Source organism: Manduca sexta, chromosome 21, assembly GCF_014839805.1.
Source record: "Manduca sexta isolate Smith_Timp_Sample1 chromosome 21, JHU_Msex_v1.0, whole genome shotgun sequence".
NCBI classification, from domain to species: domain Eukaryota; kingdom Metazoa; phylum Arthropoda; class Insecta; order Lepidoptera; family Sphingidae; genus Manduca; species Manduca sexta.
The window spans coordinates 14,845,246-14,978,880 of NC_051135.1; the positions used below are offsets into that span (position 1 = coordinate 14,845,246).

General features: G+C 36.8%; 7 protein-coding genes, 1 long non-coding RNA gene and 1 pseudogene across 13 annotated transcripts in view; 5 read left to right on the forward strand and 4 right to left on the reverse strand.

Annotated features, from left to right (window-relative positions):
• Positions 1-2,089, forward strand: part of LOC119190102 — a gene marked incomplete at its 3' end in the record, with an annotated part of 2,675 nt that extends 586 nt beyond the window's left edge. The window contains exons 2-5 of the mRNA XM_037441165.1: positions 421-652; positions 889-1,043; positions 1,435-1,573; positions 1,832-2,089. Coding sequence (XP_037297062.1) covers positions 421-652; positions 889-1,043; positions 1,435-1,573; positions 1,832-2,089 — 784 coding nt within the window. The remainder of the gene's footprint in view (positions 1-420; positions 653-888; positions 1,044-1,434; positions 1,574-1,831) is intronic.
• Positions 2,090-3,396, forward strand: LOC119189987. 3 transcript variants are annotated; one of them, XR_005112703.1, is made up of 3 exons: positions 2,090-2,105; positions 2,486-2,613; positions 3,230-3,396. It is a non-coding gene; the product is annotated as an uncharacterized LOC119189987 (long non-coding RNA). The 3 variants fall into 3 exon arrangements; XR_005112702.1 differs by lacking the exon at positions 2,090-2,105 and adding an exon at positions 2,112-2,238; XR_005112701.1 differs by lacking the exon at positions 2,090-2,105 and having other exon boundaries at positions 2,112-2,613.
• Positions 3,397-3,646: 250 nt separating this feature from the next.
• Positions 3,647-19,349, reverse strand: LOC115447914 (lysosome membrane protein 2). Its single transcript, XM_030175210.2, has 11 exons — positions 19,263-19,349; positions 12,865-12,957; positions 12,248-12,342; positions 10,635-10,798; positions 10,151-10,298; positions 9,244-9,444; positions 8,371-8,495; positions 7,412-7,665; positions 4,803-4,921; positions 4,308-4,433; positions 3,647-3,913 (listed from the first exon to the last, which is right to left on the reverse strand). The coding sequence occupies exons 2-11, from the start codon at positions 12,929-12,931 to the stop codon at positions 3,683-3,685; spliced, it is 1,530 nt and encodes a 509-aa protein (XP_030031070.1). The 5' UTR covers positions 12,932-12,957; positions 19,263-19,349; the 3' UTR covers positions 3,647-3,682.
• Positions 19,350-28,715: 9,366 nt separating this feature from the next.
• On the forward strand, positions 28,716-42,201 carry LOC119189985 (annotated as a pseudogene).
• Positions 42,202-47,925: 5,724 nt separating this feature from the next.
• LOC119190104 (putative transporter svop-1) lies at positions 47,926-55,984 on the reverse strand. The gene is made up of 7 exons (XM_037441168.1): positions 55,576-55,984; positions 53,079-53,240; positions 51,371-51,533; positions 50,780-50,901; positions 49,981-50,206; positions 48,375-48,505; positions 47,926-47,969 (listed from the first exon to the last, which is right to left on the reverse strand). The coding sequence occupies exons 1-7, from the start codon at positions 55,715-55,717 to the stop codon at positions 47,926-47,928; spliced, it is 990 nt and encodes a 329-aa protein (XP_037297065.1). The 5' UTR covers positions 55,718-55,984.
• Positions 55,985-59,029: 3,045 nt separating this feature from the next.
• On the reverse strand, positions 59,030-67,957 carry LOC115447919 (synaptic vesicle 2-related protein). The gene is given in 12 exon segments (XM_037440871.1): positions 59,030-59,095; positions 59,823-59,950; positions 60,243-60,475; positions 60,477-60,521; positions 60,901-61,045; positions 61,486-61,640; positions 62,112-62,344; positions 62,921-63,042; positions 63,981-64,143; positions 64,427-64,588; positions 67,191-67,585; positions 67,881-67,957. Coding segments are annotated over 11 exon segments (1,563 nt in total). The 5' UTR covers positions 67,303-67,585; positions 67,881-67,957; the 3' UTR covers position 59,030.
• Positions 67,958-78,654: 10,697 nt separating this feature from the next.
• Positions 78,655-85,049, forward strand: LOC115447918 (sensory neuron membrane protein 1). 2 transcript variants are annotated; one of them, XM_030175217.2, is made up of 10 exons: positions 78,655-79,025; positions 79,339-79,433; positions 79,723-79,886; positions 80,142-80,289; positions 80,991-81,122; positions 81,918-82,042; positions 82,474-82,727; positions 83,970-84,088; positions 84,467-84,592; positions 84,783-85,049. In XM_030175217.2, exons 1-10 carry the CDS (start codon positions 78,959-78,961, stop codon positions 85,011-85,013), a joined length of 1,461 nt encoding a protein of 486 aa, XP_030031077.1. In that variant the 5' UTR covers positions 78,655-78,958; the 3' UTR covers positions 85,014-85,049. The 2 variants fall into 2 exon arrangements, with proteins under 2 accessions (XP_030031077.1, XP_030031076.1); XM_030175216.2 differs by having other exon boundaries at positions 78,656-79,025; positions 80,922-81,122.
• Positions 85,050-85,571: 522 nt separating this feature from the next.
• On the forward strand, positions 85,572-117,387 carry LOC115442271 (scavenger receptor class B member 1). 3 transcript variants are annotated; one of them, XM_037440874.1, is made up of 12 exons: positions 85,572-85,852; positions 109,777-109,909; positions 110,149-110,227; positions 110,505-110,599; positions 111,343-111,506; positions 112,048-112,192; positions 112,552-112,752; positions 113,137-113,261; positions 114,740-114,993; positions 115,468-115,586; positions 115,918-116,043; positions 116,634-117,387. In XM_037440874.1, exons 3-12 carry the CDS (start codon positions 110,182-110,184, stop codon positions 116,850-116,852), a joined length of 1,494 nt encoding a protein of 497 aa, XP_037296771.1. In that variant the 5' UTR covers positions 85,572-85,852; positions 109,777-109,909; positions 110,149-110,181; the 3' UTR covers positions 116,853-117,387. The 3 variants fall into 3 exon arrangements, with proteins under 3 accessions (XP_037296771.1, XP_037296773.1, XP_037296772.1); XM_037440876.1 differs by lacking the exon at positions 110,505-110,599; XM_037440875.1 differs by lacking the exon at positions 109,777-109,909.
• LOC115442232 lies at positions 101,792-104,276 on the reverse strand. Its single transcript, XM_030167238.2, has 2 exons — positions 102,210-104,276; positions 101,792-101,842 (listed from the first exon to the last, which is right to left on the reverse strand). The coding sequence occupies exons 1-2, from the start codon at positions 104,274-104,276 to the stop codon at positions 101,792-101,794; spliced, it is 2,118 nt and encodes a 705-aa protein (XP_030023098.2).
• Positions 117,388-133,635: the final 16,248 nt, after the last annotated feature.

Consider the following 133,635-nt stretch of genomic DNA (forward strand, 5'->3'; position numbering starts at 1 on the left):
TTGCAACATTTTATATTAGATTAAGTCGCACATTGTTAAATTTTGTTTTATACAAGTACATTAAACTGAGTCATTGGAAGGTTGCTGGTACTTATAGCTCAGGTCTTCCTATTTTAAGTACCAGCCGAACATAAATTTAATATACTTGTATTTAAATATACATGTAATATTTCTAAGAGGTAATAAATAAATAAATAAATAAATGGCTCGTTATGACAAATAAAAAAAAATTACGTGAATATCAAATGAGTCACGAATATTTTTATTTATTTTTTATTCGTTATTGGTTAAAACATTGCAGATTAAAGTTATTATGGTAGTCATTATGTGTTATAATTTATTTATAATCCTATGACACCCAACCAGTAGAAAGTAATAGTTTTCTAGGTATAAATATAATGGTATTCTATTATTTTTCAGTACCAGGATACTTCATTTTAAGTATTCCTTTTCCATCAATCTTGGCTTTATTTACTTCACACCTTGGAGATTGCTGGCTATAATTTTGTCTTTGCCACTTGGTATCAGTGCACTGGGTCTTCATTTCTTCTACGAGAGTCCCAAGTTCTTAGTTAACATAGGCAAGGAAGGTCAAGCGTTGAATCACCTTCAAGGAATTTGGGCTAGGAATGGAGGAATCCATGAATATCCGGTAAGTTTATTTGGGCTATATTTTTTTATGGAGTAAACGTTTGCTTACTAGTCAGTGTTCAGAGTCCCATTAATATTCACACTACTGACGACTTTTATATCGATCTTAAAGAGGAAATGGAGATAAGACAAGGGGAGAACTATAGGTATATAACAATCTAGCCTTTGGGAACATTCAATACTTCTGAACTAATAAGAAAAAAATACTAAAATGTAAAAATTATATCTCATTTTTAGGTTCAAAAAGTTTACCTGAACGAAGAACAGAAAGTAAATCGGAAAGGCGTTTCGATTCTGCAATCGCTTGTGGATCAGACGATACCTCTCTTCAAGCCACCGCTACTGTTGAATTCCTTGCAAATGTTTTATTTGATTACCATAATTTACAGCATGTAAGTGTTATGTTTTTGATACTAAGTTTGGTAAATTCTTTGTAAGGTATATTTTTTGTAACGGCTAGCATTCAAGGGCACTTTTGGCCTGCGATACTGCGCATTGAGACCTCAAATACTTCAAGAAACACGGCCAGTATACTATATTATTATTGCCTTAAACTACTGGTCTACTGATTTCCAGTGCTGCGGGTTATATTACCTTTTTATTTTACCCTTCTGTCGGTGGATGGAATAACCTTATTTAAGGTAGAAATTAGAAGGTAGAAATTAGAAATTAGTAATTAGTAAAGTAGAAGGTAGAAATTAGTTCAAGTATTCTGTTGTTTTGTGTTGTGTTGTTGTTGTTGTGTGTGTCAATGTTTCTTAATTTATCAATATATTTTTTCAGCAACAACAGCCTGGTAATGTGGATGCCATTAATAGTAGACGCATTTGGGTCTGGAGTCCACGCTGAAGGGAAACAAGATTCTACAAGTCTATGTTCCATTATATCTAGCACGGAGGGAGGCAACAGTACCATATTTCACGTGGAGGCCTTTTTTAAACCACCCATAAGAATAATTGATGATTGGTTTATTGACGGCTATTAGGGGTTGAATATAGATGAAATTCTGAGTTCAATTTCAAGTAGGCGAATTTAGATTTTTTTAATTTTCTTTTTAATTTGCATCCCACATAAAGAGGTAGCATTAAGCAAGCTGTTTGACCAAGCTATTTGAGGAAATATAAACGTCATGTTATTTACCTGTTAGTTCCTAAAACCAATCCATATTTTTATCTTGCAGAGCTGTACTTCGTCAATAGAACTGAGCACTTTACTATCAGGTGTAGCTCATGGTATTATTTTCTCTGGCGTCACGGTCTGCGTGTCTAAATTGGCTTCTAAGAAGAAGTATTTGCTGATAACCTTCCTGCTGATCACGATGCTGTCGACCCTGGGTGCAGTCTTCAACGAGAATAACGTCGTCAGTCTCGTGCTGTTTGTTGGCATGCTGATGACTAATTTATGCATGGGAATCCTGTTTACTTACTACGTGGATATGTTCCCACTTCTTACCGGTAGGGTTTTATTATGATTATACAAACTGGGAAAGTGGATCATTTGATGGTAATTATTAATAAATACGTACCCTGAACAGGAAAGAATGGGCGTGTTGCCAATTTTGTAGGGGAAATAGAGATCGGAAAGTAGGTAAGTATTTATTTCACGTGGATTTGTGAGATACATAATTGTCGAATTAATAGAATAAAAAATACGGTAGATTTTTTTTTTAATTGCCGTTTCTTTGTATAAGGTTGGCTTGACCATTCAATTATTGTTTCAATGACGCGCAATGGTTTTTGGATATAAACCATTTTTAATATAAGTTGATTACCTATTTCTAAATAAGCAACTTACTGTTTCCTTTATTTTGTAATAAACTGACGTTTTTCCACAGTGGCATGGCTGCCTGTTTGGGGGTGATGGTGGCGAGACTAAGTGGCGTGGCGGGGGTCAATTTCTTAGGCTCCATGATTGTGACCCACTGTGCCATAACCTTCTACGCGTTTGGCGTTTATTTACTCAGTAAGTGATTTATTTTGAATCGTTAATATACGTTTAAAGACAATTTATGACTAAAAAAAAGAAAATTTGACTGCCTCGGTGGCATAGTTGTATTGCATGTCCGGTACAATAGCGCTCTGAGGTCCTGGGTTCGAATCCCGGGTCGGGCAAAGTGATATTTGGGTTTTTCTGCTCAGTATCAGCCCGGAGTCTGGAATTTGTGCCCGATATGGCGATAGGCTCGCCCCTATCACATCATGGGACGGAACATACTTGGCGAAAAGTGGGTGCCCTAGTTGTGCCTTCTGCATTACCCCCTTCGGGGATAAATGCGTGATGTTATGTATGTATGTATGTAAAAAGAAAATTTACAACTTGGTTTATAAAGAAACGCATTTCTTCGTAAACTGATTAAGCCATAAAAGTTACTACTACCGTAAAAACTAAAATGTCAACTTTTACTTTTAGTCGAACAGGCAGTTTATAACAACAGAGTTTAGGGTACTCGTACATACATACACAAATACATACAACTGATGAATGAAAAGACTGAGGGTCGTTCATCTAAAATACAGCGCCTGCCCGTAAATTATAGCAAATCTACTTTAAATGTTATATTGCTATATATTTTTTTCAGGTGGTATAATAGTATCCTGTTTCCTGCCATGACACGTAAAAAGAACTCCATCAATTAAATTTGTTAGATAATATCATGTTAATTAGTTTATAAGTTTGTTACTTGTATTATATTACTTTTTGTTTATATTTCATTTTATTAACAGCGGTTTGCGCTATTTTATCACGGTTTTGATTTTTGATTATTCTGATGAGCTTAACCTTGCGTATCAAGTAAAAGTTAAGTAAGTACCTACTTAAGACAAATACGAACTAAATTAATCGTAAGAATTAAATTAATACATGCCTGGCTACTGTGAATATTTCACAAATAAAAACACTGTGATAACAAATTAATGAGATATAACCAGTAATCATTGGATAAAATAGTTTTTAGATCTTTATTTAAAATATAAAATATTAGAAAATAAAACTACAATAAACCTAAAATTTATTTAATATCACCAGTCGTATGTCAACTAATAAGCGGTAACTCCGCGCTCGCCTTGCCCTTCAGTCTATCATCGAAATTCCTCGCGGGATCTCTCCGTCTACTCCAGTCGCGTCTCAGGAGTGCCAGTGAGTACACTAGGAGGGCGAGGCTGAGCAGGGCCGATGCTATTTCTAAACCTAATAATATCTGAGGTCCCGTCACGTATAGCAGAGTTAGGGAGTTTTTTGTAGCTGCTGGCAGTTCAGGGAGCGTCTGAAAAAGAAGAGTATTCTTTAAAAGGTTGGTTAGTAAGTAGTGTCCTTATTTTGAAATTATCTTTACCACTTATGAAGAGCGACAATATCAAAAGAGTCACGGATACATTGTTAGTCATAAAGGGCCTTATAAGGACTGGGGATAGGGAATGGTTGTTAAGACCTACGGAAACTCATGCAATAGCAAGGTATAATTTTATGTTAGTTTATTGTGACTTGTGACTTAGTGGTACTATTCCGAGCCATTCATGCTGCATCAATACAGCGTATCTTTATAAAATTTATAGCATACTCAAAGCTGGGAGTTGATTTAAGTGTGTGATCGATAGAGTATAGCCTCGTGCGTATAATAGCAATATCAGAAGCAAAATATGCAATGATCCTGTACTCACCAATTTTAAACTCACTTGCGGCAGCAGCATGTCTGAGAACTTGGCGAGGTCAGACATGTACCGTAGGTCACCTAGCAGCAGGTTTAGTTGGATGGATAGGGAGGTTTCCACTGTCAACCCGATTCGCTGCAAAATTAAAGTCATTGGATCGAATGGAAAGATCTTCAACTTTGAAACCGGTGAGATCCTAAATGCCCGTGTGTGTTATTTGTAAGTGCCAGTAAAAACGGTGGTTAATAAAACATGAGACACTGTATCACATGTGTTTCCTATATCTGGAACTAGATCCCCGAAGGCAAAGATAATCATATTAGGTAAGTGCCGGTTCGTAAGAATTTCTTTTAGCTTCTCCCTAAAGATTCCAGCCTAATGTCTTAGAAGCGGCTTGCGTCCTGCGTGTTCCTACGACATTTCCATAAGAACTATGTAAGCCAATATATCTTCTCACGCAAAGCCGATCCCTGTCAAGCGAGAAAAGAGCAGGAAATAACTTACAGGTTCTATCAGGATATAGCTGTCGTGTTTCTCCCTGTCAGGGTTTAATCCTTCGACACGTTTCTGGAATTCAGGATCTACATCCAATAAATGTGATTTTGTTAATGCTATTGGTAAACCTGGAACAATACAATTAGTAGTTAATTAAATATTTTATTCATTCAACCTAAAAATTAGTGAAATAAGACGATTATAAAACGACAACTAGTTTTTAATTAGAATTATATACGACGTTTTAAAAAAAAAACTGTACAAAAATTACTTAATTTCTGCTAACATCATTAATAAAAGAAATCTTAAAACTCTTAAGGAATAATCTAGGATAATTTTCACACGAGCAGAAATAAAACAAGTATTATAAAAAACCAATAATAAGTATACAATAGAATTACGAGTCAAGTGTTTTTTCCCATTAAAATATTGGAATGAATAAACATTTAATATATGTTCCGTAGTTTGAAAATTCTAAGATGTAATAATAGCAAGGTAAGTAATTAGTTTGGGATGTATAATTTGATTTAGTTATGTATGTATGTAGGTGTTTATAGATGTATAATGTCTAATGAATAGTTTTTTTTTAATAATCTAATTCTATATTTAAGCAAGTTATCAGATTAATAATATCAGCCCTGTATTATATACTTGCCCACTGCTGAGCACGGGCCTCCTCTACTACTGAGAGCGATTAGGCCTTAGTCCACCTGGCCTAGTGCGGATTGGTAGACTTCACACACCTTCGAAATTCCTATAGAGAACTTCTCAGATGTGCAGGTTACCTCACGATGTTTTCCTTCACCGTTAAAGCGAACGATAAATTCACACAGAATACACACATGATTTTTTAGAAAAGTCAGAGGTGTGTGCCCTTGGGATTTGAACCTGCGGACATTCGTCTCGGCAGTCCGTTCCACACCCAACTAGGCTATCGCCGCTAAGTTATCAGATTGTCCTTTTTTAAAAACCATATTGTACTTGTAGCACTATTGTTACATCGATTCACATAAAAGTTATTGTGGTCGAACATCTTATAGCAATACAGTATGATGAGACCCCGCACGATGCGACAAAATCAGACGTCATGCGAACGAAAAATTTAAATAAGTCGGAAACTAAAATTATCTTATCTTCAAAACTACTCGCTTGATGGAAAAGGAACGGATGGAAAAGCTTTGACAGTTAATTAAAAATGTAGAATACTTTGTAAAAATCTTATGGGGGTTAATGAATTTTGAATTAAAATTGGTTTGTTATTTAGACATAAGCCTAAATATTTACTTGAAACGGAGCTACGAACAAGGGAATCGAATACTAATTGATAGGACGGAGTACCACAATGCTCTTACAGAAAAGCATTCAACGAATGCCAGCTATATAAAACAAACCTAGTAAAGATAATATAGATAATACTAATTTGTACATGTGCATTTTGTCTCTCTTTTCTTCTTTGCATCATATTTTTCTGTTTGGTACAATCAAGAGTAAATAAATAAATAAATAAAATTAATGTATTTGAAAGGAAATTTAAAAATTTCGTCCTTGATTAGAATAAAAAAATCCCCTATTTTCCTACTTATAAGGCCATCAAGGCTGCCCTTGGATTAGAACGCCTGTAATTGTAAAAAAGCGGAAATACTTCCGTAGACGGAGCAGGGCCCCCATAGTTATTCAATTTGACTAGTAAACAAACAGAATATTATAATAAAATTAAAAAGGAGCTTTTAAAAACTTTTGAATTCTCACATGTGCTTAGAAACATTTTTAACGACATCATTTAGATTTTAATCATAGTATAGAAGACATAAAGTGTAAGATTTTTCATATTACATGTCATTGGCTGTTTTAGCTGGCGAGAGTTCCTGATTTTTACAATTTGTAGGTACGATGCTTGAGATGTATAGGTTAAGAGGTTAGTGATCTTAAAAAACCTTTTTTTTTTCTTAGCCTGTTCAAGAAATGTATACACATATCTATCCATTTAAAATTTATGTCATTTTATTGATTGATGTAATTCTTTTACTTGTCATGTAGCGGTATAAATTACTGACGACTATTATTATGTGTAATTTGCACGTCATCTATTGTATATAGTCTCATCATCAACGTTAGTCCCTTGATATCCTCTGATGAACAGGGGTTCCGCAGAGGATATTAAGGGACTGATGTTTAATCCTTCCTTAAAGATTCCGCACTCTCTTCAAAAGAATGCACGCTCCTACACTGCGGGACATTTGCTGCGGCCTTAGGCACACAGTTCATTGATTATGACTCTTGTTTTATATTCACTTTTTATTAGGGCACGCGAATATATCCTTTCCTTCTATCACCCTAATTCCCTCCAAACTCTCCATACTATGTTCTCAGTAGTGTCCCACAACTCCCACCATTGTACTATACTGTATGTGCCATGTATCATGTAGTGGACTTCGCTCCCTCTTTCCGATGCCCAAATTAGTGGCATATCATACTTCTTTAGCCTCATAAGGCACAAAAATATGATGTATAGTCTATATAGGAATAATCTAAACAGAAATGGGATCTTGAAAGAAATTCGATTACATATTTTTACCGCGCGAACAGAACCGGCATCAAACGCTGGTATCATAACTCACCATAAAAACAACTTGAGAGGTCAAACACTCCTTGAGGGCACAACCCCTTGCTATCACATAACCGTGTGTTCTCAAACGTCTTGTTCGTCAAATGATACAAGAACGCATCGGGTCCCAATTCCATGCGCCTTCGTCCAACGTACTCCCATCCCAAGGTTCTGCAAAGGCCTGTACGATAGATATTCACGGGCATCTCCGGAGTCATCTCTGCTGGAAATGCTGCACCTTCGTACGTGTCATTAAATTCGAGCTTTCTGGAAGAAGGTTTGCGGGGGTTAAGGCGATACATAAATTCCATTTAATATTCTTTAGCACTGGTGCAGTTACGTAGTTATTTGTCCTGGATGTTTCATCTGTTGACCCAGGAGCGAGCAGTGGTTCTTTAATAGTGATGACAGGGTCTCTACCACCATTGTGACGAAATACTCTGGGGTCTTCTTTTATGCGCCGAAGAAGGCCACCGCGGGTTATGGATGGTTTATCAGTGTGGGGTATACTAAGGGTTAGGGACTCGGTCCAAGGTTCGCTTGAATGGGACTATACTCTGCATACCGCATTATCGGCTACTCATGAGATTTTGACTCTCATTATAGGTATCCCAAGATACAGGCATAGCCTAGTTTGGGGACCCCTGACAATAATTGAATTGCTTAAACTCAGATATGCCAATTATTGTTCATGTACTTCGTAATGTTATTATTTCTGTGTTCTTTTTGTTGCAATAAAGTTAAGTTATTATTATTATTACTCTCGAGTGTTGAAATTTAGTCATAAAGCCGATGACACCAACTTAGCAGTTCCAATCACCTCACAATTCTGGTAGGGACATCGCGTTAGTCTCCGCGCTAAGAAGGACTTTTACCGGGTTAGGTGTGAAAATTGATTTGGGATTCATAAGTCAGTCAACAGTAGCTAAGTTTATCAAGTTAATCATAAAGATGTCTATTAAACTAACTTACACGTCCACTAACTCGGTGGTATTGACTAGTTTCTTGCGTAACTTCTTCATCACTGATTTCACTTGGAACTTCTTCTTGTTGGTGATGTCCATCTCTATTTTGTAGTCTGCTGTGCTATCGTACAGCTGCAATTACAAATACTTTTACCTTAAGTGTGTTGGTTTCGAGCCCGTCTTTCGGTCACGCAACCTTTTTTATACAATGATTAATGACGAGTATTGCTTGCTCTCAGTACCGTAGGAATTAACTCTTTCTAAATTACAAAGCCTCTATTTCCACATCAATGAACAGGAAGCTCAGTTTCTGTGAATACTGAGCTTGCTACAATATCAATTTAGTTTTCGTACAATTTTTGTTTATATAACCCATTTAAATATAACATAACATACATAACATCACGCATTTTATCCCCGAAGGGGTATGCAGAGGCGCAACTAGGGCACCCACTTTTCGCCAAGTATGTTCCGTCCCATGATGTGATAGGGGGCGAGCCTATCGCCATATCGGGCACAAATTCCAGACTCCGGGCTGATACTGAGCAGAAAAACCCAAATATCACTTTGCCCGACCCGGGATTCGAACCCAGGACCTCAGAGCGCTATTGTACCGGACGTGCAATACAAACTACGCCACCAAGGCAGTCTAGTCTATTTAAATATAAGCAGATGTTTATATTGTTAATTGTTTTTGTAGAGTCGTTTCCGTAGTATAATTTCAACTAGGGAATAGGTTTAAGGAAGACAATCTAGTCTTAATGTAATTTAGTGCTTAATTATTGTTTATAATGATTGTGTTTTGTGCTCTGCTTTTTGTTAAATTAAAAAAAAATACACTACCATCCAGGTATGACTATGTTTAATATCATACACTTACTCTATCAAGCGCGCCAATTGTCTCATAGTAAACGAGGCCTGGAATTACAGTCCTAATAAAGTCGACAATTTTATCCTTGTCGCCCCACAGAACCTTATGGACATCCATGGTCGTGATAGGCGTGGGCCTGAGCTGCTTTATCCACATGCTGTACACGGATTGGATCATCAGAGGATATGAGCTGAAGAATGTTGACGTGGTCTGAAACGAAATTTATTTGCTAGGCGTCGAACGATGTTACGTCCGACATAGAAAACAATATGAGTAGCATGGGTTATTAATGACGTATTCTTACACATACTATGAAATCATAGTATCGGCAGTAACGTATATTCTATAGACACCACCTAAACTCTTAACTAAAATGGCAACCAATACGTCACTGTTATAGGCTATTTATTTATCTGAACAACCACTAATTTTACTTATTTGACTAATATTTTTTATTCAAATCCAGGTTAGACTTAGACTCGAGTTATTATATTATCATGAGCGCCACTCCTTACACAACAACAAGCTGTCAATATTGACCACACTAAAGTCAGTTTGAATGAATTGCAGTTCAATTCAGTTGAACACAGTGAATGTTCGGAAAGCCAAATCTAGTATGTAGTACGTATATATCGATGTATTGCGGTATGACTGGCTCTGATGACTTGGCAGTAAATTACTAATAGCTTTTCTGATTTTTATCACCCTGGAATCTGGAATTGGGCCTTATTGGATAGTGGCTTGCCCCACTTACATAGGACCTAACATAGTATGAGAAATGTGGGTATGATTACACCGTTTAACCACGAATAAAAGAAAAATGCAAGACGCTTTGTTCATTCATTGTTTTATCTCTGAAGGAAATATCAGTTGATTAGCATTAAGCATCAGTAAGGATGGAAAAAATAATACTTACAAAGTACGATGTGTAAGGCGTATGCACTATCGTCTCTTCAGGTCGGCCTACGGACTCTTCTTCCACAAACTCCGCCCGGAAGCGAGGTATGAACCTTACCACACCAGCTTCTAAGTCTAATTCTAGGTCATCATTCATTCGGTATTCTCTGAACAAAAGAAATTTAAAATTTGGTTATTATTAATCTTAATTCTTATTTACTGTCCTACTTTTGGGCACGGACCTCCTCTACTACTACTGAGAGGGATTAGGCCATAATCCACCACACTGGCCTAGTGTCATAATAGAGAATTTCTCAGGTCTGCAGGTTTCCTCACGATGGTTTCCGTCACCGTTAAAGGAAGCGATAATTCACAAAGAATACACACATATTTTTTTTAGAAAAGTCAGAGGTGTGTGCCCTTGGGATTTGCGGACATTCGTCTTGGCAGTCCGTTCCATAATCATCTAGGCTATCGCCGCTCACATACTGCTTGAAACTTACTGGTATACAAAAGGGCCGACTTCCTGGACTCTGAGCTTCGGATCCTTTCCACTGAGGAACCGCTCGGCGTTGGTGACGTTAAACACGTGGAACTCCAACCTCGCGGCCTCCATCTCTTTCATCATCATTTCATATATGATGCTGCCTTTGGTAAAGCGAAGTTTCTGGTGGTAGTAAACATTTCAAATGACTGAATTATCTAAGATTATATTATTCTGCTCTTGTGTTTTATTTATAACAGGCGCTATACGAAAATGATGGTCTACAAACGGTGAAAGATTGCCACTATCCACGAAAAGAGAAAGGGGGGATACTGGACCAGTTATTATAATCTCACTGACTACACGAAACTTATCAACAATCTATTTCTCATAACTTTTGAGGTATCAATTCGGTCAAACCAGTTTAAACATTTTGCATATATAATTGCCTTCAAGGCTCTCCCCAGATTGAGTGTTAATGATTAGGTTATTATTGTTTCGAAATACTTTCGTGGAAATGTAGAGAATATTTTTAAAACCAGTCACCATGATGCAACGGCATATAAAAATTGTTGTTAAATATTGTAAAGCTCCAGCTTAATTTATTGAATAAACACATATTATGTTTATTCAATAAATTTTCCACGTCCACATATTACAGTCAGATACCGTCAAGGGCTAAATATATTTTTTATAAATTGTAGAATGTAGATAAATATTGTCACTGCCTTTTCGGACGATCAACACCCCAGTCCTCCCCGTGACCATGAAGACTGCAAAGTCTTCGAAACGGGGGAAAAACATAATTTCGAAAAACACGATAAAATCAGATTGTTTAAATTTCAATGTTAACCATTCGCGTACACATAAGAAATCACTTTAATATTAATATATTTTGAGATTTACAGCAACATACGCAATTTTATGGGTCATAAAGAGAATAATGGCGGGTGGTACCACATAAAACTTATAAATTATTATACTTAAAATGCAAAATATGGAAAAAACCGGAATTGTATACTGCATCTTCAAGCAATCGATATTTTATAAAAGCGCACAACAATGTATAGAGTAGCTTCTCATTGATTGTTCTAAAAGATTTAAGATCTGTAATCTTTAAAGTTTTTATACCTATAAAATGCACGTATATGGGTTTCATTCATAGTTTGAGCATTAGTGCTGTTTTTAAAAGAGTACGGCGAGGTTATTGCACCAGATGGTAAAGAAGTGGGGTCCAGACAAAGTGTCGACTGATGAGAGATGATTATCCCGCGCCTGTCGATGCAATTATGCCGGCCTGTGTCAAACCGGATATACGAAGGTTGTTACTAGAACGCCACGCACTGATGTGGGCCACTATGGCGAGTTTTGCACGTGTACGGGGGTCGCTATCCGGGCGGATGTAAATATCTTAACACCAGCATATTTATTTGCATTTCATCACCTTTACTAAATTCACTAAACACTGACGTAAATCAGGCCATTAGTCGTAAAAAATAAGGCAAATATTGTAATATAAGTACTAAATTAACTTGTTTTCCGCCGACTCTATATAAGAGCAGGTAGAATATGAGTGATTAGACAAGTCAATTACTCGCCAATTAACTCTTTGGCAATAAGACGTGTACTTACATACTTAGCTATAATAAATATAGGGTCTATGAAGATCATCAGAACTGGAATAATCAAGCAAATAATTCCCAACAGCGATGACGCGAGTATTTTGTCTGTAACAAAAGAGTTTTTTTTAAATACGACGTGGAGTAAGTGGTTTGTGCAAAAATAACAATAAAGCGCCTGTCCCACTATGAGCGATATACGTTTAACTTTATTATATTACTTCTAATAAACCTGTTTTCTGAATTGGGTTTAGTTATTTTTATAATGTTGAGACTCAAGACCGCCTGGTGTAGAATGGACACGAAGCAGGAATATTGAAACTTTAAATGTCCTAAACGTAAATATAAACATTGTATCAGTTTTTTATATTTTAATTTCCGCGCGGCGCTTCGAAGTTCAAAGTGGGCAGTCTTCGGGAGAAAACTTAAATATATAAAAACTCCAAATTTTGCGTAAACATAAGAAATCATTATAAAAATTATGAAAAGAGATCTTGATATTTTAAACATTAAAGAACAATAATTAAATGTCCATCAAATTGAATAATTAAAGCAGTAAGTCGATGTAATTTATACGAACACTCGCATAAGATATATGCGAGTGTGTACCCCTTATACACGTATACTTACTTCTATTAGCAAACGTGTGTGGAACTGCTTTATTTCTAACAACCATGGCTGGTAACTTCTTTCCCATTGTATTTCTTCAGAAGTAGCATTAATCTGTTGACAAACTCTTATGATAGTTAGATATCTTACTTAATTTTATCATCTTATGGTATAATACTGACATTATAAATGCGATTTGTCAATATATTTGGTGTTCGTTCGAAGGAAACACACAGACAGCTGAACGGATTTGGATGAAATTTGGCACATAAATAGGCCATGTCTTGTATAATCATATAGGCTTATATTTTTACTTTATATTTTGGTCTTCTTGAGGAAAATATTTTTTTTAGCTGGTTTTTGAAGGAGGTGGAGCTGGTGTCATACAGATGGCATTATGGAACTCGACAGTGACTCAGGGATTTTTGTAGTGTTATATCACTATATGCTATTCACTCTGGCAACACAGCTAATAAAGCTAATACCATAAAATAAAGAGCAAATTATTTTTTTCTAAGCACGTAATGGATTTCTTTAGTTCAAACACCAGAACATAATCGCAGTATTCTCAGATTAAGAAAAAGACTTAATTGGCATAGAAGTAACTAATTTAAAGATCGTAGTGCACCTTAGAATGAACCTAAGCATGTATAATATCATTCAGTATTCGTATTAAGTTAAAATTTCTCGATAGTTGTTTGACCTTTTTAAGTTTACCGTTACCATGGTTACATGGATGTCGATGTTCCCGTGTTTTAGTTCCTACTAAGCTCCGCGGGGCGCTGTTTAAATTTCCACATATTATTCACGTAAACGAAACCATTATTTTTACAATATAATAATATGTAAGTTCGTGCTATGGCTGCAGAACAGGAAAATAGGAAACCCGTTTTAATTATTTTAGTTTTAAAGTGAATGTCAGTTCAATAAATTAGTCCTATAATTTAGCACAACATGGCGAAGTTCTTCATCTTTATTGGGCTTTAAAACGGACCAGGCTCTTACTTACGTGGGCCTGCTTCAGTGTGTGGGCAGTATGCTGCAATTTTTTTTTAAATGGTCACTACTTATTGACACCACTGTCTCTCTCTCTGTAAGGGGTTGGATCCAGATGGAAAAAGTGGGATATAGCCAGGCTAATTGACCCAACTGCACCTGATGGTAAGTGGAGCGGAGTGGAGTTTCAAAAATTCTATTTATATGTTTACGATGTCGCTAAGTAGATGATTTTTTTCCACAATGTAAGATCAACTATTCCATTAAGTAACTTTATTAATATAAACATATTAAAACCAGATCTTGCTGCGGTTCCGCTCGCGTGTTAATTTTTTTAGGGACAATTATTTCCCGAGCTCTCAGTCGCATAGCGCTCAGGAGTAATGCTTCCTATTAGTAACAAAATCATCAAAATCGGTTTTATAGTTCCTGAGTTCAAACAAACAAAGAAAAAACCTATTTAGCTTATCAGTAATTTGCAAAAAAGACACAATAAAACAATTATTACGTTCACACAAGAATAAAATACTAACAATGTATAGTTGCAACTTTTTAATTATGACAATTAAAATTACATCTTAATATTTTAATAGAGGATGTTAATAAAAAAACACATTGTGATAAGTGGCGTCGCTTTTTCTAACATTTGTTAATTTTAGTGAGAAACAGACAGACAGAATAATACAACTAGTGTTCTACATAATTCCGTGCGCGGTACAAACCCGCTCTGAGGACCCGGGTTCGATTCCTGGGTTGGACAAAGTGACATCGAGTTTTTCAGTATCAGCCCGTTGTGTATAAATTGTTCTCAATATAGTGATAGGTGTTCCCTATCGCATCATGGGACGAAACGCACAATATTACAATAAGTGGTAGGTAGTGGTGTAATGTGGAGTGTGTTTTTTTTCAAATAATTATCTGAAGTAATGAAGATATATAGCCCAAAATGTACCCAGCTTTCTTTCCAAGAGAGGCGGACAATTCGGAAATTATTATAATTCAACACAAATAAAATATTATAATGATAATCGTATGTAGATAAAATTGAAATTCCTCTCTACCCTGTCTACCCTTCTTTGTAAGTCTATTAAAGAAAAAAACAAAGTAATTAGTACCAATTATTTTACTGAGTAAGGCTGCGATTCATTTAATTACTGTTATTAGCAATTATTATATAGCAATAGAAGCTTGGAAACGGTGGCTAAACAGATACTTAGAAATAGTTAGAAACATGGTCTTATATGAAACTTGCTGGTGGTCTCTTATGTGTGAGATTTGGTCTGGGTAGGACTACCTCAATGATTATTTCTGCCGCCAAGCAGCAGTGTGTAGTCACTGTTGTATTACGGTTTGAAGGACATTGTAGCCAGTATAACTACAGGCCATAATAAGACTTAACATCTCATGTCTCAGGATGGCGAGCGCAGTGGAATACCAAACAATACTTTGTAATTCAAGGTGTTGGATAGTGTTTCTACTGTTCATAGGCGGTTGTATAGGTCACCACAGACGAACGGCAAGCTCGTCTCGTCATTCAAAACAATAAAAAATTACCTTACGAATTTATACTTAAAATTCTGTTAAAATTTCAAAAACCTAATTAACATCATACCTGCTTATTTAGTGTGTAGACGTGATGCAGTGCACCCACATTTCACACACATTAACATATATACGCACCAAAGTTAGCAACAATTCACTCAATTTTAATACATTTAGTAAAAATCCGAGCTAATTGTTATTGATACAACTGGGGAAAATCGTTTATCAAATCGCAAAACTAAGACCGCATGTAGACATTGTGTTTCGAGCGAATGACATCAACTAAGGTCCGAAGCTAATCTAACCTCTTTTCCTCAAAGGTCTGTAATGCATTCGTATTCAATTGGGTTTTATGATTAAGATCAGGGGCCCTATTTCGCCTACACGGGCGAATCCGTCTGTTTGCGGTTACGGGCGGTTTTTTTTATCGCTTTGAGAATCGTTTTGGTAAAAATTGAATTTATTGACTATTTCACCTATATGAATATCAAAACTGTCATTAGATTAGATCGTCAGTAATTGCAAAAAGACGGATTCGCCTCCATTGACGGAATGGGCTCTCTCATCTTAGCATCTTTGACAAATTTGTTTCTTAATCAAAGGTTTCCATTGCTCATCCGCGTGTTAGGTAAATCAATGTATATTTAAAACCCAAGTATAACCGTCGAGGATTTAGATTGGAAAGGTTATGATCCAGAAGAAAAAAATCTTAGAAATATTTGATAAAAAACAAACATATTTATGACTTTATTACAGAAGGGTTAGGTTAAGCAGAGGTGGAACTAGAAGACCCTTTTCGCCTTGTGTTCCTTCCGATAAGGGACGAGTCTAAAATTTATTGTTCTAAGAATTTTTAATAAGATGAAAATAAAATATGTTTCATAAAAATGCTTTTATATATTCACCATAATATCACAAAGTCAACCTTATAATGTAATGTTGAACCGATACTCTACAATTCTGTCGTGCTAAGCTCAAAAGCAGTATCTCAAAAAAAAATAAAAAAAAATATTTTTATGTCATCACATACCTTAAATAAATACCCATCCACTGAACTTATCTTAATAACGTTATGTTGTTTAGAACTTGTTCAAAAAAACCTTAAAAGAGTGTCTCTACCTCATTCTTACATACAAAACTATAAAATTGTATTTACAAAACTGCGATTATCTCGAATTAAAGTTTCCCTGACATACCGCTTTTGCGCTTACCACGGCAGAATCATACAGTTAAACAAAAGAATACTGCAATAAAATCCTAAAACTAGTTTTATTTCGATATCTAATTGAAATTCGTGTGAACGTAATAAATCATTTTGTATAACAAAATTTTAATAATTACTCATAATTTTAACGGCATAACATTCAAGAATTGTGTTTATTTTGACCATTTACAAGTAATACCTTATATACAAAAAAACGACAGAATGACGATATTAGTAGCAAAATCTGCACATTTATTTTGGTCAGGTTCCGTGACCCAATGAGCGGTGACGCGGCAAAGGAACAAGAGGTCAGGTTGATGGTATTATTTATCGTTGTCAACATATAATGGAGTGGAGTCCATCAGCCTTAAGAATAATGTATTCTTTTTGTCAACAAGTAACATAGTTACGTAAATAATGTTGTTATTATAAATCTTCGATTAAATCCTGTTTATATATTTTTGTGTTGTTATAAAAGGTAATGAATAAAAACAAGGTATGTAAACCCCATATCAATACGTAGCATCGTGTTATTGACGACTTCATCGAAATCACATAAATATCCACATTATGCATAAAAACAAAAATTAACACACATCACGCCTTAAAATCCCAGGGGTAGGTAGAGGCGCTACTAGGACATAGTTCGTCTAGTATGTTCCGTACCATGATGTGATTTAGCAAACTTATCGCCCTATTATATACAGAAAAAAACATATCATTTGCCCGGGGATTCCGAACCCAAAAGCTCTTAGCGGTAGTCATACTGCGTACGCAATACAGATACACTATTAAAGCATTATGTACCTATAACCAGCAAAGATATGGCGGCGAGCCCCATATTAAATAGCGGAACCTCGCCGCCCCTCTGCCCCCCATATGTGAAAACACAAACTACAATTAGTTGCATAATAAAACATTATTTTTAATCATTAAAAAAAAACAGCAAAATTGTTGCTGTGGGTCTCTACAGTAATGTAGTTATTTTAATAATATTATGAATACCAAGATAAATGTATAACTCGCCTGATGGTGGCCAAGAACAGTAGAGACCCCAGAACTCCAAAAAACTCGAGAAAACTCCAGAACTTTGAACTCAACCTAACCTTCACACGTTGCTCGTTAGTCTGAGATACTGCGTGCTTAATAATGTTTTAATTCTTGTATTTATAGATTTCTGCCGACCGTTATTTCCTAATTCTAAACAATTTAGGAGATAATGGCGGCGTGGAATTTTAAATAACCTTTTTCTGAGTCATATAACAATTAATTTTATTGCACATTATTCTGAGTAATTTGCTGGTTAATAATATTTTTGTAAATAATATAAATAAGATCCACACGAAGTTAAGGCACCCAATGTGACGAATCTATTGTGCTATGAAAACATAATTATAACAAATTAAACATTAATTAATTCTATATTTTAGAGTTATGTTTTAAGGAATAAGGTTTTAGCAATTTTTCAATATTTGAAAATCAAATTATATATCTTCATTAATCCACACTGACATCATCAAATTGCATAAAGGTAAACTATGTAAGATTGTTTGTAACATAATCTTACGATGAAGGTCCCCAGGTTCAAAACCCAAGGCACTCACCTCTAATTTTCCTAATTTAATATGCATTGTTTATAAATTATTGTTCGCTTGGACGGTGAAGCAACCTACATACCTAAGAATTCTTTATATCAATTTCGAAGGTATGTGAAGTCTGTCAAACTGCAATAGCCCTGCCTGGAGGTGTCTCTCAGTAATGTAACAGGCCAATGCTCAGTAGTGGACGAGCGAGGGGTGATCATCATCCGTTGGTATAATATGTTCCTAAACACTATCACACATACCATCAGGTGCAATGGAGTCCTTTTAATTTACATTATTCTAATGGCATCAATTTGAAGTTTAAGCTGGGTGGCGTAGTGGCTGGACTTCTGTGCTTAGGTTTTCGATTTGATCCTTGAATTCAATCAAATAATATTCAGTTTTTGCTCAATATCCGACCGACCTCTGAAAATTGTGCCCGATGTAGCGATAGGCTCTCACCTTATCACATTTAAGGACGGCACATAAGGCCAAAATTGAGTCCACAATGCACTTCTGCGTCTCTAAATACTCCATAAGGAATAAAAACGTGAGGGTGTATAGTGTATGATTGAAAGAAATAACTGCGATACGACCGTCTTTGCGATTTGTAATTTTGGAGTTTATTACTTATAATTAATTAAATTTAAATGTGGAAAAAAATGCTTAAACGTTTAATAATAGCCCTTGTCACAACACTACAATGTTATTGAGGGATCAAATTTACAAAATCTTAACACTGGATGTTGATTGCGGCTTCGCCCACGTCAAAGGCGTATCTCGGTATCAAACTTCTTGTAACACTAGAGATTCATAATGTCGCCTGCACGACACCAATGCTATCTATTTAAAAAATCAGATAAAAGTTCTATATCTCTCATGGGAGTAAATTACCGATATAAAAAAATCTACGAGTAAACCTAGGAGATGTCCTACACGGGTAGTCGATGGTCTACCCGTGTACCAAATATCATGCAAAACCCTTCAGCTTTTTGGACTTTATTTCTAACAAACATTTTCATAAAACTTTCGTATTTCTAATATTATTAAGATAAGTCCTGACTTCATCAGTAAGATTTAAATAACAGACTTACTTTTAATACATATTTATACAGTATCACTTCGTTTAGCTAACGCTTAGTCGAACCCAATCCGCACGTAACCGCACACAACACTTACTAAACCAAACTGGATATTTTAATCTTTCTTTTATTATTTATACTCGCAATAAAAACGTATGAAAGCCGCATTCATCTTTATAATTATTTACGTCAGTTTTTTTTCTAATGGCAGCGATAATTATATAACATGTTATCGTAGTTATTATGTCGGTTTAACTAATGGGGGGTAATTCTTGAAGGTTGTGTTAGTAAATATTTGCCAGAGGAACCTCGTCGTCCTAAATGCGCCAAATTGCCAACGCGAATGGCCAAGGTGAAATTTAGGTTGGTATGTTGGTATTGGTTTGTAGTATATAGACGCGAAGGGCATACATCTGAAGATGGGTCGCACTAGGCACAATCACACAGGGGCGGTTGCGGATAAATACTTAGGCACCTCCATCGGAGGAAGCCCCCAGTCGACCCTAATGCGCCGGAGACGGCAACCGCGGAGGTTTAGTTGGAATGGCGTACGGAGTGTTAGGGACTAACCAATGTTTTTATCTCTCCGGGCGGCCACGCACCGTGAACCCAACATTATCGCTCAGTCACCCCCCACGAAGGCTGGGCGGTAGTATTAAGGTACTTTCTTCGGGAAACCAACTACCGGGCAACAGATTGACGCTTGCAGTGAAATACGGATACACTTTCAACTAGTTTACTGTACGAATAATTTTTGTATTTTAATTTAATTTTTTTTTTTACTTTTTAACAATAGAAAAAAGTGGAATGTTACCGTTTCTTTACAGACTATATCACGAGACTAGACTATGCTAGTGGTAACAATAAAAGTAGTACTGTATAAACAAATACAATATATACCTGGTGTAACAGTAAGCTTGGGGCGAGTGGCGACGTATGTGGAAGTAAACCGGGGGTTTGGATTCGAGTCCCAGATTGAGCAACACTTTATGAGGGCGTTTGTAAAATGATTTGAAAATAATTAAAAGACTGCATGAACGAAACATAAAACTTAAACTGAAGAAATGATTTGAATTTTTAAATGAAATAGATTCAGATCACCGAGCTTTTACGCTAAGTTTTCCACGGAAATATGCTTTCCCTATGAGCTCTGTTGTTTCGAATACCGAAAATTGTTCAATTAGGAGTCAGTATCATTAGTTTTGTTACGTTGTTTTAAAGCCGCAAAGTTCGAACTCCTATCTTCAAGCCGAGCTATTATTTTTTGGTACTATTTATTCCATTTCAGATCCTCCCAGCGCAGCGCATTTTTAAATACTGTTTTACCGCCTTGGCATATCCAAATACATTCGTAAACCTTTGGTGACAGTTTTAGGCAAATTCATAAGAGGGACAATCTGTATTTACTTATTGTAGTAAATGTCTCTAAAGAAGAAAATTTAAGTTTAAGTATAATTTTTTTTGTTATAAAAAAACGATAACGATAAAGGTAATTTTTTGCCTTATGTACAGATTTAAATGATTTCTTTTGAGTTAATTCCGTCTAGCTTGAGAATGGTTTCATTTTAATTTCAATTGTATAGGACGATGAACTACGTGGGTGCAGAGGGGAACTCCACAAAAACAAATTGGATTTTAATGATTCTTTGTGTGATGGATTCAACACAGCTTCAAGGTATAGAAAAGAAGTCGTTGTTTGATCTTGAACTTCGAAGATGCACAGAATTCCTCAAATTGAAATATCATAAGAATATTTTTTTTTTGTATTGGGTTCAATTAGATGTATTATATAAGTAACAAAACAACTATACAAAAACAATGTTTAACCCAATTAGGCGCCGACGCCAAAAAAATATTTGATGTTCAATTAAAAATATAATTAGACGATGATTCAAGAATTATATAATAATTATATCAGCAATGTACCTATTATATACTTTACCACTATTGGGAACGGGCATCCTCTACCACGGAGAACGATTAGGCCTTAGTCCACCACGCTGGCCTAGGGCGGATTGGTGGAGTTTACACACCCTCAAAATTCCTACAGAGAACTTCTGAGGTATGCAGGTTTCCTCACGATGTTTTCCTTCACCGTTAAAGCAAATAAAATAAGTACTATCTACATTAAGTGTTTAATACGATAATTAACAAATAAAATTTATTTTAACTTGTGAAATAGGCCTTTAGGAAGAATCAACAAGCGATGACGGTATTTGTGCAGCGAGCGATGAAATATCTGTGAAGCGAGCGGTGCCGAGATCGACACCCAGGTCGGACAACACTTTATATAGGGCTGTCTAATACAATACCCTCGAAAAGTTGACAAATGGATGCGGACAGTCATAAAAATGTACTCAAATTATTTCTAAAATGCACTTTAAATATATTGTCGTGTCGTCTCCATATTAGAGTTTGATAATTGCAGGGGAAGAAGAAGAAATTGTTCTGTTATTAAAAAGAGTGTTGTCGGCACCAAAGTCCTTAGTGCTTGAGACAGGCTACGACAAGATAAATAAGGGCTATCTATGCTCTTGAATATTTTTCTGTTTAAGCTTTTCTTAATTCAATCCAACATGGCGGTATTTAGTGCCCTGGATGCACTTCTGCCTACCCTGTTGAAGATAAAAAGGCGTGTGTTTGTTTTAATTAAGCCTTAGAAATAGTTTGTGTGATGGTTCAAAGTTAACAGATTTAATATTACTTATATTATAAATACGATTGTGTGTCAAGATGTTTCGAAGTTCTTAAGAAGTAAGGGCAGTAACTGATAAATGGATTTTGATAAAATTTGGCATACCGATAGCCCAAGTTCTAGCTTTAAATATTGTAGGCTACTAGCATTCCAAAAGCACGTATACTTTTATTTCGCGAAAGCTCATTAAACATGAAGCCGCAAATATATCCTAGTGTACTCATTTAAAACAATTATTTATGTAATTTAAATACAATGGCTTATAAAACAAGGATTATACATAATAATCTTTGAACAATCAACATTATTCGTTTCTGTCAGGTTTTTGCAAATTTTATTACAAAAAGTGTTTCTTTAATAATCTGCAAACTTGTCTTACGAAGCCGTGAGAATATATTTCAGATCTGGCGCGGAAGTTCAACATTAGCTAACGGTGGTATCGTCCAATGTTATTTAATTATTCAGTTACTCACAACTCTATGTTTAATATGTATTGATTACTTTACAATTTTACTATTATTACAATTTTAAAGTACTTTTTTTACAAGTAATTAAGTAATACGATAATTGAGGTGTAGCACGTGATTAAAACATATTATTATGTAGATAAAATCTATTCTAATAAATAGCACATTATTAATTATGATAGTAGTAATAAATAATATTCATACAAGAATAGTTATCTTCATAACAAATCTAAAAAAATCTTTTCATAAGAATAGATCCCACATAAATATTAAATTTTATGACATAAAGTAGTTTATTGTTTATTTTTAACTCACGTAATATGTTTATGTTTTCATAACACGCTGTTTTGTACTAAGTTAAAGGAGCTCTACATGGGCCACCTAATTTTAAATTTTTTGTAAAATGATTTTGTGCCGGAATATGATAAAAATTCTTTGATTAATCAATGATCACATGTTTAATAATAAAAGCACCAACAAAAAAATCCTCAAGTGTTTTATATTACAACAAAAAATTTATATGTTTGAAAACTCGAATGATGGGCCGTATCAGGGTATTCAACATGGCCCGTAGAATTATATAAACGCAAGTATGTCATTCCAACGAATATGTAAGTAAGTATTACTTTCTTCATAAAAGTATTGTCAGTCAGTTGTATATCTAAAATAAAAAAAAATAAATCAAAACAATTACAATCTCGGCAGTGGCCTATAATTAACGTATTCAAAGTAAAGAATATTGGTTGAGCGTGTAAATAGCCCAACCAAGGAAAAAATTTTAAAAACGGTGAAGCAAGGCCAATGAAAAGCAAGGCCGAGCAGGCACTACCTACGATGTCCCCTCAAGGAAAGCAAGGGCTAGTAAGTAATACTGGGCAAAATTACTCGCCAATCATGCAACCAGAGTCACAAGGCGCACACCGCAGGGAGGTTCGGGATGCCAGGCGATGCTCCGGTTGCCGTCCACAGGCGATGTGGCAGGATGAGATGCAATGATCGGCGAGGGAGGGGTCAAAAATAAAGACGGGATTAGGAATAATGTGGTTAATAGAAATATGGAAAAAATAGACATAAAGAATTTTAGGCAATAATGACATTAGTATGCCCGTTTCAAACAATCGGAGCATAACGGCCAATATTACGTCCAAATAGGCGGCATCTCCTAACTAAGCTAAAATGATCGGATGAGTAATTCTACGCAGAGCTTACTCTTGACCATAGCTCACATTGAGGAGACACCAAGCGGCTCAACTAACTATATGATAATAAATCAATACAACAATAAATTGAAAAAATAATCTGTTATTAATTTAATATGGTTTCTGTAATTTGTAGTTGGCCATAAATGAAACACTTCACTTGATTGTATTTAATGAAAAATTACATAATGTATAACAATTACTGGCAGTGGTTTAACAAAAAAAAAAAATACTTAAGACAATAATAAGTTCAGTAAAAACTTGTGAATATATAACAAAAAGCAAACAATAATAAAATATGCTTACTATAATAATTATATAACGTCGAATAGAGTGTGTTGTTGCTGTATAAAAAAAAAATACATTGTCACGACGCACTACAGAAAAAATTCAAATAGCTAATTTTCAAAATGCCGGTGCCTTAGACCCAATCACAAAAGGCAACTTCGGTTTTGGTCGCAGACCCATAAATGCAAGTAATTTGATATGATCTGGGCTATGTTCAGACTGTTTTCAGGTAGCCCGGTAGCTATCTTCGAGCACAATACCTAAGATAAAATAAATAAGATGTTAATAATTTTAATGACTGTTGTCTGTTTTCCTACTTACGTCACATTATCGCAATCATAGACATGAATATATAATAATGACATAATTATAATATTATGGGAGTGAAATCAAAGTTTCAGTAATTGTAATCTTATTCCCGGATTAGTTGGATACAAGGATATTCTTTTAGGCTCTGGTAACCTTTTTATTTATTTATTTTATATTGTAAACTTAAAGAGACTAATTCTGATCCTATATTTTGAAAAACACAAAATATATGCTGTAAATTTTAGCTCTAGCATACTTTAAAGTTCAACACAAAATACTTAGCTCTTATTGGACTTAAAAGAACTTAATAATCTGTCGACAAAAAACTAGTTTCCGAATTTTATTGTGATATTTTATAATTTTCTCCCGACGTTTCAAAGACTTTGCAGCCTTCATAGTCACGGGGGCAACCGAAGTGTATCATTGCGCAATTTACCCTCCTTATTATTATGTTTAGATTTTAAATAAATATGTTGCTAGTGGTAAATGCTGTTGTTCCTATTAGTAGCACACATATCAGATGTTCTTTATTGTTTTTATAATATTGAATGATGTTATATGTAGTGCTGTTGGTGTAGCTTATTACAAATAAATTAAGTGTACGTATATAGCTGCGTGTAGGTAGTCGCCGCTGTAGAGGAACTGATTGTTACTTTTCTCAATGGAAAGGGAAAGATTTCTAGTCAGGCAGATGTTCCTACCGGCCGGGTCCTGCGGTGGTTCTTAATCAGAGGTGACATATCTGCTGCACCTTGCGTAAATTCTGCTATCGCAACTTAATATTGTCTATCGCCATCTAGTGTGTTTATTGAGCATTTTTTCCTAATTGTTAATATTCTTGTTATAGTTCCAGTGATGTTGACGAGATGGCGGTGTATGCATTACTTTCACTACAAACTTTTCCCGACATTATCTATGTTAGTGTGCATACGACTTATATTGGTCACGCACACTATAATCGATATAGCGTCTTTGTGGATGACATAATCTATATATTGGAACTCTTGTTTATCCCGCAGGACAACTCTATCTTACGGATATCTTTCTTGAAACTTATTCGCGTAGATGGAAGACATGAGGTTCAACTCGGAGGCGAGCAATTTCTTCAACATTCTCGTGCTGGCTTTCTTCGAAATTGTAAGAACACTAGTGCAGTTTTTTCCACTACTTAAATTATAATTACTGATCAGATTTACATCTGTCTTCATAAACAATACTATTAGGATACACAGCGCGAGCGATCGCATAGTGAACAATTTCAGACTTTTCTTTAGGTTTTTTCTGCTTTATCTGACAGCCAACTGGACTGAAGTCTCACTACTCAGTCCTATTGCTGCAGATATCGCTTCTCTTGGTTGGGTTGGTTCTCTTGGCGTAAACAGCTCGGCTCAGCTGATCAAAAGTTTTAGGAAGAATTGTAATGTCCAGTTTCTGTTTTCTGAAAACTGAAAAATCGGTCCTAAAGCATATTATTATAATAAAAAATTACACTTTTTGTTGTAAAATCTTTATGTATGTTTAATTAATTAAAGCGCCATCTGTGAGCGTCTGAATTAAACATCTCATATTGAGTATTTAAGTCAGCGTAAGTGACGTGATAATAAAAATGGCTATTTTAGCGGTAAGGGGTTAAAAGGACGATGGCAGTTTTAAAAGACCTACCTGTATTTTGGAAACAGGCTATGACAGGTGTACCAAAATGTTATATTTAGATTTCGAAACTCAAATCTCCATTTTTATTCTAAGTACTGATGATTTAAGCCACTTTATGAACAACTTCAAAACTTTGAATGGACATAACCTGTTACTTTGTAAATAAAGATATGACAATAAGCATACATGATCTTGCCGATGAGTAATTAGTGTACAGCACCCAACATTCTCTAACCATGGTCAGTGTTTTAACAGAGGAAAAGCCTATTGCCATTTATGGTAAAAAAGGTAATGTCGTTTTACCCGAAGGAGAGTACGAGACCTAATTACTGCAGTCCTAGCATGTATGTGAACTGTTTAAGAAATAACGGGAATACTAGGAGGAGAATGAAACGACAACCTCACAATCAGGGGCCTTATTCTCTATCCCGCACGTTATTTTAACAGTGCGTAACAAGCACGTAACACAACGCATCATGTTTAGGACTATAGAAATTTGGCTTACAGAATACCATTCCACGCACATTTCTCGAAGATAACATGACACGGCCGCGTTACGCGTTTACACTATCATACAGAATAAGAGCCCAGGACGTATACTAGCGAAATTGATATTCGATATATCATGACATTTGTCATGTCGAAGCATAATCTCAGTAACATCGTTTTAGTATCGTAACGATCAACGATCGAACGATAGATATTCGACATAAAAAATAACATTAACACGTTCGCTGCGTTACGGGAAGTATTTGGTTGTAATTGAGTTCTGCTCTGTGCGGCAGCTAGTTGCCCTTGTTTTGCACTCCGTGCGGGGTGATTTTTTCAAGTATTCGTACAAGTAAAAAAGAAACGCCTATATTGCCGGTGTCCTTGCTTGAAGTATATTAAAATTTACGAATAAAAATGTACGGGAATTATTTTTTCGTAACGCACAGAAAGGTAATTATTTTACAATAGTGCGATACGGGAACTATTTGGCCGTATCCTAAACCCCGTACCGCACTGAACGTGCGGTACGGGGTTTCTTCCGTTAGTCGTAGTGCTGTGCCCAGTAAATACGTTTTTACAGAAAGCAATATTTTATTCATTACGCCTAAGTAGGTAAATTGTACATAAACAATGAAACGTTCACGTAAAAAACTTATTATGGGGAAAGGTGTAAAGACAGAAGGTAAAGAGGCTAGAAACATTATTGTGTAGAGTACTGGTTTCAGTTTACCGAATCCCAAACCATCTACATTTGATTTCATAATGCACAAAATTCCTATTAATGTGGTAGCATCTGTATTGTTATTTTTTCAGTTACATTTTTTCTGTTGATTGTTGTGTCAAATAAATAATTACGATATCTTTTGTTATGGAGAAAACTTTACACAAGTTAATTTTGTTAAAAGAAACGGTATGTTTCTTTATTCATAAATATTTTAAGCATTTCTACCACTATGCTTTTAGGCTTCAGTAAAAATTATATTCATAACTGAATTAGATCTCAAAAGTTTCTATTAGTCGTGATTATGCAGGATTTTATGTAAATAAATATTAAAGCTTATATCATTTCATGGTATGGTACCTGTACTGTTACTTTTTTAGTTACTTTTTACTTATTACATCCCTAGCAATATGACTGTTGTATGCGCCACGACAAGTATTTTCCCGTAAAATCAACCATTTCCAAAAATACCTGTAACTTTTAAGATATTACTTAGAACTCCATGCGACTGCTGCTGTGTATACACAAAGATGTAACCTATTGATTGGTACAACAAAAAAAATAAGCTGTGGACTTTCCATGTCTCTGTGGAGGTTTGAAGTCAGGACTACGTGCGGGAAAATAGACGTCGTAACGCATATCAGGCATTCTTGATACGGGAAGTATGTGACTTGTACAGCACTGGCAGTAAGTTTTAATCTAGCGCAGCCGCAGTGAACGTGTTAAACTGAGCATTAAACCTAATTTAAAACTAGTAAATGGTAACTGTCAGTGACGAAGATTCGCATTTCACATCGCTCCATACTTAGGTCATATTTACGATAATCACAACGAGATCTCTTACGCCGTCGTCGGCAGTATCGTAGCGTATCGTATTTACGATTGTAAAATTAATAACTGGTAATTCGGTATTTACGATCTATTCTAATGCAACGGCGAAGTTTTTATTCACCTTAGAAGCCCATGGGGATGAAAATATGGCCATGCCATACCAAACACGAGAACATTTCAATGACATTATTTAAATGTCAGATTTATATTCGTAGACTGGCGCCACCATACGGCTGTTGAACTTATTACAAAATTACCCTCTGTTTGTAGTTATTAAAATACATACATTACAGTATGTACCAAAAGTCGCTGAACGAATTAACAACTTCCCGTCGCTTATACACGTTCAGTTTCATCGAAACAAGTTTCTTTGTTTTAACGAAATAAATCATTTAGATTTTATTTTTGTGAAGTAATCAATGTTGTAAAGATCCCAAAAGTGATATAAAGTTTTGAATTTATTCCGCTGTGTGAAGGTGGATATACGCAAAACAACAACAACAACAAAGCAACTTGTTTAAAAAGCTTTTGATTATAATTATTTGATGTTTAAAAAGATTTAAAATGTAATTAATCGTTATCAAATTATATTTAACCAAACTGTCTCTAAAAGTCGTTTGTCAACACGATTTAGTTATTTATCGTACGTTCGACAATTCGCACGCAGTCTCGCGGAATAGACAAAGCAAGCGTTACGGACAGTACTCGAAGCATACATTTAATGGTACAATATTCATTAATTAATTAAATTCTGAAATATTTATGTTTGAATTTGTTTATTATGATATTTTTTTCTGTTCCGTTGTAATTAGTTATTTTTTATTGACTTGAAATTTCACACGCTTATAATATATAATATTATAATAAATATTTTTATATGTTAACTCCATCTAAACTCATAAAACTAAGTTACTGGTTTCTAAGATAAAATATTTAATTTGTTGAATACGAGTTATTAGTTATACCTACGTACTTAGTTAATTTAATGTTATTTGACGCCGACGTCTTACTACCATTAAATCGTTGCCTTTATGTTAACTTTCGTTGTTAAATAGGTTGTCGATAACAGTGAAAACGTGTTCTATTGTAAATTAGTGTTAATTGTTAATAATAGTTCGAACAAGAATGTCACTGAGGTAATGCGGATAACGTTGTGGAACTAGTGATCGACTCAGAAGGAAGTCTACTGGCAAAGTTATAACGACGCTCAAGGAACAACTGACCAGCGAAGTTACGCTCATTTGAAATCGATAGTTTACGCTGAGGAGGCTGAACCCCGGATTTGATGATTATCATATACTAGAGTATCGATATTCAGTCGATAGCTGATAATGGCGAACAAAGGAGATGGTGACCGTCGTAAGAAGGATTCTGTTTGGACGATCAGCCACAGCAACCGGGAGGAATATGCTTGTCCCTACGGAGATGCTATCAACTTAGCGGGTGAGTTAATAATTGATATTAAAGTTGGTCTGCATAAACTTATTAAAGGCTGTCGGTGTCATCCATTTGAAGATGACAAAGACAGCACTTGACTCAAATATATTTAGTTTATATTTAGCGAGTCGTTGTGTGGGCCAGCCCAAATGTCAATGTTACTACTATCGTGCCCCGATACACCTCTTGTAACCTGCTTTAATTAATTTCAAATGTTGTCAACTTACAATTTCCTAGATAAACACATAAGTATAGCATCACACCATTTCCATTTCCAGATAGGCAGAAATCGAACCAACATTTGATGAGCTATGTTAGGTTAAAACAATTAATATTATAATTTCCTATATTGTTGCTATTTTATCGTGCATAGTGATAGTATACGGTTTTTTTTATAAATATGCGTAATTATGGATATTTTGAGTTATAAGGGAGCGGGAGTCTTAGTTAAGAGTTTTCTGGATATCAGACTAATGACGGTGTACAGGATCACGCGATGTCCAGTGTGGCGGACTTTCAATTGTTGTCAGCCTTACGGATTTATTTTGTCGAACTAACTTGGTTACTGGCGTCTAACCGTTTCCGGAATCTTAATATGTATTTGCTACTTTTACAAGGATGACTCTTATATCATAGTTTATTTTTGTTATTTAACACTGACTTAGATGATACATACTATATTTATTGACTATATGTTAAAACCCAAAACAAGTGATTTTTCCAATATTTACATTTACAGCTGCCTGAACCAATAGCATCACGAAATCAAAATGAACCGTGGAATATTGACACAATTGCCAACTAGAAGATATTTTTTTTGTCCCGGTTTTTCGTACAAGAGCACTAATTAAAGCGAACAGCAATGGACTGATGGTTTAATATGTACTTATATGTTCAGGCCGAAATGATGTAACACACACTTAAGCCTTTTTATCTAGAAGAGGTAGGCAAAAGCGGATCTTGATCATTCACTTTTCACCATTTTTTTATTGGCACGGTATAGTAATCCTGCTTGACAGTAAGTGAAGTAGGGTCCATACAGAGTGTCGACTAACGAGAGATGATTACCTGACGTCACTCGACATAACTATGCCGACCTATTTGAAATTGGATTACGCTGGCTCATCCACGAACACGATACACTTACGTGAGCCACTATGAGGGGTTTTAAAACCTTGCGTACGATGTTTGCTATTCGGGAGGATACAAAAGTCCTACCGGTTACCACCATCACGTGTTTTCGGCTCATGATACCACGCCTGCTACAAAGCCGCTGCTGGGACACTAAGCAGTAGGGCCTTTATTCCAAAGAAATTTCTTGCGAGCGAAGCCGCGAGCATCAACCCATCTATTTTATTGCTTAGGGCGTAACCTCAGTGTATCATTACAATAAGAGACATGAGCTAATATTAAACACTAAGACGAAGTTAAAACAACATCACATCTAATTTGTCCATACAAGAATCCTAATGTAATTATTGGATCATAAATGATGCCGTCTTCATAATGCAACGCAAATATTAAGAGAAAGGCTTCTGTTTACAGTTGTACACACATAAATCTACCGCTTATTTAGATAAATGTATTTACAGTATTATATTTAGAGAAGGATAATTAATTGAAAGCAGAAAGAATATTTATATTGTATTTTTTTGGATTATTTTCTTAATTCAGTTTGCTAGCTTTTATACGGGGCTTCGCTTGCGTTAACAAGTTTTTCCGAATAAAAAGGAAATTATATCCTTTCTATGGTATCAAACTATAATTATATATCTATACAAAATTTAATTGAAAACTATTCTGTTTTTGAGTCTATCATATTCACACAGATGGACGCGGCAGCGTACTTGGTTTTATCATTAGTTTTTTCTCGCGACTTTGTACGCGTCAAAATGTTTTCCGGGATAAAAGTGTCGATATATATATTTTCTTGGAATTAAAAATAGTAGCCAATAACCTTTCCAGCATGTCAAACGATCTGTATACCAAATCTCAACGAAAGCCGTGGGTACTTTGTGAGATTATCGCATTCAGTCAAGCAAATAGATTCGGCGGGGCTTTGTCTTTAAGGCGATACCTCAAGGTCCATTTTCATACATTTCGTCATATTAAATTTTAAAGGCCGAAATATCCATGATTATTAATTATTTTTACGTTTTTCTTTCAACTGCGAGAACTAATCACTAACTAGACGTGAATTTAAATTCTTTACTTGCCAATACTTGTTTAGTTACCCAGATTAAAGGTGAAACAAAATGTATGAAAATGGACCTTGAGGTATCGCCTTAATATACCTATATTTATTAGCAATTTTTAAGAGGAACAATTTCATCGTAATTATTATTGTGAAACATAAGTCTCTATTGTAAATTTTGTTTTCCTCTTTGTTTTAAATGTACAATAAAAGTTCCAAATTACATTAATTAATTTAATTAACATTATAATATCTATATTTTTCATTAAATAATTACAATTTTAATGTGCCGGCGAACTTGTGAAGCCAGAAATATTCCTGAATATACGAAAACATAGTTTATTATTATTATGTGTAAACCTTTTTATTGGAGAATAATATATGTTTTTGTATAATTCAATGACGAGACAAGGTTTCAAGGCTAAGGCAAGGCTTGGTAAACATCAAGGGGCCTTAAAATGAAATTAAAAGTAAGGTCAGGGGGCCCTATTCCGTATACGGGGGCAAATCCATCTTTTTGCAATTACGGGCAATCTAATCGAAGGACGGCTTTGATGGCCGTAGTGGTGAATAAGGGATGGTGCGATTGCGGACGATGACACACAATCTCACCATCCAAAGGTTTTCGAATAAATCCAGTGAGCGAAGTACTTGGTAATAACTAATGTACCATAGTAGTTTTCCCTGTTTTATGTAAGTTCTGTAAAGCTCTTTCGATCCCGTGACGTGACACTGGGACGTTTATTCCGGTGAAAGATTAACACGTGGTTAGAGTTGCGGAGAAAGTCTAGTATTTCAAAACTTCTTTAATGTAATGACGTGACCTCTAAACTAAATAAAATAAGTTTTTGATAAACACTCGTGATAATGACCTCATTACATTATAATAGATAACGATTGTAGAGTTTTACTTAGTCTATAATTTTGAAATAAATTCATATAAATGAAAAGGAAATCTATACAGGATGGTGACGACATAGCGAAATTATTTTCACACGGGTGCAGCTAATTACCAGTAATAATTTAATAACATTACATGAATAGAAAATTTTCGCCCGCGTGATAGAATTTTCTCAGGATAAAAGTCCCTTTAGACATTATCCTGGGAATAAATAACTTACACCATTCACGGATCGCAACCTACATACCTCCATACCGAATTCATGGAAACCCATTCGTTAGTTTATGAGTTCATCACAGACAGACGCGGCAGGAACTGTGTTTTATAGTATGTAAAGATAAACAAAAAATAAAATAAAATGAAACAATATTGACAAAATAACCAAAAATCATTGATTATTTTATTTTTCACGAAGTATATTCCAATTCAGTTAACTAAATAGTAAGAAAAATAAATAATATTATTGGTTATTAACTAATTTTATTATTAATAACTGAATAAAATTTGTAACAATTACTTTTGATTTATTTTATTATTATTACTAATCATTATACAAACACATTTGTGTGATTACCGGCGCTATGTCGTCATCACTCTGTACATCAATAAGTTCGGAAGTATCTTCTGTTCATTATTGACATTACTTTGTTATTTTTAAACAATTTTATTTTACATTATAATTAGCTGACGGAAGCGATTACTCTGCATATTATGTTCTACTTCCACCTTCCCCCTTCCACCTTTCCCTTGTACTATTATTAAGAGTCGGGTAACACCCTTTTCCAAACATTTAGCAGAAAAAATCCTTAAATTTTGCACATATTCGCTTAATGCTTCCTTTGCGAAATCACGCCTTGACAAGTTTAATAAAAACGACGCAAGCGTTGCACGACCAAAGAATGGAAGGATCTCTCTATAATTATTGAAGAAGGCAAAAGAAATCATTGAAGGTTCATGTTACCTTCATTTCATGGATGCTTCGTCGTGTGTGGGCTAGTTGTCCATCTTTAATACCTTCGGGAATATAGGCATAAGCTAATATGTTGCTTGTTAAACTGTGAGGCAGCTAAGATAGCATCAAGTAAAACTTGTACTACAAATAAGTATCCATATGTAATTATTGAACCATATAAATGATGCCGCTGTCATGATATGCAAGTCGAGCCTTTTAATGCTTTGTAATATTAAAAAGAAAGCCTTTTGTTTGTATTTGTTTAAAAATACATTTCATACCTGACTTTCCGAGTGGCCATGTGGGTAGGCATATTTTGGTTTATTTTAATGAGATTCAAATTGAAAGGCGTAGAAGATAAAGATTTCCCGTCTTAATGACGCAAAGCCAGGAAGCAATTTGCAATTAAAACTTATAGTTGAATATCGTGTATAAGCAACTCTGATGTAAGCACCTGTAAAGAAACTATAATGAAATCTGTCCCATACTTCGACTAAACGGTGTTTATATCCTTCAGTAAAACTGTTGCTGTAATACTAAAAAACCAGTCAAATTAAGTTTTCCCTTTAGAATAATGAGATTATACTTGTGTATATGAAACATGCATAATATGTAAAATTGCTACCATCGTAAGTCTATTTTGTAAGCAAATTATTGCACAGGGAAGATTTTTAAAATTTTTTTTTCCTCACACAAATATATATTGACTAATTAATCTATCTATCTAAGGCATCTTGGCTACAGCTCTAAGGGGCTTTATTGGGCTTAATTATAAACAATGTTGGTGTACATGAAAGTCACTTTGTAAATCACATGTTGGCAAATACTTACGTGAGCAAACAGAATGAAATAAAAGGATGCGTAAACATACAAAAATATTATTTAAGTAACAGAAAGAAGCTGTCGCGGTTTTACGTTTTATGGCTGGTAGGCAAATAAGCAGTTAGGTCACCTGATGCATGATCGTAATGACATTATCAATGCAATTAAAGAGTGTTAACGACATTTAGAGGGGAAAGCAGGGGGAGAGACCCACAGGTTGCAACAGCTTACTTCTCACTTCACAACGGTTTTCTGTTTAATTTCTTTACACGTGCACGTGGTGACTCCTTTACACGTGATGGTGAGTGGTAAAGACCAACTATAGACTACCGATGATTATCTCTCGCTAGTCAACACAATTATGTTGGTCTGTTCGAAACCGGGTATACACATGCTGATCCGGGATGCGGTACACTTGGGCCGCTGTGTTGGGATACAATTTTCCTCTAAAGCGGCTCATCCGTGTGATTGGAAATGTTATCCACAGATCCGCTCTACGATCCTTTATTTTCCAGGTAATGGCTGGTACAGCGCCACTATGCTGGTGACCCTCAGCACGTCGGCCTTCGCGATGGTTCTGGAAATGTTCGGCATCTCCGTCGTGGTGTCGGGCGCCACTTGTGACTTTAACCTGGGCCTCACAGAAACCAGCATCCTTCTCTCCATGCCGTTTGTCGGTGCGTTTTATTAAATTAAGTCAGCAATTAAAATACACAAGCTCTATTCTCTAAAGTCCCTTAGGTTTCCATATGAATTATGGATATGTGGCAAATCTTAAGGGATAGAAACAGGAATTAGGAAAGATTTGAAGATGATAATTGAATCAAAAACTTTCGAGGTGAACAGGTCGGTGCCATGTTACCGGGCATCACCACATTTCGGTTTCATAAAACGTATGTGTCGTAATTTTAATCATATTAAAGCACTCATGTGTTAATAGGCAAATGAGCACTCTTGTTGTCTACTACCAGGCGAGCGGCTTGCTTGCAGATTTTGTAATTCAAAGCAATGCAACTGTTTATATCCAGGAATATTGCTTGTTTCCTCATTGTATATGTACTTGGCTTTCCAGGTCCTATCGTGATGGCGTTCCCCTGGGGATACATCTCAGACACATACGGGCGCAGGAGAAGCTTGCGCATTGCTCTATGGGTGAGCTTCGCGGTGTCTGCCATCAGCTCCTTTTCGCCCCACTGGATCCTCTTAGCCGTCTTGAAGTTCATCAGTACGAGTTTGTAAGTACTTAACTCTTTCGAGGTCTAATTAGGTCTTACAAAGTTAATTTTAGAAGTAGCCTCTGTGTAACCATATGGTATTATTATGAGTTATTATATTATATTAACATTATACAGCTGAGTCAAGTATGTTTATATGAACGCGCTCACTTCAGAAACTACTCTTGGCTAAATTTAATTCTATGGATAATCTCTGGCAAGTGCGGTACCAATAGTTATTATTGTTGAATGGCTTAATTCTAATGTCAGAATCCCGTATTTATACTATAGAAAAATACTGAAAAATGATTACTAATCAAATTACTATATTTTTTACTTTCTTCCAACGTTGCACAAAAGATTCGGCTTAGTTTTTTACGATCATCCGCCTGTCTGGTGACTACCGCGGAAAATACAGTTTATGATAAAGGGCGTGTGAGTGAACATGTGATAATACTGCTGGGTGTTGAACCTGGATCTTCTGTTTCATAACTGTCTCTTGGTTTAGTTCCTGTTCTAGTTTTCTGACAGCATATGCCATTGAACCAAAGTGACAAAGCTTTAACAGCTAGTGTTAACTATTAAATCTGCCACAGTTGCAGCTGCGCCCAGTCCGCAGCCTACACCATGCTGGGTGAGGTGCAGTACGGAGAACAGTCGCGACGCCTACATCCTCGTCATGACCAGTGTGCTAGACTTTAGTCTAGCTCTCTACGTCAGTAAGTACCTACGCCCCGACCATCCTCTTGAGATAAAATGCTCCTGATTTTTATAATGCTCTAATGAGGTATGTTTTGATTTTCGATGTCTAACACAATTATAGTGGTCTTAATTACTGTTTTTATGTCCTATTAAAGGTATCAACTATTATTAAAAAGAAGAACTAAATGTCTTACAACTAAATGACTAGCTGAGTTTACTCTTCAGATGCTATGTGCCTGTTAACTTATTGTAATGCGATCCAGAAATGTTCGTCACAAAATACTGCATGGCGCTTCACTAATTGAACGAATACTGCTGTATTCCAATTTGACATTAATATGCAATTAATAATCATTAGGCGAACTGACATCTAAATTACAGAGTGATAAGCAAAGCGCCTTACAATGTGTTTTATTCGTATGTTTTGAATGACGTCATTGTAAAGACATTCATGTATTTTATCATTAGATCTATGTTTAATTTATCTTTCCAAGCCAAAAATAGTCGCACTCAATTTGAATAAAATGCTGTTCATGACATTACGTGTCAATTATAGGTATTATGCTTAATACTTCCAGCTATTTCTTATTTCACCGTGAACTTGGATTTCGCCTATGATCTGGGATTAATTACCTTCACACCCTGGCGTCTGCTGAACTTGGTGCTGTCAATTCCTCTGGGCTTGGGAGCGTTGGGAACGTACTTCTACTACGAAAGCCCGAAGTTCCTGGTAAATATTGGAAGAAGTGATGAAGCTTTGGATATCTTGAGGAATATTTGGAGTCGTAATGGGGGACGTGGAAAGTATCCGGTGAGGTTTTTTTACTGTATGCTGAGCTTAAATCCTATATTTTGTTCCTTTTTAGGCAAACGTATATATGTAGTAGTCTAGTGTTGCATCATATTTTCTACTTGCATTGCTAGAAATGGCTAAAACCAATAGAAAAGGATAAATTTATTGCTATACTAGCTGACCTGACAGACGTTGTCCCGTTTTAACTATGAATTTGAAGCGCGCCTTCTGTCAATCGCTGACAGTTATTTCAAACAATTGACAGTTATATAAAATTAATATTTTCGTTGAGTTATCTTAAATTTTCTAATTTTCCGCGCAATTTTTTGAATTTATTCTTTCATAAGAACCTTCTCCTGACAGTAACGAACACAACAAAAAAATAGTGAAATCGGTCCAGCCGTTCACGCGTGATGGCGTGACCAAGGGAAATAGGGATTCATTTTTGTATACATGTATATAGATAGATAGATATTGTCACAATAGCCTGGTTTAAGTACTGTAAATTTAGAGGCCTTGGACCTGTAGATCTCAGTATAGAAACTATTTGCTTTTCTAACACTATTTATTCAGGACAGTTTTTTTAGAGGTATTAATTGCACGGATAAAAAACATGTCGTACAGACTTCACGTAAATGTCTCTTTAGGGAAGGTAGACATTGGTAGCGATAGATTCGCGAGTATTATGGGACTTGAAAATTAATGAATCATGTTCTGATTTCGTCTTACGTGACATTATTATGTGATCTAGTACATTTCTAATAACTTCATTTCTTTCAGGTAAGCAAAGTGTATCTGGAAGAGGAAGGGAACTCAAAATCAAAGGATTTGTCGTTCCTGCGCTCGTTGTGGGATCAAATAATTCCCCTGTTTAAACCTCCTCTCCTCTACCGAAGTTTACAGCTTTACTTTTTGACTGCTGTGGTGTTTAGTACGTAAGTAATATGGTATTTTTGTAGTTGTATTGGATACATAGTACGACTACTACGCTGAGATCTCTGGTTCCAATCCTAGTTTATAAAAAATGATATTGGGTTTTTGAACTTATAGTCAGATAAAAATTTGGAATTTGAGTTCGATATGACGATAGACTGTCTCCACATTATATTTTGGGACGACATACGCATGGTGCAATGTAGGTACACTAGTTGCGCCTCTGCCTACCTCTTTGAGTATATAAGGTGTGAGTGTGTGTGTGTACATTTGCTCGATAAAGGGACCATTTAAATGGTATATATAATCATCATCTTTCTTTGTTTCAGTAACAACAGCTACTACATCTGGTTTCCGTTTCTGGCGGAAAAATTCGCTTCTAGTCTCTCGTCAACAGACGGCAACTCAACTGTGGAACAGGTCAACGGCCTGTGCAGCATTATCGTCAGCGAGCATCAGGCTGCCGTCAGTGGTGTTAGTATGTTTGTTATATTACACTAATAGGGACAAATTAATTTCTAAAACGTTTATTCAGATTCTCTCGTTCGCCTACATTTTTATATCCCTCACAAGGCCAGGCATTGTAGTAACATTTGCAATTTCATACCTATACTAAATTTGGTATAGTTTGTTTTTAGAGTAGCAGAGGTACAATTTAGCCCATAATGCAATAGTCCTTTGTATCTTTTACAAACTAAACTAATTTTAGTAGATAACCACTGAAAAAAATATATATAATTGAGTTACGGGTGGCCACTCTGGTAACCGCTCTTCTCCCAAATTCCTAACATCTATTAAATCTCCAGGCAACCTGCTCAAGTACCGTGGACCTCAGCTTGGTCTGGTCCAGCCTCGCACAAGGAGCGAGCTTCATGATTATCCTATTGCTGATCTCTAAGATAGCGTATCGCAAGAAGTTATTGATGATTATCATTCTCTCGATATCTGGCTTCTCGACCCTGGGCGCGGTGGTCATCAATGACAGCATCACCAGTTTTATCATGTACTTCGGGCTGCTATTCAATGAATTGTGTATGGGATTCATTTTCTCGTATTTTGTGGATCTGTACCCTACTTCGTATAGGTAAGTGTAAAAGTATTAAAAGTATTAAAATTAAACGATATATACCTATGTATATATAACTTTATAATTTACCAACATGTTTAATCCAAAACATTCTTACATTTATGATCTCTTTGACATCGTAAGTAAAGGTTACTTGTTAAGTTTATCCCAAAAAAATAAATGAGGGCAATTGACTCTTGTCTACTACGATTAATTAACGTATTTAAATGTTGTTAAACAAGGTTAATTTTCGAATGTGCTAATTTTTACATTGTTTTATGTGTTTTCAGAGGCACAGCAGCGTGCGTGGGTGTGATGGTGGCTCGGACCGGTGCCCTCGGTGGCGTGAACTTCCTCGGCGTCTTCATGATTTCCCACTGCACCGTCACCTTCTATGGCAGCTTCGCGTTAATGATTAGTAAGTAATTCATCTGCTTCATCTTTTTCAGCTTTTTCGACTCCACTGCTGAACTTACGGCTGTCCTAGAGTTTTCCAGACCAACCTCTTCGAAGCGGTGTACATTCAGCGAATTCCTGCGATCTTTACGAGGTCGTCTGTCTTATATTCGAACGAGTGTAATGTCTACTAAATTTATGACATAATTCTTGAAACCTTTTTATTGAAATGCAATTTTTAGAGGGATGAACTGTTTGCAGTTTAAGGGTCTATTTTAGAGATTTTAAGAAAATGCTATTGGTTACATATATTTATAAGCCAACGAAATACAAAAGTCGCACTCTAATCTACATTCCCAAATAAATCTATCTATCTATACTATTATATAAAGCTGAAGAGTTTGTTTGTTTGTTTGTTTGTTTGTTTGTTTGTTTGTTTGTTTGAACGCGCTAATCTCAGGAACTACCGGTCCAAACTGAAAAATTCTTTTTATGTTGGATAGCTCTTTGTTCGTGGAGTGCTATAGGCTATATATCATCACGCTATACCCAATAGGAGCGGGGCAGTAATGGCTAATCTCAGAAACTACCGGTCCAAACTGAAAAATTCTTTTTGCGTTGGATAGCCCTTTGTTCGTGGAGTGCTATAAGCTATATATCATCACGCTATACCCAATAGGAGCGGGGCAGTAATGGCTAATCTCAGGAACTACCGGTCCAAACTGAAAAATTCGTTTTACGTTGGATAGCCCTTTGTTCGTGGAGTGCTATAGACTATATATCATCACGCTATACCCAATAGGAGCGGGGCAGTAATGGCTAATCTCAGGAACTACCGGTCCAAACTGAAAAATTCTTTTTGCGTTGGATAGCCCTTTGTTCGTGGAGTGCTATAGGCTATATATCATCACGCTATACCCAATAGGAGCGGAGCAGTAATATCTAATCTCAGGAACTACCGATTCGAACTGAAAAATATTTTTGTGTTGAATAGTCCTTTTGTTTGTGGAGTGCTCAAAGTGATATATCATCACGCTATGACCAATAGGAGCGGAGCAGTAATGTCTAATCTCAGGAACTACCGGTTTCAACTGAAAAATTCGTTTTGTGTTGGATAGCCCTTTATTTGTGGAGTGCTATAGGCTATATATCATCACGCTATGACCAATAGGAGCGAAGCAGTAATGGCTAATCTCAGGAACTACCGGTTTGAACTGAAAAATCTTTTTGTGTTGGATAGCCCTTTGTTCCTGGAGTGCTATAGGCTATATATCATCACGCTATGACCAATAGGAGCGGAACAGTAATGAAACATGTTGCAAATCGAGGAAAAATTATTAGTTTTGAGAGCTTCCGTTGCGTGCGCTGCGTAAACGGTTAAAGTTATGCAACAATGATGTATGACGGGATTGTTCCTCTTAAAAGTTCTAAAAATATATTATAAAACAAAAGTCCCCCGCTGCATCTGTCTGCCTGAACGTGGTAAACTCAAAAACTACCCAACGTATTAAGATGAAATTTGGTATGGAAACAGTTTGAGACCCTGGGAAGAACATAGGCTCCCGGGAAAACTACTACTTTTATAACGGAAAACTTTAGCCTGAAAAACTTTATAACGCGGGCGGAGCCGCGGGCAAAAGCTAGTACTATTATATAAAGCTGAAGAGTTTGTTTGTTTGTTTGTTTGAACGCGCTAATCTCAGGAACTACCGGTCCAAACCGAAAAATTCTTTTAGCGTTGGATAGCCCTTTGTTCGTGGAGTGCTATAGGCTATATATCATCACGCTATACCCAATAGGAGCGGAGCAGAAATGGCTAATCTCAGGAAATACCGGTCCAAACTGAAAAATTATTTTTGCGTTGGATAGCCCTTTGTTCGTGGAGTGCTATAGGCTATATATCATCACGCTATACCCAATAGGGGTGGAGCAGTAATGGCTAATCTCAGGAACTACCGGTCCAAACTGAAAAATTCTTTTTGTGTTGGATAGCCCTTTGTTCGTGGAGTGCTATAGGCTATATATCATCACGCTATACCCAATAGGAGCGGAGCAGTAATGGCTAATCTCAGGAACTACCGGTCCAAACTGAAAAAATCTTTTTGCGTTGGATAGCCCTTTGTTTGTGGAGTGCTATAGGCTATATATTATCACGCTATGACCAATAGGAGCTGAGCAGTAATGAAACATTTTGCAAAGACGGGGAAAATTTATTAGTTTTGAGAGCTTCCGTTGCGTGCGCTGCGTAAACGGTTAAAGTTATGCAACAATGATGTATGACGGGATTGTTCCTCTTAAAAAGTTGTAAAAAATATATTATAAAACATAGTCCCCGCTGCATCTGTCTGCCTGAACGTGTTAAACTCAAAAACTACCCAACGTATTAAGATGAAATTTGGTATGGAGACAGTTTGAGACCCTGGGAAGATCATAGGCTCCCGGAAAATATATAGCGTGACTTATAAAGGAAAACTTTAGCCCGTAAAACTTCATAACGCGGGCGGAGCCGCGGGCAAAAGCTAGTAATAAATAAATCGTACTATCTATAATACATTAGCTGTTTAATTCAATAATTAACTCATAAAATTTACTTGAAACTTGTGAATCAGGTCCAATATTGAATCTTCGGATATGACAAATGACGGCCGGAAAGTGATGGAACAAGCCATGAAGTGTGCGGTTTTTAGCCTTTTAAAATAAATTGGCTATACATTCATAAGTCACTTCACCGCTCTACCCCTGAAGAGCTGAGCAGTGACGTAAGTAAATTATCGCCATATCTAATATATCTTTCTTAATATAGAATATCTTTCTTTGCAGGTGCTGTGGCGGTGTCATTCTTGTTGCCGCCAGATAAATCGCTAAATAAAACTGTTAGTACATAAATAAGAATTTTATTTCACTACCCACCTCACCTTCAGTAGACTTGAATATCTTCTTAATCTTACTTCTTACTAATACAAATGCAAATGTTTATTAAAATGAGTTTTTAGAGATTACCACGGAAACTGGATTTGGATAAAATTTGGCACACTGAAAGACCATGTCCTAGATTAACATTTAGTCTTCTTTATCCCTGTAATTTGTATCCGTAGGAATTAAAAAAAAAACAGATTATAAATTTTGTGGTTGCGTCGTATTAATGGCGCTAGGATCACTACAGTAATTTAGCGACTTCTGTAGCGGATAAGGCCTGCCACGCAAACGAAACCGCGAGCAACACCTAGTTTACTAAGTATAATATAAAATCGTATTAGATTTATTAATCGGAGTTAAACACAGGGTGATCTCGAAAGCAAGGGCAGATTGACATAAATTTTTCTACCTATTTTACACTCCGAGTATTTACCAGTGCTGTATACTGTAACAGGACACTTCTACCTCCTTCAGTAATTTCAATGAATCTTAGCCTCTTTATCGTGGATATGTCCGCCACGCTGCCATAACATAAAAATAAAAGTACGTGTAATTTCCGAAACACATAAACTCACGGTTACATTAAAAAAAATCATTATATTATTTTTGTAACCAGTCTCAAGAATATAACCTAGAACCTCACGTTTCACATTGTAGTAACCTGCCACTTAACCAAAGAGGTGGTAATATTATAAGAGTGATGACTCGTAGTCCTCAATGTCAGATGTCATTGTAATATACTGCCACTTATCAGGGAGGTGGTCATATTATATTAATAAAGGGTGATGACTCATAATCCTTACTATGAGGTGTTTTATAAAGACACTCATAGATGGCGCTTTAATCAATTAAACGTAATAATATGTAGGATTTTGCAATATGAAATGTAGTTTTTTCATATTATTTGCTTTAGGTTCGATTTTTCGGTAATGTGAAAACAGAACCGGGGCAATACAATTTTTTCCTAAAACATTCGACTAACTGAGCTGACCTGCAGACGCCAGGAGAACCAGCCCAGCCAAGAGAAGCGATATCTGCAGGAATAAGACTGAGTAAGGCCCGTAGATGTATACGAATTTAGATCAAAAATCTGATCTGGTAATAGAGGTGGCTGTATCTGGAAAATATATATTTTTTATATTGATGACAGGGCCTGTAGTCAAGATGCCTTTCTGCAATTTTTAACGGTAGTAGAAGACAAAAAATATATGGAAAGAAACATCCTAAGGACAAGTCTGTCAGTAGGATAACGTTAGCGTTAACGATTGTAGGACGGCATCTTGGTTACGGCTTCTGATGTTTAGACATTCGGTTGGACTTTTACATGCGTACACAATTTAATGCTAATCACTAAAGACATTTGATGTGTTTGTTATATATTTCAGTTGAAATTGATGATCGTTTAACTAATGTGTACCAACTGTATTTATTCGTAGGGAATAACTATATTTAAACTGAATCTAATGACGACTTAAGGAAGTTAAAGTAATATATGTAAAGCCATCTAAGTATATGTAGGCTCGGCCTGAAACGCGATTTGTCAGAATATATTTTTTTATAGCTTTGAATGACGAGACGAGCTTGCCGTTCGCCTGATGGTGAACGATACGACCGTCCATTAACAGTAGAAACACCATCCAACACCTTGAATTACAAAGTACCTATTGTTTGCTATCTATTGCGCTCGCCATCCTGAGACATGTGATATTAAGTCTTATTATGTCCTGTAGTTACACTGGCTACTATGTCCTTCAAATCGAAACACAACAGTGACTACACACTGCTGCTTAGCGGCAGAAATAGACATTGGTACCTACCCAGACGGACTTTCATATATGAGAGATCTATCATCAGTCAAACTACAGGTCCACATTCACAAAATGTACTTTGATCACTATTTAGCGGGCATTTTTAACAGTATATGTATCTTTGTGTTACTTAGCAAAGAACACACAGTAAACCAGTTCATGTGGGTTATGATTTAAAAACTCCGCGTAGTATAAAGGTGAATAGTTTCTGCAAATGAAACATGGAGTCTAAATAAGTGGTATTGTCAAGAGTATTCTCGGGGACTATCGAAAGTAAATTTATCGGAAGAATAAGAAGGAATAATTTATTTTTCAAAAGTTACACTTCTTATAACACTAGCAACGATGTCCACTAGGCTATGCCTGTATCATGGACATTAAAAACAAAGTTTAATAGGACAAACCATATACCATCTAAATTGCATTAGTAGTACATAAATTTTAATAAAATTAAAAAGGAAAACAAAAACAATAAAAATTCTAACACAAATTAATAATTATATACAGAAATTTAAAACTAAAAACACAGTTAAAAAAATTATAGTGGACGACGTTCAGAAGCAGGAGCCTAGGAGTGTGTATGCGTGTGTGTAAGTGTGACTGTGAGTGGATTTGTGAGTGTGTGTATTTATGTGAGAGTTGCAATCATTTAAACCTCAACTTTTAAAAGTCTCTCAGTATCTATATATATAAAAATGAATTGCTGTTCGTTAGTCTCGCTAAAACTCGAGAACGGCTGAACGGATTTATCTTATCTTGGTCTTGAATTATTCGTGGAGGTCTAGGGAAGGTTTAAAAGGTGAGAAAAATTCGAATAATTGCCGGGAAAATCCTCAAAACAGCATTTTTCTATTTCCCATACAAACGTTTTCTAACTAATACGTAGAGTCAATTTGAGCTTTATTGCTATTGTATAAAGTTCACTGTTGTCTAAGCAATGTAGGTGTGTTCCTAACATCAAAGCAGTGTGCGTTGGAGCACAGAATATAATAATGTAATGTCGCGTTCTGAAACTCAACAAAAGTGATATCGCGGACCCGACTAAATTGAACAGTCACAAAATTTAATATATCATTAGTTATTTGGTTGGCTTCACGATATTATTTCTTTTGTTTTACTTTAAAATGCATGTTTTCGTTATGGACAATTTTTGAGCTACTTTTGCATATCTATACTTATAATAAATCTGTAGAGAGGTCAATTCTGTACATGAAATATATTTCCAAAATAACTGGGGATTAGGGATCGATACTGATGCCAAAAATGCAATTAGTAAAATTTTTGTCTGTCTGTCTGTATAACCGTTATAGAAACAAAAACTACTCGACGGATTTTAACTTAACTTGGTACAATTATTTTTCATACTCCTGAGCTGGTTATAGTATACTTTTCATCACGCTACAATTAATAGGAGCATAGCAGTGATGGAAAATGTTGGGAAAACGGGAGAAGTTACTCCATTTTTAAGCTTCCGTCATTTCGTGTGCAACCTTAATGGTTAAAAGTTCCTTCGATTTCACCAGGATCCCATCATCAGACCCTGACCGGACAATCGGACCACCTGCATACCACCATAAATTAAAAAAACATCCCGAAAAATTGAGCACCTTCTCCATTTTTGAAACCCGAAATCCACGCGGGCGAAGCTGCGGGCGGAAGCTAGTCAGAAATAAAATTCTTATGTATGTACTAACAGTTTTATTTTGCGTTTTGTCCGGAGGCAACAAGAAGGACACCGCCACAGCACCTGAAGGAAAAGATATCAGTTAGATATGGCGATAATTTACTTACGTCACTGCTCCGCCCTTCAGGGGTAGAGGGGTGAAGTTATGTATGAATGTATAGTCTATTTTATTTTTAATATCTAGAAGCTGCACACTTCCTGACACTTGTTCCATCACTTTTCGGCTGTCATTTGTCACAATCGACAATTAAATATTGAACCTGTTTCGCAAATATCCAGTATTTTTTTATTTATTTAATAACACTAACGTGACGTACATTGACACATAAGTAATTACACTAATAACATTAATAGTATTCTAAAGCTAAATTACGTTAATATATAAAGCGAACACGGGATGAAATAAACACGAACAAAATGTTAAAAATTATGCAAAAAAAAAAATTACAATTATCATAATATTAAACAGTAGCTAGTACGATTTATTTACCATTTATTTAGGAGTGTAGATTAGAGCGTGACTTAGGTATTTTATTAGCTAATAAATTTATGTGAACAATAATAGCATTTACTTAGAATCTATGAAATAGGCCCTTAAACTGCAAACAGTTCATCCCTCTAAAAATTGTGTTCCAACAAAAAGGGTTTCAAAATGTGTTATAAACTTGGTAGACATTACGCTGTGGTCATCACTTTATATTCTATTACAAATTAAAGTAAATGTACGGCTTATATAAACGTCATGAGTCATGAGTCATGTTGTAAGCGAGCATCTACTCCTACCCTGATCACTGTATAACTGTATCAACTCTAAACCACGACAAGATTTACGTATAGTTTCAAAATGGGCACAGGATTTTCATAGTTCTTCACCGCAGGAAGTTGAAGAGGGCCATGACGGAGTTTGAGTAGCGATGATGATACAGAAGGTAAATAGTGTTAAGGACTCACCCTAACGAGATGGTCGATCGGATGTTACCTTTCCGGGCGAAGTAATACTGAATCGTAAGACCACCGATCAAAATAACTATCCGCACTTATATATGGAACGGTATCTATAATCTCGTTCGAACATAGTGACAGTCGACCTCGTAAAGGTTGCAGGAATTCGCTGAAGGTAGGCTGCTTCGAATGGGTTGATCTGGAAATCTCTAAGAGAGGCCTATGTTCAGCAGTAGAGTTGAAAAAGCTGAGGAAGATGAAAAAGATGAATGACTTACTAAGCGTTAACGCGAAGGTGCCATAGAAAGTAGAGGTGCAGTGGGACATCAAGAAGGCACCGAGGATGTTCACGCCGCCGAGGGCACCGACCCGAGCCACCATCACACCCACGCACGCCGCTGTGCCTCTGAAAACGCATAAAATAATGTTAGAATTAGCATATTAGAAATTTAATCTTGTTTTACAATATTTAAATACTTAAATACTTTAATTATACATACTAGAAAGGAGTAAATGGCATTAATTTTATTATTTAAGAGCACATTTGACAATTTCTTTGCCTTATTTAATAAGTAGCTATATATTTTTTTGTATAATTTTTAAGAACTTGTAAGACGTTTTAGGATCGAATAAGGAATATTTTATAAATGAAACTGCAATGACAAAAGTAAGGAGTGTAATGACGACTTTACTAAATTGAATTGACAATTGACAGTTAATTAATAAAACCGCTTACTTAAATTACAATAATGGATTGCAGAAAACCTATTGCTGTTATTGCAAATCCTAAGAGACAATTTCTATGTTTGTAAATTATATTATTTTTATTAGACCTAATTATGATTAATTATGCAATTTTACTTAGAATTAAATAATAAAAGTGAGATGTTGCAACGGTAGCCCTTACTAAGACATAAAAGGGATCATAAATGTTAAAAATTTTTGGGATCAACATTTAGATCAACTGTAACTAAATACATAGATATATTGTATCGTTTAATTTTAACACTCTCAAAATACACTCACCTATACGAAGTGGGGTAGAGATCCACAAAATACGAAAAAATGAATCCAATACAGAATGCATTAAACAGCAGCCCGAAGTACATAACAAAACTGGTGATGCTGTCATTGATGACCACCGCGCCCAGGGTTGAGAAGCCAGAGATCAAGAGAATGATAATCATCAATAACTTCTTACGATACGCTATCTTAGAGATCAACAAGAGGATAACAGAGTAGCTGACTCCTTGTGCAAGGCTAGACCAGACCAAGCTTAGGTCCACGGTACTTGAGCAGGTTGCCTGGAGATTAAATAGATAGATGTTAACAATTTGGGAGAAGAGTGGTTTCCAGAGTGGCAATCAACTTAATTATAACTCAATTATCTTTTTTTCAGTGGTTATCTAGTAAAGTTAGTTTTGTTTGTAGCGTAGAGATCAGTTAGACTGTTAAGGTTATTTGCCGCAAAAAGGTACTAAGGCCTATCTATTATAGGCCAATCCCATTATGAGCTAAAGTGTACTAACCTCTGCTACTCTTAAAACAAACAATTCCAAAGTTAGTATAGGTATAATTGCAAATATTACTATAATCCTTGTGAAGGATACAGAAATGAAGACGAACGAGAAGAGAATCTGAATAAACGTTTAAGAAATTATGTCCGTATTCCTGTCATATAATAAAAATACTTACACCACTGGCAGCACCCTGATGGTCGCTGACAATAATGCTGCACATGCCATTGACCAGTTCCAGAGTTGAGTTGCCGTCTGTTGACGAGAAATCAGAAGCGAATTTTTCCGCCAGGAACGGATACCAGATGTAGTAGCTATTGTTACTAAAACAAAGAAACATGTTTATATATACCATAAAATCTCTGTCTGTCGAGCAAAAGTACACACTCACTTACACTTTATATTCCAGAAGGGTTAGTCAGAGTAGCAACTGGTGTACCCACATTGCACAATGCGTATTTCATCCCATAATATAATGTGGGGAGAGTCTATCATCATATCGGATACAAATTCCAAATTCTGATTATCTGACATTAAATAGACAAACCAAATATAATCTTCCCCAACCCAGGATTGGAACCCGAGACCTCTGCGCGATAGACGCACTGTGTAGCTAATACAACTAGAACCCCAAGGCAGTTGTTATGCTGCTGGGGCAATCTGAAAAAAGTCTTTGCCAACAGCTCAAACTTTTATAGGTATCATCATAATATAGACAGATAATAGCTTAGATCTGATTAGATGAGTTGGAAATTGCCAAAGCTTTAACCGTCAACATGAAAAGTGCCATAACACGTGGGGCTTTAATAACTTTCAAATTTACTTGCTAAATAACGTTTACGAAAATACCATATTACTTACATGCTTAACACTACAGCAGTCAAATAGTAAAGCTGTAAACTTCGGTAAAGGAGGGGAGGTTTAAACAGGGGAATTATTTGATCCCACAGTGAACGTAGGAACGATAAATCCTTTGATTTCGAGTTCCCTTCTTCTTTCAGATACACTTTGCTTACCTAAAAGAAATCAAGTTATTTAAAATCTATTGGATCACGTAGTATTGTCACATTTATATCCAAAGTATAGTGAGACGAAACCAGAACATGATTCGTTAACTTTCATGTCCCGTAATGCTGCCTTTAACCTTTTAACTTTAACTGCCCTTAACAGACATTTACGTAAAGTCGGTACGAAAATTTCTTCATCTATGCGATTAATTCCTCTCTAAAAAACCTGTCCTGAAGTGTGAGAAAACCAAATGGTTTCTATACTGCGATCTACAGGTCTAGGGACTTCCAATTTACAGTACTTAAACTAGGCTGTTGAGATAATAAATAGCAATTAAATTATCCTTCTCTATTGGTCTTAGACCTTTCTAGCTCTTCAAGTAAAAAATATGGATCAACACAATAATTGGAGCCTAGTGACCGCTGTGAACTGATGTAATAATTAATTATTGTTGTGTCTATGAATAAATAAATAAATTGTATAGTTTAGAATCGTATCCAGCATACATCTATATTCATTTGCCTTAAAAAAATAAGAGACTAACAAAATATAGAATACAAACACAGCCTAGTGTATTACTGTTAAATACATTAAGATTGAGCCGATCGGTGTCTTCTCAACGTGAGCTATGATCGAGGTAATCTCCGCGTAGAATTACTCATCCGACCTCTGTGACTTAGAAGATGCTGTCTCTTTGAACGTAATACTGGTCGTCATGCTCCGATTGTTTTTAACATACAACGGGCAGGCAAATGTCATTATTACAGTAAAAAAAAACCTCACTGGATACTTTCCACGTCCTCCGTTACGTCTCCAAATATTCCTCAACGTATCCAAAGCTTCGTCACATCTTCCAACATTTACCAGGAACTTGGGGCTTTCGTAGTAGAAGTATGTGCCCAACGCTCCCAAGCCCAGAGGAATCGACAGCACCAAGTTCAGCAGACGCCAGGGTGTGAAGGTAATAAAGCCCAGATTGTAGACGAAATCCAGGTTCACGATGAAATAAGCAATTGCTGGAAGTATTAAACATAATACCTATAATTGACACGTAAGTCAGCATGCATAAGATCATGGATAGCATTTTGTTCAAATTGAGTGCGACTGTTTTTCGGCATAACTTGGAAAAATAAATGAAACTTAGATCTAATCTTGAAATACATGAATGTCTTTACAATGATATCGTTCAAAACACACGAATAAAAAACATTGTATGACGCTTTGCTTAACACTCTGTAATTTAGATGTCGGTTCTGAGTTCAGTCCTGATAATTAAGTACTCATTGCATTTTAATGTTAAATAGAAACACAGCAGTAGTCCAGTGCCATGCAATATTTAGTGACGAAGATTGCTAGATCGCATTAAAATAAGTAAACAGGCACATAACATTTTATGAGTGAACTTAGCTAGTTATTAAGTTGCAAGTTTCCTCTTTTTAATAATAGTTGGTACCTTTAATAGGAAATAAAAAAATATTAAGGCCACTATAATTTTGTTAGACGTCGAAAATCAAAATATGCCTCGTTAGACCGTTTTAAAAGACAGGAGCATTTGATCCACAGTGGATGGTTGGGGCGTAGGTACTTACTGACGTAGAGAGCTAGACTGAAGTCTAGCACACTGCTCATGACGAGGATGTAGGTGTCGCGGCTATGCTCCGTAGTGCACTCGCCCAGCATGGTGTACCCCGCGGAATGAGCGCAGCTGCAACTGAGGCAGATTAATATTTAGCACTAACTCCGCGGTAGCTGGCCCATCTCGTGTACATAATATAATATTATATCAAAAGCCGCTGAGTAGATGAAGACCAAGGTATTCTCTTTTGAAGAGATAATACCAGCACACATAAAATTTTCAAATCAGCTTTATAAATATACTAGCTTTTGCCTACGCCTCCGCACGCGTGAAAAGAGTTTTTCAGCATAAATATTTTCACTGGATAAAAAGTAGTCAATAGCACTCAGGAGTAATGTAGCTTTCTATTATAGAAAAAATATTCAAAATTTTCAAAATCGGTTTGGGAATTCCTGAAATTAGCTCGTTGAAAGAAACATACTCCTCAGCTTTATAATATTAGTATAATAATATCTTCACAATATTACCATATGGTTACACAGAGGCTTATTCTAATATAAACCTTACAAGACCTAATTAGACCCCGAAAGAGTTAAATACTTACAAACTCGTGCTGACGAACTTCAAGATGGCTAAGAGGATCCAGTGGGGTGAGAAGGAGCTGATGGCAGACACCGCGAAGCTCACCCATAGTGCTATGCGCAAGCTTCTCCTGCGTCCGTATGTGTCTGAGATGTATCCCCAGGGGAACGCCATCACGACAGGACCTGGAAAGCCAAGTATGTATGTAATAAGGAGACAAGCAATATTCCTAGCTATCAAATTACAAACCTCTGCATTTTTATTATACGAATATATAACAAGAAGATCAAGCCGCCTGCCTGATACTAAACAACATTAGTGTTCATTTGCATATTAACCGTAGAAACTAGGACATACAATTATCGGAATATTCCGATAATCGATAAAAAAAATCGTTTTTATTCTCCAACAAAAGCCGATAAATTATCGATTATGGGATTGCATGCTTTAGTAGAAACACAACCTAAACTCTTAATTTCAAGCCACAGTGTGTTAATGCGCCGCCTCTGCCACGCAAAATTCTTAGTTTTACAGTCTCAAAATTTATTTATTTAATTAGATTACAACTACCTAACAGAATTCGATAAATTTATGTTTGGATATAGTTTGAGCCTCTTAGACTACCAAGTATGTACTTACATAGATTACTGTCTATTCCGGGAAAATATATAGAGGGCCTTTGGTCCCGAAAAATTCTTTCAGGGAGCAAAGTCGCTAGAAAAAGCCATAATATTATAATTTAACAATTTGGATGCTTGAACCTCAATTCGTCCAGAATGGCTAAGCGGATCTAAATGAAATTAGGTACAGAGATAGATTACAGTCCAAAGTACCCTATGGATACTTTTATTTCGGAAAATCTTTATACAATATAATATAATAAATATGATAAATACTTAATAGATTTAATTTTTTGCACATTTTAACTTATTAATTTTAATTAATGCAACGTTTTTTTTTAATGTTAATAATTTTATCATATTTATGAATCGTGTGAAATCAAAGACTTCAAGTATATTGACTTAAAAGTTGTAATGGACCGCTGGAAAATATTATTACACGTTGCAAGACCACGATAGAGCGAGGAGATTAATTTAGATTACTTAAAGGAGCTCTTCTGAATGTGCAATCTAAAGGATATCTAGGAATTCTCAGCGGCACCAGTAAGCAACGTCGGGCAAATAAATTCGATGTATCTATGGAGTCGTTAATCAGTTTATGCAAAGCGGCGTATTATACAGTTGTTGTTGGTTTTCATTTTAAATCATTTCATGGAGCAGGGAATTCGTTTTAAAATGGTTTAAACTAGTTTCATAGTCGGCCCGATATGGACAGTGTGGGTCTTCGAATGCCAATTATTTTAATTACGACGACGACTAGTCGTGCAATATGATTCTGGAAGTGAGCATTCCAAGCTACAGTAGCATACTCCAAATGACTGATGAAAGCATTATACGAGTACAATAGTGCTTGAATATGAATTCAGGACACATTCGTTTTATGAAACTGACCATTCTGCATGCTTCATAAATAGTTTGTAGTAATGCCCAGTAACAATACCAACCTTCTCACCACGGATTTTTTGCATTCAATTTTCATCGCAAGCCTTTCCTAATTTCTAATATTTTCCCTCAAAATTTGCACCGTATCCGTAATTCATATGGAAACGTAAAACTTTAGAGGATAGTGCTTGTTTAATTAAATTGTTGACTTAACTAAATATAACGCACCGACAAACGGCATGGAGAGGAGGATGCTGGTTTCTACGACGCCCAGGTCGAAGTCGCAAGTGGCGCCCGACACCACCACGGAGAGGCCGAACATTTCCAGAACCATCGCGAAGGTTGACGAGCTGAGGGTCACCAGCAGAGTGGCGCTGTACCAGCCATTACCTGGAAGATGAAGGATCGTAGAGCAAATCTGGAGGTAGCATGTCCAATCACATGAATGAGCCGGTTCAGAGGAAATTTTTATCCGCTCTAATAGTGACAACTGTAGTCAAGGTGTAGACTCACCACACCGGCCCAAGTGTGCCGCATCCGAGAATAGGCTGTGTATATCCGGTTTTGAACAGGCCGGCATAAGTATGTCGACTAGCAAGAGATAATTATCTCTTATTACTGTATAGTACATGGTCTCCAGTGGAGATAGTTTGCGGCCTTGAAATGGTCATATGTTAGTTTTATTCTGGGGAAATATGTAACGGGACTTTTATTCTAAGAAAACTCCTTCACACGAGCGAAAATTTTCTAGTCATGTAATTTTATTATTACCTATTACTGATAATTAACCGCACCCATGTATGAAATTAATTTCTTCATCTCGGCACCACTCTGTATAGATTGCGACCATTCATTTATATGAGTTTTATTTCAAAATTATAAAGTAAATAAAACTCTATAATCGTTATCTATTATAATGTAATGAGGTCATTAACGCGATGAGTGTTTTAGAAAAACTTATTTAATTTAGTTTAGAGGTCACGTTGTTACATTAAAGAAGTATTGAAATATAAGTTTTTCTTCGCGACTCTGGCCGCGTGTAAATCTTTTATCGGAATAAATGTCCCAAAGTGCTCGTCGCGGGATAGGAAGTAGCTTTACAGGGGTTTAAACAGGAGAAACGACTTGGGTGCATTAGTTATTACCAAGGACTTGGCCCACTGGATTTATTCGAAGACCTTTGGACGGCAAGATTGTGGACAATGGCTCACGTCGCCCACGCCTTAATCCACCTTTGGGCCATTTAAGTTATATCAGAGGTTCCCAAACTTTGTTTCTCATAGACCACTTCCAAAATATTCTTGGTTCCAGTGGACTCCCTGCAGCGAAATTTCTACCATATTAGCCAGAATATGCAAGTTTTTACATATAGCAGTCTCTGAGCCTCTTAAAATATTATCTTCCTACAATGATAATTCTCTACTATCAAAACCAGATACATTTTCGTGCTCCCCGCTTACGAATTTTGAACCTCAATTTTTTGGCCATATCAATGTAGACCCCCGTCGGGTCTCCTGTGGACCACTAGGGGTTCACCTGGACCACGTTGGGAATCAATGTGTTATATTCCGACGCGGCAAAGTGACCATGCCTTTGATAAGTGTGGTTGCGTTGTATGGAGCATGGACGTATGTAGGTGTCCCTATTTCGTCTTTAGGGGCGAATTCGTCTTTTTGAATTACTGGCGTGCACTTATCGTATACGGAATAGGGCCCCCTGACCTTACTTTTATTTTCATTTTAAGGCCCCTTGATGTTTACCAACAGCCTTGACTCCTCATCTCGTAATTGAATTATACAAAAATATATATATTTTCTAACAAAAAACGTTCACACGATAAAATATTTTTGTATATAGGAATGTTTTTAACAGATTTGCCGGCACATTAACATTTTAATTATTTCGTGAAAATTATATTATAATCTTAATTTAATTTGAAAATTTTATTTTTATCTTTATTTAATTTGATAATTTGAAAATTTTATTGTTTGTTTAAAGCAAAGAGGAAAAATCATTTTAAAATAGAAACTAGTCTAAAAAAGGAGAAGTATAAATGGCGGTTGTAGGTAAATTTAGGTGTGGAGATAATTTGAGATCCTGGGGAGGACATAGGCTACTTTTTATCCCAGGAAAATGCAAAGCGGGATTATATGCTTATAATTATAGCAAATAGATAAGATTTCGGAAACGACTAGATGCTAGTAACCAAGTTAATTCGAAATAATATCGTTTTTAAGGGAGATAACAATCGAAATATCCAGAAAAATCCTAACAATAACTTCCGTTCCCTTATAACTCAAAATATCCTCAATGACGGCTATTTATAAAAAAGCGCCTAAGCTATTACTATGCACGATATAATGGCAATTCCGAGGATTTTATAATATGCATCTTAACCTTAAACATAATTCGTCAATTGTTGGTGTGATTTCTGCTTACCCGAAAATGGGAATGGTGTGATGTTATGTTTATGTGTTTATCTAGGAAACTGTTTATTGACAACATTTTAAATTAATTAAAGAAGGTTACAAGAGGTGTATCGAATTACTATAGCAGTAGCATTAACATTTGAGCTGGCTCGCACGACAACTAACCATATTATATAAGCTAGTGCTGTGTTCGTCCTCTCCTAATGGATGACAGCGACAGCTCGAGGTTTCAAATGCAGCTTTAATATGAGTGATAAACTCACCCATTAAACATAAGAAGAAAAAGAAGAACTCACCGGCTAAGTTAATAGCATCTCCGTAGGGACAAATATACTCCTCCTGATTGCTCTTACTGATCGTCCAAACAGAATCCTTCTTACGACGGTCACCATTAGCCTCGCGTGTCTTCACAGGATCACCATCTCCTTTGTTTGCCATTATCAGCTATCAACTAAATATGTATACACTGATATGTGATAACCATCAAGTCCGGGATTCAGTCTCCTCAACGTAAACTATAGATTTCAAATTATCGCAACTTCACCGGTCAGTTATTCCCCGAGAGTCTTGATCACAGCTTCGCCAGTAGACTTCCTTGCTTATTCCACAATGCTATCCGCATTACCTCAGTGACATTCTTGTTTGAACTATTATTAACAATTAACACTAATTTACAATAGAACACGTTTTCACTGTTATCGACAACCTATTTAACAAATGAAAATTAACATAAAGGTAACGTCTCAATAGCAGTAAGATGTCGGCGTCAAATAACATTAAATTAACTCAGTAGGTCTGAAATAACGCCTATTCAATAAATTATATAATTTATATTAAAAACAAGTAGCTTAGTTTTATGAAATTAGACGTAGTTAAATAAAATTATACGTATATTATTATATATTACAAGCGTGTGAAATTTCAAACGACTCAATACAAACAATTAATTACAACGGAAATCAAAAAATATCATAATAAACAAATTCAAACATAAATCCTTCAGAATTAAATGAATTAAATGAATATTGTACCATTAAATGAATCCTTTATGTACTGGCCGTAATGCTTGCTTCGTCTATTCCACGAGACTGCGTGCGAATTGTCGAACGTACGGTAAATAACTAAATTGTGTTGACAAACGACTTTTAGAGACAGTTTCGTTAAATATATAGTTCAAAATGAATGATTACATTTTATATCTTTTTAAACCACCACCAACCACCAATAAAAATCGTGTCAGTCCCCCCTATGACCACGAAGGCAGCAAAGTCTTCGAAATGTCGGGAGAAAGTTAAAATATAAAAACCACGATAAAATCCGAAAAATAGTATAATTTTAATTCGAACATTCGCGTAAACACAAGAAATCATTAAACATAAAATCCAGTTAAATATATTATAAGTATATTCTGCAGTGCACGCAATAGAAGCTCTCAGAATGAATACATTTTCCCCGTTTTTGCAATATTTTTTTTGATGGTTTGCTCCTATTGGTCAAAGAGCAATGTTATATAGGCTATAGTCTAAAGCTTAAGTTTTCCTCGATAAATGAGTTATCCAACACTAAAATAATTATTCAATTTGAACCGGTAGTTTTCTGAGATTAGCGCGTTCAAACAAACAGACAAACTCTTCAGCTATACAATATTGAAGTAAGTATAGATGATTTATGTAATAAATTGATTGCTTCATTGTTAGGTAACTCCGTCAATGGATAACTCTAATAATAACTGACATAAAAACTAATATTCCATCCATCTTTTTTTTTTCATCTTTATCACTGCTGGGATGTTGTCAATATATTTAATACAAACCTCATGGCTACCATTGTGTATAAAAGAACCAGGTATAGTTAGTTATCTATTTTGACGTATTGCGGCTCAGTGACCAAGTACACCCAATAAGGTAAATTATTTTTTACTTATACGTACGTGAACGGAAATGTGATGTGTTATATTCTAAGAATTTTCAAGGCAGGCAGTGCTACATATTTCAATGAATCAATCTTAATTTATTTTAGTCCGCACTTTAAGTAATTAACTAGTATAAGGGGGCAATGTTTAGGAATACAATCTAGTTTATATGCTTGAATATTTTATAATTAGCTTTAATTTTGATTGTAATCTGTATTGCATCTTAATTTTATTTAAATAAAATCAATCAAGTTATAATGAATTTGTTGCATGACTTTTGACTGAAAATTACTTGCAAATTAATGGTAGTATAAAATCGGATAATTGGTTTTTTACGTTCCTTTAAGTCGTTATAAGAAGGTACTAACCACGCCGAATACCACCAGCGGTTGCGTAAAATATTGACGACTATCATTCTCACTGATGATTGAATGACTGACCTCGTGCAAAATCAAAACAACTCTTTACTTATTTAAAAAAATCGACACAATTAGACGATGCGACTTTGTCATTCCAATTTAGAAAATAATTATCATTGTAAACACGATTTTTAGAAGCAAATTATTACGCTCACTCGAGTCAACCTATTAAAGTCCCCCCCTGAGGATATTCTTGTGCGCTCAGTCACCACCACGAATACACGCCCACGCACGGTGCAAATGTCGTGGCCGTTGGCACACACAGGTGTATACTTCATGGGTGCATTTTACATCTACACCTATAAGGACTAGCGAACATTTCCTGGCTTTCTTCCCTCCTCCCATCCTAAAATAGTTCCTTGTCCTTCCCTCATATTGCCTTCCAAACTATGCCCTCTCAACTTTCCTCCAAGTTGCTGCAGTCGCCAACCCGATCCAACAACAAGCCCCAATGTTGTCATGTCCTGCCTATTTCTTGTCTGCCTCCTCTCATCCCCGTGAGAGGCGACTAAAGGAAGGCTGCCAAGAGTAGCGAACGCGCAGCGGGGACTCCGAAGCAGGCTTAAGAATTCAGGATTCAGAACGTCTACAGGTAAATCCGACATAACCATTCTACCACTTCCCAGCTTCGAAAAGTCCCTAAATGTCTGTAGCAAGCCATAACGCCATTGGTACAAACCAAGCGCTATATTTGAAAAAATACTGGCATGAAGTCGGCTACACTATGAGAAATTAGGATATAGTCTATCAATGTGCAAAATTTTATCTAAATCCGTTAAATGGTTTCAGCAGTTACCTCTAACAAATCATTTTAAGAAACATTAATTGCATTTATATTTGTACGAAGTAAGATTGAGAGCGGCGATAGCCTAGTTGGGTGTGGAACGGACTGCCAAGACGAATGTCCGCAGGTTCAAATCCCAAGGGCACACACCTCTGACTTTTCTAAAATCATGTGTGAATTCTTTGTGAATTTATCGTTCGCTTTAACGGTGAAGGAAAACATCGTGAGGAAACCTGCACATCTGAGAAGTTCTCTATAGGAATTTCGAAGGTGTGTGAAGTCTACCAATTCGCACTAGGCCAGCGTGGTGGACTAAGGCCTAATCCCTCTCAGTAGTAGAGGAGGCCCGTGCTCAGCAGTGGGCAAGTATATAATACAGGGCTGATATTATTAAGATTGAGTACTTATTTTTCCCGACAGACAACGACTCGGATGTGCCTCTGGCATTGCTTTAGTCCATGGGCGTCGGATGCTGCTTAACATCAGACAGACCGCTCGCTCGTTTGCCTACTAAGGCAATAAAAAAACTTACTCTCATAATTTTTCCCTAATGCGCCTAAAGAAGTATAATTTAAAAAACACATATTTTAGTGTACTGAACTGATGGCGTGGTGGGTAGCGAAATAAAATTCTAATTTAAGTACTAACAGTTTTATTAAGCGATTTGTCTGGAGGCAACAAGAAGGACACGGCAACGGTACCTGCAGGAAAATATATTAGTTAGATATGGCGATAGTATCCTATATATAGTAGCGATAGTATATCCTTACACGACTGCTCAGCTCTTTAGGGGTAAAGGGGTTAAGTTTTGTGTGAATGTATATATTAAGTCAATTTTATTTTAAAAGGCTAAAAACCGCACACTTCATGACTATTGTTCCATCACTTTTCGGCTGTCATCTGTCATATCCGAAGATTAAATATTGAGTCTGTTTCATAAGTTTCAAGTAAATTTTATTTTTTAGTAATCGTATTAAACAGCTAACGTAGATAGCACAATTTATTTATGATTTATTTGGGAATATTGATGAAAGCGTGACTTTTGTATTTCATTGGCTTATAGATTCACGTGACCAGTTGCATTCACTAAGAATCTATGATATAGATCCTTAAACTACAAACAGTTCATCCCTTTAAAAATTGTGTTCAAAAATGTGTTATAAACTTGAAGACATCACGCTGCGGTCATCATGTTAGATTCTGTTACAAATTAAATAAAATACGGTTTATATAAACTATCCGCACTTATAGATTGAATGACGTCAATAATCTCGTTCGAAAATAATGACAGACGACCTCGTAAAGGTTGCAGTAATTCGTTGAATGTAGACCACTTCGAATAGGTTTATCTCGAAATTTCTAGGGGAGGCCTACGTTTAGCAGTTGAGTTGCAAAAGCTGAACAAGATGAAGTAGATGAATAACTTACTAAGCATTAACGCGAAGGTGCCATAGAAGGTGGCAGTGCAGTGGGACATCAAGAAGGCACCGAGGATGTTCACGCCGCCAAGGGCACCAGCCCGAGCCACCATCACACCCACGCACGCCGCTGTGCCTCTGAAAACACATAATACAAAGTTAGAATTAGCAGATTAGATATTGTATCGTGTTTCGCAATATTTAAATAAATAAATACGTTTATTATTCGTAGTAGACAGGAGAAAAAAAAGGCACTTATTTTATTTTTTGGGAGCACAGTTGACAATTTGTTTGCCTTATTTAATAAGTAACCTTTACTAAGACGTTAAATAGACCATAAATGTAACAATGTTTTGGGTTAAAAATTTTGAAGAATTGTAACTAAATACAAAGACATCTACCGTTTAATTTTAACAAAATATACACTTACCTATACGAAGTCGGGTAAAGATCCACAAAATACGAGAAAATGAATCCTGTACACAATTCATTGAATAGCAGCCCGAAGTACATGATAAAACTGGTGATGCTGTCATTGATGACCACCGCGCCCAGGGTCGAGAAGCCAGATATCGAGAGAATGATAATCATCAATAATTTCTTGCGATATGCTATCTTAGTGATCAGCAGGAGAATAACCACGAAGCTGGCTCCTTGTGCGAGGGCTGGACCAGACCAAGCTCAGATCCACGGTACTTGAGCAGGTTGCCTGGAGATTAAGTAGATTGTAGGAATTCAGAAGAAAAGTGGTTTCCAGAGTGGCAATCTGTTACTCAATTATCTTTATTTCACTGGTTACCTAGTAAAGTTTATAGGGTAAAGGTCAGTTAGAATGTTAAGATTATTTGCCACAGAAAAGGGTACTAAGGCCTATCTATCTAATATAAGTCAATCGTATTATGAGCTAAAGTTTACCTCTGCTACTCTTAAAACAAACAATACTAAATTCAGTATAGGTATGGATTTGCAAATTTTACTACAATGCTATAATTTTAAGGGATATAGAAATGATGGCGAACGAGAGGAGAATTTGAATAAGCGTTTTAGAAATTATGTCCGTATTCCTGTAATATAACAATCATACTAACACCACTGACGGCAGCCTGATGCTCGCTGACGATAATGCTGCACAGGCCGTTGACCTGTTCCACAGTTGAGTTCCCGTCTGTTGACGAGAAACCAGAAGCGAATTTTTCCGCCAGAAACGGAAACCAGATGTAGTAGCTGTTATTACTGAAACAAAGAAACATTATGTTAAATATACAGCATATAAATTGTCGCACTGTTGGACAATGGTAAAATGCGTATTGCGTCTTGTAATGTAATGTGGGAGACCTTATCGTCATATCGGATACAAATTCCAAATTCCTATCTGATATTAAGTAGAAAATACCAATATCATTTTTCTTAACCCAGGATCGGAACCCAGGATCTCAGTGCGGTAATCATACTGTATGGACAATACAACTTTGCTACCAAGGTTGTTACACCACTAAGGCACTCTGGGAAAATTCTTTGTCAACTGCTCATAATCTTGTAGGTATCAACTTAGATCTGGTTAGATAGTTGTAAATCGCTGAAGCTTTAACTGTCAACCAGAAAAGTGCCATAACACGAAGTTTTATTGCCTTTCAAATTTACTTACCAAATAACGAAAATACCGTATGACTTACATGCTAAACACCACAGCAGTCAAGAAGTAAAGCTGCAAACTTCGGTAAAGGAGGGGAGGTTTAAATAGGGGAATTATTTGATCCCACAGCGAACGCAGGAACGATAAATCCTGTGATTTCAAGTTTCCTTCCTCTTTCAGGTACACTTTGCTTACCTGAAAGAAATAAAGTTATTTGACATGTACTAGATCACATAATATACGTCACATCTATATATCCCAGGTACAGTGAGACAAAACCAGAACATGATTCGTTGATTCTTTAACTTTCATGTCCCGTAATGTTTACGAATCTATCGCTATCAATTCCTAACTGCCCTTATCAGACATTTACGTAAAGTAGGTTCGACAATTTGTTCATCGGTGCAATTAGTACCTCTCTAAAAAATCTGGACTGGCCAAACGGTTTGTCACATGTCTAACCTCGTGTGCCAAGTCTAAATATTTAGACATTTCGTCTTTTTTCAGCCTTAACATGGTTATCGTCATGCAGAATGGTACATCAACAAGTATTGCCTGGCACGACAGTCGATCGACTATGACAATATACTATGATAATATTATTGGTAACAAGTGTTCTATCTGTAATACTAGATCGATAATATTATTATTATAAACAAAACTCACCGGATACTTTCCACGTCCCCCATTACGTCTCCAAATATTCTTCAAAATATCCAAAGCTTCGTCACTTCTTCCAACATTTACCAGGAACTTGGGGCTTTCGTAGTAGAAATACGTGCCCAACGCTCCCAAGCCCAAAGGAATCGACAACACCAAGTTCAGCAGACGCCAGGGTGTGAAGGTAATGAAGCCCAGATGGTAGACGAAATCCAGGTTCACGATGAAATAAGCAAATGCTGGAATTATTAAACGTTATACCTATAATTGGTACGTAAGTCGGCATGCATTAGATCATGGATATCATTTTATTCAAATTGACAGAGACTATTTTACGAAAGGACTAGGAAAGGTAAAGAAAACATAGATCTAACGATGAAATATATTAATGTCTTTGCAATTACATCGTCCAGAACAATTGAATAAAACACATTGTGAGGCGCTTTGCTTATCACTCTGTAATTATAATTAGACGTCAGTTCGCCTAATGACTACTAATTGCATTTTAATATCAAATTGAAACAGAGCAGTGATCGTTCAATCAGTGCAGTACCATGCAGTAAGCAAAATTTGTAGGTCACACTACAATAAGTAAACAGGCACATAACATCTGAGGAGCGAACTTAGCTAGTCATTCAGTTGTAAGTGTATCCACTTTTTTATTATAATGTGCCTTTATGAGGAGATGAAAGAATTAATTAAGGCCACTATAATTATTTTGTTAGTCGTCGGAAATCTAAACATGTCTCATTAGACCATTATAAAAAGATAAGAGCATTTGATCCCAATAGAATGGTTGGGGCTTCAGTACTTACTGACGTAGAGAGTTAGACTGAAGTCTAACACGCTGGTCATGACGAGGATGTAGGCGTCGCGGCTGTTCTCCGTAGTGCATTCACCCAGCATGGTGTACGCCGCGGACTGAGCGCAGCTGCAACTGAAGCAGAATAACAGTTAACACTAGCTTTAACAGCTTTTGTCACTTTGACATAGTATGCTGACACTAAACCAAGGAACAGTTATAAAACAGAAGGTCCAGGTTCAATTCTCAGCAGCGTCATCAAATGTACACTCATACGCCTTTTTTCGTAACTGTATATTTCCGTGGCGACTGACACCAGACAGGCAGATGGTCGTAAACACTAAGCCGAATCTTTTCTGCAACGTTGGAAGAAAGTCAAATAGGAATTTGATTACTAATATTTTTCAGTACACTCGTATGGTATGATATATTTATGATACGGGATTCCCCATTTAGAATTACTTTAGCAAAGCAACAATAATAAGAATTGCTACTTCATTTGTCAGAGTTTGTCTTTTGAGACTTTGTTTTATAATATATTTAATTTTTTTTGAGAAGAACAATTCCCTCATACTTTATTATTGTATAACTTCAACTGTTTACACAGCATTCTCAGTGGAATCTCTCAAAAGGAATAAATTTTCGCCGTTTTTGCAACATTTAGTTTTAGAAACTCTAAGTTATAATGTATCGAGTATATGAAATATCTATACATAACTATCTGTTAATGAATTAGCTATATGATAATATAAATAAAATTAGGCGCATTAGGTGCATCTCCTGTAAGATTATATTTAAAAAGTAAATAAATATTTTTCATTAATCTCTTCTCCTATATGTTATGGCATGATGTTATAGAGCCTTGCTTGATAAATGGGCTATCAATTAGAACTAGTAGTTTCTGAGATTAGCGTGTTTAAACAAACAAACTCTTCAGCTTTATATAACAGTATAGATAGATAGTATTCTATATAATATACATCCTCAAAATAATAACATATGGCTAAGCAGAAGCCTCCTCTAGAATTAACCATGCAAGACCTTATAAGACCTTGAAAGAGTTAAGTACTTACAAACTCGTGCTGATGAACTTCAAGACGGCCAAGAGGATCCAGTGAGGTGAGAATGAGCTGATGGCAGACACCGCGAAGCTCACCCATAGAGCAATGCGCAAGCTTCTCCTGCGTCCGTATGTGTCTGAGATGTATCCCCAGGGGAACGCCATCACGATAGGACCTGGAAAGCCAAGTACGTATGCAATAAGGAAACAAGCAATATTCCTGGCTATAAACAGTTACATTGCTTTGAATTACAAAGTCTGCAAGCAAGCCGCTCGCCTGAGAGTACACAACACGAGTGCTCATTTGTCTATTAACACAAGAGGGCTTTAATATGATTAAAGTCACGAAACATTCGTTTTGTGAGACCGAAAAGTTGGTAATAATGCCCAGTAACACGTAAGACTTTAGAGGATAGAGCTTGTGTAATTTAATTGCTGACTTAATTTAATAGAACGCACCCACAAACGGCATGGAGAGAAGGATGCTGGTTTCCGCGAGACCCAGGTCGAAGTCGCAAGTGGCGCCCGACACCACCACGGAGAGGCCGAACATTTCCAGAACCATCGCGAAGGTCGTCGAGCTGAGGGTTGCCAGCAGAGTGGCGCTGTACCAGCCATTACCTGGAAGATAAAGGATCATAGAGTCAATCTGTAGATAACATTTCCAATCACGTGGATGAGCCGGTTCAGAGGAAATTTGTATCCGCCCTAATAGTGACAACTTGTACGCAAGCTGTAAAACCCACCACAGTGGCCCTAGTGAGCCGGGTCCGGGATCAGTGTGTGTGTACCCGGATTCGAACAGGCTGGAAAAATTGTGTCGACTAGCGAGAGGTAATCATCTTTTGTCAATCTATAGTTTTAGTTGATGGTCTCTAGTGAAGACAGCTTGCGACCTTAGAATGCTCATATTATGTTACTTTTATCCCGGGGAACTATCTAAATGGATTTATACTTATCCTTGGAAATCTCTTTCACGCGGGCGAAAATTTTATAGTCATGTAATTTTATTATTATTACCGACAATTAGCCGCAACCATGTGTGAAATTAATTTCACTATATCGGCACCACTGTGTATAGATTAAGATATTTTCATTTATATGATATTTATTTTAAAATTGTAAACATTTCTAAAAACTATATAATCGTTATCAATTGTAATGTAATGAGGTCATTAACACGATGAGTATTTTTGAAAAACTTATTTAATTAAGTTTGAAGGTCACGTCGTTACTTTATCGATTGCTTATGTTTACGCGAATGTTATACAATGTAATAAAAGTATTTTTCGGATTTTATTGCACGATAAAATCCATTTTTTTTTAATGTCACGTTGTTACATTGAAGAAGTATTGAAATACTAGACTATCTTCGCGACTCTGCCCGCGTGTCAATCTTTCACCGGAATAAATGTCCCAGTGTTCACGTCATGGGATAGAAAGTAGCTTTACAGGACTTTAAACAGTAGAAACGAGTATGGTACATTAGTTATTACTAAGGACTTCGCTCAGTGGATTTAGTCGAAGACATTTGGATGTGCGAGATTGATCCTCGCCTACAATCTCGCTAGCTCCTATTTACCTATACGGTCATTAAAGCTGTCCTTCGATTAGGACTTCCGTAATTGCAAAAAGAAGAATTTGCCCCGTAGACGGAATAGGGCCCCTTGACCTTACTTTTAAGTTTATTTTTAGGCCGGTTGATGTTTACCAACAGCCTTGAATCCACATTTCGTCATTGAATTATACAAAACATATAATTTGCCACTAAAAACGTCCACACGATAAAATATGGATTCGTATATAGGAATATTTTAAAGTTTTAATAGATTCGCCGGCACATATTTTAATTATTTCACGAAAAGTACGTGTATTATATCGTATATTATACTGTTAATTTAATTAATTTATGCAATTTGAAACTTGTATTGTACATAGAGGAAAAGAGGAAAAATAATTTTACAATAAAGACAAGGCTAAACAAGGAGCAGTAGAAACATTCAGGGTAACTGAGCGCAGTGGATCTGAGGGCATCGCGTATATTTGCTGAACGAGGGCTACAGGAGAAGGGGTTCTTTGGGTGGGACCAGGACGTCAGAGTAGGCAACTAGTATCTACAAATGGCGGTTTTTTCGCAATTTAACCTGTCTTCCCAAAATATTTGGATGGACTTAGTTAACTTGGAAAAATAGAGCGGGCGGTCATCAACACGTAATAAAAGGGGTTGGAAAACATCTGTACATATATACTATACTACTATAGACATTTGAAGAGTTTGTTTAAACGCGCTAACCTCAGGAACTACTGGTTCAAATTGAAAAATCCTTCTAGTGTTGGACAGCCCATTTCCAATGGAGCCCAATGCCCATCGATGAAGACCAAAGGCTATATAACATCAGGCTATGACAAATAGGTGTAGATCATCAAAGAACAACTGTTGTAAAAACTAGGAAATTTTATTTGTTTGAGAGCTTTCATTGCGTGCGCTGCGTAAACTGTTGACGTTACGCCACAATTATGTACGACGGAACAAGTATGTATGCGTTTTAACATGGATAGTGAATAAATATAATATGATACATCTAAGTCAGTGTTAAATAACAAAAATAACCTATAAACTGACAGCTATGTTTATAAAAATAGCAAATAGATAAGCTTCGGGAAATGACTAGACGCTAGTGACCATGTTAATTCAAAATAAAACGGTTCACTTGTAAGTAAACTAACAATTGAAAGTCCACCACACTGGACATCGCATGATCCTATACACCGTCATTAAAGTCTGATATCCAGAAAAATCTTAACTTAAACTCCCGCTCCCTTAAAACTCAAAATATCCATAATTACGCATATTTATAAAAAAAAAACCGTATACTATCACTATGCACGATATAATAGCAATCATATAGGAAAATATAATATGTGTTTTAACCTAACATAGCTCATCAAATGTTGGTGCGATTTTTGCCTACCTGGAAATGGAAATGTTTATCTAGGAAACTGTGAGTTGACAACATATGAAATTAATTAAAGCAGGTTACAAGAGGTGTATCGGGGCACGATAGTAGTAACATTGACATTTGGGCTGGCTCATACAACGACTCATTAAATATAAGCTAAATATATTTGAGTCAAGTGCTGTCTTTGTCATCTTCAAATGGATGACAGCGACAGCATTTAATAAGTTTATGCAGACCAACTTTAATATCAATTTTTAACTCACCCGCTAAGTTAATAGCATCTCCGTAGGGACAAGCATATTCCTCCCGGTTGCCGTGGCTGATCGTCCAAACAGAATCCTTCTTACGACGGTCACCATCTCCTTTGTTTGCCATTATCAGCTATCGACTAAATGTCGAAACTCTAATATATGATAATCATCAAGTCCGGGGTTCAGCCTCCTCAGCGCAAACTATCGATTTCAAATGATCGTAACTTCGCCGGTCAGTTGTTTCTTGAGCGCCGTTATAACTTCGCCAGTAGACTTCCTTCTGAGTCGATCACTAGTTCCACAATGTTATCCGTATTACCTAAGTGACATTCTTGTTCGAACTATTATTAACAGTTAACACTAATTTACAATACAGACAAGAACACGTTTTCACTGTTATCGACAACCTATTTAACAAATGAGAGGAACATAAAGGCAACGATTTAATGGTAGTAAGACGTCGGCGTCAAATAACATTAAATTAACTAAGTATGTAGGTCTGAAATAGCTCGTATTCAACAAATTAAACTATTTATGTTAGAAACTAGTAGCTCAGTTTTATGAATTTACATGTATTAAATAAAATTATATAATATTATTATCTATTATAAAAAAAATTACAACTGAACCAAAAAATAAATATCAGAAAAACAATTCGAAAATAAATCCTTCAAAATGTAATTAATTAAATGAATATTGTACCATTAAATGAATCCTATAAGTACTGGCCATAACGCTTGCTTTGTCTATTCCACGAGACTTCGTGCGAATTGTCGAACGTACGATAAATAACTAAATCGTGTTGACAAACGACTTTTAGAGACAATTTGGTTAAATAGTTATTTAACCAAATTTTCTAACATCTAATATTTTAAATCAATGGCTTTTTAAACAAGTTGCTTTGCTTTTGTTTCGCGTATAGCCACCTACCTACAGACGCAGCTGAATAAATTAATAACTTTTGGGATCATAACATTGTTTTCTGCACAAAAATAAAATGAAAAATAATTACTTTCTTTTACACAAAAACTGAACGTCTATAGGCAATTCGAAATTTTAATTTCTTTAGCTACTTTTGTGTTTGTCTGTACGTACAGGCTAGGGCTGCCGTGTTGAGGTCTCGAGCTCAATCCTCGTTCGGGTCAAACGACATTGGTTTTTTCTATACATGGCAATAACCTTGTCCTCTGTTAACTCACCATGTTTGGAGAAGGGTGGGTATGATACATTTCTGCCTACCCTTTAGATCTCCTTAACTCCAATAATAAATATACCCCCTTATTCATAGACGTTATTTATTTAAGGACGGAGAATTGCTGTGATAACAAATCTGTTTCTTAGTGCTGACGGCATGGCAGCCTTCGCAGTGCGTAAACATAGGGTCGATGTGATTGGCTAATATTGAGATACAACTTGAACTAATTAGTTGTCACATAAACAAAGCTGAACAAACAGCAAGCTGTCAGATAAACCAAGCTGAAACAGATTTGTTATCACAGCAATGCTCCGTCCTTAGATAAATAACGTCTATGAATAAGGAGGATAGTTTATAAATATTTTTTTATAATATTTATCGTCGATCAAAATTTTATCAATAAATGTTGAACGTAATGATTTTACTCATAATGTGTCCACCGACACTAAAATGTACGTTACCAATGAGTATTAACTATATCTCGTTAGGCGTCGTCATAGTATTTTAATTAACAATGCTAACATAGGCGCCGTTCAAGTATTAAGTAACCCAATTTGGGAGGAGGGGAGTCTTGTAAAACGTTATGATGCGTTGCTGGGGGCTCGTATAAAGCTTTATGTAGCATTGTTTTTTTTTAGATTACGAAGGTATTTTAGCGACTTTCCGGGATTTTGGGTAAAATAATTGAGAATGTTACAAAAAAATTGTCACTTTAGAGTTACATAACTTTTGGAGGGGGACGGGAGCGTACAGGAAAACGTTACAGCGCGTTATTTAGGAGGGTGGAGAGGTCAAAAATCTTCAAAAATTGCGCTACGTAATACTTGAACGGCCCCATATACTATACTACTATCCAACAATATTTTCTATTAATATAAATGCAATGATGACAAAATAGTGCCCGGAGTTTCTTTTTGCCTTTCTTCTTCGGGTAGTCATCACTTAGGTAGCTAGTGAAAGGCTGGTAGGTTAGCCAGGTTATGGCTCATGTCCTCGCCGGTGTGGATCGCGACGCGTTCCTCCTTTAATGTTTATTAAGATTATAATATACATCATTTTATTTCTTCTTTCCTGCCAGCCTGACTTGGCTTTTTTATTTACTATATAGTCTTTCATTTATTGGATGTCCAATATAAATTGTCTTTTGTTTATATAAGCGACTTTATCTAAGTAATGATTAAATATTCTCACGTACTTTGACTTATCATATGCAACTATGTTCGCCTACGTGATGAATAAAGCATTTTATTTTGGATGGGTGACAGGAGACTGACCAAGAGGATATATAAGGCGAATGTGGACGGAAGAGCCGGTAGGGGTCGACCCCATCGAATTTTGATTCTTATTAAACGCCAATGCAAAAGTACCCTGAAGCGGTGGGAAACCATGAAAAGATTGATGAAGGTAGAAGAAGCGAGAGAAGCATGCTAGAATCGTGTAAAGTGGCAATCCATAGTCTGCTTACCCTTATGGCAGGGGAGACGTGATATTATGGATGTATATATGTATAAATGCAAAAAAGTTATTATAATATGTATAGGGATGTTTGTTAGAATTTAAATATAAACGCAGAATGAATTGGCGGACGGATATGCTATTATATATTTCAGAATAATATAGAGTGGAATTATGGATTCGCGGACTATGCCGTGATAAATATCCAATAGTTAAAGAAGGCTGCCAATCCTCCAAACGTCCGGAGAAAAATATAACATAAAAACCGCGATAAAATCCGTAAAATAGTCTTATTTTAATACTAGTAAAAAAAAATATGAATCGAATCGGGCAATCACTAATCATCAAAACCTTGGAACTTGCAAATCGCTACAATAAATCATAAACAACAATGTTCTGTGAGTTTTGACATAACTACATAATATGTACATTCAATAAAAAATATTTTTCCAAGTTTTTATTGTACTGTCGTGACATTTGTACGTCTATGTTTCATTCATAAAGAAAGAACGACGCACGCTCGCGCGTGCCTGTGTTGTCAATAATAATAACACTTTTTTTGCCAGATAATTACCTCGTTAATATCAATTGTTCGCGGGGTTTGAAGACACTATGTACCTATACAGAGTCCACAATCCCTTCATACTTTACCACGCTTAGGACTGGCTACATTCAACAATTAAAAATAAATAAATTCTATGTAGGTATGTAGTTAAGGTATCTAAGCAAAATCAAAACGTTTAACGTTTAATATCGATCATTGGTAGAAAGGTATTATTGATTTTTCATTATTTAATGCTACATGCTTAGGGTACATCGATCGTTACGCTGAAAAAAGATTGTGATACACAAGGACGTATAGCGCGCGCATTAAAGCTGGCGATTGGCGGTTGGATAAATAAGTCAAAAACCGCCGCCGCTACCCTGGTTTTAACCCCGCGATTCGCATTGGTTTGTTTACCAGATCTTCGCGATGCGCATAGAGTTAATAATAATCATGCGGAAAATTAAATTAAGTATTTCTAACATCTAACAAATTAACAAGAACGTCGTAGAACAAACGTTGTTAATGATGTTAGCTATCAAATCCTGCAAGTTTTTTTTAAATAACCCTAAATAAGGACTAATGTATTGTTTTCTAACAGGATTTATTCAGGAGTGGATTTTTAAAACTAGATTGACTTTAGGCAGGCAATCAATTGTAATCCCTAAGTTGATTCTTTATGCCATTTCCTCGAAATGATCCCACGGTGACATCACAAACTTTGACTCCAAAAATAAAGGCCATTGGAAAAGATCAGACACGATCGATCAGAAGGCGTCTATAACAGAATTTATAGGTTTGTACGGTTATTCTTATTTTTTTCTTATTTGAGAACGGCATTGTACCCTACTGCACTTATGGTAAGTGGAGTGGGGTCCAGATAGTACGTCGATCGACGAGAAATGATTACACCTCGCCAGTCGACATAAATATACCGGCCTGCTTGAACCGGATGGACACAGGCAGATTCCGGAACACGACATACTTACGTAGCCCACTTTGGCCGGTTTTAATACCTTGTATAAGTCGCTATTCTGTCGAATATAAAATATATCCTATCACCAGCAAATTTACCAGGATATTGAGACAGTAAGAGCACCGTCAAATTAGTCACGAGGCTGCAGTGAGACGGTCACGCGGCAAGGCATTTCACAAGAATTGTCACAACAGAAATAATGCTAAATTAAAAGACTTTTGCGCTCATTCAATTTGCCCCTGAGTGCAGCGCAGTAGTCGTACCGTCGTGCAGCTGAAGGAGAGATATAATTTTATACAGATTTACCTTGCCACGCGAATTATTTGAAGACAATTAAATGTGTTAAATTATTGTAAAATTATTATGAAACTAGCAGTTCTCGCAAGCAAAAATGAATTCTAAGACTATCTAATTTGACAACTTCTCACTACCTACTTAGCTAATCATTATCACAATACTAGAGGTCTACGTACTAAACTCATGGATAGATTTCCTATCCATGTACAAACTATGACCATGTCACCCTCACAGAAAGTGGCTGGACAACAAAATCTATAATGCTGAACTATTTGACAGTTGCTAAACTGTTTACAGGAGAGATCACGAAAGCATGGATTTTCATACTAATGAAGATGACACGGGCGCGGTGATAGCAGTTTCTAAGAAATTCTATTCTGCTCAGAATAAAGATGGAGTCATTCTATGTGAACTTTTCGTCAAAGTAGAAATTAGTCAAAAGAAATATCTTTACTTCTTTGCTGTATATCGCCCGCCTCCATTGAATAGAAATATCATCAAACATTTTATAGATAATATTAGCCACGTTATCGTCTCCTTTGGTATGGAATATGTATGCCTTGTCGATGATTTTAATATAAGTTGTATCTCAAGTCCAGATTCTACAAGTACAAGTTATAGTAAACCAGTTTGTCAAGATTCATCACTAGCGTAATCGTTTATTGACTTTGTGTCACTTAACTCATACAACATAACGATGTTAATAACTCAAACAAAATTTTGGACTTGGTTGTGAACAATATGGGTAGCAAAACTGTTCCAACGTCAGGAAATACGTTACTCATAACTGATCCGCATCATATTCCACTGGATGTTGTAACAGAATTCATGAATAATAAAATAAATACAAGAAAATTAAGTCACAACTAGAAAGTAAATTGGTAGAAGAAGTAAATTGGGAAAACGAATTTGTCTGATAGCCTCGGTGGCGTAGTAGTACTGCATGTGCGGTACGACAGCGCTTTGAGGCCCTGGGTTCTAATCCCGGGTCGGGTAGAGTGATATTTAGTTTTTCTGCTCAGTATCAGCCCGGAGCCGTGCCCGTTATGGCGATAGGCTCGTCCCTTATCACATCACGGGACGGAACACACTTGGCGAAAACTGGATGCCCTGGTTGTGCCTTATTTTCCCCTTCGGGGATAAATGCGGGATGTTGTGCGTATGTATATGAAATCAGTCTATTCAGTGATGTCAATAATATGATATCATTATTTTACAAAGTTTTTAATGACATAATACAAATATGTTACTGAATCCAATCCTGTTCAGCGGAAGTTTTCACCTTGGTACAATAAATAAAATAAAAATAAAATAAGTACTTTATTTATCACATAGGCGAACAAAGCTGCACTTTTAACATGTTACGTGAAAACAAAGCATGAGAATAATTAATATTATTTCTAAACAACTATTAAATTACTAATATAACTATGGACATTTTAAATTAGGGATAAAATTTATAATGAAAACAAGGTACAAACCGAAGTAACCAGCTCGAGCTGGCAGGTAGGGTGAAATAAAAGGATAGCGCGTCGCGATCCTCACCGGCGAGGACATGAGCCCTGACCTAGCTAACCTACCAGCCTTTCACTAGCTACCTAAGTGGTGACTACCCGAAGAAGAAAGGCAGAAAGAAACTCCGGGCTTTCTTTTAAAAAAAATAATTACATGTTACTCACAGTAAAATCACAAGGCATTTGAAAGGTCTTGACATACATAAATGGTCAAGACCAGATGGAATCCCACCTTATTTTATATCACTATGCGCCTCATCTTTACGTTTACCTTTGTTTCTCATTATACATAAGTCCTTATTAACATGCACATTTACAAAAAAAATTAAGTCCGCTAAAGTTGTCCCTATTCACAAAAACGGAAATAAATAATATGATTCTAATTACAGATCTCTATACTGTCTGCCTTTGTTAAATCATTCAAAGCTAGTTTATCCGTAAGTATCTGAAATGTTAAACTAATAATTTTTTTATTAGTGAACAACATAGTTTCATCCAGACCCGTTCTACAAATATAAACTTATCGACTAAATTTAATGTAATTGCTACTCTTATTTCGTCAAAAATACATATCATTGGTTTATGTATAGTTAATACTTTCTAATACTGGTGTTATTTTTTTCACTGCATTCTGTGACACCTAAGAATGTTTATTATTACTACTACATATTATTGAAGCTAGTTATAATGTAACTACTATTGGATTTACCTAATTATAAATAATTGTAAGTAGCATTTCTCACTGACTACCTGAAGTAAGCAAGGCAGGAAAAAACCCGGACCTTATTATTGACTAACCGATAAAAAACATACACTTATTATACTTTAAGTTATATATCTAAAGGTTATGTAAAAACAAAAATAGTTCCATTTTCTGACACAGCGGATATGAATATCATTCTTGAGATTCATGACGTATTCGTTGCGTTTATGAACTATTTCGTAATAAACACTGACAATCCAAATCGTAGATATGGAAGTTTGCGAAAAATTTGGTAAGTACGTACTACATACTTTGTATATTAGGTGGTGATATTAGAGTAGATAGCGAAGCGAAAACAAGTTCTAAAACTCGCCATAGTAGCCTATGACAGTGACGTATTTCGGGATAAGTTATTGTTCATCCGGTTTTAAACAGGCCGTCATAATTATGTCTACTAGCGAGGAGCAATCATCTCTCGTAGTCAACAATCTACCTGGACCCTACTCCATTAACAGACTTGTACAATGAGCTCATTTTAACATGCCTGTAATGTATTAAAAATAGAGTCACTATAGCCAAGTGATATTAAGCGGCGATAGCCTAGTTGGGAGTGAAACGGACTGCCGAGACAATGTCCGCAGGTTCAAATCCCAAGGGCACACACCTCTGATTTTTCTAAAAAATCATGTGTGTATTCTTTGTGAATTTATCGTTTGCTTTAACGGTGAAGGAAAACATCGTGATGAAACCTGCACATCTGAGAAGTTCTCTATAGGAATTTCGAAGGTGTGTGAAGTCTACCAATCCGCACTAGGCCAGCGTGGTGGACTAAGGCCTAATCCCTCTCTGTAGTAGAGGAGGCCCGTGCTCAGCAGTGGGCAAGTATATAATACAGGGCTGATATTATTATTATTATTATTATATAGCCAAGTGGCTATAGAAAGTTCTATTGTATATCATTTTAAATAAATATTATATTTTGCAAATAAAACAATATAGGTACCTATATATTGTATAAATTAGAAACTCCTCCTTTTGTGAAGTCACTTAAAAATATTAAAATATTCAGCTCATGACCAACCCGCACGTAAAAGCAAGGTCTTATTTTTAATTAGGTTAATAACCGACCCGAATGTACTTAATTTTACAAGATCATTTTTTATTTTTAAATAATTTGGGATAAAACCTATTTTTTTACCTCATTAAAGTCGACGGTTCTCAAATCACTCACACCTTTTGTCCCTAAAGGGGAAGGCAGAAACGCAATTGGTACACCCCTTTCACCGAGCATATGCTGTTCCATAATGTGATAGGGCGCAATCGCATAGCCATATCGGGCACATGCCCAAGACTTCGAACCGATAATAAAAATAAAAACAAATATCACCGCCCAACCCGGGGGTCGAAACCAAGACCCCAACACTGCAGTTGTATTGTGTACAACTACGCCACCAAGGCAGTCGTGTAGGCAGACTGCACATTTGGAGACGCCTTGAATGTCTTTTATTGGCGATAGGAAACAGTTAACATTAGGTGATCTAGTTTTCAATTTGACATGACACTAACTTGAGATTATATTTTTTTATTTTTTTGAATGACGAGACTAGCTTGCTGTTCGCCTGATGGTAAGCGATGCGGCCGCCCATAAACAGCAAAAACACCATCCAACACCTTTAATTACAAAGTATTGTTCGTTATTCTGCTGCGCTCGCCATTCTGAGAAGTGAGATGTTAAGTCTTATTATGTCTAGTAGTTACACTGGCTACGATGTCCTTCAAACCGGAATACAACAGTGACTACACACTGTTGTTTGGCGGCAGAAATAAACATTGCGGTAATACCTACCCAGGCGGACTCTTACTTGAAAGACCGATCGCCAATAAATCTCTTTTAGGGCCGCATTAATAGATGCTACTTAGCATCGACCAGCGGTGATATTATCAACAGTTAGTATCATAATATCGTCAGCATTTAATCAACAGAGAGCAATATCTCAAATGATATCTTAAGCAGCACATAACAGATAAGTTTTAATTATTAAATTGCGTTGACTGAGCTGACAATGAGCGCTCAAGTTTTGTTTATTAAATAGTTCTACATCTTAAATGTCTACTTAAGATTCCATTCAAAGGTGTCGGTGGTAGAAAATGTTTTATATCCGCCGGTATAGCTACCCCCGTACACAAGATGTTAAAACCCGCCATATTGGCGCACGTGTGTCGCGTTCCAGGATCAGCCTATGTATATCCGTTTCCAACAGGCCGGCATAATTGTGGCGACTGTAGAGGGGTAATCATCTCTCGTCAGCCGAGATTCTATTGAACCCTACTCCACTCACTATCAGGTGTAGGGGTCAATTCGTCAAGCTTGTATAAAAAAGGTGTTTGTGTACGGTAGAATGTTTTAGTACGGAACAATAAGTCATTATATAACTTCGCCCGCGTGAAGGAGTTTTCTGGGATAAACGTCCCATTATATATTTTCCTAGGATAGTATTCTATAACCTTCCCAGGGTCTTAAACTGTCTCAAACTTCATTTTGTTTTACCACTTTTTATTTCATGTCCCACGGGAACGGGATAAAAAATCCTATGTCCCTCTCCTGGTTCTAAGCTACCTCCCCAACAATTTTCAGCCAAATTGGTTCAGCCGTTCTTGAGTTATAAATAGTGTAACTAACACAACTTTCTTTAATATATATAGATTTACTATATTATATTATAATGTTGTATTCTGGTACTATAAATTATGTTCTGTGTTGCATAATAATTCGCTGTAATGCCTACACGCTGCAGCAAAACAACTTCTCTAAGATTTTGGGTATTTCTGATTGGCTTTGTTGTGCTGCAGATTAGTCATGTAATTAAATGTTTTATAATGTATAAATGCAACCGATCGTCTTGTTGTATTTTCCTCTATAATCTTTTTTATTGACCGAAAATTATAATTGTAAATATAGGTGAATGCACGCTGTACACCGTTTATTAATTATGTAGATATTCATTTCCTCCTTTATTTTGTACTAAAGTTTATTTTATGCCTGTTCAGGGTTAAATCCCTTCACTTTGATCGCGTTCCATTTCAACGGTGATTTGGGTAAGATGTAAGAGGTGCAACATCGTATAAATCAAATAACTTGCTATTCTGATATAATTTCGTTTTTTGATAATGTTGATTTATTTATTTACATGTGTACCTTTTATTTCTTCAAATAGTTTTAAAAATATCTACAGTGTCATTCCAGAGGGATAAGATCGGATGCCTAGAGCTATTTCAAAAGCAAACTTCGCTTGTAAAAATACCTTTTAAAAAAATTCTATGCATTGTTACCTCGTTCGGAGTTTTCTCCTTTCACGAAATTTGGAATTTGTATTAAGGGATACAGATGGTTTTAGAGAGTAGTTTGAACTATAAAGAAGTCCTATCTTTTTAACATATTTCTAAAATAATGTTACTCTTTTAAAGCCTAATAGAATAAATACTACTTGTTATTTTAAGGAAATGAAATATAGCTAAGTTAAGTTATTATGATAGTTACTATTGAAAACTTGTAAAAAATATTCGCGAACACTGTTCAACACGCTGAAACAGCGTCCGATTGAACCCAAAACCACCTTAACTATTGTGACCTTGTACATGAATGACTTGAAAAAAGAAACAAAATATGTAATGAGCTATTGACGATAAAAGAGTAGGAGTTTTTTCTGACTTCTTAATTCGGTAGCTAAAGAAAGGCTAGTAGGTAGGGGGTAGGTTGGGATTTACCGGTAAAAATCGCGACGTATCTTTACGTTGTATAAACAAAATCTTCCCCTACATGCCAGCCTGAGCTGAATGTCGTATAATGTACGTTTAACATTACGCTTTGTTTTTTAATTTTAAGAAAATACTCTACATACGTCTGTGGTTATATAAGTAACACGTTATTATTGTAATAATCGATTTATCATGTATGTACCTTGACCTTTCATTAGTACTACTGTGTGCGCCGAGAAGTTTAATATTTTTTTTCATAATTGCGAATACGAATATTTGTTGTGACGTCACAAAATTATGTCTATGAACTTATTACTTAAGATTTGCGGACTTTATATATTTTTGTTTTACCCGTTTAAGGATTACATAATTTCGCGATTATCTTGGGTTTTAGCTTGTGATAACTTTGTTGGCTCGTAATTGCGATGTACAAAGTCATTACTTTATCATCATGGATAATAAAGTAATACATACATTTTTTAACTCAAAGTAGGAATATTAATTTAGTTACTGTTACACTTCGCTATAATATGTAACTTAAGTTTAATTTTACTATCATTTACACTTTCACATTATTCGTTAATTTGTTATACAGCTCTGCATTCTCATAAAGGATGGTCTTTCTATAATTTGTCATGGCTTAATTCATTCTGGTTAGAATTTATTTCGAAGACAGTATTTATTACATTTAAGAGGACAACCAACAAAACGTACACCTTATAGATAAATATATTTACAAAATTCAATAACTAAAAGCTGCAGTGCTATATTCAATTTCTGGTAGTTTCTACGTTAGTTGATCATCTATAAGTTAGCCAGAATATATTCGTATAATCACACAATTATAATATGTATAGTTCAATATAACACGAATATTGATAACATCACTACATACGTTACACCAGTCTCACGTTATCTTGTCAATCTATTTAAATTTCGCATAAATAATTATCCATTGTATCGTTTTTTAAATGACGTTTACGATTTTAGGCATGTCCCTAACTGCAAACTTTAATCAGAGTCGAGCGAAGACAAAACTGCACTTCTCAGTCGCGAAGCCACCTCAACACTGTTCCTACTCCTTGATATAAACGAAATATCAACTTTCAATAATTTAAAATTATCTTAGCTTCGTGGTGTACAATTTGCCACTGAAATATAAAATTATGTTTACCAATGATCGCCTGCGCTGCGTAAAGCCCTCACTTCTCGTACGTTAGCGGCCAGCTTTAATTAAATATTAAATAACGTGGCATTGTATCTGACGTAATTTATTATATAAATATAAAATTTCCTGGTACACCGTACTCACAAATACTGCTACTACTAAAGGAAAAACAATGGGAACTAAGAAAACTGCAATGGTGCTCAACAGCAATGCCTCCTTGCAAGGATTACGGAATACGAGTGAGTGTTTGTTTTTTTAATAATTTAACGGGTTCCATGAATTAATCAATTGTTTTAAAGAGCTGATTCGAAAACCATGTCATGGAGGACTGTATTATGTGACCTTTTAAACTTTTTTATTATTTTCAGTACCTTTTATTTAATAACTTATTTAAAATTGCAGTCTTCGAAACGTCGGGAGAAAAATAAAATACTATCCGCGATAGAATCCGAAAATTTGTTTAATTTCAATGTCTAATTAACTGATTTTGAACATCTGCAGCAGTTCTTTTTGCGCCCAAGTTTTAAGTAGCATTTAAATTGAATGTTTCAGAGACAATCGTCTTGGCAGCGTTGTTGGGGATCATTTTATTGGTGATTCCAGTTCTGATGATCTTCATAGATCCTATATTTGTTTTGGCTAAATTCGTAAGTATTTAAGTATATCTATTTATTTCGATCTGTTGTCTGTTTCTTCCTGGAATTAGTATAGCAAGCACCTTTGTGAGATCATATTATTAGCATAGCTTATGTTAAGATAACAGCAAAAAGTTGGAATCATACCTATGCATCTAAAAACTCACATTATATATGCCTAAATTTTAAGTAAAAGCAAAGGGTATTTTGACCTTTGAATTAGAATTTATAATCCTATTGAAACATGAAACTGGCATGAATGGTTTAGTCTAGAATTAAACGAATTCAACTTTGATCTCAGAAACTCCGCATCACCAAAGGCAGCGTCCTCTATGAGCTGATGAAACATGAGACAGAGACAGCGCGGCTGGAAATCCATTTGTTCAACGCTACCAACGCGGAGAGGTTCCTCAGAGGTGAGGATCAGAAACTGAGGGTCCAGGAGGTCGGTCCTTTTGTATACCAGTAAGTGTATTATATTTTAGGAACGCAGACTGTTAAATAGATAAGGAGAATAAAGGTTAGGCTTAGAAAGGAGAATAAAGATTAGGGTTAGAAAACACATGTAATACTATGGAATTACGGTATGGTGTTAGATATGTAATTACTTCCTTTTCATTTCTCTTATCATAGATTAAATTTTATGTTCCATGAGAGTATTTACTAACAATAGACTTCTTAAAATCAAGATATGAACATTTTTAACTTTAATATTTTCAGAGAATACAGAAGTCATGAGGAAATAGATTTAGACCTGGAAACTGGTGTGCTGAGGTTCATACCTCGTTTTCGAGCTGAGTTTGTAGAAGAGAAGTCTGTGGGCAGACCTGAGGAGACCATGCTCGTTGTTCCTCACGTTCCATATATCGTAAATATTCTTTTATGTCTTTTGTAAAACGGCTGTAAATCAGGTCGGGGTCGCCGCTATAGAGGAACAGATGATTGCGTTCCTCTATAGAAGGGAAGATTTCCAGTCAGGCAGATGTTACGCCTGACCGGGCGCAGCTCCTCCGACGGTTTCTATACGGAGGTGGTATATACGCTGCGTGTCGCGCAAATTCTTTTGTCGGAAGTTAGATTTGTCTATCGCCATCTAGTGTGATTATTGAGCATTATTTCCTAATTGCCATCTTGTAGTTCTAGTGATGTTCACAGGATAGATGTGTATACACTTATTGTACCGCTGCACGGCTATTAGAGCTTCTTTGTACTATGAATAGTTTCAGAATAATCTCCTATCATAGGCGCAGAACGGATCAATGTACACATAGATACATATTTGCATCTGTACGTAAATAGGATCGAGTTTATAGCAGGAGGTTTACGTAATATTTGGGTAGGGGATGCAATAGTCGACACAATATTTTGTCATTTGAAATTACTACTTAAATACTATTTATGGAGTGTCTCTTAGCATTAAGAAGGTGGTCTGGTAATCTCATCATTCAGCCCCACTGAAAGAATTAATGTAATACTGTATTGAAATCCGTTTTGTTCCAGAGTATGACGTCATTCTTCAGTTCGTATCCCTCAATGATCAAATCCTTATACAGCATGTTGATTTGGCAGCTCAGCCCCGAGCCGTTCATGTCGATCGACGTCCACAAATACTTGTGGGGCTACCAGGACAAAGTTATCCAGATGTGCAAGAATTTGATTCCTGGCGTCATGTATTACGACTCACTTGCTATATTTGATACGGTATGTAATTTTTAAATTTCTTTTTTGTTCAAGCGACATATCTTTATTCGCCATTCGACTATAAACTTATTTTTTAAGGGAATGATGCGGTAACTTGTAATTGATCTAACCTCGTGTTTTATTTTTCACTTGGTAGTTAGTACAATCATGATCCATTTGCATTTTTTTGTCTATATGCTCAAAATATTTGCAATGAAGTTATTAATTCTGTAAAAACTATCATCAGATGGCTGGGAGATTATAAAAAAACTATTCAAAACGTTTTGAAAGGAAATGAATTTTGAACTGGGATGGTTTCGCGATTCCGGCAATTAGTTTTTGTAAAGCATTTAAGAAGATTTTAAATTCATAAACTGATCGGCTTGCTTTGTTTTATTTGAATATTTGTTTGTATATTTCATTTTTAAAAATATTGTTTTTAAACTTTGAATCTGATATAAATTTATTCAATTTTAGGCTTTATTCAACAGTAAATATATTTGTTACTAAGATAAGATTATTTATTGAATAACAACTAAATTTATTCATTTTAATTTAATTATTTTTAATCTTCACAGTATTATAATGACATATTAGTAATTTTAGAAACACAATTTTTTGTTATACATTATTTGCGCGCAGTCTTCACCTATAATTAATATGGCACTCAGTCAATCATATTGTAATTTAACTATTGTGATGTATCGGCGTACAGTATGTTAGTGAACATAAAAAAGCAGTATGTACAACTAGTGAACGAATAATAAGCAAATTATACTCGTACAGATCCAGAATAATTTAACAATGTGATTACAGTTATACGACAGGAAAGCAGACTACAAAATGGAAATGGACATCACGCTTCAGAATAAGTTCCAAGTGAGGCGAGTGATGAAGAAACTACGCGAAAAATCCTGGAACAGTAGCGACTTGGTTCAAACGTTGGTTTTATGCAATTAGAAACCATTTATCTTTACATATTTGACTCAATGAGATTTGTTAACATTGATTGGAAAACATTGCATCTTCGAGGGCCTTCGGCGATCTCCGAATACAGCCATGTTAAACTGTTTTATTAAATTTTTTATGTTCAATATATTAATACTATTGCTTCTCTTACATTTATGTATAAAATAAACTCAGTGATATCTCATGGTCCTACTCAATGGCGGCTTTAATCGAGGCGAGGCATTGGGCAAAAGCAAAATAAAATACACTTACGCGTGGTCCCAGTTGAAGCAAAAATAACTTCATTATTTTAAAAGTTTTGTAGGTGAGATGCTAAAAATCCTCTAAGGCACCACACAAGGCCCCAAGAGGTTGCCTTGTTGATGTTACATTTTAAATTGATTTCATTTATGTTTATTTACAGAAAGTATGTATTCCAAGACACATACGAAGGAGCAGCATTTCCACCACAGATGACTCCGCAGATGTCCTTAAATACTTACCGACCTGGTGTCTGCAAGACTCTGGGCTGGGAATACGCTGGGCGTAAGCGGATGAAGTTAGGAGCCGATACGTTCCTGTACCGGTTGACGAACAAGACGTTTGGGAACACGCGCCTGTGTGATAGCAAAGGATTGTGTCCACATGGTGCTATTGACCTTTCTAGTTGTTATTTAGGTGAGTTTTTGTTGATCATGTAGACATAAAGCAGATAGATCACGTACTGGCAAGTTTATTTAATTATTAAAGACACAAATATAACATCGTTATAGTACTAATACGATGTTATATAAACAAAAAGGTTAATTATTAACACTTATGTGCTGTTTGTAAAAGCGGCGATAGCCTATTTGGGTGTGGAACGGACGGCCAAGACGAATGACCGCAGGTTCAAATCTGACTTTTCTAAAAAATCATGTGTGTATTCTTTGTGAATTCATCGTTCGCTTTAACGGTGAAGGAAAACATCGTGAGGAAACCTGCACATCTGAGAAGTTCTCTATAGGAATTTTGAAGGTGTGTGAATTCTACCAATCTGCACTAGGCCAGCGTGGCCTAATCCCTCTCAGTAGTAGAGGAGGCCCGTGCTCAGCAGTGGGCAAGTATGTAATACAGAGCTGATATTATTATATTATTATATGGGCTGTTTGCGTGAATTCCCGCAGGTTGCATGTAAATGTAACCAATTTCTAGGATATAATGTTAATAACATATAAATTATGACCATCATCCTAGAACACTAACAAAGAAGTGTTTTAAAGGAACTGTGGGGATAATACGATAGTGTAGCATAATATAATATTGACACACGACATCTAACAATATGTCTAGTAAATGGACTTATCCTTAAATTGATTTACTCATTATGGCATTTTTTTACTATTTGTACAACCAATATTTAATATTATAAATTTTACTGTCGTTTTATTTATTGTAACATAATAAATTTAACCAGTTCTTAGGAGTTAAAGCAACTGATGTAATATATGTTTTTTAAACTTCTTACATAAAGTATGAATGACTGATGGGCGCGCTAATTACGCGATATCATTAATGGAAATCTCCATACGTGGAATTGCAGGTCATGATGCAATTAATCTGGTGTATTCAGTGCATTGTTTAATTGGATTAAATATGACTTTAATGATTCAATTAGCGTGCCTTTAATACGTCGGTGAAGTCATGTAATAATAGTTTTTATACAAGAGGTTTGTTCGACAGTAAACAGCTCATTCAGCAAAGGAACATAACATGAACATTTATAGAGTTAGACTAAATTGAAGCGCATTTGGCATTAGGACCAGGATGGCATAAGGATGAGGAAGGATATTCATATTAGATCAAATTTAATTTAATAAAAGATTTTGTCAACCCAGGTCTAGCTGATGCAACCATTCAATAGATGAAATGAAATTTCAGGTCTACCCATAGCTATAACAATGCCCCACTTAATCGACGTGGATTCCGAGTTCCAGCAGCGTGTTGACGGGTTGGTTCCAGATAAAGAAAAATACCTCAATTATATAGAAATAGAGCCAGTAAGTATCCAGCCGGTCAGTAAGCATGCTAAAATATCTGTATGGTGTCCAACAACTTGACGACGGGGGCTTGAACGGCGTGTGGAAGCCGTAAGTACCGGGATCTTGCGCGCGCTTCCCCGTGGACATCTGTAAACGGTGGGTCAATTTGTTTGATAGCATGTATAGTAGACAGATATTTAAGTTATGCAAGTTTTTGTATCTAGATTGGTATTCAGTTTATCAAGATTAAATCTCAAAATATACGTGTCATAGGTAGTAGAGAACTCGTATGTATATCAGCCTTGTGAAACAGGACGAAGAATAGATTGTTTTATTCTTTCCGTTCACTACAATGCGTAATGATCATATCACAAACCCCAATCGTTCATTTTTCAGAAAATAGGGCTGACAGTGGAAACCTCCGTGTCACTTCAGCTGAACCTGCTTCTGGGTGACATGCGGTTCATGCCGGACCTCGCTAAGTTCTCAGACATGCTGCTGCCCTTAGCGCATGCCAAGATGGTGAGGACAAACCACCATAACGCGCTTATGGGTTTATTTATTCGTAATCACTAGCAAAACTATCCACGATCGGAATTAGAACATTTTAAAAATAATGAATTGTTCTAAACATCCTGAATCTATAGACGTTGAGTCCACTAACTAAGGATGAACTAATAAGTAGGTACTTAATATGTAACCGATTTTTCAGACGCTCCCTGAACTACCAGCAGCTACAAAAAACTCCCTAACTCTGCTATACGTGACGGGACCTCAGATATTACTAGGATTAGAGATAGCATCGGCCCTGCTCGGCCTCGCCCTCCTAGTCTACTCACTGGCACTCCTGAGGCGCGACTGGAGTAGACGGAGAGATCCCGCCAGATATTTCGATGATAGACTGAAGGGCAAGGTCCGCGCTGAGTTACCGCTTATTAGTTAACAATGGACTGTGATAATAAATATGTTTTGTATTTAATGTAGTTTTATTTTCTTTTATATTTAAGACAATCTCCCCTTGTGTTTAGTGGCCGCTTAGATCATCTATAGTTTAGGAGGTGCCGGGTTCATGTTTGTGGGTTTTCTAACTCGTTTAATCCAGATTTGTATTTACTAAGGGGATTAAAAACAGACAGGGGTCCAGTTGTAAACAGTTTAACAAATCATTTCTACAATATATTTGGAAACAACACCACATAGGAGTGGGAGAAGAGCTGAATGTTGGCGGCGTAGACCGAATACTGTTCTTTTAGCATCTGAAGCAGAAGAGACTTAGAAATAATATAGTGTAAATGATAACGTACCCGTCAACGGTTGGGTGCAGTGTGCGGCTGCGTTATGGCGTAACACTCCCAAATTTAATATGGATCCATAAAAAGAGATAAGAAAATTATTACATTATTAAAATTCTATAATTTTCATTTTATGATATCGATTAGAATAGATTAAATAAAACGTGCCTGTAACGTATAAAATAATTAAGTTTAACAACTGTTTTATTGAGCGTGTAGGAAACTTTAGGAATGTCTCGTCTCTGTTAGTATTGTACAATTAACATTACTAGATGGTGGTTCTCTTGTATCGGAGTCTCTGTACTTAGCTAGAACGGTTTTTTTACAGTAATCAGTGTGCAATTTGTTTTATATTTTTTAACGTCAAATGTGCTAATAAATATCTGTGAGGTTGATGTCGGGTAGTACAGCGTTGCTGCCAATCAGATCATTTCTGGATTAATCAATTCTGAAAAGCATTATTGGTCATTAGATGTGACTTTACAATCAGGTAAGAGCATTGTACCACGTCTTTTCTGGAAGCTACATACACTAGTATTAAAACATATTTTATTAACGTCTGCCCGCGGTTTTACTCGCATGCTATGTTGGAACCGGGATAAAAGGAGTAGCAGTCACGGGAGTATATATAATAGTAATTTCCTATAAATGGAACAAAATAAGAATTTACACCGACGTATACAAATAGGCGCATTTGAACAATAAAACATATATATGCATTACTTACTTTAAAAAAGGGAGCGGCAGACAATATCACATTACTGCCAATTTCAAGAATCGCAATCGATCGTACGAACGAACCAATCATAATAAAGTATTTTTGACATGCTTACAAATGACTCGTTTTGATTGGTTTATTATCGGGATCAGATAGATGACTATGATTGTGGTTTCTTTGACATCATCTGCTAGAACATTAAACACGCGACCTACAATTGCGATGTTGTGGATACAATTTTGTAAAATAGTTTTATTTCAATGTCTAACATTCTCCTAAACATAAGAACCATTGAACAATTTCATCTTACAAATAATAAGTCTGACTAATTATTTGCTAAGTGTTTTGAATAGATAGAGCTTTGGCGACTAAAAAAGAGTTGCAAACAGAATACAACAAAAGTTTACAAACTATAAAATTGACATACCAATTATCATATAAAAAACTTAATTATAAAATTGTTTTACATATTTTTTATATTATGTAAAGCTGGCTTGGTTGATGGAAACAAAGACCATAGGTTATTACATGTATATATAAAATATATAAATAATATCACTCTGTATTATATACTGTTCCACTGCTGGGCACGGGCCTTCTCTTCTGTAACTGACTTTTCGTAACTTTCTGTAACTTTGAATCTCCGAAACGTCGGGAGAAAAGTAAAATCTAAAAAACCGCGACAAAATTCGTAAAATAGTTTAATTTAAATTGTGTTGATGGAATTATAATTGTTTTGGAACAAAAACTACAACTACTAAAATCTGAATTCGGTTATTGTGATCCGACATATTCCCACATACGCCCACGAAACTTAGCAGTAACAAGTTATGGAGGACGATAACGAACATACACCATGCCTGCCGTTATATAGATTAGGATTCGTAACTTTTACGACACTATATTATCAGTATTATATTATTTCCGCACATTTTACATTACTTATAGCTAAACAATATGATAATATTTATTATTTTCACCGATATTAATAAGTACATATAACGTAACTTTGTGTGTTTATCTGAAAGAATATTAATTCAATGTTAAACGTTATCTATACTATAACATACTTTAAAGGTGATGTGCGTACATTAGCATATATAACTAATGTGACTTGATAAACAAAAGACTTGGTAAAAATTACAAAACAGTCAATACACAATTGATAACAAAAATAGCTCGGAGTTAATTTTTGCCTTTCTTCTTCGGGTAGTCATCGCTTACGTAGCTAGTAAAGGCTGGTAGGTTAGCTAAGTTAGGACCTTTATCGTCCTCACCGGTGAGGACCAAGACGCGTTTTTCCCTTTGTCTTTATTAAGATTATTTTTGTACTTTATTTTATTTAATAACAAAAGGCATGAAACAGAACACAAACAATAATTAATAATACATATTACGTGCATTATATACGTTATATACATCTTTTTTATTTCTTATTTCCTGCCAGCCCGAGTTGGCTTCTTTGTTTACTTTGTACTTCATCTATCTTATTACCCATATAAAATGTCTATACTTACATAAACGACTCAATTGGAGCAATTATATAGTCTCATGTACTTTGACTTATCATAAGCGCAAGTATGTTCGCCTGTGTGATGAATAAAGATTTTTTTTTTATTAATTTCATATAAAGCCACACTGTCTTTGGCCCTAAATTAGGGACACCTCCAAGTGCCATATTCTAAGGGCTATGACGTTAACATCAAATTAATCATCTGTCTGAGACCAATCGGTTTAACCTTAAATACAAAAAAAATATATAATTGAACAAGGTATCCTTTCTCCCCTGCATAAAGTACTTAATTTATATACGTGCACGCGGCAATAGAATTATTTGAAATTGTTATATTAAGCTATAAATGATAAGACTGAGATTAAAAAGGAACGGGTGATTAAATATAAATTACTTTTTATTAGATTACAATAAATTTGACTGAAACATGTTTTTTAAAGTTTTATCTAATATGTAGGAATTACCCATTAGTATGTAGGTAAGCCGACAAGACACAAATCAAAGGAATCAAATCTCTGCGACTTAATAAACGCCTACACTAAAACCATATAATTCGATGTAATTAAAAAAATATATTGATTTGTCTGTCTCAGAGACAAATATGCGAATATAAAAAAGTTCTAGAGCTAGCCTACTACAAACGGACACGATTTACCTCTACGTACCTAATGTAGGCAAACAGCTTTATATCGATTCTCAGATATTGTAGTGATTTTTGTTTGAAGGGAAAACTTGTTGTTAACATTGCCTTGAATAATCGTTCCTTATATCGTTGTTCTCGGATATGCCACATTCCCCACAATAATCGCGAATATTCGTATCCTACCTATCTCTTCCGCATCCTTGTTTGTCTTTTCTGTGCTTGTTAGTCTGATCTGGTTCGTTTTTTATTTTTATTGGTAATAGAATATATTTTATATCCGCTAGGATAGAGACTACCGTAACTACTACAAGGTATTAAAACCCGCCAAAGTGGCCCACGTTAGTGTGTCGCGTTCTGGGATTAGCCCGTGGATATCCGGTTTCAAGAGGCCGGCATAATTGTGTCGACTATCCAGGGGTAATCATCTCTCATCAGTCGACACTCTGGATCCCACTCCACTTACCTTCAGGTGCAGTAGGGTCCCTGCCGTGTCCAAACAAAAACAATAAAATAAAAAATAAATGGTCAAGGGGCCTCAATTCCTCTACGGGGACGTATTCATCTTTTTGCAATAACGCGCGAACTAATTATAACTATGACTATGAATTAATGATTATTATAACTATGAATTAATTATGACTGCCTCGGTGGCGTAGTTGTATTGCATGTCCGGTACAATAGCGCTCTGAGGTCCTGGGTTCGAATCCCGGGTCGGGCAAAGTGATATTTGGGTTTTTCTGCTCAGTATCAGCCCGGAGTCTGGAATTTGTGCCCGATATGGCGATAGGCTCTCCCCCTATCACATCATGGGACGGAACATACTTGGCGAAAAGTGGGTGCCCTAGTTGCGCCTCTGCATACCCCTTCAGGGATAAATGCGTGATGTTATGTATGTATGTATGTAATTATAAAAGGAAAAGAGAATCCCTTTTTAATTTGAAAAATATCACCTAGGTGGCATAAATTGTTATAGGAAAGGATAAAATGGAGAAAGCATAGTCGGACTCATGGTCGGGCAAAGTGATAGTGTCTGGAATTTGTGCCCGATAGTCTCTGAAAATTTTAATCAAAATGTCCGTAGTTATGTAAGTGATCTTAAGTGTTATGCAGAAATAATAATATTTATTCTTATAAATTGTTTTTACGTATCATAAATGCAAGATTGTTCACCTACGTGGTAAATAAAGTATTTTTTTAACGAGAAAAATGGGTGCTCTGGTTGTACCTCTGTCTACCCATAAGATAAAGTAATTATGAGTGTTTGTTTTAAAATATGGATGAAGTTCAGTTGCATTTTGAAAGTGAAACTTGAGAGACGTATAAAGCCGTTACATAGCAGGTAAATATAACATTATGCATCTAAGAGCCGCTTGCGTGTTTTACAAGTAATTTATATAACTTCAACTTCAAGGTAGTTATTAACGTAGGGTTAAATGTTTTTTTTTCTTGCACTGCCAAGAGTTTATAGTTGCTTAGGGATAAGATGTCTAAACCGTGGATTAACCCGCACTTAAGTTACATTTCTAACATCGAGTTAAAATTGTGAAGGTATGCTAGTCTGTGCTGTGTGTTTGAAAAGTAGTAACATTGTTTCGTTTTTTTTTACTATCATTATGACTGACTTTTTTTTTGACTGTATGTTTTTTTTTGTTAAGTACTTACGCTTGTGAGCCTGAGATGAGTCGGCTTTTACAAACACACCGGATTTTTGGATAAGCGCTAGGGAGTATAGGCGCTCGCAACCCTTGTTCAGAATTATTTGATAGTAGTCCCCAACTTTAGTTGCAGACCTAATTTGCAGAGAGACATTAAGTACGTCATAGCATTTAATATTTACGTCACCCAATTTTTGCTGGTTTGCGGTTAGCGTCAACGGTTTTTTTTGTTTTATTTTTATGACATGTTTATTTTTGATTATTATATCATTACGCGAACTGCGACTACCTGCGTGTGATATTTTACGGACGTTAAAAAGATTTCTTTTCCTGTTTACGAAACAATACGAAACTGTGATCACAAAATACTCGCCAGATCGAAGATACTTAAAAATAATTAATAATAAGAAGGTCGACATTCAACATGTAGGATCATTACATCAGTTTCGCGACCAGCTCCACTACACTCCACTACACTACACACAGTAAGCGACCACTTGCCTGGATAGATTTCTTTAATTACAGATAACAACCTTCTTCTTCGAAATAAAAACAAAATGTATTCTTTAAATATTATTGGAATAGTTATTGAGTAGTATTTGACTAAATTTATACCAACTTCTTAGTCTAAAATAAAAAAAGGACCCTCAAATTAGGTGTTGGCTGAGAGGTCTGTTGATATACTAAAATAAAAAATAACAAAATAGCAAGGCGCGCGGCGTTAAAGACAAATATACGTTGTGGTGGTCAAATATTGAAATACATATTATATTTATTAAAACGGTAGAAAGCAGCCAATCGGTCCTATTCCGTCTCGCAAATTCTCTTTTCCCCTGATTTTCATATGGTTATTCTATTCTTGATATTTAAAATATGGTTATACAAACAACATTGTATTTGCAGTTATAAAATCCTGAAAGATGCAAAATTTTAATTACTGACCACATGTTTCCATGAATTTTGTCTATTTAATTTATGAGAAGTGGTTGCGAACTGAAATAGTCTACAAAATAAGATCGATGGGAGTTTGCGACCACCAAGCCTTATTAAAAAAGAATGATCGTAAACTCAAATAAGATGAAGTAGATATTTTCAGAAATTGACCATAAGTTTTATATTTTAATTTATTTAAGGTGATTAAATACTATTCGTATTAATTATTATTTTATATTTAATTTAAGTTTTATTTGAAGAAACAACAAATATTTTATATCTATATTTTTTTTTTTTTAATAGCGGTCACAATCAAATACTCACTAGAGTATTTGATTGTGACCGCTACTACGACTACTGCTACGACTACTAAGTCGTAAACTGACACTGGATGTTTTTGTACATGTCCCCTTATTTTTAAACTATATTTAGAACGCTTTCGATTCTACAAGTAAAATACATACATATATTTTGAATCAGTCGATAACTGGCGCAACGTCCCTACGACTAAATATGCCATGTCACTTCAAATCTCCCACCGAGAAAAAAATTTAGCCAAGTTTCTGTCGTCAGAGAGAAAAAAGTAAATTAATGTTTAATTTACATTTTTTTTTTTAATATGGCCAGTTTCAAATTTTTGCCAACAATTAAAAGAACTTTGTTGGGTTAATAGACTTTCGGATAGCTCTGAGTAAAAATATCATATAATAATAACCCTGAGTTAGCAAATCCCTAGTTATTTAAACATCTAAAATTTACGTGAAGTGTCAAAAGACTAAAATATGTAAAGTTCACTGTCCTTTTGATCGTGAGGATCGTTTGACGATACATGTATAATTGTACATACTACCTTGAAACAATCAGTGACTTCCACAACATCGTTAAGTATGACGTATTTCCCCATTTTTGAATGGAAAAATCCGTCTAGAGGTCATGTTTTAAAACGGCTGTTTACCTTAATATCAAAGAAATGTAATTAAATATTATATCTGTATGTAAATGACAAGCTATTTTCGCGGGTTTGCTCATGTGAAAGAGGTTTCCGGGTTAAAAGTTCCGCTACATATTTTCCCGGGAAAGAAAGTAAGCTATGTCCGTCCCAGGGTCTCATATTATCTCTATACCAATTTTCATTAAAATCCATTGAATAGATTTTTATGATATATTGTTTAGAATGTTTTAAGAGGAACAATTCCGTCATAGATGATTGTTGCGTAACTTTATCCGTTTACTCGGCGCACGCAACGGAAGCTCTCAAAAGAAATAATTTTCTCCCGTTTTGCTCTGCTCTCATTGGTCAAATCAAGACGTTATATAGATAATATACTTTCTTGATAAATGGGCTTTCCAACACAAAAAAAAAAATCAATTTGAATCAGTGGTTCTTGAGATTAGCGCGTTCAAACAAACAAACTATTTAGCAGTATATAATATTATAGATTATAGATTACCTTGACATTTGTTTTATGTAAATTATACACATACAAGTAGAATATTTATTTATATCAAACTATAGTTCTGTGTCAAAATACACCGTTTCGAGGTATTGCGTATTAAAAATATAAAAAAAAAACGAAAAATCATTAAGCGCAATTCTTACATACTTATTTAAAATGGTCTTGTTTCAATGTTATACTATAATTCTTTATACAGTCAGTATGCCGTTAATTTAAAGTCAATTATCTTTATTATAAAATTTTTAAAACAATATATTGTGTTGTGTCGTTATTACACCGACAAATAAAAAATAATAATATTTAAAACAGTATAGAGTATTAATTGGCTCGCAATATTGAGATCTAGGTATCTTGTTTAAAACAAGGCAATACGTTTTACGGTATATTTTTTTATTATTTACTCAATCTTTTAAATACTTAGGTACTTATTAATATTTTACAATTACACACAATTGTTTGTGAAACTATTAAAGTTTTTTAAGAAATCAATGAACAATAAAGTTATTATGTGATGCAATTTGTTGATATCAATGGAGAATGACTTCCTGGGTTTATAGATATAGTTACAATAGAAGTTCCACAGGGCTCAATTTTTGGACCTTTATTTTTTTATTTTATATAAATGACACGATATTTTATAAGGGTCAAATATGAGGTAGTGTATTTGCACATAATATAAAGAAGAGTTTGTTTGTTTGAACGCGCTTATCTCAGGAACTTCTTATTTGAATTAAACAATTTCATTAATGTCGGATAACCCATTTATCGAAGAAGGATAGAAACTGTATGACAATACGTTACACATAATATTATTTTTTTTATTCGTAATATATGTAACTGTAAGCGTCTTGGCTATGACATACTCTCTTACTGTCTGTACCTGCGGCGGCGTCGTGTGACGGGTCGGCCACTTCCCTACAATATGGTTGAGGAGGCCGATGGCTGGCACATGCGTCATACTCGTGAACGGGTGCTACTTGTGTAGTTTGTTCTGCCCAATATGCTTACTTTATCTAAGTACTAGGGGTATTATATTAGAAGTATTATATTTCATGATACCTGAGAAGGTGCTTTGTATGGAAATTTATATTTTGTGAATATATTAACTGCTCTAAACAACAATAAAAACCCAATTTTATTATTTTCTCATCATGTACTGTAGTTTATACCCTCAACTAAATAAAATAAAATTTATTTTGCGCGTTCTATCGTGGCTTTTATATTATAATTCTCTGCCGACGTTTCCTGACGTTTAGTTTTATTTTAATGTCTCACATTATCGTAAATATAATAAATAATTATACCTTAAACTAATTTTGAAAAGAGCAATACCAGAGTTTCTTGCCCGTTCTACTGTGATGAGAACTGTTCTCCGAACTAGTGGTAGAGTTACAATGACGGAATCTAAATAACGTATAACATTTTACAGGTTCAAATAAATTATTACAGTTAAATCAAATATTATCTTGAAGTCGTATTTTACAATATCAAAGCGGTATTACAAAATTTTATTAAACAAATATCTATAAAGTTAAAAAACGACTACTAAATCACTATTTATTTATAATATTTGATTTTGCCAACTGTTACTATTATTTACTTTAACGGAATTTAAAATGTTAGTTCTCCATGAATGTAGACGTTTTTTCAAAAATGTTCTAGATTATTCCTATTGTTAATCCTAAATATACGAAACACTGATTTTAATTATTATGGACATTAGAAAGGCCAACTATTGCTCTCATTTGAATAATAATAATAAAAATATAATGACTTTAACTCCGATAGTTTAGTAATGTCATGTTTGGCGGCAAACATTCCGATGCTTCATGGATTAATAAGCGAGTTAAATGTTAAGGTCGACATTCCATCCACTTACCATCAGATGTAGTGGAGTCACGTTGCTGGGCCAGTACATAAAAAAAAATAATGAATATTTTATTGAGGAACGTGGATATTTTGCGTCGATCTTTTGCGTGGGTTCCTATATTTCTTTTAAAAATTATTACACAATTACTTATTTTAAATTTATTATACAAGATGAAGGATGGCGAGCGCAGTGGAATACCAAACAATTCTTTGTAATTCAAGGCATTGGATGGTGTCTCTACTGTTTATAGGCAGTCGTATCGCTTGCCATCGGACGAACGGCAAGTTCGTCTCGTCATTCAGAGCAATTGTTGGAGATTGTAACCTTCGTCGTGACTTATTATTTTTTATATGTTCTATTTTTAGAACTAATTGTATTTTGTTTGCCATAGTTACTTCTCTTTAGTCCGAAATAAACACTCATGTCAATAACATCTTTTAACTAACTTTATTTAATTACTAAGAACATATACCATATTTACAACACGTTATCAGCACGAACGCTTAGTTCTTAGTTTTTTTTCACGTTATTTAGTAAAATAAAGTTGTATATATTTTTTGTGTGACTAGGAAATAGTAATAGTCTGAAAATGTCACATGAATCTGGAGATGTTTCGAGTGTGAAAAATTCCCCGTCGTCGAGCTCATCTTTTACATTTTCATGTTTGAGGAATAAAGATGGATATCCTACATGGAAATTTAAGATGCGCAATTACCTTATGCATGAGGATCTGTGGGAAACAATCGGTGGATACCCAAATGGAGACACAACCCCTGCCTCTACAAAGGTACGCAAAGACGCAAAGGCATTAGCAAAGATATGCTTATCAGTAGAAGGTGCAGCGATAACCCATATAAGATGTGCGAAAACTGCATCTGAGGCATGGACTTGTTTGCAAAAAGCCTTTGAAGATAAGGGAATAGGACGAAGATTATTTTTGGAGCGTAGACTGTACAGGTTGAGTCTATCAGAGTTCAAAAATATTGAACTATATATTAACGCAGTTATGTCAACCGCACAGGATCTTGCGGATATTGATGTAGTCATAGAGGACAAGTCTATTGCTGCAATACTTTTGGGAGGTCTAACTCCAAGGTATGAACCTCTCATTATGGCTTTAGAAAATTGCAATGTAGACGTGACTACAGAGTTGGTGAAAACAAAACTGCTTAATGAAATGTCCAAAGATGTGGCTACATCATTAGACTCTGTCTTTCATGCGAAGAAGAAGCCTAAGTCAATGAAGAAGAATATAGTTTGTTATGAGTGCAAGACACCTGGACATAAGAGACCAGACTGTCCACAGAGAAACAAGAAGGAGAAAAGGCAATGCGGTAAATACCAATGATACGATATTTACAAGTCTTAATACTTCTGGAAACCCAAGAAAGGACATAATTTATGTAGATTCAGGTTGTACTAGACACATGACTTCTAGACGGGACTGGTTTCAGAATATCTCGATACAGAATCAAGGTACTGTTACTGTCGCAAATGGAGAACAGATTAAGTGCTGCGGAATTGGAAATATTTCAATAAACACGCCCGAGAACGTGGTCAACAATATTAGTGATGTTGCTTATATACCAGATTTGAAAGCTAGTTTGTTATCTGTATATAAAACTGTTGAAAAGGGTTTTATTTGTGTTTTTGATAAAAATGGATGTAACTTTTATAAATCTGATACTTTTAATTTTACAGGTGAATCTGTTGCTCATGCCTCGCCCTGTGGTGGACTGTACGTTTTAGATGGAACTGTAAATGTTTCCGAGAATGTGGCGGATAATTTTTGACACAAGATGTGCACTCTGGCTGTCAGGATAGTTATCAAATTTGGCATAAGAGGTTAGGACATTTGTGTCGTATAGGCATGAACCAACTGAAAAATCACAAGGTAGGTATAAAGTATACAGGAGTAGATAAAACTAGTTGTATCGCTTGTGTGGAAGGTAAACAAGCAAGAAAACCTTTCAAAAGGTTAGCGTTTAATAGGGCTACTTCCCCTTTGGAACTGATCCATATGGATTTGATGGGACCGGTGTCTACAACTTCTTTTCAAGGAAATAGATATATGTTGACAATAGTAGACGATTATACGCGAAAAGTGTTTGCTTATTTTATTTCTTCTAAAACAGAAGTCAAAGATATATTTTGTGTGTTTCAATGTTTTGTTGAAAATCAGTTAGATAAAACAATTAAAGCAATTAGGACTGATGGAGGTAAGGAGTTCGTGAATAAAGAGTTTGTTGATTATCTTGCTTCAAAAGGTATAGAACATCAAACAACGACGCCTTATAGTCCTCAGCAAGTTGGAGTAGCGGAACGCACCCATCGTTCGGTTACAGAAAAGGCAAGAACGTTGCTAGCTGAAAGCTCACTACCGAAAGCATTCTGGGAAGATGCATTCCAAGTTGCCATTTACCTTAAGAATAGGTCTCCTCATCGAGCCTTAGGTGGACAAATTCCTTATGACAAATGGTATGGACGAAAAGGTGATCTTAGCCATCTAAAAGTATTTGGTTGTAGAGCTCTAGTCCATATACCTTCGTGTCACAGGAAGAAATTAGATGTCAAGGCACAGGAAGCAATTTTCGTCGGTTATTCTGAAAATCCAGGCACTTATATTTTTAGGGACCCTGCTAACCCACGAAAAGTTATTATATCCAGAGATGCAACCTTTTTGAAAATTGCTTTACAGCGCTAAAGCAGAAGCAATCTGTCGCACAGTCAGAATCTATATTGTTATTTGATGAGCAAAAGAGATTGATTCTGAGTTTGATCATGACTGTCAATTCTATGACTGTGATGAGAGTATCAGCCCGGCGGCTGAAGCAACTTTACCAGTAAATCTAGAAAGTACAAAAGAGTCAGTGACTCTGGAAGAGCGAGAGTCTCTCAGTGACTTAAGGCTGCCTAGTGTGGAAGAAGTGACAGCGAATTTGGAACAGGAATCGCACCCTGAGCGCAGATACCCTTCCAGAGATAGAAAAGCAACAAATTTTTATAAAGCTTACAATACGTCAATGGTAGATTCTAATGAACCTACGACATATTACGAAGCTACTCATGCCGATGATGCTCATAAGTGGCAACATGCTATGGTTGATGAGTATAGTTCCTTAAGGAAACTCCATACATGGAATTTAGTAGATAGACCTAACAAAAGGTTATACCATGTAAATGGATTTACAAAATTAAAAGGGATGCTTATGGTAATATTACCAAGTATAAAGCGAGACTCGTCGTCAAAGGTTTTCATCAAGTTGAAAGTGTAGACTACAACGAGACGTTCGCACCAGTGATTCGTCATTCTTCCCTCCGCACGTTGTTTGCGATAGCTGCAGATATGAAGTTGAGAATGAAGCACTTAGATGTCGATACAGCTTTCCTTAACGGAGATTTAGAAGAAGAAGTTTTCATGGAGCAACCTCTTGGTTTTATTGAAAAGGGTAAAGAAAACAAAGTTTGTTTATTGAAGAAATCTCTTTACGGTCTTAAACAGGCACCGCGAGCTTGGAATAAAAAGTTAAATGAAACGCTTTCTAAAATAGGTTTCATAGGAACTCCTTCCGAACCTTGTGTGTATACTAAACGTTTTGGTAAAGAACTTGTAATATTAGGAATCTTTGTTGATGACATAATAGTCTTCTTTAATTCTGATTTGACATTTGACACTGTCAAGAATGATTTGTCAAAATATTTTTCATTAAAAGATCTCGGAATACTGAAATGTTATTTGGGACTACAAGTTGAAAGTGATTCCGAGAGTATAAGGTTGAACCAGCGAAATTATATTCTTTCTATATTAGAAAAATTTAATATGAAGGATTGTAAGGCCGTGGATACTCCATTAATTAAAAAGAATATGGAAAAAAAGAATGGATGGTCAAGTCGGTGAGTCTTATCCTTATCAAAACTTAATAGGATGCCTCATGTATCTAGCGGTAAACACACGACCAGACATCGCTTACGCCACGAGCTATTTAAGTCAATTTAATACGTGTTTTACTAAAGAACACTGGAATGCTGCTAAAAGGATTCTGCAATACCTAAAAGGTACCCTAAACTATTCATTGGTTTACAGGAAGAATAGAGAACCTTTAAAGGGTTTTTGTGACGCAGACTGGGCAAACTGTCCAATCGACAGAAGGTCATACACCGGTTATGTTTACAAGTTAAGTGGAGGTCCAGTATCATGGGAATCCAAGAAGCAACCTTTTTTTTTTTTTTTTTTTTGGTTTCGCGGAGAAAGTCCCTTATTACTACCGCCCAGCCTTCATGGGGGGCGACTGAGCGGTTATGCTGGGGTAACCGTGCCTTACGGCCCGGCGTTGAGCCGCCCGGATTTGATGGCGACCTTCGGGCGACCGCCGGGCCGAGTCCCTAACCCTATATACAGCTAACCTATGCACGGCCTACCAGCTAAAACTCCGCGGTGGCCCTCTTCGGCGCATTAGGGACGACTGCGGGCTTCCTCTGACGGAAGTGTCTAAGTATTCGTCCGCAGCCGCCCCTGCGCGGTGCCGCCTTGCGGCCCGTCTCCTATGGGGGAGGGGGGGGGGGGGGGGCTCAGAAGCCCCCGCGCACCGAAGGACGCCCTCGGCGTCTACGGCAGCATGAGGCCAACTACACGCTGCCGTCCATCCCGGGGGTCAACCGAAACATGTGCAAAATTGCACAAAAATGCACTAGGGCGGACAGCCCCTGCTGCCCGCCGACGACCCCCTTCGTGGCCCCTATTAGTCGCCTCTTACGACAGGCCGGGGATACCGTGGTGGAATTCTCCAAACGCCCCCATTCCACAGGGCGGGAAACGCCGGTCAGTCGTCCACCCGGCGCCTCCTTCGTCTCCTCTGACGGCGGGAGGGATCCTCCCTCTCTCGATCCCTCTCGGCACTCTCCTTCTGCGAGAGGACCACCTCGCAGAAGTGGGCCACCGCGCGCCAGGCCTCCCGACTGCCGACCATGGAAGCGACCACGGCCGGCAGCGAGAGATCTCCTCCGACGACTGAAAAGAGAGCGCTGCGCTCCTCGTCCCAGGCTGGGCAGGACTCCAATGTGTGTTGGGCCGTATCCTGCGGGCAGTTGTCACAATGGTGACACACGGCACTTGCTTCCTTTCCTACTATTTGACACAGGTACTCACCGAAGCAACCATGCCCGGTGAGCACTTGCGTCAGGCGAAATGTCGCCGCGCCGTGGCGCCTGTCCAGCCACTGTGCAAAGACAGGACGCACTGCCGCGATGGCCCGAAGCCCCGCTGACGGGGCCTCCAGCCTGAGACGCCACTCCTCCACGGCGGCTCGCCGTAAGGAGGCCCTCTTGGCCTCCACCTCCTTCGGGGCCGGACGCTGCCCGCTACTGAACGCCTCCTCCCTCCAGTGAAAAGCGTTGGAGAGAGATTTGGCGTCCAGATCCCAGGGCAGGAATCCAGCCAAAACACAAGCCGCCTCGTACGAGACCGTGCGGTACGCCCTTATGGCCCGCTGCGCAACGACCCGCTGCGGACCCCGCAGGAGAGCGACAGAACGCCCCCTCAGGGCGTCAGCCCAGACCGGATTGCCGTACAGTGCCATGGACCGCACGACCCCGTGGTACAACCTTCGGCAAGGGATACCGGGACCTTCCAGGTTGGGCAGCAGGCTAGAAAGAGCGCCCGCTGCCCTAGACAACTTTGCCTTTAAACTCTGAAAATGGGCGCGGAATTTCCACCGGCTGTCCAAGGTCAAACCCAAATATTTCATACTTTTGCCGATGGGAATCCGCACCCCCTCAACCACGATGTGAGCACCGGCCGGCGGCCCTCTCCGAGGCCCGTGAAAACAAATGGCCTCGGTTTTTTCGAGGGCCACCTTCAAACCTAATCGCCGAATTCGGCTCACTACATTGCCGGTGCCCACCGCCGCCAGGATCGCGGCATCCTGGAAGGTCTTGGACGTCGCCGTGACAAGCGTGTCATCCGCATAGCACGTCACGCCGACGCCCCGGAGATTAGCACCACGGAGCACCCAGTCGTAGCCGATGTTCCACAAGAGAGGGCCTAGAACCGACCCCTGCGGGACACCGCACGACATCGCTCTCCGGTGCCACCCGTCGGCGCCTGGATAGACCACGTACCTGTCAGAAAGGTACGCGTGCACCAGACGCCTGAGATAGGGCGGCACCACGTGGTACCGCAGTGCCTCATTGATGCATGGCCAGGGAGCGAATTAAACGCATTGGAGATGTCTAGCGATACCGCAATAACTATTTTACCCCTGGCCACTGCTTCCTCCGCCTGCGACTTGACCCGTAGAATCGCGTGGATGGTAGAGCGTCCACACCGAAACCCGTACTGACAGTCGGCCAAGTTTGGACCGACCCTCTCGAGGTGCTCGACGAGGCGAGCATGGATTATTCGCTCGAAGAGTTTGGCGACCTCGTCGAGCAACACGATGGGTCGGTAGGCCGACGGCGACTCTGTGGGTCGTCCCTCCTTCTTCAGCAGGACGAGCCTCCCGGTTTTCCAACGCGCCGGGAAGACGCCCTGCTGCATACAGGCGGAGAACAGGCTGCGGAGCCGCGGCCCCAGGTGTTCGAGGGCTAGCACCCAGGCTTTCCCCGGGATGCCATCGAGCCCCGGGGCGGTATTCTTGCCCCGCAGCCGAAACACTGCCGCCCGCATTTCCGCGGGCGAAACCTCCGGAATATCCCTTGCCGATAACTCTAACGACGAAGACGCCACTTCCGGTGGCGCCATCGGTGGAGGAGTGGTATTCTCGGTGGTCGGGAACAAGGCCGCGACGACGTTGGCCAGAAGTTCTGGCTGGAGACTCTGCGACAGCGGGGGCGCCGCTGGACGAAGCTTATTCATTACTAATTTGTAGGGGCGCCCCCACGGGTCCGCGTCGAGAGTCTCCAAAAACTCCCTGCGTGCCGCGACCTTGGCTCTATGCACGGCCACCCGCAGCGCTCTCTTCGCCTCCTTGTAGAGGCCGTAGAGCTGCCGCTCCCGGTCTTCGTGTGTACTACTTCTGATACGGTGACGGCGATGCCTGGCGTATCGACGGCGCGCAGCCACGCAAGATGCGCGCAACTGCGCTAATTCAGCCGACCACCAGTACACCTGTCGCCGCGGAGGATGACGGAGGGCCCGGGGCATGGCGGCGTCGCAAACATCCGACATTGCCACCCCGAACCACTCCGCCTCCTGCTCGACCCGCACCGGACCCTCCGGCACGGGGAGCCACGACACTGCCAAAGCCGCCAGCCCTAGGGCCTCCTTATCGAGGCGCCGTAACGCCCACCGCGGGCCGTCCTGGTTAGGGGCACTCGGTCCACCACTGTTGGGCCGGATACTCGAGAATGCGGAGACGTCGAACCTAATATATCGATGGTCCGACAACGTCTCCACGCCCACGAGGACTCTCCAGCCCTGGACACGACGTGCGACGGCGGGACTCCCAAACGACAGATCCACTATGGACCCGCCGTTGTGCCGCACGCACGTGTTCACCGACCCCCTGTTCAGGACGGCTAGGCCGACGGAAATCGCCCAATCCTCCAGGACCTCACCGCGAGCGTTGGTCGCCGGCGAACCCCAGACTACGGATTTCGCGTTGAAGTCGCCGGCGACAATCGCCTGGTGAGGTTGGCCCTGCTCAACCAGGGCCCCCAGCCGAGCGAGAAACGATTCGAACTCGGCCAGGGGTCTGTTGGGGGAGAAATACACTCCTACTACCCACAAGTCCCCCAACAGAGCCGCGACGCATCCCTGGCCCTTCTCGACTTTTGTGAAGGGCGGGGAGCCAGCGGCACCCTGGGTGATGATGGCCACCAACCCGTCGATGTCCCCGACCCAGTTATCGCGGGGCGGGACAAAATACGGTTCGGCGACCACGGCCACGTGCACCGACCACTGCGCCAGGCTTTGGGACAACAGGTCCTGGGCGCGGGCGCAGTGGTTAATGTTCGCCTGGAGGAACTTGAAGTCCATTATTGATGGGCGATTTCCTCCACATCCATCTCGGCCACTGCCACTGTTTGCGGTGGGCTCGCCGCCTGCGGCTGGGACAGAACCTCAGCCGTGGCAGCCGGTCTCCTGCGTGGGCGACGCTGGGATTTACGGGAGAAGGCAGAACACGCCTTCCCCCCGATTCGATGCCCGGCGGGCTTGCCAGCTGCGGCGCACAGGACGCAGTTAAATTTATCTACACATTGTCGGGCTTTGTGGCCCGGTTTGCCGCAGCGGTAGCACAGGTCACTGCGATCTGTGGGTCCTGCGCAGCCACCTCGTACGTGCCCTTGCTCGAGGCAGCGGTAGCAGCGCATAGGCCGTGCCTCAAGGACGGTCACTCGCGCTATGACCCAACCTATTTTGAGCCGTCCCGCCTTTATTTTTTGGGCTGCTTTGGTAGGCACCTTGGCCCAAACGGCGCCCATCCCAGATCTATCGGGTCGGACTTCCCCCACCTTGACCACCTCTGCAGCACACCCACCGGCACTGCATAAGGCCATCTTCACTGACTCGGAAGTGGCCGCGAAATCTAGCCCTGAAATTCGCAATTCGGAGCACTTGGTGGGCCGGGTTACAACTACGTCCGAGTCCCCAAAGCACTCCCTGAGCCTTGCGGCGAGGGAATCAGCCTTCTGCTCAGAATCAGCCCCGGGCACCTCGTAGAGCATGGCGCCCGTGGCTGCATACTTCGGCCTGAGCCTATCAATTTGTAGGCCGGACAGGTCCACTCGCCGCTGAGCATCCGTCAGCACTCCAGCGTATGTCAGACCCTTCTCGACGGCCGCCGGTGTCAGCGATATGACTACTGCAGCTGACTTCGGCGGCCGGAGTTTCGGCTCGGGGCGCTTCGATGCAGGTTTTGGTGCACTGGTCTTCGCCTTCTTCTTCCTGCTAACAACTTCTGTCCAGGCCGTGTCCATGGACGCAGGGGCCGGCGGCAGCGGACGGGGCTCCGGAGCGAGTTGTGCTGGCGTGTCCTTATTCCTTCCCTTTTGGGGATTCGGCTTCGGTGTTGCCTTCTTCTTTTCATTTTCTTTCTTCTTGCCAGGCGTCATCGGGGCCGTGGAAGGACCCGCAACAGCTTGTGGCGGCGCGCTGGATGGCCCAGCCACGGCATCGGGAATGGGTGGGATGGGTTGGGCTGTCTTCTTCCCCTTCCCCTTTGCCTTCTCCCTCTTCGGCTTCGGCGGGGGAGGACCTCCTACTATTCCCCCCGACACGGGGAGTTGTGTGTCCCCGGTTGTCACTCGCCTTTCATGGGCCAGAGGAGGCCGCTGTGCCGGACCCATCAGGGCGGACTCTAACCGGGCCTGTACCCTCGCCTCCACCATGGCCAGCATCTCTTCCGTCGTGGTGTTGTCATTCTCGTTTGACGCCTCCAAGTTTTCAAGACGACGGCGGAGCGAGGCATTCTCCTCCTGTAACCTCTTTACACTGGCCTCCAGGCGGGCGCTGTCTTCCTGGGCCTTCTTTCTCTCTTCCGTTAGGCGGGCAATGGCGGCGGACTCTGGCTGCTCAACGTACCGGGCGACGATGTTTATCACCCGGTTGAGCGCCTTTTGAGACGCGCCCTTACGATTGCCCGACTTTCTTACTATAGCGCGCACGATTTGCCCGCACTCTTTAAGGTCCTCCTTGAGGACGGGGCGGTCTTCATCTAAGTTATCCTTTCGAGGCGACTTTATGAAGCGGAGACGCTCCTCAATCTCCTCTGTCTTCTGCCGCGCCTCCTCCCGCTTCAATCTGTCGCGTTCCTTCTGTGCCTTTTTCAGGCCAACGTATTTCCCGGCAGAGAGAGGACGCCCTCTCCCCCTGCCATCAACTGTCAGAGCCTTAGGCGCCGGCTCATCCGAATCGCTCGTGGTGAGCGTGAGACTGTCAATCGAACGGGAATGCCTCCTCCAGAGCCTCCTGCTCCGGAGAGAAGAGACACTCCCGCTTGATTCGGAATCCTCTTCTGCAGCCCTGGCTGTTCGGGCTACGACTTCGATGGGCTTAACGCCCTTCCTCTCCTGCACTGCATCACCATCGGCGGGCTTGCGCCCGTCGAACTCCGCCTCCCCAGATGGAACCGGGGTAGGCAACCTCGTCAATGGCGTTGTTGGTTTTTTAAAAAGTGATTCATCCATAACTGTTCCCACGAGTATGGGGGAAAGGGTGGTCCGCCCAGGCAGAGCCCCCTGTACCTGGGTAAGCCTAGCGTAACCCGCACAGAGTGTCGACTGGTACTATGGCGGGGGTCGCACTCGAGACCGAACTACCCATCGGCCATGCATCCCCTCGCGGTGCGCCGCCGCTTGGGATTCGGGGTGATTTTTTATAGAGGTTTTCTTCCTCGCGGTCCGGGCGGTTAAGCCAAGACCCTCGGTCCAGCAGGAGCGCGAGACATATCCACAGACCTCCACACCAGATTACGATCTGCGACGGCGACAATGGGAGAGAGGGTCCCCCCCACTGCCTGCTCGGGGCGGGGTGAGCGCACACCGAGCCCGTCGACACCCCTGGGACAAAACCGGGGGCCGCCCGAGATGGGCCAATCACTCTGTTTATGGAATATTGGGTAGGGTGGGACTCATCATCTTCGGACGAGACATCAAGGAGTATAATTACAGTCGAACTTCACTTACAGGTAAGTTCGTTTGACTATTCAATTATACTCCTTGATGTCTCGTCCTCTATGATGAGTGGTTATTGATGTAGATGTTCAAAGACCAGTTGTAAAAACAATAAATCTTTATTAAAAATATGTGTACATGTTTTACTTATTTTTAATATTAAATTATTTCAAAATCATATTATCAATCAATCATTAAGTAATAATAATTCTAATTATTAATTAATAAAGATTGTTTCTGCAAAACTTGTTGTTTATTACAGGTCTAATAAAAATCTAGCATAAGTTGTGGACTGGAGAGTCCATCCAGTTGTTCAACTTATAGCATAAATGTTGATCCTCTTATGTGCATTTTTAGACTTTTTTGTAATGCTAATTAATATAATTAATAACAGCTTTAGCTGGGCATATGCTCACTCTACTATTGAAAATGGTATAGTTAAAAATTTTTGGCACCTATTTGGTCCAAAAGTTTTAAATAGTTTGTCAAACTTAATATTTATACAATCATCTCTTATAGTTATATCCTTGTTAATATTAATCAGAATATTTGTTTGGGCTCTTTAGCCTGCAGCTAACATTAATAATGTGTCTTTTTTTTTGTCATATTATATTCTAATTTACTTTTGTGAATATCATTATTTTCAATGTAATCAAATAAACTAGACATATTCAAGTTGAGTTATATTTAGGTCTTGGTGGCCTTAGTTTGTAAAATCTATTTTTGGTGTGGAAATAGAATAATTAACTGATTTGATTTGATGAATATCAATATTTTGCCCACTATGAACGATTTGCGCGTTGAGTTTTATAGTGGTATTTAAAATATTTATGGAAAAATAACGGAACTAATTCTGTTGAATTTTTAAATTGTATGTTTTTAAGGAGATGTTCTTCTATTATAGTAATCCAATATTATATTCAATTAAGTAAGATATAGTGATTAAAAAAAAATCATTTAAATGACCAACATTTCTGAAATTTTCGAATTCTTTGAATTTTTATTTCTCATGAATTAAACGATAAAAAGATATTTTTTCTCTACTAACTTTTTTCTTCATGATCTTTTTAGTTAGATAAAAATAACATATTGTTATGCTCGTTAGTTGCATAAGATATTTTGAGCTTCGAAATAGACGTTCGAAGCGCAAATAACAAAACCTCTGTTCAGTAATCATTAAAGAATTTACAAATACTCAGTAAATCTAAAAAATTTCTCTACTAACTATTTAGACAACAAAATTTTCTATAATTATTACTAATTCATATGTTTTTAAAATAATGTTTTGATGGATTTTATCTCCTTCGAATAGTGCTGTTTTTGAGACATACGGCGCGCGGATGCGTAAACGCTCTTAAGGGTAAACATTGTTTCATTGTGTTTTTAGAAATGGAACTTATCAATACGTCCACTACTTCATTATACATTCCTGATTTTATGAATGTTTCCCTGATAGTACTCCTGCAATCAATTTTAATGTCTGGTATACTAAGTGTATGGACCTCGAATTGTGCAATGTAAGTAAGTGTTTTGAAGGTTGAAATATTATGGGCTCAATAATCAGGAAATTTATATATATTGGAAACTATGGTTATGTTACTCAATAGGGGACTAATGCATCTGGGTAACCACTAATATGTTTATTTATTTATTTTTAATACCATAGGGAATAGTGGAGAAGCATAAAACATATATTATCTGGACCACATATTTTTAGTTATGTTATGTATTTCTAAATGAAATATATTCTTTTCAATGTGGACATCTGAGCTCATTATATTTTTAACCCACCACTGCAGGTCTTGTTTATTTCACCTTTACTCAATAACTTATTGATTAGCCTTAGGCTGTTAATTCTTTTTTGTAATATCAAGAGTCCTTTTTACAAAATTAAAGACCAAACCTAAGAATTTACATGTTTAGTATAAAATCACATTTATCTTTATCTATAATGAAACTTGTTTAAAAAGTTTATAGTTGTCTGTATATTTTCTAGACATTGGTTATATTTGTGGCTAATGTAGAGAAAATAATCAAGGTGTACAATTTATACAAAACCCTTTTCCTTTAATAATGAAATCAGTAGTTTCATAATTTTAGGGATTGTTAATGGAATAGTACATAGACCAAAAAAGAATAGACATTAAGTTGATAGTATATAGCTACTTCTTTTAAAAGAATCATATCTATATTGTTTACATCAGGATGTATGTTAACCACATAATATGCATGTTTAATATCTATAGTAGTATTTAATCATCCATAAATCTTAACTTTTTATCTTATGAATTAATAATCTTTAATCTCTAAAATCTAATTTATGTAGTAAATTACACACATTCTTATAATATTCCAAGAAGCAACCTACTGTTGCGTTAAGTTCGGCCGAGTCAGAATATATGGCATTAGCGTCTGCCACGAAGGAAGCGTGTTACTTACGTCGGTTTATATACGAGATAACAGGTATACTTTGTTCAGTTAACTTAGCTTCTGACAGCCAAAGTGCCATTAATCTTGTTCGAAATCCTGTACACCACAGCAGGACGAAGCATATAGATACTAGGTTTCACTTTATTAGGGAAAAGGTATCTAATAATATTGTTAAGTTAGAATATATAAAAAGTAACGATATGCCTGCTGATGTACTAACGAAGGCCCTCGGACCTCTAGCACACAAACGATGTGTAGTTAACTTAGGTTTAGAAACTTAATTATTTTATTTGTTTTGTTTCTGTCACAACTGCGATTAAGGGCGGCTGTTGGAGATTGTAACCTTCGTCGTGACTTATTATTTTTTATATGTTCTATTTTTAGAACTAATTGTATTTTGTTTGCCATAGTTACTTCTCTTTAGTCCGAAATAAACACTCATGTCAATAACATCTTTTAACTAACTTTATTTAATTACTAAGAACATATACCATATTTACAACAGCAATGAAAAATAAATTAAAAAGAAACATAGAATGATTTCATTTGATATCTTGTCGTTTTATATAGACAATATTCATTTAAAGAACAGACAATTTTAAAATAAATAAAACACCATAAAATGAAGTCTAATTAGGTGCTTATAATGATGTAATTCATTAAACTATTGTTGTAACTGCTCATATTCGCAGGCTATAAAATTATAGCCTGCAAAAATGAGCAACTCAAAATTTACATAAAATTTGCTTTAATGCATTTACTTACTTTTCAACTTAGCTTTTGCGAAATCAGTTATGTGATTACTAATAAAATGTGGAAAAATGCATAATACTCCCCGCCCCACAACATTTTTTAATTTTTTTTTTATGTTTTTGATAAGCCTTTTGCGCCTTCCTTCTTATATCCTATCAGCGCCCTCCCTAGGATGTGACGCCCAGGGCAACCTTCTGTTCAATTTTCTGTTTGATAGTTGTTGAGAAATAGACAATACTGTGGTACCCACACATTAGTAAATATTCCTAGTAAGTGTATAAAATTATGGCAAATAGTAATTAGTTGCAGATATTTTGTGTCGTGTGTTTTGTGCTATAGCTCATATCTTAGCGATACTTTAGCTGAAAATAAAACAAGTAAAAAACTTATCTAAAATGCAATGTAAAAAACAAATAAATTATCTATACTATTATATAAAGCTGAAGAATTTGTTTATTTGTACGTGGTAATCTCAGGAACTAGCGGTTCAGATTGAAAAAATATTTTAGTATTGGATAGCCCATTTATCAAGGAAGGCTGTATAACATCACGCTATGACTAATAGGAGCCCAGAAAAATATTATAAAAACGGGAAAATAATATTTTTTTAAGAGTTCATGTTGTATGGACTGCGTACGGACCGTTAAGTCCCGTCATGTATGACGGAATTGTTCCTCTTAAAAAGTTCAAAAAAATCTATATATATATAAAAGAAAATTGTGTTAGTTAGTTACTCAAGAACGGCTGTACTGATTTGGTTGAAAATTGGTACGGAGGAAGCTTAGAACCAGGAGACTGTCATAGGAGACTTTTTATCCCTTTTCCATTGGACGTGATACAAAACGTAGTACAACAAAACGCAACTGATACGGAATAACAAAACGCAACAGACAGAAAAATGTGAGGTATATGATTAAGTATGATTGAAAATTTGATAATTCGAAATTTTGAATTTGACCGGTTGATGTGATTTCGGTTGCCGGGTTTCCCGACAAAGCCGATTAGGATTCGAAACATTGCGAATGAAAGCACTGAAGAAGAACAAGAAATTGCACGTGAAGAGCGCCACGTTAGTATGGCTCGACTTCGTGCTTCTCAATCACAAGAGCTAAGCGAGGCAGCCCATGAAACGGCTCGGTTGGCAATGCAAAATCGTCGAGCAAACCTCAGAGATCAACAACTAGATCATTTTCGACGCACAAGAAGAAATTTATCAAGTACTGATTTGAATCGAGTAGCGTTTCGATACGACTGCAGCTCTGATTACTGCTTGCATAGTAGCGTTCATTAAAATACTTGATTGGTTTTATTTATAATATTTAATATCCTAAAAAAATACTTAATTAAATCCAAAATCTGCTCATTTATTGCCTCTAAGGCGAAACAAAGTTCACCGGGTAAGCTAGTATATTATACAACGAAATGCCTCACTGCATCTGTCTTCCTGTCTGAAAGCAATAAGCCCAAAAATATCCAATGATTTCGATGAAATTCGGTATTGAGATAGTTTGGGACCCTAAAAAGGACATAGGCTAATATCTATCCCAGGAAAATATAGAGCGGGACTTTTATGCTGGAAAATTCTTTCACACGGGAACAAAAGAGAGTATTTTAATAAAATAAAAACAAATATATTTCCATTGTAATATGGAAATAATATTTTCTAGGAGTTGCGTCACTATAGTTTTATTAAATCTTTCGGTTATCCGGAATTATTTATACAATTAAGAATTAAAACAATATAATTCATTTAGTATCAAACAAATCTGTAGTGAAGGTTCTTTAAAAACAACTGGTTCTAAGTGAATAATAAAACTTGTATTTTTTTAAGGCACTGAAGCTAACGGCCCAACTCATGGACACTGGTGACCGCCCATGAACTTCGACAGTGCTAGGGGTATATGGGTATGCCAAGCCGCCGCCTACGATAAAAAACATTTAAATATGATATTATACTTGGAACGGTACGTCGTCAATCAATCTAAAGCTTAACAGTTGGACTGATTGAAAACATGATTCAAAGTGGTGAAATAGTGTACCAACAGTGATTCATAGTGTGGGGATCTAATTAAGGATGGGTCTCACATGTAACCTGTTAGCGTCATTGAAATAAGTTATTATTGTATTATATCATTCACGATAGGAACATCGAGCCTGCTTTGAATTGTATATTCTAGAGTTGTATTTATGTTATTATTTTCAGGTAACGAGTAAACCTGTATAAGAATAATAAAAAATGGTACTTGTTCCGCGGAAAGATGATTTGAAAGAGAGGATTAGGGGTAAGTATATATATCATGTTGTTATTGTTATGTATGTATGGATGTAGAGGTAATGGTTAATGAAAGTTTTTACCTATTTGGCAAGTTTATGTACGTAAGCAAGTGAGAATCGTGTTATAGGGGCCTGTTGCATTCAGCATCAGCGAATGCTTCGTACTCAGATCTCAATCTTTAATACACTTTATATTTTTGACCTTCGTGTCTAGTGTAAGTAAACGACATTACTAAAAAAGTGTTTTTACAAATTTCGCTAAAATAATTGAAATTTTATTTTTAGGAAAAATTATCATAACACTTTTTTTGGGAATTGGGATGTTGTTAATTCCCGTTATTTTGACCATCACGGACCCCATGTTCATCATAGCTAAATATGTAAGTGATTGCAATTAGATAGAAATGTTTCATGTTTAGGGCGACTCGGCCATCAGTACACGATAAGACTGCTTTACTGTGGATTCAGATTTGATCATTAGGTAGGTTAAATCATATTCGGTTATTCGGTATTGGTTCAAAATCGAAAATTGTGCCTCACAATTTGCAATTAGCTCAGCTCCAATTATCATTATGACACAGGTGCCGAAATCCTAGCTTTCCTCTAGCTTCTATCGTCACTTAACAATATTTTTGGGTACACTGTTAACTTCAGGTCTATTTTTATTTAATTTAATGGATATCCCTTCTCAATTCTGAGACAAAGGATAGGGTATTTGACTATGTTTGATTATGTGTATTTTTAAATATGTAACAGCAATTAGTACAAAAACAAAATCCTTCTGCGAAAACAGCATTATTTCAAATAGTAATGCCTGATGTCGTCACAGCCAAGTATTTCGTCCCTTTTGACTTTTTTGACCCTCACCCATACTACCTAATTTCAATGGCTTAAAAGTTGTGGATTTTTCACCAGACTCCAATTCGTATTTTTTTTGGATTTATACGACGTTCATATTTTATAAAAAATATAAATGAAAATAAGTCAAATAACCTATTACGGAAGTACTTTAAATAGGTACCGACGAAAGGTCTGTGAGTCAGGACCCGATTATAAGTAGATGACCTTATTTCGCCCTTGCTTCTACAAAAATAAAAGGTGTTTATAAAATAGCGTTTTCCAGAAATTCCGCCTCGCGAACGGAAGCATCTTACATCAGCTTTTAGAATCCGAGATGGAAGGAGGGAGATATGCCATCTACCTATTCAACATCACCAATGCGGATAAGTTCATGTCTGGAGAGGACTATAAACTTAAGCTGGAGGAAATTGGACCTTTTACTTATGTGTGAGTACGTCTATAATAACAAAGCAAAACGTTTTAAGAATCAACGTATCTGAAAGATTTCTTACAGGAAATGGAATGTGAAGAATACTCAAATACGTTTGACCAGACGTTTCCAAACTTTTTTTGTGACATAGACCACTTCCAAAATATTGTTGGTTCCAGTGGACGCCCTACGGATAAATTTCTGTCATATTGCAAAGAATATGCAAGTTTTTAAATGTAACAGTCGCTAAGCTTCGTAAAATATAAGTTGCCTTAATAGATGAAGTCAAGCCAACATTTTAGTTCTTCACTATTAAATCCAGAAAAAAATTCATGGACCCCCGCTTATAAATTGTGAACACTCATTTTTTAATCAGGCCAAAGTAGACTTCTGTGGAGTCTCCTGTGGACCCCTGGAGTCCACCTGGATCACTTTGGGAATCATGAATCTAAAACCTAACTATCTTACTCCTTTTAAAGTAACTACATATCTGTGCTTAGCATAAAATAACACAAGACTTTATATTAGAGACTACGATATCACTAAAAATCGTTTCAGGGAGTACCGTAGTCACGACAAACTGAAGTTCTCCGACTCTGGCGAGATGAGCTACATACCGCGCATGCGGGCCCAGTTCATTCTCGAGGAGTCAGTGGCAGACACGCGGGACGTGCAAATCGTCATGCCTAATATTCCTATGCTGGTATTATTTTTTATCATATTTTTACTAAATAATAAGATAAAAAAAATATTACGAATATATTCATTCTCAACGCGGCAAAAATATAGCTAGTGAGTTATGATTTAGTTGTTTTGTTGTAATTGTAAATCGAAGATTTAGTAGTTCTTTGTATCGCTTCTTTATCATTTGTGTATTTACATGTAAAAAAAAGTGGTCATGACGATTTAAAAACTAAATTTTTATATGATTTTAAAGAAGAATTTACATTTTGAAAAAGACAAAATACTAATATAGTTAATTAAACATCAGGAATAAATACCTACTAATTTAAGGTATATTTTTTGAAGTGTGTTAATATGTAATGGTGACCATTTTTCCAGAGTGCCACTACCATACTCCACTCGTCACCGCTTTTCATCAAGAACTTGTACAGCATCATCGTGCGTGAGCTTCGATCCACCGCCATTGTGAAGATGGACGCCCACAAATATCTGTGGGGGTATGAGGACCCTGTCCTCACAGTCGCAAACAACCTGGTCCCTGGCCTGATACATTTTAAAACCACGGGAATATTAGATAGAGTATGGATACCTTTAATTATATCTGACCGTCTTTTTAGCAGTAGTAGCAATTAAGAAAAAAATGATAATCGTTGTTTTGAAATACCCACAGTGTCAGAGAAATTTTAAGTGCCATTTTATCTGTCAGAGAGGAAGACTTAGGACGGTAGGGAAAGAGATGGGGCGGTGCTGAGGCCGTTTCAGTGCCATTCATCGCACAAAACATATGTAACCATATCGATTCCATAACTACGTAGATAGAATTTACTATACCAAACGCATCGACATAGGAAGGTATCGCTTCGCTATAAAATGTCCATCTTGCGTTGACTCCGTATTCATGCTGCATGCTAAAAATAAAAAAAACCTGAATGTGATTTTTCTGATAGATTCCTATTGTTTTAGTTCTACGACAATGGCACTAAGTATCAAATGGTGTTAAGCACCGAAGAGGCCAGTAAGTTCCAGATAAAGTCAGTAACAAAGTACAGAAACGCTGAGGTGTGGAGCGCTGAAGATATTCCTGACAGGTAACAGACAATAAACTATAGTCTTTTTTTATTGCTTTGAATGAGGACCTTGCCGTTCGCCTGATGGTAAATAAAACGACCGCGCATAAACACCAGAAACACCATCCAAAACCTTGAATTACGAAGTATTGTTTGGTATTCCACTGCGCTCACCATCCTGAGACGTGAGATGTTAAGTCTATTCATGTCCAGTTGTTACACTGGCTACAATTTCCTTCAAACTGGAACACAACAGTGGCTACACATTGCTGTTAGGCAGCAGAAATAGACATTGCGGTGGTACCTACCCAAGCGGACTCTCACGTATGAGAGACCTACCATCAGCATAATCTAATATTTTCTTCACGGCTCTGCAACATATATATGTCTTTTAGGGACAGAAAGAAATCGATACCATTCATGGTTAATGTTGCTTCTTATTAGTAAGAGTATTTTCAGGATCAGAGACGTATTTACAGAGAATAGCGCGTTCAAACATAAATATCTCTTATGCTTTAACCTTTATCTATCGGATACAATTACTTCCTATTGCTATTGTTCCTATTGTTGGCAATATTAAGGGCTGTAAAACATAGGATATACATTACTCGTAACGGAAAATAAAACGTTATATTAGAACTGCGTATACAGGACAAAACATTTAATTAAATATGAACATCTGATTATAATTTTCATTGAAAGAAAGAATGAAAAGTAATTTATTTGTCACAGACAGACAAACATAGGTACAAACTTATAAAGAGGAAAAAAAAGAAAATTAACATTATAAACAAGTGTAATTAGTGGCAAGTATCAAAACAAATAAAAAAATCCCTGATATTATCAAAAAACAAACGAAAACCCCTAAGGCTGCATGTCACTGACTGCATAGCCGTAATTGTTAATTATTATATGAATTTTAAATTTAAAATTCATGTTTTTAATTATTATCTTGGAACAAAAAAAAATATCTCAAATCCCACGCTAAGCATATAAAGTTTCTCAGAAACTATTTATCGTTTTGTTTATTTTGTTTATGAAATTGTGTGAAAACGACAACGAAGGACTTCAGTAAGATCACTTTGTTGCTTCTATAGGAAAAACGTTTGTGGATAGTAGACCGGAAGTTTCCGGTTTTGAATATTCTCTCAGGCAAGATTTTGTTTAGGTCTTATGATGGATTTGTCTGAGAGTGGGGAGCTTCTGGTATAGACGCTGGCCAGAAGAATGGTGGTGAAAACCAAGTCAAATCTTTTACGGCAAGTTACTCAAAAAATGTATTGTGTCAAACCCACATTGGCATGGCATATGGGCAAATTAAATGCCGAAGAAGATAATACATAACATCTGATCTTAACGAATTAGGATCACTGTTCAGTACCTCTGCCCTTTATAACATTAGGTGACCAACAGCTTCGTTACTATATCATGCCTTCCATGAAGCATCCGATTGTTATTATTTATTAATTTGGGAATTATACTCTTTATATCACTTCTAGTACCACCGTATTCAACGACACATACGAGGGCATGGCATACCCTCCCCTTATCTCAACCAGCACTCCCATCAACATTTACCGGCTGGGCGTCTGCAGGACCTACGGAGTGGAGTTCTGTGGCATCAAGTCCTCGGAGTATGGCCCCAACGCCTTCGTCTACAAGTTTAGAAATGACACGTTCTATAATACCCGACTGTGCGATGGTAAAGGGTTCTGCCCTCAAGGAATTATGGATATGTCCAGATGTTTCTTTGGTAAGTTTAGACACTTACGTTTGCTGTTTTGTGCACCACAGGCATCGTAGTCAAGATGTTTTCACCAAGATGTCTACAATCGTTACCGGCCTTACCTCTAACGTGATGTATAATAAAGACGTATATCTTAGCGATAATTTATCTTTAATGCTTTTTTCGAAGACTTTGCAGCCTTCCTGATGCTGGGGCGGAATGTTGATGTTTGGTTCGTAGCTATGTCAAATACATGCAAGGAAGAAAGAGGGAACTACCGATAGTCTGACAACCCGCAGAAGTCTTGAACGGTCAATCAGGATAAATATGCTGAATATGAAGTTGGATGCATTGCTCTATCACTTTGAAAACTTCATGTTTCTGTTCCATCTTGCCTTTAATATTGTTCCCTTATGAAAGACCTATTTCCGAAACTTAATTACTTAAAATTAAGATTACTACATTCATACAAAACACTATATTCACTACTACTTATTTCAGGTATACCAATGGCAATGTCGAAAGGTCATTTTTTGGATGCTGATCCTGCTTTGATGAACCGTATCGAAGGTTTGAAGCCTGATCCTGGTATACACTCCAGTCACATGGTTATAGAACCGGTAAGTTATATCGAGTAGAGAGGACGTTATTATAATTAGAAAAAGAACCGACTTTAATATACTTTAAGGGTAGCACTTTGGCCCTCCTAGCCCCAGGCTACAGAATATTGGCTTAACAAAAGGTTTGTGTTTTATATTGTGTTTATTTCATTTTAATTTTATGTATATTATGAATCTATTTTGTTTTTGTACCAAGAAAATTAAAGAAATCATTCTCATGACAACTTTATGTTTTTTGTGGTGTTGCTATTTTTGCGGTCAGGCACTACATTTACTACCTAACAGTTACATCTTGTTATTCAATTAATATAAAAGCTTTTCTTCTCTTCAGAAAATCGGTTTGACTTTGGAGACTTCTTTGTCATTGCAAGTGAACATTATGGTGGGAGACGTCAGTTATAACAGCGATGCTAGTCAGTTCTCCAACATGGTGGTGCCTTTAGCGCATTTTAAAATTGTAAGTCTGCTGTAGCATTGAACAAATTATACAGTCACACACTTTCGCCTTTTATCCCCGAGGGTATAGGCAGATACGTAACGTACACCCGTACTTCCCGTTATGTGTATTCCGTCCCGTGATGTGATAGAAGGATGGGCTTACAAAAGTCTTGGTTGAAAATATTGAATCATTTGTAAGCTAGTCTACAATAGTCTCTCTAACTACTAGTCTGCTAGTGGTAGTAGATAATTACTATTACCAACTCTCCCTCTATTTGATTAATTTCGTTGCGGGATAAAGACAAATTAGTGTTCCCTGAGACTCGCCGAGCTTCACCGCTCGGTGATATAAAATGTGTGCCACTGCTGTTCCTGGCTTACAGGAGTTGTAGTGGTAGGTACGATGGTGGGAAAGCCTCTAGTCTGCTAGTCCCTCTGCTAGAGGAATAATGCCTTTGCCCTTAAAAATGCAGACGTCAGGTGCAAAGTTGCATCTTTACCTATCACAGCTCTCTGGATAGGTCATTTCATATGATCAATTTAATTGTTACCTGACGCAGAGTTTTTTTTTTCATAATTCGCTAATTTTAATCCTAATTTATTTTTCAGATACAACCCGAGCTCCCATCCATAGCAATAACAGCACTAAGACTGATATACATCACTGTACCTAAAGTGGTTTTAATCACAGAAATAATTTTAGTCATCGCAGGACTTCTACTACTAGGATATTCTGTAAAACTTATCTATACTTATTATATATTTACTATACAAAGTATAGACGAGAAGAAAGCAGAAACGCTTCTAGTTAAGAAAGATAAAAATTGACTGAGATTTGGAGCGTTCTCGAACTATCTCGAAATGTTTCTGAATAGTTTATATCTACTGTTTTGGTATCCAACAAGGTAGTAATCACTGAGAACGAAGTTGGTGTTTCTATTTAGAACACTCCCAAAATGATGACGGTGAGAACATTATATGGATGATTGCGTCTCAAGCAGATGCGTCAAAACTGCGTAATTTTTTTTATTACTTAAGTAGCAAACGAGCAAGCGGTGCGGCTGATGATAAGCGGCAACTACCGCCCAATGATTTAAAATAATGCTGGATGGCTAAATATTTTGCTTAAGCTGAAGTACTACATCGACTAAGACCTGATAGTTACAACGATTCTTGGTAATCGTAATTGCTCTCCAAAAAGAGAAACAGCATCAAGGAGGGTTAAGGTTCACTAAAGCGTTTCTCCATTACACTTCGAAATGGGCGCAATTCGTCATTTATGTTCTGTTTTACGAAACAAAATGGCTACTTCAGTTCCAGCTCAAATAATTTTAACAATATTTAAGTAAAATGTGTCCTAGTGTTCGTGTTTATTTATTTAAGACCGAATTACCTAAGTACTTGCTTACAGGGTTAATTACTTTTAACTAATGGATGTTTTTTTTTTGAAGAGATTGTAGTTCTCGTGCAGTTTGTAGATAATAAGTTTGTCGATGCTTTAAAACTTGAAAACGATCAATAATTTTCTATATTCAAGGAGGTGACGTAAAAATAAATAACTATACGGGTGATAGTATAGAATTTTTTTTACAATTATATAATGATAAACTCCAATCCATAGGCAAAGGCACAATGAAAAGAGGTGACACATTTTTCGTTTTACCTTATTCCATTGTCGAATAAGTTATATAACATTACTAAAGTTGAATGACTGCGGAATAATGTTTATCGATAAGAATGTGTTTGGATTTGTTGTTATTTTGTTAAGTACCTACTTATTCCGAATAGTCATTAAAAATAAAAAGATCATTATGTAAATGTATATGTTATCTATTTAATTCTATTTATAATACATAGCTCAGCTCTTTTTATTTCACTGTAGGATGAGATGTGGAAAACGTCTGATGGTAAAGGCTACAACTGACTAAAAATAGCATTACAACCAACTTTTTAATGGACATATCAAAATAAACTCCGTGTACCTAATGATAAGTAAACTAAATTCCAGATAGTATCGAGTGACGAAATAATTACTCGCAAGTTGGCATAATTATGCCGGCCGAATTGAAACCGAATATAATAACAAGCTGTTCCCGGAATGCGACATACTTACGTGGGGCACTATGGTAGGTTTTACACCTCGTGTATAGTTGTCGTTATCCAGGCAGATATCAGATCTTACAACTATAGCATGCTCTAAAATTACAAAGCACTCTATGGCACTCAAACCTCGCCACCTTGAGAAATATAATAATATCAGCCCTGTATTATATACTGTTATACTGTTGAGCACGGACCTCCTCTACTACTGAAAGGGATTAGGCCTTAGTCCACCACGCTGGCCCAGTGCGGATTGGTGGACTTTACACACGCTCTAAATTCCTATAGAGAACTTCTCAGGTATGCAAGTTTCCTCACGTTTCCTTCACCGTTAAAGCAATTGAGAATTCACAAACAATTAAGAAATATGTGAGGCCTATTTTGCTCTGAGTACCCGTACCCAGTACCCCGGTACAATGTATTTAAATCCTGACACAATAGTGTTTCCGCATCCTGTTTGGTTATAGAAAAGACCTATCTTTTTACTATACAATCAACTAGCCGAATCTATTAGTTTCATATTGACATTGAACAATTATAATCGAATAATAAAATATCATTTTAGTGTGAGCAACTGCTACTTTCCTAGTAGGTACGCAAACCAAATATTGACAGATCTGTGTCTAGTGCTGTAGTGAAAGGTGAAACTTTCCGAAAGAGAAACCGACACAATATATAGGTAATAATATGCATAAGTGACAGCTTTTGACAGGTCCGTCTGGAAATCTTTAGAGGAAGCCCATGTTCAGCAGTGGACTTATGTGGCTGATGATGGTGCATAAATTCGGCCTGCAAATCGCTCTAATAATAATTATGTTCTATTTTTCATGATAATATGACTGCATAAACTCTATAAAAAGGGACGTCGGCATTAATCGGGTTCTATGGTCCCTTCGCTACGGGTCTGGTGTCTGTAGCACCAAGTTTAGAGCATCGACGCCTCGCCCAAAAGCTACATGCAAACTACTTCTGTCTTTCAAAACTCATATAATAACTGCATTACCTGGAGATAGAAAAAACATCACCAGTCTCACAGGTAAGCTAATCGACCAATTAAGCTATAGATTAAAAACATAACGCCAGCAGCTGCTAACAAAAAATGGACAATTAGTTTGTCACAATTAATAATTGTGTTAGCACAATTAATGTTATATTAATGTGGTCTTTTAATGTTATAATTACCGCCAACTGCACGCGAACAATAAAAAATAACTGATTTACATTAATAAGTAATAACAATAGCTGAAAATAATTCTATTGTAAAACAAATGGATCAATCAACGTTCATCACGTCGGGCTTTACGCTTCTGTACGGTGGTCGCTATCCGGGCGGATACAAAATGCATATCCTACCACCAGCAAATATATATAGTCACGCAAATTTTGTAAAACTTATAGCAAGATACCTAGTATAACACAAAGACTCCTCCTCCTTTAGACTTTAGAAATAGGTAGATTACCAACTTCGGTGGCCTCACTTTGCCGTTGACAACGCGGGCACCCTTCGTTGAGCGAGCGTCTCTGGCCCCCCACACTTGGAGACGGGGCGCACTGGGCGGCTGCGCTGGACGACTTCTTGCCGAATGAACCAGGAGTTAATCCTAATGCGCCGAGAAAGATCATCATGGAATTTTAGTTGGTATTGCCGTCCATAGGTATGTGTAAGTACAGTGCTAATGAAAACACATAACTTATATATTGACTGGTAGGCCCTGTGACTATGAACGCTGCAGTCTTCGAAATTTCGAGAGTAAATTTAAATGTAAGCAACTGCGATAAAATCCGAAAACTAGTTTTAATTCGATGTCTAATATTCGCGTGAAAATAAGAAATCATTATACATAATATTATTTTATTAATACGCATGATATTGCGTGTGACATTGTTGCTCGTCTGGCACAATTGCTTGCTGTTGTGCAACTTTGCTTAATATGTTAGATGTTTCATGTATTGTGCTTAGTTTATACACAGCATAACTAGATTAGCAAGAACTTAGTTTCTAACTGTTACGTTATCTAATCTCTGTTAATAAGTTCCTTTGATCTTCAATTTATTTCCAATTTTATCAGTAATTCTAAATAATAAATGATATTAGCTCTGTATTATAATACTGTCTCACTGCTGGGCACGGGCTTCTTTACAACTGAGAGGGAGTAATTCTAAACCTACATAATAATATGAGGTGAAAATTAGCTATTCCTTCATTTAATAAATTTGTCATTAAATTTTCTTTTTAATTACTAGCATTGGTCTAGAACATGATATTATTATTCTGCGTACGATGAAATATGATAATAATATAACTGCTTATGTATGGACATTACGCCTTCATATCTAAACTTAATTGATTAAAATATCGTTCGTTTGTAAAAATATACTAAATTCTGTTGAAGAATTGAATGCCATATTTGCATAGCAAATTTAGACGTTTATCTAATTTGTTTATGGTAAAAAAATAGAAATACAAATCAGACACATGTCTTATTTTGTTCTGTAAGAAAAATCCACCTCATAGATACCTTCTTGGAAATTAGTGAGGACAAGAATGGTTATGTTGCACTCCCCGGCCTTCCGATCCAGATGCCATCGAAATTACCTGTGGTCAGAGTCCCTGCAGTGTGAGCAGCTTCTGCTGCATAAAAGAGAGACAATACAAACTTAGGGTCCCGTGCAGCGGTAGCGGTAGCGGTGGTGGCCAGGGTAAGCTATCCGATAGCGATGGTTACAATGGAGACGCACGTGGTTGGGGTTAGTACTCCAACCGTGATGGTGCGCCTGTGGTTGGAAACAACAGTCCAACGGTGATAGTGCACACACGGCCAGGGGCCTGACCCTGATGGCTAACGTGCATCCATGGGGGCAACAGCAATTAACTCTCCCGTACCGTCCAAAAATGGAATTATTACAGACCGTACGCCTGGAAACAGAAACTCTTTGGGATATAAGCCGGGCTTACATTCCGTACTAGTAATTCGTGACAGCTAACGAGCCCAAACACACAAAGTACACACCAAGCAGTTAGTAAATTCAAGAGCCTAGCGCAGCGGCAACAACGATGTGCATGGCAATGCGTTGTTAGAATAACAAGCGCCGTGACAAAGATGACCGCAAAAAGGGCGCGAGTGAAATTGCACGCTAATTTATATAGGCGGCATTTAGACCTCAGATTTAGGCGTATGGCAGAACAGACAATTTATCGATCAATACGAAGTAAGTGTGACTCTAATAAGTAGTTAATACTGCTAATGTATTACTGTATTAATGTATTTACCATTAATTGTATGTATGTGCTGTATGCTTGTTATTGTTCTGAGGTTAAAACTGCGTGAACTCAAATCATTCAATCAAAACCACAGAGTAATTAGGAAAGTAACGATAAACCTCAGAGGATAGACCTCCGATAAATGTTCTTAATAACATTAAATCTCTAACCAATTTTATGTACGCATACCGACTAAAATCTACGATAGCGAACTTCTGCTCATGTCCGTTAAATTCCAGGTACGAATACCCAAGAGCTTACATACGTCTTCAGACAATTTGTTTTTTGTTAATATGTTAATGATAATAATATTATACGTACTATCATCAACTAAGGATATGTATACGACAAACAACCATTCTCAAACGAATGTACGCAAAATTAACAATAATTACTATCCGGCACGACTCATAGACGATTTATGTACACACAGACGTAATGGCGATATTATGTTCAGGAAAATGTCAATAACTGCATAAGTTTTAACACAATTGGAAGAATGGTGCGCAAATACGTAGGAATGTTACTATACATGTTCTATACAAGTTTTCTCGCGATCTGCTCGCGTCACAATCTTTCGCCGAAATAGTCCCGTTATGTATAATATATGCGGTATAACAACTTATATTTTAATCTACTGGGCCTATTTGTGGTCCAACCGGGCCCAAATCCAAAGCAATATTTTTTTATTTTATGTGACTTTTTATTATTATATGTTAAATAGTCTAATGGACTTATTGCTAGAAGCATTACCCATTCAACCTGTTATTATATGTTTCGCGAGTTTATACAATATTACGTCAACACAGTTTTACGGAATTCCTCGTGCTATTCTTAACACACATGTCACTTGTATGATAATACTCTTATTATAATCGACTCCTGATTATACAGTATGTACCACGGTAGGTGTATAAAATACTTTTATTAATGATAGTTTTTGCTCGCAGTTTCTCCCGTGTGAAAAAGGTTTCCGGGATAATGGCTCGCTATATATTTTCCCGAATAAAAAAATATGTCCTTCCCAGGCGTCATTCCAAATTTCATTGAAATCCGTTAGTTCGTTTTTTGAGTTTATCGCGTTCCGACAGGCAGACAGATGTGGCTGGGGACTTGATTCAAAGTTCATTTTATAGAATTTTTAAGAGGAACAATTCCGTCATAAATGATTATTGCGTAACTTTAACCGTTTAGCACACAAACCGGAAGTTCTCAAAAGGAAAAAAAAACAGTTTTTGCAACGTTTTTCACTGATGCTCCGCTTCTATTAGTCATAACGTAATGTTTTACATATAGCCTTCGTCAATAAATGGGCTATCAAGAAAAAATTACTCAATGGGAACTAGTACTTTCTGAGATTAGCGTGTTCCAACAAACAAAATCTTCAGCTTTATATAGATATAGATGACACGAACGAACCACCCGACTGACTGTCATCAATAAAACTCCCCAGCAACAGTAACAACATACCTAACTTAAACTTTAAACTCCAAAGCGTTGCGTAGCATAATGCTACACTCGTCACCCTTAGACGTTAGATGTTAAGAGCCACAATGCCAGTAATTACGAACGGTATAGGTAATTGGTAGGGATAACATAAATTAACTTGAAACTTCTTTTACCTCTCTACCACGGATGTTTTTTCTCGGTTCTTAATTTAGTTACGTCCCTAAAGTTGACTTGTATCTATTTTAGGCAATTAGTCCAACGTATCTATCCTTAACAATGCGGCTTATTTATTATTTGACCATAAACTTAATACTTATAAATTAAACTGAATATAATTTAAAATGGCTGGCTAAAGGTTTTTTTTTAATATAATTTTGAAATAATTTTACTGTATACAATAATTATGATAATTAAACTCTTTCTTCGAATATCCTGTACATTTTGACGTAATATTTAGGTTTGTTTTTCTGTTAACATTTATTAATCCATTATTGGAAGCGCGGACAGATTCGGCCAAATTAATTTACACATAACACAACACACGTAAATATATATGTATTCGAATATAAACTCTTTTGTACAAAGAAACTGTCGATATATATATTATTAAAAAAGAAGACAACAGACTGACATTACTATTGAAAAAACTATTGCGGATCGGAACAAAAAGGGCTCCCGGGAGCAAATGTCTTAAGGAAAAAAGAAATTGGGGTGAGTTGAGGTTATATATTAGTATGTATGTATAAAGACCACACAGGATCGAGGAGTCTATTATATCGAGTATTAACATCATTACATAACATTTTCAATAAAATCACTAAACGTCATTGGTTTCGTAAAAAATATTTGTAATAAAAAACACGTTTATCAATATGATATAAATAAAACTGATGTGTATGCGCCGTAATAGGCTGGTGTGATTATTCGTCGTGCTGTTTTTTTAACTTAACTCTACGTTTGTTAGGCCTGGCAAGGGCCGACTTATATAAACACAACGTGTTCGTGTGGCATGTCTTTGTAGTGGAACGGTCAATGAGAAGGTCGCACGTTCGAATCTATTTCCTTACGCACTTGCAAATGGACAATTGTTATTTCCCAGCTTATCGCCATACTGGGCACAAATTCCGGACGCCGAGTTGATATTGAGCAGAAAAACCCAAATATCACTTTCCCCAACCCGGAATTCGAACCGAGGATTTTAGAGCGGTGGCATACCGCGCTCGCAACACAGTACTCCACCGATACAGTAAACATTACTGATATTAAGTTTGGCGTACAAGATATATTTTTTAAAACCCTTAGTGAAGCCCAATGAAAATGTCGATCAGCAGGTGGTCTTTTATTGTCATTTACTGCATAAGTGACTTTGCTAGAAGACTGCATAATTTCAAATAAGTTCTATAAACCGCAGTACACTAGACATTAAACTAAATTACTTGACGATTACTCATCCAGAGTAGACGACGGTTTATTATTAGATCTGCGTCATAGAACCTTGGGTTTTGAACTGGAAAATTGACGGCATGGAAATTATATTGGAATGAGCGAAATGTTTAACACATTCGGTGTCAGCTGATGTACAACTAGAACGGCTGGTATTGCTGAAGGGTATCGAGGAAGGTAGCTTCTCATAGACTGATAGACTACTATGCCCAAACACCCACCACTGTAACTATTGTAAACCAAGATCGGTCAAATAAAACTTCATATTGACACCGAGCAGTAACCTATAACGAAACAAATCAATTAAAATAAAAAAATACATATAAATAATAGTCCGTCCCGTGACCATGAAGGCTGCAGTCTTCGAAACGTCGGGAGAAAATTATTATATAAAACCGTGATTAAATCCCCAGTTTTATTTCAATGTCTTATCCGCGTAAATATAAGAAATCAGTACATCATAAATCAAATAAAATAATACAGAAGAATTTGTTTTAATTGAGCTCCAAGCCTAAAAAAGTAATTTTCATTTAATTGGTGTTGAAATAATTATATTGCTTTAGGTAGTTATTAATCAGTTGATTTAATATGGATGTCAGTATAAAATAGATACAGAGTGTAATTGGTTGAACGATTGTCTACAATAGTATGATTAATTCATTTGATAATAATGGTAATCATTTTTTTATAAACATCTAATGTGTTATGCGCTTACGGATAAAAACTTTTTTGAATAGGATGGATGATAAATGAAATACCATATTCTAAATATGGCGAAGTCACACGTGTAATTGATGCTACTTACCTGTTCGCACAGGAAGAAGAAGAAGTTCGCACAGAAGCACGTGACTTCGATAACATAAAAGACACTGTAAATGAATGTCCTTCTGTTTTATGTTTTAGTATAAAAGTAGCTTGTAAGTTTTTCCAGGGAAGGGTCTGTGGCGAATTTAATTCACTCGTTCAATGGTTCCTGCGTTTTCTTCTAATAATCATCCGATTCTACACACACCGTCGCGTAATTTAATTATAATTTTAGTAAGATGTATATAAGCTACCTAAGAATACTTCTATAAGTAATACGAAATAAGATTAATGAGGGTACTGAATTCAAAGTCGTTCGAAGGTTACTAAAAACAATATTTTTATGTGTTCTGCTTCCATAAATTCAAACTATTACGATTTTAATAAATTACAAAAACATAACAATTGTGTTACAAACAGCAACTAATCAAGTTTATTTATTGTGTATATTATTATCGTAGCAGAATAAAGATGCAATGAGTCTTGTTTATTAAAGAATACTCAAAAATTATCGACCTAAGGAAGTTAAGGAATATGATCATTAAGATAGGGTACATTCCTACATTTAATTTATTAAAGCCTTAAATGTAACACGAAGAAAAAAATTCTTCTGTGAAAACAGCATCAAAATTAGAGGAAAATGATGCAGTTATCCACATTTTAAAAAATATTTTGAGCAAGAGAAGGGTTGTAATAGGGTTTTTAACGCTGTGTCCTGTGGCTCGGGGGCATCTAGAGAATTCCGCCACGGCATCCCCTGCCTGTCGTAAGAGGCGACTAATTGGGGCTTAGAGGAGTCGCGGGGCGAGCAGTGGGGGCTGTTCGCTCAACTACAGCGACTCCTAGATGGACGACAATGCGGGTAGTCGGCCTCCCGATGTCGTAGACGCCAAAAGCGTCCTTTAGCGTATGGGGGCATCTTAGCCCCCTCAATTAGAGAGGTGTCGCAATGCGGTAACGTGCAGCGACGGTTCCGAACAGCTATCTCAGTGCAACAAGAGTTTGCGCCGAAGAAGGCCACCGCGGGTTTTGGTTGTTATGCTGGTGTAATGTATATTCAGGGATAGGGACTCAGTCTAGTGTTCGCTCGGACGATGCAATAGTCCCGAGTGTTGACATTGGGCTGTAAGACTGGTGAAACCAACATTACCGTTCCACTCACCCCCCAAATAGCGGTAACGATAACGCGGTTTTACCCCGCGAAAAAGTGTATTATATCGCTACCTCTTGCTTACGCCTGAAATGTTGTTGCCGGTGACGGCGCGCCTTGCTACGTGCATCTCTTTGTGTTATGTAACATTTACTCCATCCACCGGATTTTAAAGCCAGAAATTTAGAAAATATTTTTCTGTATTTTACTTTGCTATTATGACTTTACCGGTACATCTTAGTTTAATACGTACCATCTCGCTCTATAACTTTAACCCAATGATTTCGATGAAATTTGGTATGGAGATTATTGAAACCTTGGGAACGGCATACTTTCTATCTTTAAAAATATTTAGTGGTACTTTTATCTCAGAAAAGTCTTTTCGCGGGTGAAGCCGGGAATTAACGCTAGTATCATAGCAGTTATCAATTAAAACAATGTTTTACAAAAAATAATATAATGTAATTTGTTTGTTATAGTTTGCATAAATTTCCCTATTATTAGAAGTTTGTTAATTCCAATATATTTCCTCCTTATCTCTACTCCACGAGTATGAGGTAAGACATGTGCAGCTATTGACATTTTGAAATGCATACAATTTGAATACTTAATAAATTCTTTGGATATATAAATCACTGTGCTTTTATGTCTACGTTTTGATTTTGAAGTTATATACTTAATATGGGTATTTTTATGTTTTAATTATATTTTTTTGCGATCCGACAACAATATGTGGGTTTTTCGTATGATTTTCATGATTTTGGACCTCTCTAAATAAGGTAGGTGACGGTATCACTATGACAAAAACATTTTGTCTCTATATGACTGAAAAGAGTATTGTGTCAACTCCGGATTATTATTCTCACTACATTAACAATTAGAGCATAAAATGCTACCTTTAGGTATCCATCGAGGTTAAACTAGTACCCATATGTATATAACGAGATAGCGACTGTCATAAACCTGCTGAAAATGGCTCTTCTTGTGACAAATATATCCCATAAGAAAAAGTCGGTACAATTCAGGCGTCCGTCATAAAGTATAATTTCTCTTGACTATTGATAGTGTGAATCTGACTAATTGAGTATCTGTGGGCCCCGTTAGACCTCCTAGCATAGGCAAAAGACTGCCCTTAGGGAACCAAAATGAAATGTATCCGTCCTGCCTCACAATACACATCCCGAGAATGCAATTGAAAGCAATAAACTGAAATATTTTTAAAAGTTCAATACAGAGAATCTAAATATACAGTGACGCACCTAAATATACGCCAGTTGTGTGCGGTGTTGGTGTCGGGCGGACGTGTGTGCGACCAGTGAGCGATGAACCGCGCCTATCGACGTAACTCATCATGGCTAAATGTACCGGTAGGTCTTTGTAACTGGTCATTATTTTTAATAGTGCTAATTTGTTTACAGTTTGTGAGTAATAACTCGTCACATTTATTAATAAAAGTGTTCGTATATTGAATCATGAAAAAATAGGTTATGTCATTTGTTAGCACTGAATTTTTTTCAGTAACTTTGCTCTTAAATTTTTACACACGTTTAATATGCAATTAATTTTGGTTTACATTACGCCTTTAAGTAATATCAGCTTTTTGAAATTTTCCAGTAACTTTGCTCTATAATTTTGACAAATATTAAAATATGAGCATTTTTTGTGTGGTTTTTTCAAGTCTGTTCGAAATAACGTTACAAAATATAACGTCGTAGTTAGGTTACAATCATGGTTTGTACTTTCTTCCGAAGTAATTTGAGCATACTGAAAGTAATTTTTTTTACTGAAAACTGAATAATGAATCACTTATACAAAATGGTCATTGTTTGTAAACTCATGTCTTTTTTATGTTTACAATTTACAATTGAAACAACCTAATGAATGTGTATTAAAAGTACCTCTTCTTTTATGTGCGTAAAATTGCTTGAGATTTTTGCTAAAAACAGCTTTGATGCACTTAATAACATTATTTCATCCTCAAAAAATACTTTTGACAATAGCGATTCACATTTCTGGGCGATTAGATTAGAAATTGTGGAAAAGTCGATCTTGTTGTCAAAAGGCGCACTCTAATATATTTGGGTCTGAAAAAGCTAGGCTAATTCATAGAAAAGAAATCACACGTAATCGGTATCAGAAACAGAGATTATGAAAATACAAGTGTACATATTACATTTAGGACCCTGTGAAAAATTGGTGCTCTAGTTGCGATAAAGGCATTGTACGAGGTATTGCATTATGTACCCTAAACTGGTTGAACGAAATCAAACCTTAAAATCACCTGTGCAAATTTAATTAAATCAGATATCTTTGTGTAAACGAATGCCCTATTATTTTATTTTATGAATAAAAATATTTGATAACAACACAAAAAGTTTATTCGATTTTAATTTATGACTTTTTTATACTTATGTCGGTGACTCTTTGTCACTGCAGTACACGGATGAACAAAACAAGAACAGTTTAAACTAAAAGAGATATTTTCTGTAAAATCTTCGTGATCTATTATGATAACATATCTCGAAGGTGATTGTTATGATAAAATATTTAGAAATATTTCATACGGTTTGATATGGGCGAACGTTTAGCGTCGCGGGTCGTATATAAAACATTTCTAAGAACTTTAACAATAACAAAGTGTAATGTTTCGTCTTGGTACTAGGTAGTCGTATTTTATAGAATTTGTCTTATATGTCAAATCATTGATTCAATAAGCCATAAGCAGGTGCCAATAATTTATAAAGACAATTTTTTTTATTCATGAAATAACATTCGTTTGTTTACGCTGTTGATAGCTGTTGTGTTGAATACAAAAGGACATTGCACCTTATGATCAGTGCATTAATTTAGATATAACGTAGGAAAGATGAATATAATTTCAATTGAACTTATAATAAACTAGCTGACCCGACAGACGTTGTCCCGTCTTAACTATGAATTTGCAGCACGCATTCTGTCAATCGCTGACATTAATTTTCTAGCGTTCCGCTCAAGTTCCTTAATTTTTTCTTTCATAAGATCCTTCACCTGACAATAACAAACACAACAAAAAAAAATAGTGAAATCGGTCCAGCTGTTCACGCGTAATGGCGTGACCAAGGGAAATAGGGATTCATTTTTATATATAGATTTACTTATAAGAAAAATATAGTGTGATATAGATTAAAAAAAATTACACCCATCATACCATTATGCCCGAAGAGGTAGACAGACGTGTGTAACAACAGAACCCAGTTCGCCATGTGTGTTCCGTTCGATGATGTGTTAAATGGTAAGCCTACCGCCTATCGGGCATTAAATCTAGGCTATGAGCTGATAGCAGAACCGCCCGATATCAATTTGCCCAACCCGACATTCGAAGCTGGACGTCGCGTCGGAGCGTTTTCGTACTGCGCACGCAATACAACTACGTCATTGAAGCTGTCTTAAAAATATTAGCTAGATTGTTTATTGACGCTGGACAGCCTCTGATCAGTTAAAAAATCTTGCCAAATATATACTTAGGCATCTATTGGCAAGATTTTTTTAGCTTAGTATCATTTTCCTATAGGATACGAGTTCTTTTCCCTGTTTGTTACCAATTCGTGTTTTGCATATACCTGATCGTGCGTCAACCTAAATAAAAAAAATTGTAAAAATAAAATAAAAGGAATGTGTAAGGGTCACGTGAGATAGGTGTGTAGATATTGTGATTTTATTTAATGATGCAACTTTGTTAATTATGGATTATTTTAATGCTGTTAATGTCACATTGTTTAGTAATGTGCATTTTTATATAGGATTGGAAATGGTAAAATTGGATGCTTTTGAGCGTGATACACAGGGTTCAATTGAATTAGGTACAAATTAATTAGTTATATTATAGTCATCTGCTGTTCGCTTAATTCTCTATAATACTCACTACGACTACTGTATTTTCAGTCTATTGAGTTCTGATGTTCAAAATATCCACAATGCACAGCACAGCATAAAAACAATTTCCAAATTTCTGATCCACTTTCATCTAACCCATTGAATGCACAACTGAATCTATTTTCATTCGCTTACGTAAAAAACTGAACTATAGTGCAATGAATAGTAAAAAACGAGATATTTTGGCACGAATCCTATCCCTGTTTTAATGTTTAACCCATATCAATAATGTCATATCTCACGAATCATGTCCTTATCTTTTGAATAGAGGTACATAGCTCAAATCATCGTACTTTTTGCCTTGTAAAAGACGAAACAATTAACAAAAATACAAATGTCTGTCGGGTGATTTGGTGCTGTTTTCCATCAAAGTGTTTTTAATTGCCTGGCCTAAGAATCTAACCTCACGGCCCATAGCTTATATTTGCTGCCATGAGAGTTAGGACAAAGTACTATTTGAACATGACATTCATATCGATAATGTTAGGTCCTCCAGAAGTAATGCGCGCTAATGGAGGGGCCCATGAGGACGAGTGAAATCTTCGCTATCACTGTGATGTCATAACAAAAGATAGTTATTATTAGGCTTTCGTCGCTATGTAATATAATTACATAGCTTGACAGAAATTGTTTTGGTTATATTTTGTTCCGAGTAACTTTGATTTTGACTTGGCTAAACCCCCAAGGCTAGCTTTGATCCATGCTGCAACGCTCATTTAGAATAATTATGTATTTTGACCTGCGGCCGTAGCAGATGCCTTCTGGCAATAGTTAACACTAACCTTGCACATGCAAATGACATAAAAATTCTCAGTCACAGCTCGGAGTTAGGAAGATGGTGGTGTGATACCCCAGAAAGCACGTAAGGCCGTTGGTCCTGCTGCTCTCTCTCTGGTCACATCGGATTACAGTCTCACTGGATTATGAGAATAGAGGAACATATCGTGCACCAGTGTATTGCGCTCGCATTTGCGCACTATAATATCTCCTATAAGCGGCGATAGCCTAGTTGAGTGTGGAACGGACTGCGAAGACGAATGTCCGCAGGTTCAAATCCCAAGGGCACACACCTCTGACTTTTCTAAAATCATGTGTGTATTCTTTGTGAATTTATCGTTCGCTTTAACGGTGAAGGAAAACATCGTGAGGAAACCTGCACATCTGAGAAGTTCTCTATAGGAATTTCGAAGGTGTGTGAAGTCTACCAATCCGCACTAGGCCAGCGTGGTGGACTAAGGCCTAATCCCTCTCAGTAGAAGAGGAGGCCCGTGCTCAGCAGTGGGCAAGTATATAATACAGGGCTGATATTATTATTATTATTATTAATATCTCCTGCGTACCTCGCTGGTCTCCGTTGAGATTGACCGCCGTGGCCGAAATTAGGCTAGGAGGGAATCATGTCGTTCCCATATATGTTTCTTTTTTACATTAGCGTTAACTACTTCAGAAAAGCATCTTGGCTACAGCCTCTGGAGATTATGTAGAAAAGTGAAAAATCAATACAGAATATTATGCAGATTATTATTGAACACAAGGAACTTATAACACACACGACCTTTTTGTTATTTATTGAAGTTTGTAATTAATGTCGGATAACAATAACAATTAAAAAGATATGAAGCTTTTATAAAAGAAAAATAAGAAATAATTACTGACGAAATTCAAAGTGACCTTTAGAACGAAGTAAATATTTAGATTTTACAATAACATCCGACATAGAGTCTCTTCTTTGGCTATGTTCAGTTTTGTTTATTTGACAGTCAACTGAAATGAAGTCACACATACACACACATAATGCATTTATCCCTGAATGTAAAAGGTACAACCAGGGCTCACACTTTTGGTCAAGTGTGTTCTGTCCCATGATGTGATAGGAAGCGGGCCTATCGCTATATTGGGCACAAATTCCAGACTCGGGGCTGATACTTATATTATCATGTAAATTATTTTTTAGTATATATAGAAATAAATTTGGTAAAGCTTCTATTTAATAAACTTATAATTATTTCAAAGGCGTTTAAAATTTACATACCCAGTGTCAGTTACAACAGTTAAAACCTTAACCACTCGCAATACTTACTATCTTGTACTTTTTTCAATCAGCAAGTATTATAAATACTTATACTCGTTTTGAAATACTGTTTCCAGGAAAGCTGGCGTCGACAACGACAATCGGCCTTCTGTTGGTAATACTGCCCGTCATATCATTACTGCTGAATCCAATGCGCCTGATTGTTAACTATGTAAGTGTATTTAATTTCATTCTGATATTCCGTTAGGGCGATCTGGAAATCTTTTGGGGAGGCCCATGTTTATCAGTGGACATCCTGCGGCTGATGATAATGATGATGATTCCAATCAATGTGAGATATGTTGTCAAAAGACGAGTTGCATTACCATCGATACTTTTATGCAGTGCTTCACTTGACTCGAATCACAAAACGACAAGTGCCCGTATATTGCCAGTGATACAATTGCTACAATTGTACTAATTAATATTGATTGCAATTGAGATCAATTGCTGACGTAACTATTTGGGATTCATCACGGAATGATATGAATGTAATCAACAAAAATTATGTAATTATGCCTACATATAGGGAGAGTATTATATTATAAGAGGTAGATATACAAAGGATTTTTATGGATTAATTAAAGCTGTTTTCAATAAACGATCCTAATTTAAATCTTCAATTCTATTTCGAGAATGAACCAACCAAAATAACTCATTTGTAAGCATGTCAAAAAGAACTTTCTTCTGATTAGTCCATTTTTGAAACAATTCGAAAAGGGATTAGGTTCGATTATTGAAAATGGTGGTTAATGGTACATGATCACCAACCATAAAAACTGTTGAGGAAATATGGATATACACTTATTAATAAAGAGAATGAAGATTTGGCAAAAAGAGATTGATGGCTTATATTTTGTACGTAGTTTACAAACTTAATGCAAATCTCATACCTTATTTGATTAATCTAGTAAATAAATACAGAAACGTTCTAAAACACAATACAAGTTCGATAAAAATGAGCTGACCCCACGTAAAGGGTCATAATTGTCAACATCGTGAGTTAAATAGGAACATCGAGTCAATAGTATGCGGGCGAGTGAATGATATAAATTTAAATTGACGGCGGGACGAAATTTGAATAATGTAATATTTATATATACATTACTAGCACAAGCTGCTCTTAATTAACGGAGGAAAGGTATGCAATGAACCGAAGAAGGACAGAGAAAGGAGAAAACATATGAGTTTGGGAAGAACATAAATGATAATGAGTCATAAAGCAATTATAATTAATACATGTAAATCCTAAAATGTACTGTCAATTAAGTTAAATGAACATGACACACTTTCCATACAAACATGAATTGATTAAAATAAATATAACTATACAATGAACTTTACAAATGGTGAACAATATTCCATTCTTCATTGTGAAAGCCAGTGACGCACATTTCATTAATAATCGCCATGGCAACAA

Bases quoted from the DNA above. Each gene is read 5' to 3' on its own strand.
- LOC115447914 (XM_030175210.2), bottom strand. From the start codon at position 12,931: ATGGGAAAGAAGTTACCAGCCATGGTTGTTAGAAATAAAGCAGTTCCA. The intron at 10,299-10,634 runs GTAAGTTTCAAG...TCTTTTGTTCAG, and splicing joins GTCGGCCCTTTTGTATACCA to AGAATACCGAATGAATGATG. The intron at 9,445-10,150 runs GTAAGTATTATT...ATTTCGTTTCAG, and splicing joins CGCCTTACACATCGTACTTT to ACCACGTCAACATTCTTCAG.
- LOC115447918 (XM_030175216.2), top strand. From the start codon at position 78,959: ATGGGAACTAAGAAAACTGCAATGGTGCTCAACAGCAATGCCTCCTTG. The intron at 81,123-81,917 runs GTATGTAATTTT...ATGTGATTACAG, and splicing joins CACTTGCTATATTTGATACG to TTATACGACAGGAAAGCAGA. The intron at 82,043-82,473 runs GTTGGTTTTATG...GTTTATTTACAG, and splicing joins AGTAGCGACTTGGTTCAAAC to AAAGTATGTATTCCAAGACA.
- LOC115442232 (XM_030167238.2), bottom strand. From the start codon at position 104,276: ATGGATGAATCACTTTTTAAAAAACCAACAACGCCATTGACGAGGTTG. The intron at 101,843-102,209 runs GTTCTGTCCCAG...CTCCCCCAACAG, and splicing joins GACCGGCTGCCACGGCTGAG to ACCCCTGGCCGAGTTCGAAT.
- LOC115442271 (XM_037440874.1), top strand. From the start codon at position 110,182: ATGGTACTTGTTCCGCGGAAAGATGATTTGAAAGAGAGGATTAGGG. The intron at 110,600-111,342 runs GTAAGTGATTGC...AGCGTTTTCCAG, and splicing joins TGTTCATCATAGCTAAATAT to AAATTCCGCCTCGCGAACGG. The intron at 116,044-116,633 runs GTAAGTCTGCTG...TTTATTTTTCAG, and splicing joins CTTTAGCGCATTTTAAAATT to ATACAACCCGAGCTCCCATC.
- LOC119190104 (XM_037441168.1), bottom strand. From the start codon at position 55,717: ATGGCAAACAAAGGAGATGGTGATCCTGTGAAGACACGCGAGGCTAAT. The intron at 53,241-55,575 runs GTGAGTTCTTCT...TTCATCTTCCAG, and splicing joins AGATGCTATTAACTTAGCCG to GTAATGGCTGGTACAGCGCC. The intron at 47,970-48,374 runs GTGCTGCCAGTG...TTTAATCTCCAG, and splicing joins TATTGTCAGCGACCATCAGG to GCAACCTGCTCAAGTACCGT.